General features: G+C 33.7%; 1 protein-coding gene across 2 annotated transcripts; it reads right to left on the bottom strand.

Annotated features, from left to right (window-relative positions):
- Window positions 1–48,129: 48,129 nt before the first annotated feature.
- On the bottom strand, window positions 48,130–122,405 carry Ibtk (inhibitor of Bruton tyrosine kinase). 2 transcript variants are annotated; one of them, XM_076858471.2, is made up of 29 exons: window positions 122,238–122,405; window positions 115,842–116,530; window positions 110,191–110,287; window positions 109,068–109,192; window positions 105,155–105,265; window positions 103,949–104,119; window positions 101,671–101,788; window positions 101,401–101,581; window positions 99,307–99,430; window positions 97,347–97,524; window positions 95,438–95,612; window positions 92,949–93,548; window positions 92,032–92,118; window positions 90,939–91,021; window positions 90,817–90,854; window positions 90,360–90,456; window positions 83,796–83,897; window positions 81,629–81,746; window positions 79,689–79,749; window positions 74,156–74,277; window positions 72,230–72,342; window positions 68,837–68,985; window positions 67,227–67,390; window positions 65,443–65,535; window positions 64,756–64,899; window positions 58,903–59,052; window positions 51,226–51,297; window positions 50,671–50,803; window positions 48,130–49,433 (listed from the first exon to the last, which is right to left on the bottom strand). In XM_076858471.2, the coding sequence occupies exons 2-29, from the start codon at window positions 116,160–116,162 to the stop codon at window positions 49,302–49,304; spliced, it is 4,059 nt and encodes a 1,352-aa protein (XP_076714586.2). In that variant the 5' UTR covers window positions 116,163–116,530; window positions 122,238–122,405; the 3' UTR covers window positions 48,130–49,301. The 2 variants fall into 2 exon arrangements, with proteins under 2 accessions (XP_076714586.2, XP_076714587.2); XM_076858472.2 differs by having other exon boundaries at window positions 68,837–68,940.
- Between the last annotated feature and the right edge of the window lie 21,774 nt (window positions 122,406–144,179).

Here is a 144,179-nt window from a genome sequence, read left to right as displayed (position 1 = left end):
TCCTGGCAAAAGCTGGGCACTGAGTAAATGGAAACTGCTAATTCTATTTGCTTGCTAATTCTATTTTCTTTCTCCTGGAGAAAGAAAGATGTGAGTTGTTTCACCTATAATTATCAGAAGCACAATCTCTCAACCACCTATTTTCCAGGAACTTCTTGGGACCCAAGAGAGATGTGTATTTGTGAAATTGCCAATTGGGATTGGGTCCACAGGTGTTGAGAGTCTGATAGCAGGAAATTTTACCAAATGATTTCTCCCTTTGACTGGGAGTCTCTGGAATTAGTAACCTCTCTACAATTCCTTTGTCACCTCATGCTGCCATCTCAGAGCTTTTCCCCTTGAAGTGTCACCCCAGTGCCCATGGTATGGCTTTCGGCAGAGGTGGTCTTTTATCCTATGCCACTTAACCACTGTAGAAAGGGGTGGGCCTGAATAGTTGTGCATAAAGCCAGGCTGACTCATGATCAGGTGCCACCAGGTCTCTCCTGGAAAATATTTCTTTGCCATGCCTCAATCCATGCAGAAGTGGGATGAAGCTGTCGGGATGGGACAATATGTGAAGATAACACTTTGCAAAGCACTTTCCCCTCCTTGTAGTTTTCCCTTTCCTTTCCCCACTTTCAAACAGTTAGTAGGCTCTGATCTTATTCCCTAAGGGCACTGTGTGTTTTTGAGGATGGAAGAAGGGAAAGCTTGTGTCAGAAGTGGCTTGTAAGACTCTCTGGATTTTGCTTTCTAAAAATCTAAACCTTCAAGACATCATATGAGGGCTTTGAAGGAGATGAAAGAAAGAGGTATAAATAGAATGCCTTGGAGAAACAAAGGATGGACAGGTTTCCCTTTCCCCCTCCGACTTCTCCAAACTGGAAATAGAAACCTCAGCCAGGACAAAAGAGAGAAAAAAGTCTTTGGTGCCTATATTCATTTTCTATTGCTGCATGACTAATTAACACAAATTAGCAGCCTAAAATATCATTTATGAGCTCATAGTAGTATGGTTTCAGCAAGTTCTCTATTTCTATAGTTTGCAGTTCTACAGATCCAGTTCAATAGGGCCAGGTTGGTATAGCTCTGTTCTCTGCAGAGTATTATCAAGGTATTAGCAGGCTGTTCTTGTCTAGAGACACTGGGGAGAAACCTGCTTATAATTGGCAGAGCTCACTTCTGGAGATTGTAGGGCTCAGACCCACATTTCCTCCTGGCTATCAGAGCTGCTCTGAGCTCCAAGAGGCCAATCACATTCCCTGTCATATGTCCATTCCATCTTCGAGCCAGTAACAATGTGTTAAATCCTTCTCATGTTTCAAATTTCTTACTTACTCTTCTGAAACTAAAAGGAAAAGTCTTTCTCCTTTTACAAGGTTTAAGTAATCAGGTCAGACCCATCTGAATAATTTCCCTAATTATAAGTCTGCTGATTTGGGATTTCAATTGCATCTGCAAAAATACCTTCACAGCTGTACCTAGTTTATTGTTTGTTGTCTTTTAAAATTCATTAAAAAAATGTACATATCACCCAAGCAAGGTGGCACATGACTGTAAATCCTAGTGACTTGGGAGGCTGAGTTGGGAGGATTGCAAGTTCTAGGCCAGATTCAGCAAACTTATTGGGACCCTGTCTCTAAATAAAAAACTACAAGGGGTGGGGACACTGCTCAGTGGTAAACACCCCTGGGTTCAATCCCCAGTACTGTGATAATAATAATAATAATAATAATAATAATAATAATAATAATAATAACAACAACAATAATAATAATAACAAAAAAACAGATTATTGGAGTACAGTGTGGTATTTCAATACATGTATACAGTGTGTAATCAGATTAAACAAATCTATAGTATCTATCTTCACAAAAGTTTATCATTTCTTTTGGGGGAATACATTCAAAAGACTTTCTTCTAACTTCTTGAGATATACAGTCCACATTCACCATCTATGGTCACCCTACTGTGTACACCAGAACTTATGACTCCTACCTAACTACAACTATCCATTGACCAACCTTTCCCATTCCTCCCTTTCCCCTATCCTCCCAGTCTCTGGTAACCACCAGTTTCCTCTCAATTTCTATGAGATCAACCTTTTTATATTCTACATATGAGTGAGATCATGAGGTATTTGTATTTCTTGCCTGACTTATTTCATTTATTGATTTCTAGTTCCATCTGTATTGTTGTAAATGGCAAGAATTTATTTCTCTTTATGGTTAAATCGTATTTCACTGCGTGGTAGGTACCACATTTTCTTTATCCATTCATCAGTTGATTGACAATTAGGTTGTTTCCATGTCTTATCTATGTGCATAGTGTTGCAATAAACGTGTGAGTGCAGATGACTCTTCAACATACTGATCAAACTTGTTTTGGATCTATACTCAGGAATGGATTGCTAGATTATATGGTAATATTATTCTTAATTTGTTTGAGGAATTTCCATTCTGCTTTTCATAATGACTGTGCAAATTTACACTCACATCAACAGTATGCAAGGATTTGCTTCTGTCCACATTGTTGTCAGCACTTGTTCTCTTTTGTCTTATTTTATAATAGATGTACTTACTAAAATGTGGTAATATATCATTGTGGTTTTGACTTGCATTTCCCTCATGATTAGTGATGTTGGCATTTTTTTCATGTATTTCTTGACTATTTGTATAGTATATGTATGTGGGGTTCTTTGTTGTTGTTGTTTTTGTTTTATTTAATTTTTGAGAATTGTCTATTTCAGACTACCGCCCTGAACAAGTAAGTTATTTGTGTTTTTACTGTTGAGTTTTTTGATATTAACTTCTCGTCAGATGTATAGTTTGCAGATTTTTTTTTCCATCCTGTATGTTGTCACTTCATTCTGCTGAATGTTTCCTTTGCTGTGCAGAAGGCTTATGGGTTTTGTTTTGTTTTTATAATTCCATTTGTTTATGTTTACTTTTGTTTCCTGTGCTTTGAGGTTTTGTCCACAAATATCCCTTGCCCATTCCAAGATCCAGATGTTTTATTCTGGTAATTTCATTTTTCTCTAGTCATACATTTAAGTTTTAGTCCATTCTGAGTTGATTTTTGTTAACAGTGAGAGATAGAATTCTAATTCCATTCTTCTGCATGTGAAGAACCAATTTTCCCAGAACCATCTATTAAAAAGTCTATTCTTTCTCCAATGCATGTTCTAAACACCTTTTCAAAAATAAGTTGGCTATGAAGGTGTGGGATTAGTTCTAGTCTCTCAATTCTGTTCCATTGGTCTGTATCTGTTTATATGCCAGTACCATGCTATTTTGATTATTATATCTTTGTAGCAGATTTTAGAGTCAGCTAGTGTAATGCCTCCTTTACTTTGTTAGTTTGCCTAAGATAGTTTTGGATATTCAGGGTTGTTTTGTCACTCCATACAAATTTTTGAATTTTTTTCCTAGATCTGTGAAGGCTATCATTATCCTTTTTATAGGAATTGCATTGAATCAGTAGATCACTCTGGGTAGTATGAATATTTTAGCAGTATTGATTCTTCCTATCCATCAATATATAATGTCTTTACATTGTGTGTGTGTGCATGTGTGTGCATCTTCTTCAGTTTCTTTCATCAATGTTTATAGTTTTCAATGTAGAAAACTTCCACTTCTTAAGTTAAATTTATTCCTAGATATTTTTTTCAAAGTAATTATTTAAATAAGGTTGCTTCCTTGATTTCTATTTCAGATAATTCACTATTGGTGTGTAGTGATGCTCCTTATTTTTGTAGGTTTATTTTCTATACTGTAACTTTAGTGAATTCATTCTTTGGTTCTAATAATTTTTGGTAGAGTCTCTGGAGTTTTCTAAATACTAGCTCATGTCATTTGCAAACAGTGACAATTTTACTTCGTCTCTTCCACTTTGAATGCCATATATTTATTTTTCTTGACTAATTTAATCTGGCTAAATTCCAAATATTAAGCTTAGAAAGATTTCAGCTTTCCCACATTCAATATAATGTTATCCATTGGCTTATTACATATGACATTTATTGTGTTATGTAACATTCCCTCTATACCTAATTAGTTCATCATTTGATGTGGAACTTTATCAGATGCCTTTTTTTTCTTTTGCCTCTATTGAGATGATCATATGGCTTTTGCAATTCATTCTGTAGATGTGCTGTACCATATTTATTGACTTGCATATGTTGAACCATTCTTACATCCCTGAGATATGTGGAACATTCTCCAGGATAGATATAAGCCACAAAACAAGCCTAAAAATATAAAGAACTTAAATCATATTCAGTATCCACTTTGACCACAAAGAGGATTAAGTATCATTATTATTTTCATTATTTTGTTGTTCATTTTCATACTAAAGATTTGAACGGTTCATGTACCATGTTTTCAATGCAGAGCTTTCTGAATTCATCTTCATAGTTGCTCTTACCTATGAGTTTTATACAATCTGATGTTTTCTTCTTTTTGGTTAATGTGCATCTCTCTTTTTTCAATTTGAAGAATTATTTTTTAGTATTTCTTATAGGTTAGGAGGTGATAAGTGCTTCCAGCTTTTTTTTTTTTTTTTTTGTCTAAGAATGTTTTTATAACTTCCTTCATTTTTAAAGTACAGTTTTCCTGGGTTGCCTTTTCTTTCTTTCTTTCCTTCTTTCTTTCTTTTTTCCTTCATTACTGTAAAAATTGCATGCCACTCTTTCCTTATCTGTAAGGTTACTGTTCAACATGCTGTGAGGTATATTAGGACACTTCTTTTTATTTTCTAACTGTACTAAGAATCTTCTTTGTTTTCACCTTTGAGAGCTTAATTAAAATACATCTGGGGATAGACTTCTTTGAGTTAAATCTGATTGTTGGCCTTTGGATGGCTTCATCTGTTTGGTCTCTGGTGATACCTCTATATCACAACATGGTAGAGGGCATCATGGTAGGAACATGTGTGAGAGGGAGACATTGCATGGTGAGACAGGAAGGCAAAATGATTGAAAGGTCAAGCTTGTTCTTTTCATGAAAACTCACTTTCACAAGAACTAAACAGTATTCCATGCGAATTACATTAATCCCTTCAGAGGGCAATGCCTTCACTGACCAAAGTATTTTGCACTAAGCCCACTTTCTAAACATTCCACCATGCCCAAAATTGCCCATTAAGAATTAGTCTTACAGAATACGAACTTTTTTTTTTTTTTTTTTGGTACAGGGTTTGAACCCAGGGGTACTTAACCACTAAGCCACATCCCCAGCCCTTTATTTTAAATGCTTTATTTTGAAACAGAGTCTCACTAAGTCCGTAGGGCCGAAGTTGCTGAGGTTTGTCTCTTAACTTGCAATACTCTTGCTTCAACCTCCTGAGTCACTGGGATAACAGGCATGCACCACCCCACGCAGCCCAGCGTATGAACTCTTGGAGGACACACTCAAAGCATATCTAAACCATGCACAAAGATTTTCTCCTGCCCCAAGTTTGTCAAGAAGCTAGAATAATAATATCAAGATCCTCAGTCCTGAACCTAACATGTAAAACTAGGGAATAGACACTAGAGCAGTGACCAGTTTGGACATACAAGCCATAACCAGCAGTAATCATACTCCCAAACTTGGTACTATGTCAAACCTTAAAAATGTAGCCAGAAATTAAGTCAAGTTATACATGTCAAAGACAGTAATATTTCTTGAACATCCAACAAGATTAACAGTGGGAAACTTTAGTAATTCCAACACCTGGCATAGCTATTCATTAGTAAGTAAATGAAAGAATAAATGAATGAATAAATAAAATAAAAATTAATGAAGCTAGTAGTTAATGATTGGAAAACTTCACAAAAGCTACCAGCTTTTTGAATCAATCTTTCTATCAGATAAAAGAAAAAAAAATGCTTTAGGACAGCTCTTTAAAAAAATATCTTCAGTGAACAGTAATTAAATATTAGATAAAATAATTATTAAGTCAAGATAATTGGGGAAATGCTATATTTACAGTGGTAAGCAGTTTTCTTTATTGCAGAATTATTTTACAGCCTTTAAAATATCAATGTACTTTATTATTCTCTAAATACAATCTCATATTCAAACTTTCGAACATTTATTTGACATAATATCTACTTGTTTCTAAGAATGTATCAGTAAGTGTAAATTAGGTGATGCTGGAGTAACAAAATTTTAAAAGGAAAGCAACTCAATGGTTTCTAATAACAATGCTTTATTTCCTATTCATTTTGCATGGCAGCTGAACTTGACTGTGGTTCTACTCAGCATTTTCTTCACTCTTGAATTAAGACTGTTGCCAATATGATATGTCAAGAGCTTTGTAATGTTTTGAACAACCAATAAAAAAAAAAGACTGTTGCCAGTCTTATGGGGGAATAAAGTAAAGTAGTAGAACCATGTGATGTTCTTAAAGTTTTTGCTGGAAGTGATACCTTGTACCTGTGTGCCATTTCATTGGCTGAGGCAAGTCACATGGTTGTGTCTATTGTCAACTGAGGACCTAGGGTGAGGACTTAAAGACCTATAATCCTCAACAAGGAGCAGTTAGCAGAACTAGTTGTGAGAATGCACTTTGAGACACCCCGTATTATGGACAGAAAATGAAAATCTCTCTGGGTTTTGGTTACCCTATCTTCTCTGTGGCAGAGGAAGGAATCAGGACTGTGAGGCAATTCAAAATTAAGCCACTGTGAAATATTAGATTTCATTCACATATCTGTTAAACTTGCAGTTTATGCTTTTCTTTCCATTTGAAAAAACAGTAAATAAAATAAAGATGATATAATTGTCCAAAATTTCATTTATCACTTTCATATACCTAAATATTTCTAAAAGAAAAACTTAAAAAAAAATATTTACAGTCCCTTAAATCTTGCATTATGTTCTGTCTAAACAGAACATAATATGTTCTAGACATATCCAAGGGAAAACAGAAAACCATCTGCTTCTCTTGGAAGGGAGCAGAGTTTGTTTGATTTTCTTCCTTATGCTGTTATTGGGATCAAGTTCCATGGTGGTAGATTTGTGCAGGCCACCTATGCCCTGCTGTCTCCCAACACTGGACTCATCTCTTTTGATAGGACTATGTATGCGTCTCTCCTTGGCCCTACCAATGTGTCAGGGCAGATTGGTCTGGATGACTTGGTGAAAAGCCAAGAGTTTTGTTCAAATAACTGCTTGACTCTGGCTATATCTGAACAAATTACAAAGTTGGCAAAAGGCTACAAAGTCCCAATGATAAAGTATGTATGGCATCCTTTACTGGGAAGAAAGGGAAGAAGCAGGAGAAAAGACACAAAGCCAAGGCTAATGATTGGGACTTTATTTTCCTTTCTCATTTCTTAACCTCACCTCTTTCATTTCTGCATTTTGGACAGAGATAACTGTCTCAATCAAGAAAAATAAAATAAAATTAATAGGCAGATTGCTGATTGACTAGTACTGACCCTAAACTTCACTCTCTCACAGGGGCAAACTGAAAATACACTGAATATTTTACTGATAATCCCACAAACAATTTCATCCAAACGAACCCATATCTAACATTTTCAGTGTAAGAATCACTCAAATGACCTCCACTTCTTTGAAAAATGCATTTATACTTACAACATGAAGCTGCTGACCCATTCAAATCAATAAGAGAACCACTTTCAGAATCAGCTTTAAATATTTAACACAGCTATTTGAACTCTGACTCCTACCACTTCCCTGCCATTAAAATTGAACGCTACATTATATATACAATAAACATACACAAACATATATATAAAACATACACAATTATATAATTTGAACCTCATATATATTGAATTTTAAATTATACATATATGATATCTGTAAGTTTTATATATAACACATTATATTTTTAAATGTTTTTATTAGCTATTGATGAACCTTTATTTATTTATTTGTTTATATGCAGTGCTGAGAATCGAACCCAGTGCCTCACACATGCTAGGCAAGCACTCTACCACTGAGCCACAACCCCAGCCCAACACATTATTTCATGTACAAATTATGTTTTTATTATATATTGTGTATAATCTGTCATATGTGCAATTTTAGATCTAAATAACTACATATTGGTGGAAATTTTCTATTTGACCTAAACATCTTCAAGGTAGTTTTAACTCATGCCCTTTGAAAAAACCAGGAACTGGCCCAGTGACTATGTTTTATGAATGTGTGTTTTATTCTTTTTCTGATCTATGTATATTAAACAAACTAACTAAAAATTCTTATATTTTCATTTAGGCCCAAAACTTCTTTGGTTCAGAGAAGATGGTTTGACCTAGATTTGACTTTACTCAAATGAAACTAGTCTTTGTTTTTAGCCATGTGTCATCAGGATTGGAAACTATTTCTGTAGGTAGGTCTGATGGCTGTGTTGGCCCTTCAGAATTGTGCAACGAGAGAAGCTGCATACAAAAGAAGTTGTATTGCAAGTCCCCAAGAGGCTTTATACAAAAAACAAGTTGTTTTTACACTGCCCCAAATGAGCACAAACCTAATAGTCTTCATAAAACAATAACCCACACACTTTTCCTCCCCCACATGGTTTTCATAATTAACTCAAATTATTTTGTTATCTAAAAGCTATAATTGAGATGTAATAAGAACCTCCCATTAACATGTAACTAGAAGTCATAGCTAATCATAGCTACATTATGTAGTTTTTCAACTTGATGCTTATTACAAAACTGTCTAGAGAAAGGGAATATATTTTATTCATCATCTAGTCTTTTTAGAATATATATTTTTGTTATAGTTTTGGATAAGGGTTAGAAACTATTTTCTCAAGTTTTGACAAAGTCCTCCCAATCAAAGAACTGAAAGACATTGAATGATAAGGAAAAGGTGGGGGCTATGTCAACGAGGAGCACAGATATGAGCTAACTGAGTTGTAGCAAATAGATGCTTGATGTTGGAATGAAAATAATGAATGTCATTAGCTTATGAATATTTTGGGCAGAAAAAATTCAAATTCCCTTCTCACTAAAATCAGCTTTAAGAGAAAACTGATAGCAAAAGAAACAGCCACCCTCCAATATGCCTTTACCTCCATTTATGCCCAGCAAACTTTTTTATAAAATAATAAAGAATACTTTCTCAATAAGAAATTTACTATAAAGGGTTTTAGAACATCAAGAACATAAAAGACAATTTACCAAGAGCCTAATACAATTTCTTCCTATAAAGGAGTATGATTTAAAGGACTAATGTTTTAATCACATTCTTTCCCTACATCTTAGCTGATAAAGCTTATTCATCCTTGAACAAGAAAATAAAACAAATTGTTCTATCTTCTTGCCACAAGTCCACAAATCTACTTTTATCCATATCCATGTTCTCTATTCCATTCTTTAATAAGGCAAGTGTCTCTATGCCTATGAAATATCTCCTTTTTTCCTTTTGCCTTGACAAGGACATCACTTCTACAATTTCCCCTATTCTCCCATGGATCATTTCATAAACACATGGTCGTGTTTATATCATCCTTTCTCTCTCTCTCTCTCTCTCTCTCTCTCTCTCTCTCTATATATATATATATATATATATATATATATATATATATATATATATATTTACCAAGCAAGCTCCTCCAAATCTCATATCGGTCTCTATACCTGGCTCACTGCTCTTCTCCTCATGGAAAAATTTCTCAAAATTTGTATCCACTAATGGTCTTCACTGCCTAACCCTCTTCTGCCTTTCAGCCAGTATCTCCTATCAGTCTTTCATCCTACTCTCCATTGACTGCTTTTGCAATCACATTAACAATCTGTATGTTGCATTTCCAAGGATGGCGTCTGACCTTACGTTACCCAGACTCCCAATAAATCTCAAAAGGATGACCACTCTTTTCTTCTTGAAGAATTTTCTCTATAGGACTTCATGGTTTCTTCCAGTTTCTTCTCTCTTTCTTTGCATGCTCCTCCTCCTCCTCCTAGTCAAATTCTAAGGTTACAATGACGGAATTCAATCTCCCTTCTCTACATTCTGTCTGCAGATTATTTCATCCAGTCTCATGATTTAAACACTATTTACATGCTAATGACTCATGCAGGAGTTATCAGTTAGGTCTCTCATACTGCAAACAAACAAAAAAAATCAAACTCTGTCTTAAATATTACAGGAAAGTTATTGGCTTACACAACCAAACAGTCCAGAGACAAGATGGTTCTTGTGGCTCAACCATGTTATCAGGGGATCAGTTTCTTTCTACCTCTCTGTTCTACCTTTCATGTTATTAGCTTCATCCTCAAGCCAGTGTCCCCTTGTTGACAAAGTGACAGCAGTAGTCCCACAACTTCACAATCACAAATCATGCCATTGAAAATACGAAAGAAGATTGATTTCTGGTAGCTTTCTCAGTGCTCTGAACGTTTCATGTGTCCAAAGTTTTTACAGACTCTTAATCTAATTCCTTTGGATAAGGCACTGCCCTGTGCAGAGTAGCTTAAATCTAGGTTTACTGAACCAGTGACTACTCAATAAGACAGGAAGAATTATCATGATTGAGATAAAACAATCAATATCAATTCTAGTCTCCAACTGAGGAGCCAATTCCCTCCAGATAATATGGGTGCCGCAAAATGATAATGGAAAAGAAAGGAACATCCATGGGAGGTAACCCTATCCCCATCTAGAGCTTACAAAATTACATATTTGAAACCTCCATGGGACATGACAAAACAAGAACTCTCTAATTCCCACCGGCCCCACTAACTCTTATTTCTCCTCCAACATTCCCTTATCTGTAGTTGGCATCACCATCACCTTGCTAAAGACCAAAACTTAGGGATGATCATTGACTTTTTGCTTTTCCTTACTCTTTCATCTAATCTGTCAATGAGTTCCATTAATTCCATCTCCCAAATGTATACTGAAGCTATTTATTTCTCTGCTTGCTTTCACTATAATTTCCTAGATGTTTCTATCATGTAGATTATTTTCTCTCTTTCCCTGGATCCTAAAAACAATTTCAGGCTCAGTTTTCTAACTATAATCAAAATCATTTTGAATATAAAGATTAAAGGTGATACAAAAAGATAATTGTCTAGAAAATGATGAATAGACTTTTAATGATTTTTTTCTCAAAAAGTATACATCAAAAATCATATAGTTATTAAATTCAGCCACAACTAAAGAAAGAAAAAGTGTGCTCAAATCATTTTGAACTTAGAAAGACTGGAATTATGCAGATATTAATGGGATTAGCAAAGAACAAATATTGACTCCAGGAAGTCTTTGTGGAAGCTAGGTTAATTTTATAAAGCAGTATCAATTGTCTTTATACTTTATTTTTTAACCTTTTGAAAACTATATTTAGGAATTCTGTGAAATACCTTGGATTTTTCAGAAATGGGGTTGTAGAGCCATATTATTTAAAAATTCTCAATTGCTATTTTGCTTTATTAAAAGTTAATAGCATAACTATTTACCATTTTGATTTTCTTCACCTTAGGTTGATCTTAAAAATAATATTTAAGCCTACTAGAGATAAAATTATAATTAAATAGATGAAATGTGTTTTGAGATTTTATTGAGAGTTTTTGAAATTACATAGTTTGAAATCAATGAAATTGTAATAAAATTTGATTAGAGTTCAATCTATTGTCTTTACCCCGAATTCCCGAGATTGAGAAAGAGTTATTGTTCAATCTTCTCTTTTCTTTCTCCGCTAATTATTCCCAGATGGATATCCTGCTCTGTAAATGGAGGCACCACAGGATGTGTGCTCTGAGGTTCCCTTTAAGATGGTAGAAGAGAGACTCCTTGGAAGAATATGGGCTAAAGGGAAATGGGAAAGGAGAGAATGGAGGAGAGAAATGGAGGGCACCCCCCCCAGTAGCTCAAACACTACAAATATAACCCCATGAACCCTACCACAATAGATGGGAGGAAACTGTGTCTTGCCCAAAGTCACACACTATCTTCTTGTGTCTTCTTTCATCTCTATCAGAAGAGATCTCACATAACTAGTATTGTTCAAGGGTGCAGAGTTGGAAAAGAGGCTACTAGATGTTGTGATGTTCCTGGAGCCCCAACACCCAAGAGCTGCATATTCTGATGGTAGTTTCCTGTTTTTGTTTTGAAAGAGAAGACAGAATTAAAATCATGCCATTGAAAACACTCATTGGCTTAAACTTCTATTGGTGTTGGAAAAGAGGTAGCAGTGGAGATATAAAGAGATGTCTTTGGGATGTATATATTTCGGAAATACATTAACATACACTATGGTTGGAGGAATAGCAAATAATAAAAGAACTAAGAATTATCCTTAGGCTTTTTTTTTTCCTTTGAGTAACTGTGTTTCTTTGAGTGGATGCCATTAACTGAAAAACAGCAAAATAATCAAGAAAAGAGGGTGGGGGTGGGGAATAGAAATTAAGAGTCCTGGTTTGGGCCATGTTAGCGTTGCAGTATCTTTAGTAGTTCCAGTGAATGCAGACCTCAGAGGTTCCAGCACTGCTCCTGGGATGACATCGCTCTTCTCAGTGGAACAATACCACCATTCACCTAGTCTCCCAAGGGAAGTCTCAATACCATCCCAGACCAGGCTTTCCCTTTCCTGGCAGTCTTTTCTTCCAATCAGGTCAAGCTTTCTCCATTTCACTTCCCTGTAGTTGTATATGAATTCTCAAATCCAATTCACTTTTTTATTCCAGTTCCCACTGCCCCATGGCCTCTGTAATCATTAGGATCAGAGAGTATGATTATGTATCTGCTATTGGGCATACATATCTTAGCACAAGATACAATCCAACACATGATCTTGGGAGGAGCGGAATTTAAAAATTTTCTTTTAACTCTTTCCTTTTTGTATCCTTACAACACATTCTAGTACCATCATTATTGTCTACAAACTATAATAATTATTAGATCATATCTGCCTTGTCATATTTGGTTCCTTTTAACTGTGAAAATGGGGGGTGACAATAGGTAATTGTTACCAAGGACCTAGCAGAGATCTGGTTAACCAGAACTTCAATTAAACTACCACTGCTAGTTCCAAAGTCTGAAAATATTTTGGCATCATCTAGTTCATCCCAATCCTTCTAGGTTTTTCAGTTCAAGAAATCCATCTTTGCCTAGTATTTCCTTCATCGTTTTTTAAAATTTTTTATTATCTGAGGTAGTAGAAGTAGAAAGAGAAGAAGGTTATGTATATGACATTTCATGTCGACCTACTTGAACACTATCACCATTCTAATGCAGTATGGTGTTTAGAGCAGTTTCCTGTTCTGAAGACACTCAAAATGGATCTCCAGTGAATGCCAAGGGTACCCCGTATATAAGATTAATGTTGCTTACAGAATGAAAAGAGAGGAGGTGAGGATAAGTGATTAGAAATTGTTTCGATTTCTTCAGAAAATGTTCTTGGGATAAAAGGGTTTCCATTGGTATCAATAATGGGCGAGGTAGGGGGGAGAAACACAGAGAAGGATCTAAAGGAAGATAGAAATTACACTCGTTATAAAAGTGCCTTAAGTTGAGGTGAAATCAATCAGAAGCAGCTCCTGAGAAGGTAAGTATTGAGAATAATCTGAGGAAGTCAGCCGATGGAAGTCATTAGAGTCTACCGGCAGGAATTTGAATTTCATGCCTGAGGTAACTGAGAAATCCTCAGAGCAAATATGACCAATTATAACTAAATCTATTAGGCCATCCAGAGTCAGAAACACTCTCCCCATTCTGTTCTCCAGACCTCACCTCCATAAGATGTTAATTTGTATTGCACAACCCAGTCTTCTGGTTTAGACAGAAACATTTCATTTTTTAGAAATTACTAAAAATATTTATAGCTTGACTAAGCTAATTTAAAACATACAGCAAGAGCATGCCATGCCCTACATTCTCTGTGCTGCAGCTGTGGGAGGGGCCGCAAGTCTTTAAGCTGACGATGGCTGGTCAGAAACACTCTATTAAAGGCAATTCTCATCAGGACCATTGCATAGACTCCATTGGAACTTTCAGTTCATTAGGTAACTCTCCAGCTCAGGGATGCAAGCGTTTCCTGTCACATTTTCCTCAGACCAAACCTAAACTTTCGAGGCATTTTGGCCTTGTGCAAGATCCTGAGAATACCTCTGGGTAATGGACTTTTTTATCCTGACCCAGAAAAATATTTCACAACTTGCTTCCTAATCTAGAAAAAGCTTATTCTGACCCTTGTAAAAACCTAAATTTTTTCCCAAAGGAGAAAGATGATTAAATCAAACAATTGGGGAAATATTTCCTTTGTTCTACTGAGAAAATTCAACATTTGGCTGAGGGCCACAGCCAGCCCAGCCATTTGGAATCACAGCCGTGGGATGGCCACACTCACCCTGCACACCTGAAGCAGACCTTTCTGAGCTCTTCCTGGCCCTTCAGTCAAAGCAATAATTGCTACTAGCTTCATTAGTATCTAAGAGACTAAAAAATGTCCTCAAATCTCTAGAAAAGGTAAAGTTTATCAATTCTAGGTATACTGAATAAACTCTTATTTTTTTCTGATTTAACTAGTAATGCTTCTTCTAGAAAAACAATTTTTTTACAAATTAGAAAGGGCATGCAAGGAAAAACAATTTTTTTTTCTCCAAAATGTACATGTAGAAAAGGAAAACGGAAGTGGGGAGGGGAAGGGAAGCCATTAGAAAATGGGAACAACCACTAATCACGTCTGTTCTGAAAGCTTCTTTAAGCAGATGTTGATTTCACATTCTGCATTTGATACACATATGTCTCCTGATAAAAGCACAGGGAACAAAATTATGAAGGCCAACATTGTCATCACCGTAATGCAATATGCAAATTATGGTCTTAAAATAAGCCTCTCAGAGGCCTGGGTAGTTTCACCCACACAAAAGCAATTTCTTTTTTGTCATCTTCTTACTGTTTAACTACACTAAGCTCCAGCGAAGTGAGCAGGAGGCTCTTACGAAGTGCGGTGCTCTGAACCATGACATTTAACAGACGAGGCAGGGCCTTCTCCAGAAATGAGCCACCAGGCTGAGACTGGGCAGAAAATAGCCTGAAATGAGTCACACAACGTAAGAGCACAAAAGATGATTCACCAGGTCCCAAGGAAAATAACTAGGAGTGAGTGGTTTGCCTACCCAGGGAAACTCAGTCCCGATGGACAGAGTTTATTGGTCTGCATCACACTGAACCCTGTCACTGAGCTGATGGGATGAGGTGATGGTGCGGGAAATGCGGTCTGGATGGGGTGGAGGGAGCAGCTCCTTTCTGGGGGGCAACACTGTCATGGCTGCTTGTTTTCCATTAAAGACCTCTGTGGCAGAGGGAGACATCTGCAGCAACTGCTCTGAAGTGTGTGACGTGAAATGATTTATCCAGAAGGCTGCACAGCTGGCATCCGATAAGACATTTGGAATCATTTTAGTTGTATGTTACCTAGAGGCAGCATTCCCTCCCCAGTGCTAAATTTAAACCATTCCTGTCATTTCAGACTCTCTAATGAAATCTGTTTCTCACAGGAAGTCTCTGTCTTGGAAATAGTATGTGATCCTCCTACAAAATGGAAGGGAATTCGAAACATGTGAATCACCTATTCTTCTAACTCCCTCTCCTTACACCACACACACACACACACACACACACACACACACACACACACACACCTCCCTTTTAAGAAACAAATTTGGGACAGAAGTAGGAATGCACGGCAGTGATGAAGATGTGCTTCCTGGATGGGGAAGAGCAGGGGCCCACTGCCTGCCAAAAGCCCACAAGTAGCAGCCTGACGCTAACTGACTCATGCCAAAGCCTCAGAGGGATCATTCCCTCAGTTGCCCTTGAGGAGAAGAGGAGCAGAAAACATTATATTATAAATGTTCCCACAGAATCACAGCTTTTTCTGGATTCAGTGTAACCACAGGCTTACCCTTCTGCTCACCAGGCTAAAGTGCAGATCAGTTGGTATGCCCTAGGTAGCTAAAAATTGAGCAGAGAATATTCAGTGTGCATGCATGCAAACAAGATGCAAGATTCAAGATCCAATGGGAAAGTAGCGAGAGTCTGATAGAATCTATTCTGCTCTATGATTGACTATTCAGTTTTAAAACCTTCAGATATTCCTTGATGCAATTTAAAAGCAAAATCAATACCCTGATATTACTATTCTTATATCAACCACAGATTCTAAAACTACTTTAAGAAATGAAAAACCAAGTATAAGCAAAACCCAGGAAGAGTTCCAGTTTGAAGTCCAAACATTAACACTCTCATTTGGCAAATAAGAGTCTTGCTTACTTGAATTATAATCCGCAGTCACAAGAATATCACATTTAAACATTTCCCATATGTCTTGGTTTTGCATGGTGACAATGCCATGGCTTACCACAGATCTTCACCTCACCTGGGATTAGTTAGCCTAAGAATCGGATGCTATTTCTAGGTTGCTAGGAAAGATGCCTAAGATTCTACCCCATTAGTCAGAATGTTCACAAATGTCCATAAATGCAAGAAAGGGTTAGCAGGCAATGTAATGTCTGAGTCACCTCCCTTCTCACAGTGTGGCTCAGAAAAATCTAAATGGAGGCTTCCACATTCATCTCTTAAGGTGAGCCAGGATCACTTATGAAGTTTCAATGAGAATTGAGAAATCTTTGCTCAATGCCCAAAGTAGAAGACCCGCTGAATACCTCCTTAGAGACTCCAAACTATTTGAATTTCTTGGGTTCTTAAGTTTCCTGCGTTCTCTATCACCATCTTTTGTGAAAATCATGGCAGCCACCATGAACTGTGAGATCACAGTGCTCAAATACTTAATGTTGCTAAAAGCTGCCATTCAACATTTTACAGAAAGTAGCATGAAGTCACTGGGGAAGAAACTGATAATTCATAAGAAGACCTGATGTTTTATATCATATATCACTTCAGTATCTGAATACCCTCTTCTTAAGCCACATGCTCAATGCTCTGACCTTAATTAACACAAAAAAACCACTTGTAGTCCTCACTACCAAAACCAATAGTGTTCTAACATATTTGCTTAAGGCACAACTCTTGAGCTTATTTCTCTAACATTTCTGAATCTCTTTTATTGAGATAGGAAGCAGTTTTTGTTCTTCTGAGAGCAATGTATAATACTAGCTATGTCCTAAGGGCTTCACATGTTGGGGGGTTTCAGGCCTGGGCTATGCTTTCTACAAAGAAATCAGAGGAACCTAATATCTGCCAATGATGTATGAGGGGGACAATGAGCTATTCCCTGTGCCCTGTGTCCAGTCCAGATTCTCCTTTCCTAAGAACGCTTGTTTTAGAATGTAACATGAAAATTAATTCCCACTTGTGCCAGAGATGTCCAAAGAGCTTGTATTTATTTTAAGATGAACTTTGATAGCCATCCACTAAGATAAGGAACAGGTGTTTACAAGATTCTTATTGGAAGATTACAACACGAGGCAGGGAAGGCCATGGTATGCCAGCTAGCATACGGCAGCACTACTGAAAAGTTGGTTCATACCTTGGTCCTAATTTCTAGTCCATGTGTCCAAAGCTGCACTCCTGGGGAAACATCACTTCCTGCTCTCTTGCAACATGCATATTACTATGGTTTGAATGTGTGTGCCTCAAATTTATATGTTGGCAACTTGAACCTCAATGCAGCAAAAGGTGGGAATGTCAGGAGGTGATTGGATCTCAAGGTTTCTACCCTCATGAATACACTAATCTATTCACAGATTAATGTGCTATTACAGAAATGACTTTGTTATAAAAGTTCTCTCCTTCAGGTTAGGAAACAGCAAGAATTCCTCACCACATGCCAGCACCATGTTTTTGGACTTCCCAACCTGTCACCATAAGCTAAATAAACCACTATTTTTTTTTTATAAATTACCCATTTTCAAGTATTTTGTTATAACAAAACTAAATTTGGAATCACCTTCCTCTTTAATTAATATATAATTTAATCTGCTAACTAAAACCCTGATCTTTCTAGTCACTATTGTCATTGTTAATATTGTGATGTTTGATATCATATTATTATATTCTTACTGAAATAATCTGTCAGAAATAATTTCCAAATTTAAAAATCATAAGGTCAATTAAGCAAGTGAATGTCTCACTAGAGCCATCAATCACAATTGCCTTACATTTTGTTTTTCCTATAAGTTTATTGAAAAGCATGCATTTAAATAGTATCCTACATTAATTCAAGATTTTGAAGTACTATTTACTCAGTCAATGAAAAATGGAAAATGTTCTTATCAAATTTATTTTTATCTCTAGAAATAAAATTAGATAACACAAAGGTGTTTGGACTGCTCTGCATGCATATGCATGCTCTCCCAATAGGTATTTTTTGTTGGAACTCTCCAGCCACAGGAATTAAGATTTCTATGTGTGAGGTGGAGGTTCTTTTATATATTTCATTTCCAAGTAGGGGGAAGAAATAGCCTGAGAATTACAGGACTACATCAGGATGGCTGTGAAGAACAGAACAAATGATCTTAAGTATTTAGTGTCTCTGACAGCTGTGTCATTCCCATCCTCCTGATTCTACTTATGAATTCTTTCCTCCTTCTTCCTTTGCAGAAAATAAAGATAGGATAATGTACGTGGTAAGTTTTTGGACACACTTCCTTCTGAAGACATGCTTCTTACTGACATTTCTTTAACGCAAAGAGTGTAAGTCCAGGACCTAACATTTCTAACACTGAAACAAGAATAGAGGTTTGAGTCAGAGCTATGTGGGGCCTAAAGAACATGGAATTGGGCAACTGAAGTGCTGTGAAGTCAACTCTACATGAAATATTCTTCTGAAAGAAGGGGTAAAGGGAAGGGACTGTGAATAAAACAACATTTATGCACATGATCATTCACAATTAGGCATGAACATTCACAATTACTGAAAACACTAACTCAACCTACTTGTCCACGCCTAGTATCCTGGGGTGCAGGAAGGGACTGAAAAGAAATGCAATTCACCATTTTTACTATCTTTAAAAGGGAATAAGAGGGTTACTTGGTCAGGAAAATTTTAAGTCCCCAAACTTAAATATATTGGCATTACCTTGTTGGAGGATTACATGGAAATTATTTAAAGCTCATCTTTCTTCTTTAAAGAAAAGGCAACTGGTGGTATAGCAATACCAGATTTTAAACTATACTACAGAGCAATAGTAACAAAAACAGCATGGTGCTGGTACCAAGACAGGCAGGTAGACCAATGGTACAGAATAAGGACACAGAGACCAATCCACAAAATTACAACTACCTTATATTAGACAAAGGTGCTAAAAGCGTGCAATGGAGGAAGGATAGCATCTTCAGCAAATGGTGCTAGGAAAACTGGAAATCCATATGCAACAAAATGAAACCGAATCCCTTTCTCTCGCCATGCACAAAAGTTAACTCAAAATGGATCAAGGAGCTAGGAATCAAACCAGGAACTCTGCGTCTGATAGAAGATAAAGTTGGCTCTAATCTCCATCTCATGGGGTCGGGCTCCAAATTTCTTAAAAGGACACCTATAGCACAAGAGTTAAAATGAAGAATCAACAAATGGGACATACTCAAACTAAAAAGTTTTTTTCTCAGCAAGAGAAACAATCAGAGAGATAAATAGGGAGCCTACATCCTGGGAACAAATATTTATCCCTCATACTTCAGATAGAGCTCTAATCTCCAGAGTATACAAAGAACTCAAAAAAATAAACAATAAGAAAACAAATAACCCAATCAACAAATGGGCCAAGGATCTGAACAGACACTTCTCAGAGGAGGATATGCAATCAATCAACAAATACACGAAAAAATGCTCACCATCTCTAGCAATCAGAGAAATGCAAATTAAAACCACTCTAAGATACCATCTCACTCCAGTAAGAATGGCAGCCATTATGAAGTCAAACAATAACAAGTGCTGACGAGGATGTGGGGAAAAGGGTACACTTGTACATTGCTGGTGGGACTGCAAATTGGTGCAGCCAATTTGGAAAGCAGTATAGAGATTCCTTGGAAAGCTGGGAATGGAACCACCATTTGACCCAGCTACTCCCCTTCTAGACTATTCCCAAAAGACCTTAAAAGAGCATATTACAGGGACACAGCTACATCAATGTTTATAGCAGCACAATTCACAATAGCTAGACTGTGGAACCAACCCAGATGCCCTTCAATAGATGAATGGATTAAAAAAAAATGTGGAATTTATACACAATGGAATATTACTCAGCACTAAAAAGTAACAAAATCATGACATTTGCAGGGAAATGGATGGCATTAGAGCAGATTATGCTGAGTGAAGCTAGCCAATCCCTAAGGAGCAAATGCCGAATGTCTTCTTTGATATACAGGGGGCAACTCAAAACAGAGCAGGGAGGAAGAGCATGAGAAGATTACTATTAAATAGGGATGAGAGATACATGGGAATGGGAGAGAGAAGGGGAATCGCATGGAAGATGGAAAGAGACCCTCATTGTTACGCAAAATTACATATAAGATGGTGTGAGGGGGAAGAAAAAAAGAGAGAGAGAGAAAAGTGTCATAGTAGAGTGGGTAAGAGAGGTAATGGAAGGGGAGGGGAGGGGACGGGGATAGGAAGGGCAGCAGAATACAATAGACATTAGTATGGCTGTATGTATAAATGTGGCTGTAAAACCAATGTGATACTGCAATCTGTACATGTGGAAAAATAAGAATCCATACCCCATTTGAATCCAATGTACGATATGTCAAGATCACTGTAATGTTTTGAGCAACTAATAAAAAAATTTTTAAAAGGGCAAGGGCAGGAGAAGAGAACATGGCAGCGGGCGCGGAGAGATCAAGTCTCTGACCTCCTCAGCTGCGCAGGCATAGGGAGTCGTAAGCAGTCTAAATGCTGTTTGCTCAGGATCACTAGGCAATGCTGAGCTGACGTGGATCTGGGGCGAACAGTCCAAGCCTCTCAGAACACACATGGAGCCCGGATGGGCTGCATTCAAGCTCCCGTTCGCCTGCTTCTCACAGCCAAACTGCTGTGACTCAGCAGTAATGACCCTGCCGAAACAACTGGTCTGCCCTTCTGATCCTACGGAGGTAAATGCCAACCGAGCCTTCATAGGCAGAGGCCACAGGATTGAAACGGGGCTTGGGAGAGCCAGTCAGGACCCACCCGTTGCATTGGTCACCCACCAAAGGGAACGAACTGTCGCCATTTGCATGGGATACCACCATGGCAGAGAACTGACATCACCAAAACGCGGAGGAGGAGATAAATTCATTGAAACCAGCGGCGACAGGTGTGTAACCCCCTAGCCTTCCTTCTCCACACAGTGGGGAAACCTTAAGGGCCCCTCCCAGCTCTCCCGTGAGCACGATAGCCAGACCAAGGGAATCAGGAGTGGCGCGGGACTCACGGCGCGGAACTCCTGGCTACCGCTCCCACCAGTGCTGACAACTGAGGTCCCTTGCACCAGCAACCGGGGGCGTGGCTACCAGAGGGCAAGCAAATTCGCTGGGGGTTCTCAGCCCCAAGCTCTACAAACTTAGGGTCTGAGGGAATGGCAAACAGGGAGAGTGTGCCCAGGAGTTCATGAAAATAGGGCTCCCAGGAGCAGCAGACCGGGCGTGTAGCCAGTATTGTGGTGAGCGTCACCGATGAGCCGGGCCTGGCTTGAGGAAACACAAGAGAAGGCCCTAGGCACTCAGGATTGGAGACCCGCCCAGACTGGGAGGAAGAGCTGCTGCACAGTGATTGGTTCCCGCCTTTTGAGAGGAGAAGCTTGGCCCAGTGGGCACAGCTCCACCTACTGGAAGAGAAGTTAATCAAACTCTAAGACTGCATTTATTAATTTTTTTCTTCATTTTCATTTTTTTGTTGTTGTTGTTTTTAAATATTTTTTTAATTTTTTATTTTTTTTTAATTTTAATTTTCATTTTTTTATTATTTCTTTTATTTTCTATTTTTCTCTTTTGTCTTTTCATTTCTTTTCAATTCTCTTATTCCCCCTTCCTTGAATTCTACCTGCTTACTCTCATTCTCTTTAGTGACTTCTTCCCTTCCCTTCCAATACCTTTCCTCCCAAGCATCAGATAAATATATAGGAGTAAACAGTAACTCAGCAGTCAAACAGAACAAGAAGCAAAATGAGCAGCATGAAAAAGCAAGGAAGAAAAGGAGTACAAACAATGCAGGACAGCCTAAATATTCAGGAGGACCTAGAGTCATCAGAAAAATGGTCATATAAGGAATTTGAGGAATACCTTAGACAGATGGAATGGAACCTTAAAGAGGATACCAGACAGCAAATTCAAACAGTGAAAGAATACATTGAAAATGAATTACATAAACAGATAAAAGAAGAAGTTAAGAATCTTTATCAGGAGATAGACATTATAAAAAAATCAAACAATAATTCTAGAAATGAAAGAAACTATAAACCAAATTAAAAATTCAAATGAGAGTATCACTAACAGAGTGGAGCAAGTAGAAGCCAGAACGTCAGATAATGAAGAAAAAATATATCATATTGAAAAGAGTCTAGCCAACTCAGAAAGTCTGGTTAAAAATCACAAGAAAAACATCCAAGAGATATGGGATAACATAAAGAAACCAAATTTAAGAGTCATCGGGATAGAGGAAGGTATAGAGATTCAAACCAAGGGAATGCAAAACCTGCTGAATGAAATAATTACAGAAAACTTTCCAGAAATAAAAAAGGAAATGAATATACAAATTGTAGATACATACAGGACACCGAGCACACAAAATCACAGTAGACCATGCCAAGACACATTGTTATGAAGATATCCAATATACAAAACAAAGAGAAAATATTAAAAGCTACAAGAGAAAGGAGACAGATTACATTCAGGGGTAAACCAATAAGGTTAACAACGGATTTTTCATCACAGACGCTGAAAGCAAGAAGATCCTGGAACAAACACTGAAAGACAATGGATGCCACCCAAGAATTCTGTATCCAGCAAAATTAAGCTTCAGATACGACAACAAAATAAAAATCTTTCATGATAAACAAAAGCTAAAAGAATTTGCAGCCAGAAAACCAGCATTGCAAAGCGTCTTGAGCAAAACACTACACGAGGAAGAAATGAAAAACAATAACCAAAACCATCAGTGGGAAGTGCCTCGGTAAAGACAGAGGGTGGGGGGAAAGCTAATCATGGAGAATCAAACTAAATTAGAAAAAAAAGATAAATAATCAAACATGGCAGGAAGTACAAACTATATCAATAGTAACTCTAAACGTTAATGGCTTAAACTCTCCAATAAAGTGACATAGGCTGGTAACATGGATTAAAAAAACAAATCCAACAATATGCTGCCTCCAGGAGACACATCTGATTGGAAAAGACATACACAGGCTTAAGGTGAAAGGTTGGGAAAAAATATACCACGCACACAGTCCTCGTAAGCAAGCAGGGGTGGCTATCCTCATATCGAATAAAATCGACTTCAAGACTAAGTTAATCAAAAGGGATAAGGAAGGTCATTATATACTGTTAAAAGGAACCATTCACCAACAAGACATAACAATTATCAATATTTATGCACCAAATAATGGTGCTGTGACATTCATAAAACAAATTCTCCTCAAGTTCAAGAATCAAATAGACCACAACACAATAATTATGGGTGACTTCAACACACCTCTCTCACCATTGGACAGATCCTCCAAACAAAAGTTGAATAAAGAAACTATAGAACTCAATATCACAATCAATAACCTAGACTTAACTGACATATATAGAATATATCAACCATCATCAAGTGGATATACTTTTTTCTCCGCAGCACATGGATCCTTCTCAAAAATAGACCATATATTATGCCATAAGGCAACCCTCAGTAAATATAAAGGAGTGGAGATAATACCATGCATTTTATCTGATCATAATGGAATGAAACTGGAAATCAATGATAAAAGAAGAAAGGAAAAATCCTACATCACATGGAAAATGAACAATATGTTACTGAATGATCAATGGGTTACAGAAGACATAAAGGAGGAAATCAAAAAATTCTTAGAGATAAATGAACATACAGACACAACATATAGGAATCTATGGGACACAATGAAAGCAGTTTTAAGAGGGAAATTCATCGCCAGGAGGTCATTCCTCAAAAAAAGGAAAAACCAACAAATAAATGAGCTCACACTTCATCTCAAAGCCCTAGAAAAGGAAGAGCAAAACAACAGCAAATGTAGCAGAAGGCAAGAAATAATTAAAATCAGAGCAGAAATCAACGAAACTGAAACAAAAGAAACTATTGAAAAAATTAACAAAACTAAAAGTTGGTTCTTCAAAAAAATAAATAAGATCGACAGACCCTTAGCCATGCTAACGAAGAGAAGAAGAGAAAGAACTCAAATTACTAACATACGGGATGAAAAAGGCAATATCACAACAGATGCTACAGAAATACAGAAGACAATTAGAAATTATTTTGAAAAACTATATTCCAATAAAATAGAAGACAGTGAAGACATCGATAAACTTCTTAAGTCATATGATTTGCCCAGACTGAGTCAGGAGGATACACACAATTTGAACAGACCAATATCAATGGATGAAACAGAAGAAGCAATCAAAAGACTACCAACCAAGAAAAGCCCAGGACCGGATGGGTATACAGCAGAGTTTTACAAAACCTTTAAAGACGAATTAATACCAATACTTTTCAAGTTATTTCAGGAAATAGAAAAAGAGGGAGCTTTGCCAAATTCATTCTATGAGGCCAACATCACCCTGATTCCGAAACCAGACAAAGACACCTCAAAGAAAGAAAACTACAGACCAATATCTCTGATGAACCTAGATGCAAAAATCCTCAATAAAATTCTGGCAAATCGGATACAAAGGCACATCAAAAAATTTGTGCACCATGATCAAGTGGGATTCATCCCTGGCATGCAAGGATGGTTCAATATACAGAAATCAATAAATGTTATTCACCACATCAATAGACTTAAAGATAAGAACCATATGATCATCTCGATAGATGCAGAAAAAGCATCCGACAAAGTACAGCATCCCTTTATGTTCAAAACTCTAGAAAAACTAGGGATAACAGGAACTTACCTCAATTTTGTAAAAGCAATCTATGCTAAGCCTCAGGCTAGCATCATTTTGAATGGAGAAAAACTGAAGGCATTCCCTCTAAAATCTGGAACAAGACAGGGATGCCCTCTATCACCACTTCTATTCAATATAGTTCTCGAAACACTGGCCAGAGCAATTAGACAGACGAAAGTAATTAAAGGCATAAAGATAGGAAAAAAAGAACTTAAATTATCACTATTTGCAGTTGACATGATTCTATACCTAGCAGACCCAAAAGGGTCTACAAAAAAACTACTAGAACTAATAAATGAATTCAGCAAAGTGGCAGGATATAAAATCAACACGCATAAATCAAAGGCATTTCTGTATATCAGCGACAAAACTTCTGAAACGGAAATGGGGAAAAACACTCCATTCACAATATCCTCAAAAAATAAAAATAAAATAAAATACTTGGGAATCAACCTAACAAAAGACGTGAAAGATTTATACAATGAAAACTACAGAACCCTAAAGAGAGAAGTAGAAGAAGATCTTAGAAGATGGAAAAATATACCCTGTTCATGGATAGGCAGAACTAACATCATCAAAATGGTGATATTACCAAAAGTTCTCTATAGGTTTAATGCAATGCCAATCAAAATCCCAATGGCATTTCTTGTAGAAATAGATAAAGCAATCATGAAATTCATATGGAAAAATAAAAGATCCAGAATAGCAAAAGCAATTCTAAGCAGGAAGTGTGAATCAGGCGGTAAAGTGATACCAGATTTCAAACTATATTACAGAGCAACTGTAACAAAAACAGCATGGTACTGGTACCAAAACAGGCGGGTGGACCAATTGTACAGAGTAGAGGACACAGAGACTAATCCACAAAGTTACAACTAGCTTATATTTGATAAAGGGGCTAAAAGCATGCAATGGAGGAAGGATAGCATCTTCAACAAATGGTGTTGGGAAAACTGGAAATCCATATGCAACAAAATGAAACTGAATCCCCTCCTCTCACCATTCACAAAAGTTAACCCAAAATGGATCAAGGAGCTTGATATCAAATCAGAGACTCTGCATCTGATAGAAGAAAAAGTTGGCTCCGATCTACATATTGTGGGGTCGGGCTCCAAATTCCTCAATAGGACACCCATAGCACAAGAGTTAATAACTAGAATCAACAAATGGGACTTACTTAAACTAAAAAGTTTTTTCTCAGCAAAAGAAACAATAAGAGAGGTAAATAGGGAGCCTACATCCTGGGAACAAATTTTTACTCCTCACACTTCAGATAGAGCCCTAATATCCAGAGTATACAAAGAACTCAAAAAATTAGACAATAATATGACAAATAACCCAATCAACAAATGGGACAAGGACCTGAACAGACACTTCTCAGAGGAGGACATACAATCAATCAACAAGTACATGAAAAAATGCTCACCATCTCTAGCAGTCAGAGAAATGGAAATCAAAACCACCCTAAGATACCATCTCACTCCAGTAAGATTGGCAGCCATTATGAAGTCAAACAACAAGTGCTGGCGAGGATGTGGGGAAAAGGGTACTCTTGTACATTGCTGGTGGGACTGCAAATTGGTGCGGCCAATTTGGAAAGCAGTATGGAGATTCCTGGGAAAGCTTGGAATGGAACCACCATTTGACCCAGCTATTGCCCTTCTCAGACTATTCCCTGAAGACCTTAAAAGTGCGTACTACAGGGATACTGCCACATCGATGTTCATAGCAGCACAATTCACAATAGCTAGACTGTGGAAGCAACCCAGATGCCCTTCAATAGATGAATGGATAAAAAAAAAAAAATGTGGCATTTATACACCATGGAGTATTACGCAGCATTGTAAAATGACAAAATCATGGAATTTGCAGGGAAATGGATGGCATTAGAGCAGATTATGCTTAGTAAAGCTAGCCAATCCCTAAAAAACAAATACCAAATGTCTTCTTTAATATAATGAGAGCAACTAAGTACAGAGCAGGGAGGAAGAGCAGGAAGAAAAGATTAACATTAAATAGAGACATGAGGTGGTAGGGAAAGGGAGAGAAAAGGGAAATTGCATGGAAATGGAGGGAGACCCTCATTGCTACACAAAATTACATATAAGAGGTTGTGAGGGAAATGGGAAAATAAACAAGGAGAGAAATGAAGTACAGTAGAGGGGTAGAGAGGGAAGATGGGAGGGGAGGGGAGGGGGGATAGTAGAGGATAGGAAAGGTAGCAGAATACAACAGTTACTAATAGGGCATTATGTAAAATTGTGGATGTGTAACCCATGTGATTCTGCAATCTGTATTTGGGGTAAAAATGGGAGTTCATAACCCACTTGAATCTAATGTATGAAATATGATATGTCAAGAGCTTTGTAATGTTTTGAACAACCAATAAAAAAAAGGCAATAGCAGTGACTATAAAGCACAATGCCATTCAGTAAACCCCTTCCCCATAGAATTAGAATTATTTCAGTCATCATATGTGGTTTGATTCCATCTACGTATAACCTTACATTGCTTAGTAAATCTGTATCTTTGTTCTATTTTCTTTTTAAAGTATAGTACTTTGCAGTCATTGCTTAATTAAAAACATGTGCAAGAGAGCAACAGTAAAGAAAAGGAGGTAAGATTTAGGATTCCTAAGGAAAAAGAAAATCACTGTTTTTTATAACTACTTTGACCCCTGTTTGATTTCCATTGTCTGCATTCTCTAGCTCATTATCATGTCTTCTGTGAGCTAGGGTCTGTCCCAACCCCACAGATCTTTTGAGACTGTGCATTTTATCTGCCTCAGAAGCCCAAAACTACAGGGTTTGGGAATAAATCACATTGACCAATATAAGATCCAGTGACTCAGATTGCCCCTGCTGAGATTATTCTCCGTCCAAACACCTTGAGTCTGCAGTTGCCCATTCCGTTCTCAAATTGGCCTTGTTTTCAGGATGTGTCTCTGCCTAGGTGTCCTTTACTTTTTTGGCCTATAGTTGTTCTGCCCAGTAGACTTTTTACACTCAAAGGCAGGTGCTAATGAAGTTAATGGATATGGGTCCTGATAGTTCTTGCCAACCAACATCTAGAGCTGGCTCCATCCCCCGACTCTCCACAAAATATGGATACATTATTTGGAATCAGGACTCTTATTTTCTAACTCCAGGATTACAAGTTCTCAATCTTTGTATCACTATCTACTCACTTGGCTGAAGGACTGTGTAACTTGTCTCCAAACTGGTAGCAATCAGCCTTATCATCTTATATGCTCTCATTAAAACAAAAGGAACACAACTTTTTATTTTGAAATAACTAAAGCCTCACGGAAGATGCAAAAAAAAATAGTATAGAGTCCTATGTGGCTTTCAAGCTACTTCCCCAAATGGCAATGTCAAAAGTATAGTTATAGTAATACCTGCATACCCATGTTTACATATAGTAGCACAATTCATAGCCAAATTATAGAACCAATTTTGGTGTCCATCAACAGATGAGTGGACAAAGAAAATGTGGTGTATCTACACAATGGAGTTTTAATGAACCATAAAGGAGAATAAAATTATGGCATTTATAGGAAAATGGGTGAGACTGGAGAACATCATGTTGAGTGAAATAAGCCAGACTCAGAAAGTTAAGAGTTCTTTTTTTCTCTTATGTAGAAGCTAGAGTGTAAAAAGATTTTTTAAAAAAAGAACTCCTGAAGGGAGATGATATGAGTAGAGTATAAGAAGGGAATTAGAGGGAGGAAAGAAGGGAGGGAAGGGGGAGGTAATGGGAAATGAAATTAATCAAACTATGTGCATATATGAATTCATCACAACATATCCCACTATTTTGTATAATCAATGCATCAACAAAAAAGGATATCTATAGTACAATATTACAAGTATACCACAATATAAAGTAATAGAAATATAGTGTAATATCAAAACCAGGAAATTCATACCAATATATTACTGATAACTTGAATATGTACTTTACTGTTTTTGCTTTTGACCCCATATTCCTTTCGGCATGTATGTGCATATACATTTATGCAATTTTACACCATGTATATTTTCAGATAATAACCATTACAATCAGGATACCAAACCATTCCATCATCATCAAGAACTCCTTTGTGCTACTTCTTTGTATTTCTGCTCCCTTTTCCTACTGGCCTCCTCCCCACTCCCTGTTTCTACCCTGGTAACCACTAATATGTTCTCCATCTCTAATTTTTTTTATTTTGAGAATATTATGTAAATAGAATCATACAGCACATAATTTTTTGACATTGACTTTTTCCAGCAAGGTTAAGATCCTTGAGGTCTATAGTTGTCATGTATCAATAGTTAATCTCTTTTCATGGTGAATATTCCCTTGTACAGATATATGAGAGTTTGTTAAGTGTGGGAATGAAAGGATTATTGCCCCAATCAGGGAAACAAGTTACACAATCCTCCATCTAAGTAAATGAAGGGTACCAGAGACTGAGAATTATTCACACACAATGTAAGAAATTTAGGTTGAAGAATATTTAAGTTACTTTCAGTATTTTTATTAAAATTAAATATATTATAAACATTTGTATACAGGTTTTATGTGAACATAAAGCTTTAATTTTTCTAGCATAAATACCCAAGAGTACAATTCATATGGTAAGGCATGATCAGTTTTATAAGAAACTGCCCAAGTATTTTCCGGAGTTGCTGCACCATTTTACTTTTTCACCAGCAAATGGAAGACTCAGCTTTTTCACATCTTCACCAACATTTGATATTTTCACTATTTTTCATTTTAGCCATTCTAGGAAGTTTACAATGATAACTCATTGTAGTTTTATTTTGCATTTTTTCTAGTTATTGTTGAACGTTGTCTCATGAAATTATTGTCATCTGTTATCTTTTCTTATGGTGAAATCTGTTGTCTTTCCGCTATATTGTAATCTTATTGTTTTGTTATGTTGTTCTTTACATATTTAGATATAATCCCTAAAAATTTGTCTTTCTAATATCAGGGCATTTTGTAGCACACACATTTTAAATTTATTGGTTTTCTAAATTTATGGAGAATGTTTTTGATGTCATGTCTAGCTCTTATAGAAGAGTATATTTGAATGTACTTAAATCTGCATAAAGAAATTAGAAGAAAACTTAATATAATGAAATTGTGGGGAACATGTGTTGGGAATATGAGAATTTGGACAGGGATAGAAGGTGTGGATTTTCATCTTTTTATATTACTTTATTTTTAAACTACAGGAATATATTAATTTTGAAAATAATATGGGCTTTGGAGTCAGATCAGTTTCAGTATAAGCTCCACATATTAGTTGTTGGAGCTTGGGAAAGTTAAACCCTCATTGTTATACAAAATACATGTATAAATATGTGAGAAAAAAAAGTATAGCATTACCTTAGATTAGGTAAAAAGAAATGATGGGAGGGGAGAGGACAGGAGGGGAGGATAGGAAGGATAGTAGAAGGAAACAGACATTATTATTGCTGTGTGTATATATGTGACTGCATGACCAATATGATTCTGCAACCTGTACACTCAGAAAAATGAGAAATTATATCCCATCTGATTCAAATGTATAATATGTCAAGGTCATTGTACTGTCATATGTAACTAATTAAAACAAATTAAAAAAAATAATTAAAAGCAAAAAAATTTTCTCATCTGTAAAATTAAATGTAAAAAAAAATGTAAGACCTCAGTAATATTTGTATAAAGATAAATGAGATAATGTACATGAAAATATCCAGTTTGGTAAACAGTAAATCAATTTTAGATCAAATTATGAATCAGGAACGAAGGGGAAAATGTGTATTTTAATATAAAATAGATCAAATTTTCTTCAATTACATTATAATTGTCTTTGGTGACATACATCTCAGCTTTTCTAGACTTGTTCTATAGAAAAATCATATTGGCTACATTGTGATTTGTCTCATCAATTAATCCTGTTTTCATAAGCATTGTTTTTCATTTATGACATGCTAAGTTCTTTACGTGAATTAGCAATATTTAGTACTCTGATTAGGTAGGAATTACTATTCCTAATGTACAGTTAAGAATCCCAGAACTTAAAGAGGTAGGATGACTTGCTATTTTGTCTAATCCAGAGCTTTTGTATCTAACTCTAATTTCCACTGTGATCCAGAATAATCTCCCATAGAACTCCATTACTAGAGATATTGCTCAAACACAGACTTCATTGGTTAAATGAATCTAATATAAATTCTAAAATAAAGCAGGTTGCAAACATTCCTTCTTTAGAGGTTGCAATGCACATTAGCATACTAAAGGTTCCAAGAAGTTCTGCAAGGAGAAGTCTTTGTTTAACCTAGCATTTCTCAAATTAACTTAACCATAGGGCTTGTTAGAAAACTATAACACAATCAGTACTCCTCATAATTATCATTCCATTGAATACATTTTAAGGAATCTTTCACTGAGCATATTCTCTGGTCTATTTTAAAATGCTTGATGTTTCTGCAAACCATCTAACCCTGATATGAGTAGTACCAAAGTAGAGTTCACAAAAACTCTACAAATAGCTTATATGGCATTGGAGCATGTTACCAATGAAACTAATAAGCCCTAAGTAAACTTGGTTAAATTAAATGTGTATATATTCCTTTAATCTCTGAAGATAACCCTAGAGGAGCTCTAAGTTTACACTTGATTTTCACTTTGAATTGTAAACTGTCCTGAAAAAATTAGATAATAAAGTCATTTGAGGATTCCATTTAACTAATGCAAAATAAATGTTTTACATACACCAAAGAGTACCTTTATGTTCTTGTGTCTCTATATGGCTCTAAAAACATTATTTTCTACCACTTTCAGCTCAAATGTCAGTTCTATACCTTCTTTCCCCCATCCTTGAATCCTACCTTCTATAGAATAGCCATTTAAACAAATGCTTGGTAATAAGTGTGATGATCATCAACTAGAAAATACATTACTCTGGATAAAAATCTAATGATGATTTCATTCATCCTACATGCTTTTTTTTTCCCTTAACAGTTTTCCATTGCTCATATGATTTGCCAAATGAGTCAAATACATTATTCTATTTTATAGTAATCACATCTTAGTAATGAGAAAACCTAGGCTGGTCACTGCTGTTATTCTTAGAAGGAAAAGGAAAATTCACCTTTTCATTCCAGCTTCCTGGAATTTCCATTTCACTGGACTGGAAATAAAAGGAATATCAGAGTTATAACACTTGAATGTTTTTCTCTTTCTATTGATAAGTGCAATTAATAATTGGTTTGAAAGATATTTTTAAAGCCCATATTGACTTACCTAAGGTCAAGAATATATGTAGCAAATAGCACTTTAGAAATACAATAATTACAAATTCTTCGTTTTCTCTAACACTTAATGTATAAATAAATGCCCAATTGATTAGAATAACTAAGACAATCCTTTGACATTTTTAATAGAACCTTCTGTAATTTCTATGTATAAAATACATTAAAAGAGTCTGAACTAAGACATGTAATGGCATCAGGCATAAACTGTTATAAATTGAACTTGATATTCTCTTATGTTCTTATTTTATTATTAAAGATTTTTCTTCAGTGAGGGTAAATGTTTTTATTTCTTCTTTGTCCTAAACTACTTAAAGTACACAAAATACATTTTTATAATATACCACAACATAAAGTACATACAATATACTTTTATAATATACCCGAACTTACCACTTCCCAGAACTTTAACACACTGGAGTGGAGCAACACTTAGCTTAACTTGAAGTTCATGATTTTGTTTAAAAGTGAAAAACTGTATTTTGACTTTGTTTTTAGTTTATTTGGGTCACAATTCAGTAATCATAAAGACAAAATAAATGATAAATCCACAGTATATAATTTTATTATGTTAATAAGCTATCTTTCACTGAAAGAAGATATCCGAGATAATTAACTTAGAAAATGTTTGTTTCGGCTCATGATTTTGGTGGTTACAGTTCATGATCCAGCAAGCATACCCATTGCTTTTAGGCCTCTAAGGTGGTTAATGAATGGCAATGGCTGAGAGAGAGTGGCAGAGCAAATTTTTCACCTAATGACCAGGAAGCAAACAAGAGAAAGAGGCTGGGATCCCACTATTCCCTTTGAGGGCATCTCCCTTCTATGACCCAAGTACCTCCCACTAGGCACCAATGTCTAAGATTCCCCCACGTCAAAAGTGGCATCCTGGAAAGGTAGGTAGACCTGAGACCGACCAGCAGAACAGGCCCAGTGGTCCGCCGGCGTGGTAGACACATCACCCCAATTGGAGGAGGGGCAGAGCCGCCGCCCGCGCCTGCAAGGTAGGCAGACCTGCGACTTAACGGGAGAACAGGCCCAGCGGCCCGCCGGCGTGGTAGACACATCACCCCAATTGGAGGAAGGGCCCAGCTGCTATCCGCAAGGTAGACAGACCACATGTCCCAGAGAAGGGGCCCAGCAGCCCACCGGCCTAGTTGAAAGATCACCCCAATGGGAGGAGGGGCACAGCCACTGCCCGCGCCTGCAAGGTAGGCAGACCTGCAACCTGGAGAACAGGCCCAGAAGCCCACCAGTGTGGTAGATAGATCACCCCTATTGGAGGAGGGGCCCAGCCATTGCCCGCAAGGTAGGCAGACCACGCGACCTGGAGAAGGGGCCCAGCGGCCCGCTGGTGTGATAGACAGATCACCCCAATTGGAGGAGGAGCACAGCCGCTGCCCAATCCTGCAAGGGAGACTTTGCAACTATAGAAGAGCAATATAAATATATAGGGGGAAAATTCAATAACACAACAGTTTCACCAAGCAGAAAGAAACACAAGAAGTATGAAAAGACAAGGAAAGAAATGACCACAATCAATGCAGGTCAACTCAACTTTAAAAGAGGTAATAGCTGCAGCAGATGGAATGTCAGATAGAGAATTCAGGATTTACATGCTTCAGATGATCTGGAGTCTCAAGGAAGACATTAGACAGCAAAATCAGACAATGAAAGATCACTTTGACAATGAATTACATAAACAAATCCAAGAAGCAAAAGATCAACTATACAGGGAGATAGAGGTTATAAAAAACAAACAAACAGAAATCCTAGAAATGCAGGAAGCAATAAACCAACTTAAAAACTCAAATGAGAATACTACCAGCAGAGTAGAACACTTAGAAGACAGAACATCAGACAATGAAGACAAAGTATTTCAACTTGAAAAGAACATAGACAGCTCATCGAGACTCTTAAGAAACCATGAGCAGAACATCGAAGAAACATGGGATAACATAACGAGACCAAACATAAGAGTCATTGGGATACAGGAAGGTATAGAGGTCCAAACCAAAGGAATGAGCAATCTGTTCAACGAAATAATACGAGAAAACTTCTCAGACTTGAAGAATGAGACAGAATCCCAAATCCTAGAAGCCTACAGGAGGCTGAATGTGCAAAATCATAAGAGATCCACACCTAGACACATTATAATGAAGATGTCCAACATACAGAATAAGGAGAGAATTTTAAAAGCTTCAAGAGAAAGGAAGCAGATTACATTTAGGAGTAAACCAATCAGGATAACAGCTGATCTTTCAACACAGACTCTGAAAGCTAGAAGATCCTGGAACAACATATTTCAAATGCTGAAAGAAAATGGGTTCCAACCAAGAATTGTGTATCCAGCGAAATTAAGCTTCAGGATGGAAGATGAAATTAAAACCTTCCATGATAAACAAAAGCTAAAAGAATTTGCAGCTAGAAAACCATCTCTTCAAAACATCCTCAGCCAAACATTACAGAAAGAGGAAATGGAAAATAACAATGAAAATCAACAGTGGGAGGTAGTACAGTAAAGGGAAAAAATAATCAAGGAGGAAAAACAAACCAGGTTAAGTAACATAAATAAACAAATATGGCTGGAAGAGCAGTCCATATCTCAATAATAACCCTAAATGTTAATGGCTTAAACTCATCAATTAAGAGACACAGGCTAGTAGAATGGATCAAAAAAAAAGACCCAACAATATGCTGCCTACAGGAGACGCATTTGATAGAAAAAGACACACATAGACTGAAGGTGAAAGGTTAGGAAAAATCATATCACTCATATGGACTTTGGAAACAAGCAGGAGTGTCCATACTCATATCAAATAAAATAGATTTCAAGACAAAGTTAATCAAAAGGAATAAAGAGGGACACTACATACTGTTCAAGTGAACCATACACCAACAAGACATAACAATCATAAATATATATGCTCCAAACAATGGGGCAGCTATGTTCATCAAACAAACTCTTCTCAAGTTCAAGAGTCTAATAGACCACCATACAATAATTATAGAAGACTTCAACACACCTCTCTCACCACTGGACAGATCTTCCAAACAAAAGAATAAAGAATAAAGAAACTATAGAACTCAATAATACAATTAATAACCTAGACTTAATTGACATATATAGAATATACCACCCAACACCAAGCAGTTATACTTTTTTCTCAGCAGCACATGGATCCTTCTCAAAACTAGATCATATATTATGTCACAGGGCAACTCTTAGACATTATAAAGGAATAGAGATAATAGCATGCATCATATCTGATCATAATGGAATGAAACTGGAAATCAATGATAAAAGAAGGAAGGAAAAATAATGCATCACTTGGAGAATGAAAAATAGGTTACTGAATGATCAATGGGTTATAGAAGACATCAAGGAGGAAATTAAAAATTTCTTACAGATAAATGAAAACACAGACACAACATATCGGAATCTATGGGACACAATGAAAGCAGTTCTAAGAGGAAAATTCATTGCCTGGAGGTCATTCCTTAAAAAAAGAAAAAAACAACAAATAAATGATCTCACACTTCATCTCAAAATCCTACAAAAAGAAGAGCAAAACAACAGCAAAAGCAGTAGAAGGCAAGAAATAATTAAAATCAGAGCTGAAATTAATGAAATCGAAACAAAAGAAACAATTGAAAAAATTGACAAAACTAAAAGTTGGTTCTTTGAAAAAATAAATAAGATAGACAGACCCTTAGCCATGCTAACGAAGAGAAGAAGAGAGAAAACTCAAATTACTAGCATAAGGAATGAAAAAGGCAATATCACAACAGACACTTCAGAAATACAGAAGATAATTAGAAATTATTTTTGAATCCTTATACTCCAATAAAATAGAAGATAGTGAAGGCATCGATAAATTTCTTAAGTCATATGATCTGCCCAGATTGAGTCAGGAGGATATAGACAACCTAAACAGACCAATATCAATTGAGTAAATAGAAGAAGCCATCAAAAGACTACCAAGTAAGAAAAGCCCAGGACCGGATGGGTATACAGCAGAGTTTTACAAAACCTTTAAAGAAGAACTAATACCAATACTTTTCAAGCTATTCCAGGAAATAAAAAAGAGGGAGAACTTCCAAATTCATTCTACGTGGCCAACATCATCCTGATTCCTAAACCAGACAAAGACAATTCAAAGAAAGAAAACTACAGACCAATATCTCTAATGAATCTAGATGCACAAATCATCAATAAAATTCTGGCGAGTCGGATACAAAAACATATCAAAAAAAATTGTGCACCATGATCAAGTAGGATTCATCCCTGGGATGCAAGGCTGGTTCAATATACAGAAATCAATAAATGTTATTCACCACATCAATAGATTTAAAGATAAGAACCATATGATCATCTCAATAGATGCAGAAAAAGCATTCGACAAAGTACAGCATCTCTTTATGTTCAAAACTCTAGAAAAACTAGGGATAACAGGAACTTACCTCAATTTTGTAAAAGCTATCTATGCTAAGCCTCAGGCTAACATCATTCTGAACGGAGAAAAAATGAAGGCATTCCCTCTAAAATCTGGAACAAGACAGGGATGCCCTCTCTCACCACTTCTGTTCAACATAGTTCTTGAAACACTGGCCAGAGCAATTAGACAGATGAAAGAAATTAAAGGCATAAAAATAGGAAAAGAAGAACTTAAATTATCACTATTTGCAGTTGACATGATTCTATACCTTGCAGACCCAAAAGGGTCTACAAAAAAACTACTAGAACTAATAAATGAATTCAGCAAAGTGGCAGGATATAAAATCAACACGCATAAATCAAAGGCATTCCTGTATATCAGCAACAAATCCTCTGAAATGGAAATGAGGACCAGCACTCCATTCACAATATCCTCAAAAAAAAAATAAATAAATAAATAAAATAAAATACTTGGGAATCAACCTAACAAAAGAGGTGAAAGATTTATACAATGAAAACTACAGAACCCTAAAGAGAGAAGTAGAAGAAGATCTTAGAAGATGGAAAAATATACCCTGTTCATGGATAGGCAGAACTAACATCATCAAAATGGCAATATTACCAAAAGTTCTCTATAGGTTTAATGCAATGCCAATCAAAATCCCAATGGCATTTCTTGTAGAAATAGATAAAGCAATCATGAAATTCATATGGAAAAATAAAAGACACAGAATAGCAAAAACAACTCTAAGCAGGATGTGTGAATCAGGCGGTATAGTGATACCAGACTTCAAACTATACTACAGAGCAATAGTAACAAAAACAGCATGGTACTGGTACCAAAACAGGTGGGTGAACCAATGGTACAGAATAGAGGACACGGAAACCAATCCACAATATTACAACTATCTTATATTTGATAAAGGGGCTAAAAGCATGCAATGGAGGAAGGATAGCATCTTCAACAAATGGTGTTGGGAAAACTGGAAATCCATATGCAACAAAATGAAACTGAATCCCTTTCTCTCACCTTGCACAAAAGTTAACTCAAAATGGATCAAGGAGCTTGATATCAAATCAGAGACTCTGCATCTGATAGAAGAAAAAGTTGGCTCCGATCTACATACTGTGGGGTCGGGCTCCAAATTCCTTAATAGGACACCCATAGCACAAGAGTTAATAACTAGAATCAACAAATGGGACTTACTTAAACTAAAAAGTTTTTTCTCAGCAAAAGAAACAATAAGAGAGGTAAATAGGGAGCCTACATCCTGGGAACAAATCTTTACTCCTCACACTTCAGATAGAGCCCTAATATCCAGAGTATACATAGAACTCAAAAAATTAAACAATAAGAAAACAAATAACCCAATCAACAAATGGGACAAGGACCTGAACAGACACTTCTCAGAGGAGGACATACAATCAATCAACAAGTACATGAAAAAATGCTCACCATCTCTAGCAGTCAGAGAAATGGAAATCAAAACCACCCTAAGACACCATCTCACTCCAGTAAGATTGGCAGCCATTATGAAGTCAAACAACAAGTGCTGGCAAGGATGTGGGGAATTGTATATTGCTGGTGGGACTGCAAATTGGTGAGGCCATTTTGGAAAGCAGTATGGAGATTTCTTGGAAAGCTGGGAATGGAACCACCATTTGACCCAGCTATTGCCCTTCTCGGACTATTCCCTGAAGACCTAAAAAGAGCATACTACAGGGACACTGCTACATCGATGTTCATAGCAGCACAATTCACAATAGCAAGACTTTGGAACCAACCTAGATGCCCTTCAATAGATGAATGGATAAAAAAAAAATGTGGCATTTATACACAATGGAGTATTACTCTGCATTAAAAAAATGACAAAATCATAGAATTTGCAGGGAAATGGTTGGCATTAGAGCAGATTATGCTAAGTGAAGCTAGCTAATTCCTAAAAAACAAATGCCAAATGTCTTCTTTGATATAAGGAGAGTAACGAAGAACAGAGTAGGGAGGAAGAGCATTAGAAGAAGATTAACATTAAACAGGGATGAGAGGTGGGAGGGAAAGGGAGAGAAAAGGGAAATTGCATGGAAATGGAAGGAGACCCTCAGGGTTATACAAAATTACATACAAGAGGAAGTGAGGGGAAAGGGAAATTTTAAAAAAGGGGGGAAGAAATGAATTATAGTAGATGGGGTAGAGAGAGAAGAGGGGAGGGGACGGGAGGGGAGGGGGGATAGTAGAGGATAGGAAAGGCAGCAGAATACAACAGACACTAGTATGGCAATATGGAAATCAGTGGATGTGTAACTGATGTGATTCTGCAATCTGTATACAGGGTAAAAATGGAAGTTCATAACCCACTTGAATCAAAGTGTGAAATATGATATATCAAGAACTATGTAATGTTTTGAATGACCAACAATAAAAATTAAAAAAAAAAAAAAGCGGCATCCTGGGGATCAAGCATGGAACACATAAGCTTTCAGGAAACATCCGACATCCAAACTACAGCACTGTTTAAACACTTATTCAGCCAGCAACTTTAGACATTTTCATACAGAATACAAAAACTGTTACCTTCCTATTTCTTAAGCTAAAATTTCTGATATAATTCACAATTTCAAATTCTAAATTAATATTCCATCTGTTGCTATGAATCTAAAAGATATTACCTCTTTTAAAACTTTTACTAAAGCATGAGAATTTGAACTTTAGAATATTCTATAACCTGTAAAAGACCTCTAATTTCTAATTTCAGAAGTCTTCATGGATTCATGTTTGTATGATTTCAGAAAATTTGATGCTCAAATGAAACACAAAATTAAATCAATTTTGAAAGTGTTTAGTAGAAATCAGCACAGGCATTCATAACTCTTAACTGATTTTGTTAAAATCCTGCTTTGGGTCAATTTCTTTACTGACTGTTATTCCATATAAGATTCAGCAATTAATATGTTTAATAGAAATGAAGTTTTCCATATGCTGTAACTATATGGTATATTTTGGTCATTTGTCAGAATATGCAATTTACTTGTTTCTTCAAATCGTTAATGTATCCAAATAAAATTCAAAATGTTTACCTTTAAAAGTCTAAAAACCACTTGGAGCTATGAAATAAGATTTAATATATATAAACACTATAAATGCTTATAATATATTCCATCATAGACTTTGCCTTACAATCCATGGATGTTAGAAGACAGGGTGAAGATAGATGCATTTTCTGAAGCAGAGCCTCATTTTGTGAAAGAAATGTGTTTTAATAATTAGAGTTTTCATTTTAACTACATTTGGGGTATTTGCTTTACATAGTCAAAATTTATATTGAACAAGGATACCTGGGGTTCTATAAAGTCAGCTATCTACTTACCATATTTTTTTGGTTTATAGTTAATGTAAAATTTTAAATCATTATAAAATACATTTGCAGGGCTTGAAAGTCAAACTTCATTGAAAAAAAGAATTATTCCCAAATCACTGTCCCCTGACTTCAGCTCATAGCCAAACTCTTTAAACTCTTTAAAACTGTTTCTTTCTCTGCTGTTTTTTGTTTATTTTGCCTTTAGATGATTTTTTTGGAAGGTTATTTTTTGATGTTAATTCTTTGGACCAAAGATTTAACCAACCTCTGACAGCTCTGTGGGAACTCTCTCCTCAAGGCTTTTCACCTGTTAAGCTGATCAGATAAACCAAGTGTTGCCTTTAAATTGCCTTCCTGGAGCCTACCATCATCCCCAGTTCACCTGGACAGGTTGCTCTCTGGATATGATAAAAACACATACACTTCAATGTTTATAGCAGCACAATTCACAATTTCTAAACTGTGGAACAAATCTAGATGTCCTTCAATAGACAAATGGATAAAGAAACTATGGTATATATACACAATGGACTATTACTCAGCATTAAAAGAGAATATCATGCTAAACAAAATAGGCCAATCTCATAAAATTAGGGGGCAAAGGTTTTCTCTGATACATGGATGCTAATCCATATTGTGAGTTTGGGGACATGGGATAAGTGGAGGAACTTTGGATGGGGCAAAGGTCGGGGAGCAATGGGGTAGGAAAGACAGTGGAATGAAATGGACGTCATTACCTCAGGTACATGTGTGATGCATGAATGGTGTGACTCTTTGTGCACAACCAGAGAAGTGAAAAATTCTGCTGCATTTGTGTACAAAGAATCAAAGAACTTTCTACTGCCATGTATAACTGATTTAATAAATAAATAAATAAATAAATAAATAAATAAATAAATAAACTTCCCCCTTGCTATTAACCTGGGAATTCCCTGTGCCTTTATCTGATAAATGTTGGATACTTTGTTTTGTAAATATCATGCCTTTTCTCTTCACTTATTTCATCATTTAGGAATATATTCTCCAATTGCTTAAGAAAGGCTTTAAGGTAGGTTTGAGATTCTGCTTTTGAAAAAAAATCTACCTTTATACATAATGGAGAGAGCACAGTAGGACATAAAATTATAAACTGAAAAAAATATAAATTGAAAATTTTTTTTCTCCAAATCATGATGGTAATTCTCTAATTTCTAATACTGCTGTTAAAAAGTCTGACATAATTATGAAACCTGATTTCTTTTGTTGTTGTTTAATCCCCAGTGTTCTGAAAATTCCCATGTTGGGCCTTGGTGGGGTCTTCTTTCTCTTATACACTGGACCACCACCAAGCCTTTCTGAAATGCCAAAAACTTATATCCCTCAGTTCTAGAAATATTTTAAATTATTTAATAATTTCTTCTCTATTGCTTTTTTCTATTCGCTTTCTAAAGAGAATAAAATACTGTAACACTTGGATTGATAATTTAAGGCTCTTATGTTTTGCTCAGACTATCCATTAGGTTCTTTTCCTTCTACTGTCAGATTAGTTCAATTTTATCATTTAACTTTTTATTCATTTAAAAAACTTCAGTTATCACATTTGATTCCTCCAAAATTTATTGTTTTTTTTCTTTTTTTCAGAACATACATTTCTGTTTATAGATGCAACATTTTCCCATATTCATTTAAAGATATTAATCACAGATTTTTTGAAGTTTAATTCTACTCTTTATATATTAGTTTCCAAGTAATATTTTTAAGAAGGATTTCTTTTTACACTGAAGGTTTCCCTCAAACATTTAGTGATTCTTGGCTGTCTACTCATATTTACAAGCACCACAAAGTTGAAATTTCAGATAAGGAGAAGGGAACACAAATACCATTAAACTAGTGAACCTGATTATAAAGTGGCTAGAAACCAAGTAAATTTTTATTAGGAATATCAAAATGTCAATGTGTTTCTTTGCAGTACTTGGTTTCTCTGTAGGATAGCCCAAACTCATGTCACAGTTGGTCAGCTTTCTGAAGCTGGGTGGGGTAGGGAGTCCACTCACTGATAGTTCATCTACAACTGCTCATGTACCCATGAACTAAAACCTCTGAAACAGCTTCTACAGAGAATAAGTCTCATGCTTCCTTTGCTGATGGGAATTCAAGATGTTTTATGTACACATCTGACAACGATTTGTAACTACTTACACAGATTATCAAATAAAAACACTGGTTTTGACATCTTGCCTTACATGACACCTAGTGGTTCTGATTCTTGAGTCTTTCTGGGGGTCAGATCTGCTCACTTCTCTAGGCTTCTTTATACTCTATAGACACTTGATTTGACTTTACCAAGTACTCATCATTAAGCCACACACATTCTGTCTTCTTGTACTGCAAATCAGTCTTATAAATCTTAGTATGACCAAAGGTAAAGCTGCTTATTTTTTTTTCTTGTTGTCAGGTGATTGAGTCTGAAGATGTCTTTGCTATCTTAAAACTAAAAAACCTATTGCACACTACATTGTGCCCCCAAAGCCTCTACTAAATAATAATATAATAAAGTTACACTATCTTCAAATCTTTAATAATTTCAATGTGCATATTAAGGCACTGAAGGTTCTCTTAATTTTTTCAGTCTACCTTTTAAAAGATATTATGTATATTTACCATCTATTTTAAATATCTTAAATTTTATTTATTCTAGTTTGTTATATGACAGCAGAATGCAATTCAATTCATATTATACATATAGAGCAGAATTTTTCATGTCTCTGGTTGCACATAATGTAGAGTAACACCATTCAAGTTTTCATACATGCACTTAGGGTAATGATGTCTATCTCATTCAACTGTCTTTCCTACACCCATGCCCCCTCCTTTCCCCTCCCTCCTCTTTGCCCTATCTAAAGTTTGTATATTCCTTCCATACTCCCCTTATCTCCATTATGAATCAGCATCCTTGTATCAGAGAAAACATTTGGCATTTGTTTTTTGGGGATTGACTTACTTCACTTAGCATTATATTCTCTAACTCCATCCATTTACTGCAAATGCCATGATTTTATTCTTTAATGTTGAATAATATTCCATGGTTTTAAATTTGCATATCTTGTTTTCTACTCTCTTCATTACCATCAAATGCTATGCTTTTCAAACTCTTTTGTACACTAGAAAGCCTGTCCATACCTATCTTCCCTTTTCTTTCACTTCAAAGCCTTTACTTCCACATATATCAGACTCTACAGGGAGGGACTTGTTATAACAGAGATTGTGGGCTCCACTCAGTTTCTGATTCGTTAGAATTGGTGTGGAGCCCAAGAATATATTTTTTCCACGTTTCCAGTTAGGTTAATGTTGTTAATCTGGGGACCACTGATATAATTATCCTCAATTTCTTCCCCTCAGAAAGAAAAATACCATTTTTCTCCTTTCCAACAAGTTTTACTTAGTCTGTTTCATCTTCATCTCCATTCTGCCATCATTTCCTATATTCCAGCATCTCCAATCTCTTTATATATGCCTTGATTTTTTCTTTCTGCCTTCTAGATGTGCAAACTCCCACTTTTTAAAAGCATAAAACAAGTGTCCCATCTAGCTACCATAATATGACTCTCATGCATTTGCACACTGCCAAATTTCTAGGTAAAACACTCTTGAACCAAAACCTTTGTTATCTTTTTTTTTTCCTCCATCATTCAGCTCAATCAGTTGAAGCAGATGCATTTGCAAGTGGAGTAAATTTAACAGACTCTAGAAGAATGTAGAATGTTGTTTCTTTATAGAAACAACAATATAGTAGTAAGCTAGGGTAGAAACAACAGGAGAATCATTGCCATTTCTGAGTCTGAAAGGGTGAGGAGAAGCAATATTTACCAGAACCTGATAAGAGAAAGTATTATGTGGAGAGAGCTGTCTGATAGAAGCTGTGATCTTCCCATGTGTGATTCACAGCAACATCGTGGAGGTATGAAGCAGGAAAATACACACACACACAGAGTTTCATTCTTTTAGTCCTGCCAATATGCCATCATTCTGCTATTGCTCAAAAATGACTCAAATAACAAGGAGGGAAATGAAATAGTTGATAAAGATCTAGGGTTTAACTTCACAACAGTATGAAAAAAAATGGGAGAACAGATCTGAGGGGCAAATAGGATAATATGCAACAGCTCACCCTTTTGGTTCTTCAACCTCTATTCTTATATTTAAGTAACAAATTTATGTCCTCAACACAGGAAACTACATCCTATGAAGTATTTATGAGAGGTAGATGTCAATATTCTTTTCATGTTTTTCTCATGTACATATGGAAAATTCTCCAGGACAGATTATGCACTGGAGTATAAAACACGTCTCAAATTTATTTAAAAGAATTGAAATAATATAAAATATGTCTCCAAATTTAAGAAAATTGAGTTAGTAATCAACAACAAAGATATTTGAGGGAAATTCTCAAATACTTGGAAATGAAATGTTTTTCAATATTCCATAGTTCAAAGAAGAAATCAAAATGAAATTAGAAAACCTTTTGAAATGACTGAAAATTAAAACACAATATAAAAATTTATGCAATGCAAGAGAAGCAGTGTTTAGAGAGAAAAAATATGCCTGTATTTGGGAAGAAGACAGACCTCAAATCAGTAATCTAAGATTAAATATCTAGAAAAAGAACAGCAATTTGAAAAAAGCTAAGACAAGCAGGATTAAAAAGCAAACAATAAAGATCAGAGCGAAAAATGAAAGGAAACTCAACAGAGAAAAATCAATGAACCCAAAGTTAGTTCTTTCAAACATCAATATTGATATGATGATGAAAGAAACAGATTGCTAAAATCAAGAATGAAAGTGGCACCATAATCATCAATCTTACAGAAATCTAAAGGAGTATATGGGAATACTATAAACAGGTTTATGCTAAACCAGACAATTTATATGAACTGGATAAATTCCTAGAAAGATAAATTACTAAAGATGACTCCAAAAGATATAGAAAATCTGAACATAATATATAAAGAAGTAGAAACTAAATTAATGATTAAAAATTTTCCACAAAATTCCATATCCTGATGACTTAACAGGTTAATTCTATAAATTAGGTAAATAATACCAATAATTAATAAATTCTTCTAGAGGAGTAAATGCTTTCCAATTCATCCCATGAGGCCAGTATTATACGGATGCCAATGTCAGAAAAAGGTAGCTAAAGAAAAATCACAGATCAAAATCTCTCATAATAGATGTAAAAATCCTCAATGAAGTTATTAGAAAATCAACCCAGTATCTCTTCCTGAGATGCTGCTAATGGTCTATTTCTTGACCTACTGGTAAATCACTGAGATAAATATTTGTCTTTTGCACTTATCTGTGTCATGGTTAAAGATTTTGAAAGATGTAAACATATACACATACAAGAAAGAAAAGAATGCCTATGATCTTAAAGTTAAATAATTTAGTAAAAGGCAGATTAATAGAAAAGCAAAAATAATGGCAGAATGAGACAAGGTATGAAGTGTTAGAGGTATAAAGTGTTACAAAGAAATGAGAACATAGTCAATCCATGTATACTATGTTTTTACTTTATTGTGAGGGATTATGTTGAGAGTAGCAAGAAAAACTTTATTAAGGAGATAAAATTTGGATTGTCTTAATCATGGACAGGTAGAATTTCAATAACAAAAGAAAGAAAAGTTTAGAGGTCTGCATGAGCAAAGCTTGAATCATATTTGTGAGAAATATCAGTTCAAGTTTGGCTTCACCACTACATGAATTGAAAAGAGAAAAACCATGCTGTAAATGTAAAGAGAATAACTTCAGTTTTCAGAGCCATGTAGAGATATGTTTTTGACAGTATGGTTGAGAAATAGAAAGACTGGACCTAGGAGAGAGATGAAGGAAGGTAAAGAAGCTAATGGATTAATATAATGATTCTCAATCACTTTCTCAATCTTTAAGGAGATGGTAAGATAAAAACTGTTTCGTAATGTTACTTGCCTTTTCAATCTCAATCTCTTAAAATTTTCAGAGGTTACGACATATATTGCAATAGACTGAATATACAAGAGGAAAATGAGAATCCAGGTCTTCTTTCAAACCAAGCAGTAACAACCTAAATCTGAAAGATATATTTTTACTTGTAAAACAAATCCCCCTCTCCTTACTGATTTTGTTCCATAAAATTATTTGTTACAATACTATTCATGTTAGCATGTTGATTTTTAAATGAATTAAATTGTAAAAGTCGATTTCAATTATGAATACATTCAACATTAATAAATATAATCTATATAAACAAAAGCTCTTTGGGTTCCTCAGTAATTTTTAAGATTGTAAAGGGCTCCTAAGCCAGAAACTGAGAATTGCCAAAAAGAAATAAGGACATAAAATACAGTAGTAATACTAAGAAAAAAATGGAAATAAATTAAAAGATATGAAAAAGTCAGAATTAAGAGACTGGACAGCCAATAAAGGCAGGGATAGGTAAAGGAACAGGGAAAAGGGTAAATAAGAAAGAAAATGAAATACCTGTACTTACAGCGGAGATAGTTTGATAGCTTATATGTATGTACAGGAACAATTAATATGTTTTGATATTTCCACATAACTGAAGCATCATCTCAAGCAAAAGATAGGCATTAGCATGAAGATCTTGAATCATCTATCTCCAATTCCTCAGTTGAAGGTTGTTGTAGTTTTGTTTTTCTGCAAATATCTCTTACACTGCCAAACTTGGAAGTTTCTGGGTTACATTTTTTTCACATTTTTTTTCTTTAGTCTTGGTTAAATTGCTATAGACAACTGGCACTTTTAAAGAGGTAGCTGGCAGTAGTTGTAAGGGAACCATACGTAAAAAAGAAGACTTCATTCTAAGTAGTCCCTTTCTCTACTTTCTTTATTGGAGGAGTTTACTTACTTTAATTTATTGAAGTAAGAAAATATGCCTGCAGTTAACCAATAAGCATTCTTCAGATTTAACATTTTATAAAATAGCTGTCAAACCCCTTACCAGGAAAAAAAATACACCTGCCCTTTTAAAGAGTTATAACCAATCCACCTATAACCAGTAATACCTTTCTCAATTGACTCTTGTTCCTATATGAAGCAGGATTTTCTTAAAATTTTAAGTCATCTATTTAGAATTTACAGAGCTCTGAATCCCAGAATTTTATCAATTTTTACTTTACCTAACTGGTCGTCTTCTTAATTTTGCAAATTTTAATCATATTATGTTTCTAATATCCCTTCACCTTGAAATTACACCCCATCATCACCTTTCCAGGCTTAAGTTCTATAATCATTTTGGTCCATCTTAAAGACTTTTTCATTTCAATGATCATTTAAATTTGCCATTGCTAGATTTTTGTTTTTCAATTTTCTTCTTTCTTGAGGTTATGGAATCAAATATGGACAAATTACTGCAAGAAGAATATTACTGTTAGAAAAAAAAATCATCACTTTCCTGGGCTTTATGTGGTAATGTTATAGGCTGTTATCTTCACAGAATCATTTATGAAGACACATCATTTTAAACTATGCTTGATTTTCACTTTACCAGCAAAAATCTTCTTTTTCCAAATGAAATTTTATATAATAGCTCACTATTTAATACAGACCATAAAGTGCAACTGCTCTGATTAGTTTGTAAAGGACTAAAAGCCTCACAGACTTGGTCAGCCTTTGTTCCTCTTTACATCCCATCCAACAAAGACCCTTGAGGGTACTTCCCAGGCAGCATAAAATACACCAAGAAAATCCTCATCTTCTAGCATCTTTAAATACTAAAGATACCAAATGCACGGAATATCAAAACTCCAAATGAAATAAAATCAGTTACTTCAGAAGGCTTTTTTTACTGCAACATAAATAAAACATTATAAAATTCATTTTTTTCTCAAACAGAAAACTTTTCAAAGGTTCATACTGGAACTGTCCTTTTTAAAGCAGTCTAAGAATGGATACAACATCAACTTAACATACACTGTACATTAATATAGAATATCAAGAGAATAATTAGTAATTCTTCCCATAACAGATGTTAACATAGTACAAGGTATCAAGCACACATGAGTAGTGAATGGAGAAAGATTTTTTTTTTTTTATTGCACATTTGCTTACATGTCTGCTGCTTCTAGGTAGAGCTAAACTTGAAATACTGAGTAAGCTTCTGCCATTTTTCCATCAACTGAATTATAGCAGTTAATTGCCTATATGTTCCCCCAGGTTTATTTTCCAGAAACAAGAACATGAACCTTCCCAATTTGTCTACATAATGGAACACAGAGTTAACTTTAAGAAAAATTAAACACTCAAAAGCAAATCAGATAGCATACTTTTATAAAGAAAACAATTTTTACATCCATACATATAATCCAGACTCACAGAACTTCTGATTATACAATATTGTAAAAAGATAATTGTAAACCAACTCTCTTCAATTCTTCTGTGTATGAACAGGGATTTGGTTTAGAAAATTTTAACATTTTGAGAAACCGATGACTTTCAATTAGGCTTCCATAATGTCTTCTCTCTGCACACCCCCAAAACAAACAAAAAACCCATCTATAAGGATTCCAAATCTTACAAAGAAACTACTATCTTGGACTAAATTGTTCAGAAGAGTTAAGTGTTCTTAATTTTATTCCACTGCAATCTATCACTTAAAGCAAAAGAAACAATGTACTCTCCAAACAGAAATATGTCATTTAAGCAGGTCATGCTTTAAACACACATAAAACATTGACAGCCTGATGGAAAAGCAACAAGAATAGAGACTTAATTTTTATAGCAAACACAAGATTCTGGCCATTAATGGATCAGAAGTAACAACTGATGCTCCTATTTTAAGCTCATCAATGTCATATTATAAAAGCGAAGTAACAACAGATATGTGGCAAAAAATTATTTATCTCAAATGAAAAATTTATTTTAATGAATCACTCTTAAATTTTACACTTCACTCACAGTTTCATTTATAAGATTATTCAGAAGAAACAATCCTATTTAGCCTTTACTTAGTAAGTTTTTACTCTGAAATATTCTCACAAGATTTTCTAAAATCACAATTATGGTGAATTTCTTTTAAATCATACAAACATTATAAACTGTTATCGGTGAAGAAATTAGATCATTGCTTATTCTGTCTAGAATGATGGGCTACCAAATCTTTAAGACCTCTTTTCCACGGCATATCTTTATGTTGTTAATAGCAATCACAATTATGAAAAATGCATCTTAACTCCACAGTGAATTAGCATCCATGCTTATTCCACATAGGTACTGCCAGTGGTCCCTGCGGTGTCCTTTCAACAATGACAAACTCATCAGGGTTGCCAAATGCCTCATAGAAAACTAGTAAATCTTGTATTGCACGCTCCTCAATCTGAAAGAAGAGAGAAGGAAAAATGACTTGTTTTACTCTTTTAAGCATAAATTAAGCCAGATACATTAGTTTTCCAATTTCCTTTTAAGGCACTATCATTTTACATGAATGAAATACAGGAGAATTAAATCAGGTATGTTGTTATCACTTTTAAAGTAATCAGATACTCACTCTACTTGAAATTTAACCCTTAAGCAGAAGGAAAAAGAAACTGAAAATAATTGTTGCAATCTACTCATTCTGTTTTATCCTGTAAGATACCTTCTGGTATTGTATAAGTCCTTTACATCTTGCTTCTGAGCTCTTCCATGCAAATATGGGTCTTGTTTGTTTCTAAGCCTAACTCTCTAGACTTTCAATAAGTCTACAGAATCTTAATATCCCTCAAAATAAATTATTTTCCTTAAGTTAACCAGAGATGGTATTTGTTACTTACAGTCTAAGAACTCTTACTGATACAGAAGCTCTGAGAATATCAATAGATACTGTGAAATTCTCTTATTGGTCACTTCTCTTATTGGTCACTTTTTTTTTTTAAGAGAGAGAGAGAATTTTTTAATATTTATTTTTTAGTTTTCGGTGGACACAACATCTTTTTTTTATTTTTTATGTGGTGCTGAGGATCAAATCCAGCGCTGTGCGCATGCCAGGAGAGCATGCTACCGCTTGAGCCACATTCCCAGAGCATTATTGGTCACTTTTAAATCCTCAAACAATCTCAAACACTACCAAAGCCAAAACTGTATGCTGGTTCTAAATTAATTATCCTGAATACTGTCAATTAATATTTAAATCATTAAATGCCTCAGTGTAGTTATACATGGCATTTACATTTTATTTTAAGAGAGAGAGAGAATTTTTTAATATTTATTTTTTAGTTTTCGGTGGACACAACATCTTTTTTTTATTTTTTATATGGTGCTGAGGATTGAATCCAGCGCCCCGCGCATGCCATGTGAGCGCGTTACCGCTTGTGGCACATCCCAAGCCCGGCATTTACATTTTAATTTGGTAGATATATATATCTCTTCAAACAAACATAATTTTCTTTCTTTTTTTCTTTTTTTTTTTTTTTTTTTTTTTTTGTGGTCCCGGGGATTGAACCCAGAGCCTTGTGCACGCAAGACAAGCACTCTACCAACTTATATCCCCAGCCCAAATATAATTTTCTTAAGACTCAAGGATGAAATGCAGTGTAGTTCTTCCCAAGTTAAACATTAATAAGGATGTTATATACCTGAATCAAAGCCAAGGGTTTCTCTCGACTTCTGATAAGAGCTGCTTCCTGTTGTAGCTCTTCTTCTACAATAGATGCAAAAGTGACTGGGGCTACCATGGAAGAAGTAGTCAATGAAGAAGATAGCCAGGGACTGTAAGAACAATAATAATGAATTTCATTCATCTTCCCAAGTTTTGCCCAACAAAATTTCTTCTGAAATACTCTTTAGCAATGCCACTTTTTTTTTCTTTTTTCCCAGTGACTACTAGATAAGGGGATCTGGAAGCTTTTGCAGAGATTACAGAATGATGACTATTAAGAAACAGAAAAAAAGATGATGATTATTTTGGATCAGTGTTATGTGAAATTCTGGAAAATTACAGAAAGTGGGGGTGGAGGAGAAACAATATAACTAAAGAAGAAACTGTGAAGCACAGAGTGTTCAAAAAATAATACATCCCATTAATACCATATTATTCCCAATGTCTTAACATTCTCTAAGAAACACTAATATTAACATTCTTTAAGCAGCAGTTCAGCTTTAGAGACCCAAAAGTAATCAATTAACCTTACTTGGGACTGTCTAAAAGAGGTAAATCTGAAATATGGTTGCCTTCTGGTCCTGTAGTACCATGAACAGAGCATCTGCAAAAGAAATGCAAAAAATGGAGACTAAAGCTGCTTATTAATAGACATGAAGAACTATAAGCTCCTAATGTAGGAGAAAAATTAATGTATGCAAGCAGGCTTACCTTGAAAATTACAAGTACACAAAATAATTTATAGATATTTTAAAAATACTGCATATACAGTAACAGAGAAAGACTGCAAAAAATGGTCTACTTTTTCTAATAATAGTCATATAACTATTTATAGTAATCAAACACATTAGGAAGTACAGAGAACTTTGGGAAACGTGTTTCACATTAATAAAATTTTATGAATTAAAATTACAAATTAGTATTAATTTTCAAAACACATGAAACCAAATAATTATCAGTCAAATCTTGTGAATGGCTAGTATACTGTGATAAGCTAGGGATCATATATAGAACAGGAATACAAGACATAAGCTCTAAAAGTTCATAAGCTGGATAAGAAAAACCAACATATAAAATGGCATATAAAAGAATGAAAAAGAATTTAAGTAGTATATAACAAATCAAGTTCAAATGACTCCATGGACTAAAAAACAAAATATTTTAGTAACTTGATAGGGCCTCAGGGAGAAGAAAGAATTTGAGAATATTATAATAAAGAGGCATATGATGAGGGGGCAGGAAGCATTCAAGTAAGAAGAAAACACTTTAAAAAGATATTATAGACTGACCAAATTGTGGATTTTAGAGCTAGACAGGTCTCTAGACATTATCTAGATGAATCAAATGCCCTTTCATCAATGAGAAAATTGAGGCCTAGATGAGCAGAGTAAACAAATAAGGACTAAAATACTGACTTTCTGATTCATTTACAAACATTTATTAGGCATGACTTGGGACTATGGTAGATACTGAGAATCAAGCAGATTAAAACTCAGTCTCCTCCCCTCAAAAGATTCTAGTGGGAGATATTTTAAAATGCTGTATTTAAGCAATGATAAAACAATGTATGAGAGTAATGTAACTGGTATCTATACTAACATGTACAAAGCACTGAGGATTCATAGGCGAAATTAACATAATATGAAAGAGGGTATATGCTGATGACTTCATCAAATAAATGACATTAATGTTGAAAAGAGCTGCTCTGAGATATGACTTTGGTTGCACAAATACACCATTAAAGAACCATTAAAGATTTTCGAAGGCAGGCTACTCTCTTCAATAAATACAAAATGACAGGATTGAAAACAAAAAGAGATTTTAAATGAAAATAAAATTTAAAAAAAAGTTAAGACCAGGCACACTGAAAGCTAAAATATTTAGACCTGATATGTGTGCAAACAAATTTATTGAGACCCTAAGTATTTTCATGTGTGTTATTTCATTTAAACCTTGTGATTCTTTGTGAAGAAAGTGTGTATTGTTTACATCAAACAGATTAGGAAACACAGACTCAAAGAATCTGGTACAATCTCCCTGATTCAAATTGGATCAGGGAGCAAAGACATATTTCAAACCAAAGTCTTTTTCACTCGGAGTACAGTGAGTTTTCCATTACCACACAGCTGCCTTTATTGTCATGATTCCTCTTAGTCTGGAATGCATTCTACTTCGAATATCTAGAATGCATTCCTTAGTGACTGGCTCAAGATCATCTTCTTTCTCCTGCTATAAAACTCCAATCACTATCATAAAGTTCTACATACTCTCATTACTGCTTACATGTTTGTCCTAACTGCTAGACTAGTCTTTCTGAGCATAGGATTGCTTTGTTGTTCTTTCTACCTCTATGTCCAGCAGAATACTTAGTACACAGCCATTTATGAGAAACGAAGTAGAATGAAACAGCAACTCTTCGAAGAGTTCTTCGGTTTATTTGGTATGGGATAAAACAAAAGGAGAATTTTGTTTTGATTTTAAGTTCCTTATTGCTTTGAATTACTCATAACTTTTTCTTCCAGGTATAGGTATAAAATAAAAAATGAAGTGAGAATATCTCTAGCTATAGGGTTCTTAGTTTTAACCAAGTTCTATGACTAGAAACCTACTAATTTACCTCATACCTAAAAGAAAAATCCCGCAGGACAAAGTAGAGGACAATTTCAGTCCAAGGAAAAAATGAAGTAAAAAAGATGAATAAGAAAGCTGTTGGGATAAACTTGTCATGCAATAATGAGAATCTGGACAAGAATGTAAAATAAATAGAAAAAAATCTATATTCTAAGGGAACTACTTTAGAAACTAAATGTAAATTTCCTTGGTAGGTCTTAAAGTCAATCTAAGAATAGAGAACAGAGGTTTTCTTGGGAATTAAAGAACAAAACAGATAAGGACTTATATGCTAAAAAATCATCCCATTGTTCTAGGGACATTTCTGAAGAAAAGCAAAAAATTATAGAGTCAGTTATTGTTTAATTGGTAAGAAGAAACAGCCACAAGGTCTCTTTAAAAATATTATGTCACTAGCTAATAAAACTGAATAATAGTACTAAAATTATTTTACACAGATCTTATAAAATCAAAGTGAAACAACCAAAGCTCAAGTACAACTTATTAATGTAATGTTTTATAACTTTGATATACACTATCTGACATAGCCTTAGAGTAAACATGTATGATACCATTATTATTCTCATAAATGATATATGATGAGGTTCAAAAAGGCTTACAGTGTTAGACTAAATATTAAATCTGTTTCTTAAGATTATAATCCCAGAACTCTTTCCACTAATAATTTTTTCAATGAATAATCTCATTAATTATAAATTTATTCAAAATAACTTAGGGGTCTCAAAATTTCATCTTAAAATTGAAGCAAATTAATTAAATAAAACTGACAGTTTTTAAAAATCAAAAAAATACTTAATAGTATTATTAATAAGTTTTTAATACTAACAACAAAGAAACAAACATTACTATAGACAATCTCTATAATATTTAGTCTTCTGAAAATAAAAAACATATAAAAAAGGTTAGCTAAAATCTTTTTTGAAAGATTTTTGTTCCAACCAGGTGCAATGGCACACTTCTGTAATTCCAACTTCTTATGAGCCTGAGGCAGGAGATCACAAGTTTTAGGCCAGTTTGAGCAACTTAGCAAGACCTTGTCCAAAAAATAAAATTAAAAATGACTGGGATACAGCTCACTGGGAGAGCACTTGCCTAGCATATGTTAGGCCCCAGATTCAATCCCCAGTACTGCAAAAGAAACAAAAAACAAACAAAAAAACCCACCAAATAAATAAAAGATTTTTGTTCAAACTGAAGAAAATTAACATTGTCAAATTTAGACCTGATGAGAAGAACTACATTACTTTTTGCTCCATTTTTTAAATAAAATTGTATACTAGTTTGATTACAATAGTTTTTATATAATATTAGAGCTGATATAATTGTACAGTAATTTTGTTTCATAAGTAGTTTTTCTTACTAATTAAAAACACAAGCTCACATTTTCTTGCCCAGAACTACATAAGAAGTTATCTTAAGTGAAACAAAAACTAAAAAAAACCACATAAAATGAAAAATAATAAACACATAGAAACTGTACAAATTCCCCTCTTCTAAATTTTGACATCTCATACAACATTGCCTTTTTTGCCTTAGCCTTGGAAAAGTCACATTTTCTACAATTAAAATAAGAATGTATAATTTGTAGAATTTCTTTAGATGGGCCTCCCATCCCTACCACCCCAACTCCACAAAGGATCATAAGCATTCCTATCGTCTTGCTTTAACTTCCACTATTTCCTCTGTTTATACTGTCCTTTCTTCTCTCTTTTTAAAAATCTCATCCCAAGTTCAAAAGATTGTGACAAAAAAAGGGATCAATAATTAAGTGATTTTTTTTTCTCACAGATCTTTTTTTTACTCACATGGTCATAAATAAATATAATTATCACATACTTGGAATGAATAAAAATATTTATTATATTTAATTATATTTAATTTATAATATAATCATATATAAAATATAAAATATGTGAATATAATTATATTTAACTTATAATATTCAATATTTATAATATTTATAATATTTATATTCAGTTCCAAATATGTGATAATCATATTTATAACCACGTGAGTAAAAAAAAAAAAAGCCTTCTTCAATAAAATCATTCCTAACAACTCTAATCCATGGTGGTCACTTTTCCTTCTCTGAACCACTCATTTGGCATTAATCCCATATCATTTTTGACCTCTTTAATACTGCTAATTTGTATTATAATTTCATTCTTGTCTGTCATTTAACTTCTCTGTGTATATATTTAGATTTATCAACTAGACTTCAAACACATTAAAGGCTGGACCTGTGTTTTATATTTATATGATGCCAGTAAAACATGTGCTTCTATCAAGTGTTCCATAATTTGGTGATTATATATTTTAATTTATCTATAAGGAAATATAAAACACTGCAAAGAAACAGATTTATTTTGATTATGATTCACAAACCTTCTATAAAGAAATAAAAACTGAAACATAAGCTATGTTTTCTTTTTGAAAATTATTATTCATGATCACTGCAGCTATTTAAAACATTAACTCTCATACTAAACCATATGGATACGTGACTGAGCCACACACTCCAATTCAAACTTCCAAAGCAATATATCTATAATGGCATATTTTTCACAACTAAGAGTCTTGATGTTATAGCACACTCTAGTGATCAACTACGAAACCACAGATTTTTAATATTTTGTGAGTCCCATGACAAATATTCATCCAAATAAAAATTTTATATTTCAATGTATATCTTTAACATTTAAAATGTAAAATATTACAAAAACAAACTTAATTTTCATACTTTAAAATTTATACATCTAAAGCACACACTATAACTCACTAAACTAGAAACAAATGTTATTTGAAATAGCTAGTTTTTATTTATTCATTCAGTCATTCACCAAATGTTCACTGGGTCCTACATGATATGAACCATTGTAAGTATTAGTGATACAATTACTAGCAAAGAAAGACATCTTCCTTGCTCTCATGGAACATATAATTAAGCGTACAGACATAAAAATATTTGTAGTAAACAAACATTAAAGAATCACACTAATAATAATTGTGAAAGGTCCAATGAAGGAATGATAACAGAAATATATAATAGGAACTTCAGCCAGTAAATGAAGTCAGACTTCTCTAAAGTAGATGACTGAACAGAGTCTGCATGAGGAGTAAAGAGTCAATTAGTCAAAGGCTAAGAAGGAAGAAAAAAAGAAAGTGTATTTGAGAACAAAGAAAAGGTCAAGAAGGTTAGAAATTAGAGATCTTGTTACAAGAGAAAGCTAAAGAGGTTGGCAGGAGCCAACTATGTAGGTCTTAAAGGCCATAATACAAATTCTGGCCTTTGTCCTAAAAGCAGGAAGCTCCATATTTTCAAAAGAACACACTAGTTTAATATATTGGAAGAAAGGGAAAAGGACTATGCATGCAAGACCAGTTAGGAAGGGCATTATGGTGGTCCAGGTAAAAAAGCATAGTAGTTTGAATAAAAGTGTAATGGTTCTGGATATAAAGTTTAGTCTATAAATATTTCAGAGTGAAACTATCATGTATTGATAAAAGACTAAATATTGGTGAGGAACACAGAGGTTTTAAAAGATTTACAAATGTTATTTACTGAGGATTAAAACTCAGGAAGAATAGGTTGTTTTATGTTTTGTCAACATTTTTGATGTTAAGTTTGATTCTGGACATCCAGATAGGATGAAAAGGTCAAGACACTTGGATAACTAAATCTGAAGCTCAGATAGATATCGGCAAGAGACATAATTATTTTGAGTCTTTAGAATATACTTGATAAACTGAACACAGGCTCATTAAACAAATAGTGTAAAAAGTACATAAGCGATGACCTGTAATTAAACTTCTAGTAAGATGAATCACATAAAAAAGTCCATGGTGTTGGCAATATGAAGGTTATTATTGAACTCAGTCTAAACTGCTTTCAGTTTAACAGTGAGGGTAGAAACCACAATTAGTTACAAAATGAATGGGAACTGGCAGTTCTTTTGAGAAATCTGGTGATGAAGGAAGTGTGGGATTGGTACTTATAGGACAATTATTAGAATTAAATATGGAAACTGAGTGAGGGATTAATTATCCCACCCAGACCATATGGGAGGAACCTGAGCATATTTAAACTCAGATGGGAAGAATCACACTAATAATAATTAAAGAATCACACTAATAAAAAAATGGTGCCAAGCACAGTGGTGCACACCTGTAATCCCAATAGCTCAGGAGGCTGAAACAGTAGGATCTTAAGTTCGAAGCCCTTAGTAACTTAGGGAGACCCTGACTATTTCAGATTCTATTTTTTTTTAATATTACAATAAATTTGAAAAATGAGACCAAGGGTCATTACAGAAGATTTGTTGGTATTTTTGAAACTAATATATTTTTTAGTTGTAAATGGACACAATACCTTTATTTTTGTTTATTTATTTATTTTTATGTGGTGCTGAGGATCGAACTAAGTACCTCACAAGTGTGAGGCAAGAGCTCTATCACTAAGCCACAACCCCAGCCCCAGAAACTAATATTTTTAATACACCAAAGATCATCAGCATGTTCACTCCTATTGCCAAGTTACTTTGCTTTAATATAAATTCAGGAATATAGCTGCTTCTACTATCTTTCTAAATGAAGAAAGCTCTTAAACTTACCAAGAGCAGATTTAAAACATTTTTTTAAACTATTTATTTAAAACCAGATTTCTTAATATTTGATAATTAAAACAAAATGTAGAAACTGAATGATGAGTCTAATACTTCCTCTTCATAATGCTTTATGGAACTATTTATTTGCTTAAGCTTTTATTTTCTTCAGACTGTCACTTCTATGAGTAGGGGCTATATTGATTTTTTTTCACCAATATGTAATTTAAGTACTTAGCATAATATCTGGTACAAAAACAGGTAATAAATTTTTGCCAATTTTAACACTTGTATATTTTACATAGCACCCAACTTTTATTTATAAGCCTATCATAAAAATTTTTTACCTATAAATTTTTATGTAAAAAGGCTATAAACTGTTTTATATGTATATACTGAATATCAAAAACAACTAGAGAAAAAAATCTAAAACTATCAAAAGTACAATAACAGGGGATGAGTAGATTCTGGTATATCCATACAGAAAAATATTATTTAGCAAAGAAAAAAAAAAGTAATCAACTCCTGGTTAAAACATGGATGAGTCTTAAAATAATCGTGCTGAATAAAATATGACAGATTATAAAAAAAGGTATATACTAGATAGTTCCATTGATGAAAAAGTTGAACAAATACAAGCTAGTCTCTACTGAAAAAAGTAAATTGGTAATCGGGGGAAGGGAAATAAGAAAAATTCTGAGAATGATTATGTTCATTATCTCAAAAGTGATGAGGATTTGACAAATATGCACATATATTAAAACCTCAAATTGTACACTTTAAATACATGCAGTTTATTGTAAGTCAAATACCTCAATACTGTTTTAGGGGGAAAAAAAGATAAGGAGAAAGGGAATAGGAATACTACTTTTAATTTTGAATATAAAAAAATGCCTCATAAATTTTTGATCATTTCAAACCATAAAACAACCATAGAATAGTTTAAGGTAAAAAATATATTGGTTTTGCTTCATTACCTTACAACTTTTGGAGCCTGAGAATTTTCAGTTCCTTTAAAACAAACTTTTTTGACATGATCTCCTGAACTATGACCAGTAACAGATTTTTTTTCTTCTAGTAAGAAATCCCGGAATGACTTGGATGAAGTTGAATGTAGAGAAGATGCCCTGCAAAAGAAAGCAAAGATCATGCTAGAACATCCATTTTGTAAAATGGCATTCCTGGAAATTAAAGGACATACAGAGAATATATATGTGAAAAATTTAACAATATAGTTTCCAATATAATGGTTAATCCTTGCTATCAAATGTTAACCAATCAAAACTATGAGTAAGAAAAAGAAATCAGTGGACAATACCACTAAAGATAAATCTAGATGTTGAAAATAGCAAGGATACTGAAATAGCTATTGTAACTATGCCTCAGACAACAACAGTAGTAAAGATACACTCAGAAGGAATTAAAAAACTGGTTGGGCTGGGGATGTGGCTCAAGCGGTAGCGTGTTTGCCTGGCATGAATGTGGCCCGGGTTCAATCCTCAGCACCACATACAAACAAAGATGTTGTGTCCGCTGATAACTAAAAAATAATAAAAAAAAATATTAAAATTCTCTCTCTCTCTCAGCACCACATACAAACAAAGATGTTGTGTCCGCTGATAACTAAAAAATAATAAAAAAAAATATTAAAATTCTCTCTCTCTCTCTCTCTGTCTTAAAAAAAATTTAAAAAAACTGGTAAACTCAGTACAGGAACAGATATAAGAAAGAACAAAATGGAATTTCAAGAACTGTAATATGATGTTGAAGACAAAATTAGCACTTGGATGAACTTTGTAGACTAAGAAGTCAATAGGCATCATATAAACAATAGAAATCTCAGGAGTGAGAAAGTCAGCCTTGAGGATTTACAGGATATGAAAAGTACTATAAGCAGAAGAGAGAGTGAGATGGCAGACCAAAATATTTAAACAACAGCTGAAAATTTTCCAAGTTTGGTGGAAGATAAAATTTAAAAATCTAAGTTTTAACAAACATCAAAGAAGATAAATGCAAAGATAATCACTCTTAGGGACTTCATAGGCAAATAACTTAAAACTAAAGATAAAAAAAAAATTCATTGAAGCAACCACAGAAGTATACCACAATATAAAAATGGCTAGCTTGTTATGGAAACAATGAAGTCCAAAAGACTTCACTGGAAGTGGGAAGACATCTTTAATGTGATGAAAGGAGAAAAAATGTCAATCCAACTTATATCCATGTGAGTAAGCTTGGAAGAGGGCCCTCTGCAAGTCAATCCTTAAAATTATTATAGTCCTGGATGAACCCTAAGGGCAGCATTGGGAACCTTGAACTAGAGGAATACAGCTAACATTCTAGACTCACAGGTATTGGGAGAAATAATTGTTGTTTCTTTTAAGCTGCTTTGTAGAGATAATTTGTTATGCTGAGTCCATATTAGAAGTCATTTACCCTACATAAAACCTGAGACAATATGAAGAAATTTTCTTTATAGATTTGCATCATAAGATGACCTACTAAGCTATTCATGTTAACAATATTCCTTCAAGAGAACTAATCTGACTTTGGCTTTATCACAAAAATTTTCCCCAAAACATACACATATACAGAACACAAAAGTCAAACACACATACAGTTCAAATTTCCTTCCCAAATCCTTTCTCCCCTCAAAAGCACACATATCTTAAGTTAACTATGATATAAAATACAGTGTGTATCATTAATTATTGGAAACATTGTTCGCAAATATTCTTACTAGCAAATTCCCTGAGTGTCTCCTGTAACTTATTTTTCTAAATACAGAAACCTGGAACTATCACTATTGAAAAGTACAAGTTGTCAAATTCATTCTAGTGGTTAATCTGGGGACTCCCAGATATAATACATGATTTGTATCCCACAGGTTTTTTTTTTTTTTTAAGAAGTTACTTAGGGTAAAAGCTCTCCAAGAATAAATATATGTAAGACTGCTTATAAAATGTTTTAACTCACATATTCATTAGTTACACACAGTGATCAATTATAAAATGTGGTATGAAGAATTCTTTGAAGAAATTCCAAGGTTCTTTCCTCTGATTATGCCATGATTTGATACAGTGTCTGATTTCCCACAATTTTACTTTCTTCATAGGCTCTGGTTATTTTCCATTTGAGTAGCCACAGAAACTTCATGGAAAAATATTTGTAGACATTTATATCCATATGAAAATTAACAAAAATTGTATTCCTCAGCTAAAGTACCCCTGAAACTTTAATGAATAAATTTCTAGCTTAAAAAAGTTGAATAATTGGAAACTACTCTATATGTTAGCTAGTTCTCGATGGAATTTGGAAAAATTTGCATTCATATATCAAGCCAGGCCATGAAGACTGTGTATTCTTCCACTCAAGATGACTGATGAGAAATGTATTACTTCTCCAAGTAAAACACTTGAAGATGAAAAGTGGCCAAATCCTTTATATACTGAAGTGTCAGATAAATAAATACTCTTCCCTTTACTAGTTTTTTCTTGAAATTTCACATAAAGTGAATAGAAAAGCAACCAGAAGAGTGTAAGCCCATCTACACACAAAAAAAAGAATAAGATATTAGGAGATGACAGACTAAAAATAGCAACATGTTTTTGGAGAATGAAGAGGCAGAGTGATAGCTGCTAGAGTGGGAATTAAAAAAAAAGCCTGTCATCAGTTAGGTGGTAGTACTGTGAAAAGATCAAAAGCCTGGAAAAGCTCATATATTGTATCAAATACTGAATTAAGTAAATGGCTAAAAATGTGAAAATTTGAAGTTTATTTGTTGGCATAATTGAGAATAGTAAATGTCCTAATTTCATGAGGTCACATGTCTGCACCTCCTGTTCCTTATCAAAAGGAAAATCTGACTCAAAGACACTAGTAAAATAGAAAGGCAGAAGCAAACTATTTGCTTCTGCACAAGTTTATACAATAAATGGTAAAGTGAGTGAAAATCTACATCCAATGAGAACTTCAGTTTCTGCCCTAAACTATTTACCCTGATCACCTTCCAAAATGCTGGCAACCAAATTTATAGACCTTCACAACAAATAATTAAATCTGTTCTTTAAAAAAATTGACATGCCCCCAGGCATGGTGGCACAGGTCTGTAATCCTAGTGACTTGGGAGTTTGAAGTAGGAGAATTCAAAGTTCAAAAGCCACCTTCAGCAAGTTTTCAAGGCCCTAATCAACTTAGCAAGACCCTGTCTCAAAATAAAAAATAAAAAGGGCTAGGATGTGGCTTAATGGTTAAGTGTCCCTTGGGTTCAATCCCCTGTACCAAAAGGGAGGGGGAAAAAATCATCAACATCCTATGGAGACCAAGGAAAAAAAATACCAAGGAGGTAGCCAATATGGGTGGTGCTTCCTAAGGATACCCTAAGGTTATTGCAAAGCATCCTAAAGTCATACCCATTCCACACAGGCACATGGTGCTTCTAATCAGAACTTAAAACAATCAATAAATCTAAACAATAAAAATATTAAAATGAACCAAGAAATATACAGAAAAGAGTGAATAAAACAGGAATATAAGTCAATGGCTATTTTTTTCATATATGGAACCATATTTCTTTTTTTTAATTGGCTTTTTTCCCACAATATTATATCAGTGAGATTCATCCACATAGTATTTAGTCATAATTCATTTTTTAATCACTGGGTAGTGTTCTATTACTTTAAAAAATGCATCCATTTAATGCTGATAGATATTTAGGCTATTTCTAGCTTTAGTTATTACAGATAATGTTGTTACAAACATTCTTATATATGTTGCCTTTTTTTGGTGATTAAAGATTTTAATAGTTGAAAATAATCAAGGAAATATTTGAGAATATGAATAGAGGAAGACAAATATATGGACAGTAGAAAAATTAATTACAGAAATCCAGGAGGACCAATATCTGATTAGTATAAATTCTAGAGAAAACAAAAGGAAAAGTTATCAAAGGAATAGTTCATACAATTTTTCTAAACCTAAGGGCATGCTGTTCTCAATTAACCCAAATTCTCAAAATAATATATCAAAACAAACCCCATGAAAGTACATAATTTTGAAATTTTTGAATACTAGGAATAAAGAAATCTATAAATTTCTAGGGGAAAAACAAAGGTAGAAGAAGGATAATGGGGGGTAACATAAAAATAAATGGAAATCAAATGATATTAGACTTCCCAAAAGCCACAGGGATAACAAAAAGGAACAAATTCTCCAAAGGATCCCAACTTAGAATCTTGTTCCAATCTAACTAGCAGTCAATAATAAAAAAAGAAAACAACAAAATGTTCATGCATAGAAAACTCCAAAAACATAAGCAGTACATATTCCTTGTCAGCAAACTACTGGAGTTGTACTACATCAAAACAGGGAGAAAATCAAAAAACAGACAAACACAAAACATAGAAAACAAGATTAAATACTGGAGGAAAGCAAGGACATTTCTAAGATGACAATTAAGGAAAATCCAAGATGGCAGATAATCCACAGGCCTAGAAAAGACCCAGTTCAGACCAGAGAAAAACACAAGGTTCTAAGGCAGAAGCCTCTAAGAAAACAAATGTAATTTTTTTCTTCATTTATTTTTTTGTTTAAATAAGGAAACCAATTGATGGCACATCTAAAACAACATTACTAAGCCAAATGCTTCCAAACATAGTTAATGCTTTCAAATTACAATAATTTTAGTATCTTAATGGTTATTTCAATAATACTTTTTTCCCTCTTGATATTTTCTACACCAGGGAAAACACAACTCAATGTTGTTAACAGTTACACCATAAAACCTACAAAGGCAATAAGCAAATTAGTCTTGCTATATTGTCATATCACCAGAAATTAGAAGAATGCCTTGCATGTGGAAGATGTTTAAGAAATATTGAAGAATTAAAAAAAATTCTGCTAAGACCATTTTTTCAAGTGTCATCCTCAGTTTTCTTCTACTTCAGTATTCCAATTTCTTGTGTTTACTTTCTTTGGTCAGAAACTGTACTTTAGACCTTTTAGCAGCTCTGACTAGCATTATGTTTAATTCCACAGGCAACACTCAAAACTGAGTGTCATTCCCCCTTAGTAGGAAAAATATTCCCTTTTACAAACAGAATAATTTAGCATTAGAAACACTGAAGGATTTTCCCAAACTAAGGGTGGCTACCAAGATCACCCTCAGTTCCTGTGAAAGAAAGTGGGTTCTACTTCTTCCTTGCCCTTCACACTACTTATGTATGTGCTTCACTAGAACTGGCTGGATATTCTGATGTGGATAACAAAGAAAAGGGCAGATGGAAGGGAAGCAGAATACAGCCTATTTTACACATCTCAAAATTGTCATCTGACCTCTTCAAAGATTACTCCTATAATTATGCCACTTTGGTAAATTATAATAGAGAAAACATAAATAATGTAATGTTAACAGCACTGTTTAAAAAAGTGACAACAAGCTTTGTATAACTATGTAAAGACATTTATGATGCATACAAAAGGACAAAGAAATAAGGGTACTAAAAATAAAGTTTGCTTTTATGAAAATGTCCTGTGGTGTATTTTATTTATTATAAAATGAAAAAGTAAACTTATTTTAAGTCACTTTAACAAGAGAAGTTTAGCAGAATAACAAGAAGAAATTATATTCATAATGAAAAACATTTGAAAATCATGATATAATGTCAATACATTAAAAATTAAAACAAAACAAAAAACTCCCATTTTTGACTTAAAAGCAAAGGAAGGAATGAAATATTTGCCAATATAGGCAGGGAAAACCTCAGGAGTAAAGAATCACTTTATAATCTAATAAACCGATCTAAGCTAATTTTAATAAAAGTGATACATACCATGCATTCACTGGTTTGGGGACTTTGGAAGGAGTGGTTAAAACTGTTTCCATGCTACTCATTCCTGAATTATTTTCTTTGGTAGTCAATGCGATCATTTTTCGTTGCTTCTGAGAAAGTTTAACTCCAGGAGTAACCATTTTGCTGAAGATTAAATTAAATTAAATCAATTAGTTTCATTGCTCCTGAGAAAGTTTAATATCATGAGAAATAATTTTGCTAGAAATTAAACCAATTAGCATGAATTTCTTTAATGAAAGTTAGAGATAAGGATAATATTTCCTATTTATTTGGTGTGACTTTACTATTTGATCAAGATGTTCACAAAGTTTCAACAGTGGTGATATCAATTTATACTATCAATCATTAAGTAATAGCTATGATTGATTCCTCCTTCATATACTTTTCAAGGATAATTTACATTACAAAGCTTAAATCTTTGATTTTTCTTCAAGAACAGATCACGTGGTTTCTAGCATGTGATACTGCTTTCTATAAAAGCTAGCCTATCAACTTAACTAAATCTTTACAAAGATTTAAGAAATATTATAAAGGTTAAATTACCTAGAAAAAGGCTTAAATCTATTAGATCAAAGGTAGAGAAATAATAGGAACGATCCAAGGGATCTTTCCAATTTTTTAGGACAGGAATATAATTTTTTTTTTAATGATTTTTTTTTAACCAACCCTAAATTTGACTTAGGTGTAGCTCCACATTTTTGTCTACTTTCTTCTATTTCCATGATGGTTCTGAGATCCACGACAGGAGGGCTGACAGGACTAAAAGAAATTAAAGAATTACTTTACAAAAGCCTTCAATTACCTTTAAAGCCCAACCCCAAACTCCAAAGAAACTATAAATTATATGTAGATTAATAATGAAAGTATAATTTAGAATTGTTTTGCTGAATACAAAATTCTTACTAGTATTAACAAAAACAGACATTTTCTAGAAAACCTTAGGATATTCAACAATATTGGAAACCCACCAAAAGTAGTTAGCTATACCATAAAAACAAAACCTCTATGATTGTTACAGTTTCTAACCTAAATGAAATCTATGATACAGCTAAAAATAAGTCATATTACTATATATTGAAGGATAACCTGCTGTTTTTTCTTTCAAAAAGAAAAATATTTACTATATTTCTGTATTTATTCCCACTAGATGATACTTCAGAATGATGTAGAAATGTTTATGTATCCATTAATATATAAAATATTGACCAATTTATATAGCTAGGCACTATTTTTAAGACATGTTTAGAAAATATTCTAACATCAGTACTCAGAATATGTTTCCAGATGTCCCCAGAAATTGTTATGTTACTTAGAATGCCAAAACATTTCAAACTAATTTCTGAGTTACCATTAGACCATGAAGCAACATAAACGGAAACATCATATACTTTGTTCCAATACATAACAGAGCACATTTCAAAAAAATTGCACAAATGGTCAGAGTGATAATATAATCTATAAGTTACTCAACAATTTTAGCCTATTATCAACCGAAGTAGTTACATAAAAATGAAGCACAAGCTCAATAGCCCAACAAAAAAGCAAACTCTGCATTCTATTTATAAATACTCCTTCATTTGACTTCTAAATAAAAGAAAAATATGCATAAAATATAAGTAAGAAGGTAGTATAACATTCAATAAATATTCTCAGATATACTAACAATGAACAGTACATTTTATGAGACTTTAAATACCCACTAAGGTGCAAACATTTAACTGTATAATAATACATTTTGTGAGACAATAAGGTGCTCTATTATGCATATACGGAACAAAGATTATGATGTTCCAGTTAATACTGCTTCATGGCCTAAAGGTAGCTCAGAAAGCAAAAAGCTTACAAATTAAAAAAGAAAAATGGTTTTCCTAAAAGGAAGATGGGCTTTTTTAAAATTCTGTTTTTGTCTTGGTTTTTAAGTTTTTAACTGACACATAAAAAGTATACCTATTTATGGAATACCATGTGATCTTTCAACATACATATATATTATGAAATATTCCAATCAAGATAAAACTGTCCCCTGAAACATTTATCATGTCTTTATGGTGAAAATATTCAAAATCTTTTCTTTCAGCTTTTTTTTTTTTAATAAGCAGCATATTATTATCTATAGTTATCCTACTGTGCAACAGAACAGCAGAACTTCTTTCTTCTATGACTTAGTACCTTACATATGCATCAGTCTTTCTCCATCATTACCTTCCCCTTGAGTGGGAGTTTTAATTAATATACATTAACAAAGAAAAATATGCTATAATATACTGACAATAATACAAAGAAAACTATATTTTGCCTGGGTGGGGGATAAGCCTATTATATTGATTAGCAATTTGTATGCATATAGGTAATTTTATGTATAATAGAGTATATTAATATTTTTTAAATTTTTTTTCATTTGATTAAAATTAGTGATATGTCTCAGATACAGAACAAAATGAAAATTCTACCTGAAAGAGCCAGCAACCCAGCTGGAAGAACTTGTTACATCAATTCTGTTACTGGGAATGGGCTGTGGAGTAGACACTTTAAGTATTGATGATTTTTCCCATGGTTTGAAATCTTCCCTAGAAGATGTATTAGTTGTACCATTAACATAAGGTTTAACTTTCACCTAAGGGAAGGGGAAAAAAACATTAAAGTTAATAAGAGCAGATACCCAGCTCAGTAGCTAACATGTAGTTGATTCTTAACAAATATTAGTTACATTATGGAAAATCTTCTGATAATAAACCATCTAACATTTTTAATTCATATTCTTCTACAGGTTAATGCTTTAACCAATTCTCAAACAATCAGATGATTGTGAGCTTGGAGAATAATTTTTAGGGATACATGTTTGCCTATTAAATTTATATTTAAACAAAGAGTAAACAAAAATGTTAATATATAGAAGCTATACAGTAAGATATGAAGCAGCAATTTTAAATTAATGTTCACAACTTCAGACATGAAACAAAATAAAAATCTGGTATAAATGTCATAGAAAGTCACTCTGAATATAATTAAAGGACTCTGAATAAAATTAAAGTCAAATAATACTGATATTTCAAAAGGGACCCAGAAACTACTGCTATTATAATAGGTCAAGTAAATTATTAAAACAGTATTTCTATTGCCAGGACGAATTCTTCTATTATTATAAGACATTCACAATATGCCTTCTATATTCCAGACCAATCTTATCTGAATAATAATTGACCCCAAATGTTTACCCTACATTAAAATAAAGAAATCAATCCTTGAGGCCTAGAATAAGACAGGGTAGAAAGCATAAGTTCCATTGTCTTAGGAATTCCTAAAAGTTAGGATTTTTTTTTTTTTTAAAGGCAATACTAGGGATTGAACTCAGGGTCTTGCATGTGCAGGCAAGTGCTCTACCACTGAGCTATATCCCTAGCCCTAGAATATGCTTTAGGGATGTACAGGAATTAGAGAAAAATAAGTCTATTGCAAATAAGATATTTACCTTCCCCATAGATTATAAACTATGGAATAAAAGGAATAAAATGTCAGGATGTCTAAAAAATGCATTCCTCAGAGATACCCAGACTAGGAATCCTGCAGCTTAATGTCAATTATGCTAGAGTAGAAAAACTCAATCATTCCAGTTTGTTTTGCTCTAGTTAATACTATGAAAGGGACTGGTAGAATCTGAATTTAGACTTATTTTCAAAATTACTTTACCTTTGATAATTTTTATCTTCTATTAACTGACATTTCACAAAAGACAATTCAGTAATTCATCTACAAATATAGTTTTCACTGTCTACACAGTGTTACTATATTTTACATCATTATATTTTACACATCAACACTCTATTTTACTTGTAGAAAGATTAGACATAACATTCATAAAGGGTTTGAAAGAGCCATTGAATAAAATTAGGAAGGTTATACAAATTTGAGAAACTAACACTACACATATTGTACTAATTTTATCTTATAAACCAGCCAGGACAGTGTTTGAAAGTTTGAGTAAAAATAATGAAAAACTAAAGATAAACTGCATACAGATCTAAAAACTAAAGATAAGGAAACAGTGCTTTATAAAACTAACCTCAATCTTATCTGAATGAAATCCTGTTGTGAAATCCGGGGACTGTAAATCTCTAGGACTACCCACACCTGCATAGCTTCCTTCAGAGTCTGATGTCAATAGTTCTGGAAGAGATTCCACAGAATTGGTCTTACCAGACTTTAATAATCCTAAAGTGAGAAGTTAAAACAAAACCAAAAAAAAATTTAAACGCATAAAAATTAAACATATATGCAATACAGTCAATGAGACAAATAGAGAGCTAAAAGCTTCCACTTAACCAGATTTTATAAAATTTAAATTATATTCACAACACCAAAATCTTATCATTCAAGCTAACTGGAGAAAGATATTAGATTAAGTGAAAAAAATAAAATGAAAGAGGTTGTAAAACAATAGTGTTATTCATCATGATTACATGCCAATTATGCAATGAAACTGAGGAAGATAGTTTTTGGGATCTGCTTTGAAGCAATGGTTGAGACCTTTTTTCCACCATAAAAGAAAAAAAAGAAGAAATGAAGGAACTCCAGACTCCTCTCCTTTCTCTTTCTCTCCCTGTACAGAAATCTCTACATTCATGCAGAAAAGGACTAATATCATCTGTGTCAGAAGAAGCACATGGCCTTTTTGCCTCTCCTTTATCCAGTAGACTAGCCTAGTAGCAGAGATTCCTAGAGAAGTCGATTATAATCTGTTTGAGAGTTGGTGTTCTTTTTTTCCCCCTATAAAAAATGTCTTCTATTGGGAGTATTTTAAATTAATTTATCTCCTGAAGTAAAAGTGTTATGAAATGTATATACCACTTCTTAGATAACTGAGGAAGCCTAAATGCCTACCTTTGTTTCACACTTTGTATTCTGCATATTAACACAATACTCATTCCAAATATAAACAATAAATTAAACTTTTGCTTAATTTCAGGTGATCATTAGAACATTTCAAATTCTTTAGAATCTGGATGAAGTATCAAAATAAATTTTAAAATAAAGATTATCTCAGTTGTTAAGCTATACAACTGAGTTAAAAATAAGTAAGACATACTATCTCTTACACATTATTGAGTGCTTTCCAATGAAAGTAAATCACTTTGACAAGTTATATGCTTTTTTTTAATGTTATCACTGCTAAGAGGGTTTGAAAATAGATTCTTTTTCCCCAACTATCATTTGAATATTTTTCGAGATTTTTTCATCTAACACAGTACATTCAAGTTAATTAGAAATAAACCTAGACAATCAACTGGATATCTGAAATGGCCAACAATTATTTTTGGTCAAAAACACTTTCACAGAATGTCAATCGTGTAACTTTAAGCATCAACACATACGCTAAGCCTTCACACAACAGTCTTCAGTGAAATTTGCCACATACTCTTAATTTATTTCCATAATTAGGTCTTTTGTTTAAATTTAGTCTTCTAACCATTATCAACTTTGGCTACAGAAAAAATGGTACAGCAGGAAAAATATAGTATTGGAATCAAGAAAGTAAATTCTATTTCTTTTTGCCACTACCTCAAATCGCTTAAGTTTTCTGAGGTTTAAAGTAAGTAATATAAATTATTTCATTACTATGGTCTCTTTGAGTTCTGACATGCTAAGATTTTAACACATGTACTAAAAATAACATAAAAGCAAATCAAATATCTGCCTTTTTTATGTCATTTAGGTGACTAGGATATCACTAAGTGGATGACTGTTTATTTATCCTTCCATCCATCTACCAAAGGGTCTTCCTAAGGGCTAGATATAACTCACAACAGAAAATAGAAAACTATAGTTTTAAGTCTGCAAAGGTCTTCAGACATGTTTTCCATTTACTATGTCTCCTGATTACTATTTTCAGTACTTTATAAAACAACTTAGGCATATTATCTATGCTTTTTATATTTTTTGTTGATCTAAAACTATTATTCTTGATATTATTCCCTGTGAGCTTTATTAACATTTTAAGTACCCCATTTGTAATAGCTAATTAAACAAACAAAAATAAACACCCTCCTTTTTGCCTGCATAACAGCTATCTTTTCCTAAGGGATGTGAAACGATGCTTGTCTTTTACTTTTCAAAATCACTAAAATGGAGTTGACTGATAGAAACTGTACAAGGTATGTCTTAGTGCTATAGACAGACACACCTACCATTTACAAAAGCCATACTATAGTCTCATTATTTTATTGTCATATTTCACATTTTATCTAGAGAAACTGTTAAAAATTTAGATAAATCTAGATCATATAAACCTAGAATGTGCAACAGTCAATAATATTACCAGCCTAAAATTCTGGGGGGAAAAATACAAAACAAAAAGATATGGGGGATACTGTTCTAATTAAGACTAAAGAGATATAAATAAGCAAAAGCGGGGTTTAACTTGAGAGAACACTGGATTATTTTAACGATTAAAACTAAAAAGGCTATAAAACAATTTTGAATAATCAGGGAAATCTGGATTAGAATGTAAAACTAAATAATACTAGTGAATTAATGTTAATTGTCTTGTTGTGATAATAGTATTGTGGTTTTATAGAAAACCACATAGTATGTGATTTTATTCTTAGGCGATTCATATTAAAATATTTAAGGAAACATGTCATGTCTAAAACTTATTCCAAGTGGATCAGTACTAAAAAGTATCTATTATTATACACATACTCACAAACTTGAGTATATAGGTGTTAATGGTATCTTTCTTTCATCTTTTCAGTAAGTTAAAAGATTTCCAAAGAAAAAACTGAGAAAAGGAATTTAGAAAAACATTACCTTTTATTTTCCAACCTAGATTTAAAATGTGCTACATTTGATTAGATTATAACCTCTTTATGCACATAAATTGCATCTCAGTTGGAGCATTAACATATTTGAATCTGTCATATGTTGCCCATACTAAACCTCTATGCCATTGGACAGAATAGTCTTTCTAAAAACATAAATTTTATTCAATCATACCCTATTTTAAAAATTCATCACCTACAACCATTAGAATAAAACTCCAAATTCCTTAGTTTGGCAAAAATAATAGCCTCCAAAATCTGACCCTATCCAACGTATCTCCTATCTGCACACACACTACATCACTACATGGCTAAGTCCGCTTGGGAAGATATTGTCCCCTTTGCTAAGTATGTCCATCTGCCTCATTTTCTTGGTTAACTTCTCTTCATCTTAAAGCTTCAGCTGGGACAACACTTTCCTCTAACAGGTATTCCTTGATTTCAAATTCATTGGAATGTCTCTTTTGTGCTGCCAGAGCAAACTTCAGAGTAGATACCACAATACAAACTGTAATTTTGTAGCTTCTGAAAGGACTATATTCTATGTGCTCCAGCAGATAGCATGTAGCACATAGAATAAGGTAACAAAGACATCAAAGACTAAAATTGGAAATATATGCTAGAACACTTTCACTGACCTGTAGATGGTGGACTCTGAATAATATCTGAGAGGTTATAACCTCCAGAACTATCTGAACGCTTACGTGGCTTCTTTTTAGCTTTTGTTTTTGCCTTTTTAAACATGATTTCCCTAGAAAAAAGCACACACAAGAGCGAAAATGAATTAGAGATGAAACAGTGGAAAAAGTATGTATTTTAACCAACAGAATGTAGTATATTTTGGTCAAACAGAAACTATGAAAGCACAGGCAAGCTCTAGTTACATTCACCAATGTAGATCTGAGTAAATTACTTAATTTCACTGGGTCTTACTGTGATATTATTATTCTCATCCTGGCATTTCTGTGAAAAATTAAAAACAAGTTGGTAAAAAGGAAAATATGTGGAAAAGTAAAACTCAAGTCATAGGCCTCAAAAAGTGCTACAAAGAGACTATGAACAGAAGCAGGTCAAGGCACAGCCACTACCATGGTGCCTCACCAAATACACCAAGTTCACATCAGACATGATCCAAGAGGTATATATATAGCTTTGCTGAGTATGAGCAGCGCTCCAAGGTCTCCAAGGACAACAAATCTTCAAGTTCACCAAGAAAACACATATGTGCCAAGAGGTAGCAAGAAGAGCTGAAAATACCCTACCCACCATGAAGAAAACTGTTGTCAAGGACTAAGATCCTTAAGCATAATAAAACTTTTACAAAGAAAAAAAAATAAAACACTGTTCACATTTATACATACTGTATTATTAGCCAAGATCTTAACCTAGAAATATCTGGTGACAATTTGTTAAAAATTTCAGAAAATGCTTATTAATTCCCTAAATTAAGTACTATTAGGGAAATAACTATCCTATTTTAACCAAAAAATTATAGATCATATTATATATTTTATCTACTTACAAGGGTCAGCAATGAAGTGTTATTTTGTAGAAAATAATGAGTTATTTATATCAATGTTAATAAATTTATTATAACTTTTAATATAATATAATATATCTAAGTCAGATGTCCAAAATACCTCTGGAACCCAAGAGTAGTTTTTCAGTGAGGTACACAGTGGCTCTATATAGTAAATGACCTGAACACCCAAAGATTTCATTTCAACAGGTTATTTTACTAAACAGAGTGAGAGTAATTCTGTAACAAGTCGATAAGTTAACCTACAACAGTGATTACAAATTCAATTCAGGGCTGGTCAAGTCAGCTCACTCTAAGGGATTATATAGAATCTGGGATATTTTGTCAGTCACTGTAGGCTTATAATCTATTGAAATAAGTTCCTTAGAGAGGAACCATTTGAAAATAGTACATCATTTCTGGCTGGTGCACTCCTCTTTGGAACCTCTTTAGTTCAATCTCTTCAAAGGTAAATCTCTACTCTTCTACCAAGATGGCAGAGAGGCAATCCCTTAGCTGAATGAGGCTTCGGAATGGACCAGGGATCTAATGCTCCTTAAATTCAAGTACTCACCCTAGTCTTCATAAATCTGATACCACTAATTCTTAAGCATTTCCCGAACTGCTTTATTTTTTTTTAAGTCATTACTCTTCAGAACTACTTTCCAGATTCCAAAACTCTTAATATATCCTGAGGACTGTTTGCTCCTTTCTTCTTCTCTCTGCTGTAGTACAATATGACCTTTCAAATTTCTTTACTGTAATATCTCAGCACATTGGGAGACAGTTAAGATTACTGTACTTATTTGATCAAATATGTTTAAACTAAAGCCTATATTCTTTTTATACTTGTACTTGATGCATTTATTAGACTTGCAAGGATTAATTATACATTTATTCTATATTATAACAAGACTAAGAAAGAATATAAATTTTTCAATTTCTTCTTCCAAAATATCAAAATAAAATGTCAAGTATCCAAGACTGGGGGAGAAAAAAGGAAGGAAAGAAGAAAAGGACAGAAAATAAAACAAAAACAGCTTACGAGTAATTTTGTTCCATATTTATTTCTTCATTCAAAAAGATATCTCCATCTTCTATTTCCAAATAGCTAATATCTGGTCCATCTTGATAAGGTGTAATGATTCGTCTATCCATTGCTGGAATCTGTAGAATTAACCATGTTATTTTTAAGTACCAAGTTTTTTTTTTTTAATTTAGAAAATATATATACTTATGTTTTTAGTATGTGCTAACATTAACTAGAAAAAGTTCAGAATGCCTACTGACCTCCTAAATTTACAACAAAGAAAAATGTGACTAGCTTCATTAAAAAGTATAATTCACAAAACTGCTATTTCCTGATTTTAGAGGAAAACCCTTAGTTTTTCTCCATTCAGTATACTGTTGGCTTTGGGTTTATCATATATGGCTTTTATAATGTTCAGGTAAGTACCTTCCTCCTATCCCAAGTTTCTCCAGCATTTTTTACATGAATGGTAACTGTATTTTCTCAAAGGCCTTTCCTGTGTCTATTAAGATGATAGTATGGTTCTTATCCTCGGGGAAAAAGCTCTACTTTTATTATTAAATATTCCATTTCTTTTTTTGTGAACATCTTTGTGTGTCTATTGAGTATTTCTTAAAATATATTTTTAATTTTATTAATGCAATATAATTATACAAAGTATTTGAATCCCTTTTGACAAAATTATTAACATACAAGGAATTAATCAACATACAAGGAATTAGATTTCAATCCCCATTCTCTCTTCCCAACCCTTTTTCTCCCTCCTCCACTCTATTGACCTTCCTTTCACTCCATTATTTATTTTTAATTAGTTCTTTCCCCATATATATAATGATATTTATTATCATTCTGTTAGATTCATTCCATATTTCTCTTTTCCTTCCTTACTCCCTCCTTCTCATTCTCCATTTCTACTCCACTGATCTTCCTTGCATCTTTATATCTGATCTTCCTACACCACTGCCTTCTTTTCCTCATTTTGCTTTAGCGTCCATGAGAGAAAACATTAAACCCCTGATTTTCTGAGTCTAGCTTATTTCGCTTAGCATGGTTTTCTTCATTTCCATCCACTTACTAGCAAATACTAGTAATGCTATTTCATTCTTCATTTTGGCTGAATAGGATTCCACTGTGTAAATATGCCATATTTTCTTCAACCATTCATCTCTTAACAGGCATCTGGGTTGATTCCATAAATTGCTTGTTGCTATAAACATTTAGTATCCATATCACCACAGTAGTTGCTTTTCGTGCATTTGGATAAATACTGAGGATTGGGATAGCTGGGTAATATGGTGGTTCCATTACCAATTTTTTGAGGAATATCCATAATACTTTCCAAATTATACTAATGTGCAGTCTCACCAATAATGTATGAATGTACCTTTTCCCCCCACAACCTTACCAACATTTATTATCATTCATGTTCTTGATAATTGCCATCCTGCCTACAGTGAGATGAAACCTTAGTGTAGGTTTGATTTGCATTTCCCTTATTGCTAAATAAGAACATTTTTTTCATGTATTTGTTGGCCATTTGTGTTTCTTCTTTTGAGAAATTTCTGCTTGGTTCTTTTGATTATTTATTGACAGGGTTATTTGATTTTATTAGCACTGGGCTGTTTGAGTTCTTTATATATTCTAGATATTAATCCCCTGTCAGAGTTAGTAGCTGGCAAAGATTTTTTCTATTTTGTAGGCTCTTGCTTCACTCTCTTAATCATCTTCTTTGCTGTGCAGAAGCTTTTAATTAGATGACATCCCACTTATTAATTCTTGGTTTTATTCATTAAGCTTTAGGGGTCTTGCTGGGGAAATCAGTGCCTGCATCTATATGATGGAGTGCTTGTCCCTATATTTTCTTCTGGCAGTTCCACAGTTTCTAATTCCTTAGTCTTGGAAATATTTTGATTTGTGCCGAATGAAAGATAGGGATTTAGTATCAACATACTTTATATACAAACAGAGATATGAAAAATTGTGGTATATGTGTGTATTAAGAATTGTAATGCAAAAAGAAAGAAAGATAGGGATTTAATTTCACTTCTCTACATATAAATATCCAGTTTTCACAGTATCATTTGTCTAAAAGGCTGTCTTTTCTCCAACATATATTTTTCATCAAGTATCAGATGGCTATATGTGGATTTGTTTCTGAGTCTTCTATTCCACTGGACTTCATATCTACCTCAATGGCAATACCATGCCATTTTTTGCTACTACAGCTCTATAGTATAATTTGAGATGGGGTATTGTGATGCCTCCTATACCACCTTTCTTATTCAGAATTCCTTTGGCTATTCTCAGTCTCTTATTCTTCCAAATAAATTTCAGGATTATTTTTTCTAGTTCTGTGAGGAATGTCACTGGTATTTTGTGGGATGGACATTGAATCTATATATTACTTTTGGAAATATACCCATCTTGACAATATTAATTCTGCCTATCTGAGAACACCTTCTGAAGCCTTCAATTTCTTTCTTCAGTGTTCTATAGTTTTCATTAATTCCTAGATTTTTGTTTTTTTATTTTTTAGGATAATGTTAAGGGGATAATTTTCCTTAATTTCTTTCTCCACTGAGTCACTGTTAGGAATATAGAAAAGCTACTGATTTCAGTGCTGATCTGGTATCCTGCTACTCTGCTAAATTCATTTATCAGCTCTAGCAGTCTTCTTGTGGACTTTTTTGGGTCTTCTATATATATTATCATGTTATCAGCAAACAGTGACAGTTTGACTTCCTCTTTTCCTATTGTTTTATCTTTAATATCCTTCCCTTGACCAATTGCTCTGGCTAGAGGTTCAAGTATTATGTTAAATAGAAATGGTCAGAGTGGACATCTTGGTCTTATTCCTGATTTTAGAGAAAAACCCTTAGTTTTTCTCCATTCAGTATACTGTTGGCTTTGAGTTTAATTATATATGGCCTTTATAATGTTAGGTAAGTACCTTCCTTCTATCCCTAGTTTCTCCAGTATTTTTTACATGAATGGTAGCTGTATTTTATCAAAGGCCTTTCCTGTGTCTATTAAGATGATAGTATGGTTCTTGTCCTAAATTCTATTTATGCAGTGAATTATATTTGTTAATTTGCATGTGTTGAAGTAAACTTGCAACCTTGGAATGAAGCCCATTTAGTCATGGTATATTATCCTATTAATATGTTTTTGAATGCAGTTTCCTGATATTTAATTAAGGATTTTTTGCATTTGTGTTCATCAGGGAGATAGATCTGTGGTTCTTTCCTAAATGTGTCTTTAATTTTAGTATGAGGGTTGTATTACCATCACAGAATGTAATATGGAATGTTCCTTCTCTTTCAATTTCATGGAACAATTTGAGAAACTCCAGTGTTAGCTCCTCTTTAAAGATCTGGTGGAACTCTGCTGAGAATGCAACTGGTCCTGTGCTTTTCTTTTTTGATAGATTTTTAATTGCAGTTTCAATTTCATTACTTGATTCAATCTGGGTAGGTCATAAGTGCCTAGAAATGTGTCAATGTCTTCTAGATTTTTCAGTTTATTGGAGTATAAATTTTTGTTGATTTGAGTATTTTCTTTCTTTAGGTTAGTTTGGCTAAGAGTTTATCAATCTTATTTATCTTTTTGAAGAAGCAACTATTTTTTGCATTGATCCTGTGTATTATTCTTTTATGCCTGATTTCATTAATTTCTACTCTGATTTGTATTATTTCTTATCTTTTTTTGATTTGGAGGTTTATTTTTTCTTAAGGTAGTACATGTGCTTATTATTGGACTCTAATTTTTATGATGTAGGCATTCAATGCAATAAATTTTTCTCTTGGTACCAGTTTCATATTGTCCCAGATATTTTGACATGTTTTTATTTGTTTCTAATAATTTCTCCTCTCATTTCTTCTTCTATCCATTCTTCACTTAAAATAGTATTGTTTAATCTCCATGTGTTTATGTGGTTTCTATTATTTTTCTTGCTGTTGATCTCTAGTTTCATTCCATTAGGTTCTGACAGGATGCATAAGATTAAATCAATTTCTTTGTATTTGCTAAGACTTATATTGTAACCTAGAATATGGTCTATTTTGGAAAATATTCCATGAGCTGCCGAGAAGGCAAATTCAGCTGTTTGGGGGTGAAATATTCTGTAGATATCTACTAGGTCCATTTGATTTATAGTAGTACTTAAGTTGGATATTTCTTTACTGATTTTATGCTTTGATGATATGTCTATTAGTAACAGGAATGTAATGAAACAACCAGTATTATTATATTAGGGTCTATCAAGAATTTAATATCAAACATTTTTTAATATAATTGAGTGTATTGACATTTGGCGTACATATACATATTATTATTCATATCTTCTTACTGGCTTATTCCCATTATCAGCCCCTGTGTCTCCTTTGATTAATTTTTGCCTGAAATCATCTTTTTAAATAGGAGCCTAGCTACTCTAGCTTGTTTACAAACTCCATTCACATATATCTTTTTCATCCTTTTACCTGTAAGTCTGTTGTAGACAGTATATAGTTGGCTCTTGCTTTTTGACCCATTCTGCTAACCTATATATTTTAATTGAGGTGCTGAAACCATTTACATTCACTCTTATTATGGATATGTGGTTTATTGCCATTTTGACTTCTTCTTATGTTTAATTCTATCTTGATTCTCATTTAGATGATTAGTCTTATATTGTTCATCATCTATTTGGGAGTTTTAGGATTCATTTTGGCTTTCTCTATGAGCAGTTTACCTTGGAGAATTCTATGTAGTGCTGGCTTGGTTGTCATGAATTCTTTTAGTTTATCCTTGTAATGGAAAATTTTATTTACCCACTGAATATGAAAGGGAGTTATTCGGAGTATAGCAACCTCAGTTGATAATTGTTTTTAGAGTTTGGAATATCTCATTCCAAATCCTCCTGGAATGAGATGAGAAGTCAGAAGTGAGCCTTATTAGTTTGCCTCTAAACGTGAACTGATGTTTCTCTCTTGCAGCTTTTAATATTATGGTAGGCATTCTAATTATGATGTATCTTGGAGAACTTCACTTCTCATCAGGTTTTTTTCTGGGTTCTGTTTGCTTCTTGTGTGTGGATGTCTATTCCTTTTTGATATTGGGAAAGTCTTCTGTGACTACCTCATTAATAATGTTCTTTAGCTTGTATCTCCATGTTCTCCATTAACCCAGTGATTCTCAGGTTTGGTCTCTTGATGTTGTCCCAAATCTCCTGTGTGTTCGGATCGTGTTCTATTTTTTTTTTTTCCCTTTATGGTATTCTACTCAAATTCAAGTATCCTTTCATCAGGCTTGAGGTTCTGTCTTCAAGTGCTGAAGTTCTATTTTCTATGCAATCTAAATGTTGGTGATGCTTTCAAGTAAATTTTTAATTTGATTGACTATATCTTTTACTTCCAGAAGTTCTGACTGGTTTCTTTTCAATATTTCTAAAAGATCCTAAAGAGAATTACTTAGAAAATTATTTCATTAAGAAGTGTAACCTAATATACTGTTTTAGATGGTAATATTACAGTCACTAAAATCTTTGATGGAAAAACATAAATCTTACCATTTTTCTGTAAAATACAGAAAGATCCTTCAAAACATCATCACTTAAAACATCAAGAGACCTAAAAGATAGGAAGTATAATTCTATCTTAAGACTCAAATGACTTAATACTTATCAAGTACATCTACATATTGCCAAATAAGTAATAAAGTTATTTTTCAAGCTTTATATGTACTCTTTTTGGAAATGGGTGCAGTTATGTATTATATATCTTAAGTAAACAACAAACATATTATACAAATATCAATAAATCTCAAGAAACTGTTATGAATAAATGTACAAAGAATCATTTCTATCACTACAAAATAGCAAATACTCATTTTACAACCTTCATTTTCCAGAAATCATAATTAACTACAAAAGGAGTGCTATATTGATAGAATAGTGGGTTAAGTATCTGGATTCTATCAAGAATTATCACTTCTACCAATTAACTGTATAATCTGAGCAATTCACTTTTGCTTAAGACAAATCTCAAGGACCTCTCAGGTTTCAAACAGGTATTTTAAGATAGCAGTGAAAATTTAAATCAAAGTTTACATTCTAATACAAACACTCTTTTAAAAAAATTTTTTTCTACAATCAGAAATAAGTAACTTGTATATACCCTATCAGTTGTCAACACTTTGGAGATATACAATGCATTAATCTGTGATGCTAAGTCAATTCTGGTGCAGCCCTCAATTTCCTAAATCTCTTCACATATTATTTATATTTCTAGCAAATACATGTTTGATGAAGAACAGTTAATTTTGCACAAATCTTTGTCTTAATGCAAGGTGTGCATCTCCTCATGTTAAGTTATGTAAGTAGAGATATCACCATAGCAGGTATTGTCCTTAAGTGTCTCAGTTGACACATCTGTCTCAACCTAGTAGCTGAAAGATATTGACACCATTTTCCAATACAATAATTTAGATAGAGTTGATGTATGTCATATTTTTTTTTTTTTTGGTTGACAAACAGAATGAGCTTAATTTGGAGATACAGATTAATAAACTGCTATGAAGAAAACTACTAATGTAATGTCAGCAATAGAATTAAATTTAGCTTGAAACCCTAGTTAGGTTCTGACACTCAGACATTAAATGCATTTTAAAAAGACATTGTCTAGTATCTCAAAACATTAATGTGCATTCAAAAGCATTTTCTACAAACTAATAAAAATTGAAATAGCAAAAGAATTTTCTCTAAATTGAACCCTACCTGGCAATTGTTAATAATCTCTTTGTGATTTGCTTCCATAAACTAAAACACTGTATTTCAATCATGTTTTAGAATGTTTCATTAATCATTATTTTGAATTAATTTAATATCATTCTGACTTTGAAAACTAAGTCATTAAAAAGCTGAAATCATTTATAACAAGTATATACATCAAAAATTTCAATTCTTTCCCAAAAATAAAAGAAAAAATATTGCCTTTGTTTTCCCTTTTGCAATTTAAGGATATTAACAAAATCTACTTATAAGATTTTTGTGAAAATAAAATGAATTAATCTATGTAATGCGTTTGGAAAACTTCCTAGTACACAGGAGACACTAAGTATTAGTTTTTATTATCAGTACTATTGAAACTAGATGATAAAGCTTTAAACTAAAACTAAAAATATGGCTTCTAATCTTAAATAACTATGTTCACCAGAAAAAGCTTCATTTTCCCCATTACTGATTTTTATAATAAGAAAAAAAATATTTTGACCTTGTATTTTTTAAAAAGTATTAATTTTTTCAATAAAAAATTGCTAAAAAGTTGACAAATTTCCAAATCCCCCTAATTCAAAAATGTTGACTCCTAACTCATTAGCATTTTCAAATTTGTTTACTTCAAATTTCCAAGTAAACATTATTATTATTCACTTTTAAATTACTAACATATCTACTATTATATATAAACACCCATTTTTGCAAAAGTCATAGAATATGTACACAGAACTAACCTTGCTTCTAGTAAAGCTGCCATATTCAGTCCTATGAACTGTAAACAAGACAGTTTCAATTGTTCAGCATTATACAATGCCGCAAATTCCAGAAGCATAGCAGCATTCTTAAGGGTAACTACAAAGAAAGAAAAGATTTACAAAATTACATGAAAGGCATGCTACTACAAACAAATAAATACACTTAAGTTTGTAAGCTTTGAACATTCAAAACAAAGAAAACAATGGTTATTTTGTACCAAAAATACAAAATTTTTTTCTGGGGCAAAATACAGAATTTAACTTCCACCCAAATATGCAAAAGTAATTTCAAAAGATTGGTTATAAGGAAAAACACACAAATGAAAATTTTAAGCAAAACAAAATATAAAAGAAAACACTGGGTGCCACCTAAAAGCAAATATATAAGAATTGACAATCTTCCACCAAATAATTTTTACTATTAACTTTCATTAATGAACAATTTTCCTTTTCATTTGCATAGCAGAGTAGTCATTCTGTCTTCTATAAAAGTAAAAATGATATTAAGACTAAGAGGAACTGACGAAATAATTCTGTAAAATGCACTAAGTTGATTAACCTATCAGAATATGTATACATTTAGAAAATGCATCTAAATCTAACCTTATTCATGCTAGTGCTGAATCTAATATATTCTGTAAAAGACTCTGGATAGTTATAATGCTAGGAACTTGATGTATGAAGAACCCTATTTTGCTAAGATATTCTACCTCTGTAGCATATAACGTTAGCTTCCTGAACTTCTCTATTCTTTTTCTTAGTTACTCTGATCTGCAGCCAACAGATGAACACAAGTGCTTTCTACACATGGCCTCTTCCATGCTTTTTTAATTCTTTCTCTGTTATACTCTGTCAAAAGGTGAAACGGCAGTCAATAAAGGTCTCTGCCTTACCGGACTAACCTTTCAGCTAATGATAAAAACATCTCACATCTCTCATAAATAATAAAATTGGATCATATAAAAACTTCTCTAAAATTATTTATTTGGGAACAAAGATTGACCAATAATCAAAGACCAGACTTCTATGGAACACTTCTTTTGCTAGGTTCTAGGAGTATTAAAGAATTAATAAAGGAAACTATGCAGAATAGCCAAGGAAGTTCAGGACAGTCAACTGAACAAGTGAAAATATCACCTATATGTATATCTTATACCTACTATATGTTGTGTTCTTTATTTTAATGTATTTTCTTTTCTTACTATTAAAAAAAGATCAAGGCTATTGTTCTCTTTTTTATAACCAAGGAGAAGATGGTCCACAGTGCTCAAGGAAAGTGAGCAAATAAGAACAACAAGGCTAAGAAAACTCCTAGCAAGTACAAAGTAGAAAAATTTAACTACCTCCATACAACCAAAGCATCAATAAAGCAAAACAAATACCAGATTTTAGAAAGTAATAAAATCTTGCATATCAGGCTAAGAAAATTCAACCTGCATTCTAGAGAAAGCAATTAAAAATATCTAAACAAAGAGAAAACATTGTTACTTTCTATACAAAGATTAAAGAAAGTAGAAGGAAGAGAAGCATTTTAAAGACTACTAGACTACACAGAAGGGATGATTAACAGTGACCTCAACTAGCATAGTGACAGTGAGAATCAAAAGGTGAGGGAAATAATCAGCTTTGATAGCTAAAGAATCTCGGCATATGGGACAAATCACAAATAATCTGGAATTTCAAAGTTGGAGTATTCAGGAAAAGTCATGAAATTAACTGAAATAATGGATAGAAAAAAGTTTGAGAGATGAACTTGGTTGACATACATTAATGGAAAAATCATGTAAAACTTCCACTTTCAGTAGAAAATGAATAGCTAAAAACTATATCCAAGACCAGCAAAGTAGCAAAAAAAAAAAAAAAAAAAATTTAGCTTTCAAATTCTTATTCCTGAAATTCCAAAATAAATGACATTATCCTTATTATTCATGATTTCATGACATTGCAATAAAAATTAACATCATATTTCAATTCAAAGATATGCATATTATCACATATTTCTGAGATAAGAATATACTTATACATGTAATAAAGTTTTGACACTTTTCAAGGTATAAAAAAATGATGTATTTTACTGTAAACATACAGAGTCATAGTTATTCGTCAATCTGAAAACATATTAATATTCTAATTTAAAATTACTCACGTTTTTCAGTTAATGCTACTTCACAAATCTCTTTCAATCGAGTTATAAGAAGCTGATCAGCTACCACAAGAACGCTACAAATAAAATCCACATTTTGACATTCTAAAAAGAAAAAGAAAACAAGCATTAATCTGTTAAGCTATAACAATTATACCTTCCTAGGGGAAAAAGTGATGTAAATAAGACATTAGGAAAGAGAAACATGATTACTTTCCACACGTTGGAATAAGAATTATAATAAAAAATAAATAGATTGAAATATTTCAAAGTTTTAGGTTGAAAGCTGAAAAATACACCAAAATGCCTTGGCTCACATGAGACCATAAAATGTTCAACTACTACTAGAAGGCTACCAAACAGCTGACTTGTTTACAATCTCCTATGTTGTTAGAGAAAGTCAAATCTCTGCTCCTATTTAAAATAAATTTATCATTTAACAGCACTTTAAAAAACACCTGCCAGGTGCAGTGATGCACACCTATAATACCAGAAACTCAGGAGGCTGAGGCAAGGAAGATTCCAAGGTCAAGGCTAGCCTCAACAACGAATCAAGATCCTCAGCAACTTAGCAAGACCCTATTTTATAGACTATTGGTTACTATTGGTAGTAACCAATAGTCTATAAAATGCTCCTAGGCAACAGCCAAGTAACAAAAGAAACAGGGAGAAAAGGGGAAGGAAGAAAAAGAAATAATAATCTCTAACAACATAGGAAGAAAAAAAGGAAAAAAAAAGGATTAGGAAGGAATAGCAAATGGATTTTAAAAATGGAGGAGGAAAGGTCATTATGAATGATAATCTAAGAACTTTTAGAAATCCTTTCCTCCATAAAAGCAATGAGAAGACTCCCAATAATTATCTAAATCAACTTTATCTAGAAATCAAAGGCTTGCAGTAATTTGGGGGTATGTTTACTCAAGAAAATTGACTGAATTTTTTTCCAAGAACAGTGACATTTGGGATATTGTAGCTTTTCCTATTCAATTCCTCCTCTCCTTTTCTACATGGTATAACAGGTTAAGCATCCCTTTCAAAATCCAAAATCCAAATCTTTTTGAGTACTTATAAGGGACCAAAAGTTGAAAATTCCACACGTGACCTCATGAGACAGGTCACAGTCAAAACAGAAAAAGACTAAAAACATTGTGTAAAGTTATCTTCAGGCTATCTGTAACAGGTATATACGAAACATAAGTTAATTTTAGGTTTAGACTTTGGTCCTATCTCAAAAGATATCTCATTACAATACAGAAATATTCCAAAAATTTTGAGACTATAAATAAAGAACACATACAGTCCCAAACATTTTGGATAAATGATACTCAACTTGGACTGAAAACCAATAGATCCACAATTACAGTGAAAATGAGCAGCCTAGTAGCTGCTGGAGAAAACAAAAGTGGTTATGAAACAACATTATCAAAGAACTACCAATATTTTGACCTGTCAGCTCTTCCCTTGAAATTCAACTAGAATAACTTGTCTTTATTTGACCTAACTCAAAGCTTCCCTAATGAGACCAACATTTTTCTTTATTGAAAGTAATTAGCAGTGGGGCTGTGGATGTGCCTAAGGCGTAGCGCACTCGCCTGGCATGCGTGCGGCCCGGGTCCAATCCTCAGCACCACATACAAAAACAAAGATGTTGTGTCCGCCAAAAACTAAAAAATAAATACTAAAAATTCTCTCTCTCTCTTTTTAAAAAAAAACAACAACAAAAAAAGAAAATAATTAGCAGTAATCATTTCAACAATGAGTCTGCCTGAGATGACAGTTGGAGCAAACAAGCAGCAGACAGAAAAAACCTTAAAAAGAAATACTAGAGAATAGAATGTTGTAAGACAAAATGCTTATAATGCCCCTCAAAATTCATATGTTGACGTCCTAATCCCCAGTGTTGTACTTGAAAATAGGGATTCTATGGAAGTAATTAAGATTAAATGATGGGCTGGGGATGTGGCTCAAGCGGTAGCGTGCTCGCCTGGCATGCGTGCGGCCCGGGTTTGATCCTCAGCACCACATACAAACAAAGATGGTGTGTCCACCGAAAACTAAAAAATAAATATTAAAAAATCTATCTTTCTCGCTCTCTCTTTAAAAAAAAAAAAAAGATTAAATGAGGCTATAAGGTTGGAGCCCTAATTCAACAGGATTAGTATACCTGAGAGGAGATCATAGAGACCTTGCTTACTCTCTTTCCACACATATGCATTAAGGAATGGCCTTGTGAAGACATAGCAAGAGGCAATATGTGCAAATCTAGAAAGGAGCTCTTATCAGAAACCAATGTTGCCAGAACATGCTCTAGAATATCTAGCTTCCAAAACCATGAAAAAATTACTATATGTAACTTAAGCCACTCAGTTTGTTTGGTTTGGTTTGGCAGCCTAAGCAAACCAATACAGATGTCTATAGGAGGTTTGAAAACTTCCAAAATATTCCTGTGAATCTAGCTATACACAAGTAGAGGGCTAAAAACATACCCAGCAAAGACTTTTTAAGGCCCTACCTCTTACCTCTGGCTTACACTGAGACTGTGCACAAAAGGAAATAAATTGAGTTGTAAACTGCCTGCCAGAACAATGACAACAAGTCCCTAACACACAAAAGCAAGAAGATTTATTATTTCCAGGCATTTACAGAAATGTCTCTCAAATAATTAGCTGATCACTAACCTAACCAAGCAGTGATTTCAGTGTTCACAAAGGATGAATAAAGAAATTACAGAATTAGTTCAGGAAAGTTGTTGGGGAAAAAAAAAAAAAAAACCTGTGGATGAGGGAAGAATCTGGATCTCCACAGCTGCTACACTATATTATTTAAAGTCCAATTTTCAACAACAAAACTTTATGAAAGTTGAAATGAAAAAAGTTCAAATATAACCTATGCACACACACAAAAAAAGTAGGCAGAAGAAACTGTTGCTGAGGAAGACTTCAGATTTACTAGATAAGACTTTAAATCACCTATTTTAAATATGTCTGAAGAACTAGAATATCATTAAAGAGAAGTAAAGCTCAGTTGAGATTACCTAATGTAAGGAACAGAAATAAAAATGAGCAAAACCCAAAAGTTCTTATGGAGAACCACTATGCATACCAAGATACAAATGAAAGTCCCAGAAGGAAAAAATGAGAGAAAGGAAAACAAGAATATAAAGTAATAATGACTGAAAACTTTTCAAATTTGATTTTTTAAAAAAAATATATCTGCATATCCAAAAAGCACACAAACTCCAAGTAAGGTAAATTCAAAGGTATTCACATCTAGATACAATAAACTGTTGCAAACTAAAGAAAATCTTGAGATCAGCAGGAGGGGAACAACTAATCATGTGTAAGGGATCCTCAATGAGATTAAGATCTGATTTTTTCATCAGAAACCATGAAGACATGAGAAAGCAATGGGATGGTATATTAATAATAGTAAAACAAAAAGACCATCACCAAGAATTCTATTATCTAGCAAAACTATCCTTCAAGAATGAAGAAATTGAGATGTTTACAAATTAATAACAAAAAAGGAGAATTTGTCTCTAGTTAATCTGCTCTAACAAGAAATGCTAAAAGTAGAACTTCAAACTGAACTAAAAGGGCACTTCAAAGATAATCCAAATCCATCAAGAACATCCATAAACCTAACTACACAAATAAGTAAAAAAGATAGTATAAAAGTATAAATGTATTCTTCTTCGTAACCTTTTTTTTACAACTGCATAAAACAATAACAAATCCATGTTGATGGGCATGTAATATACAAAGGTATAATATAAATGACAAATAGCACAAAGGAGTAGGAAGGAAAGGGTGCTATAAAGAAACAACATTTTTTAAATGATACTGAAATTAAGTTAGCATTAATATGAACAGGATTGTTTTAACTTATGATATTAATTACAGTCCCCAGAGTAACCATTAAAAAATTACTTCTACAAAAGCATTTCAAAAGCAAAAGAGAAAATATCCATTTGACACAAAAGAGAGCAGTAATAAAGAAGAAGAAAGATCTCCAATCAATAGTCTGCTTCCATTTTAAGAAACTACGGAAAAGAAGAATAAGCCAACACAGAGCAAGCAGAAAGAAAACAATGATAAAAATTAGGCTGGAATCAACAAAACAAGAACAAAAAAACAAGGTATACAAACAAAACTCAAAGTTGTTTTATGGAAAAAAATCATAAAATTGACAAATCTTTAGGAAAATGATCAATAAAAAACTAGAGAGAAGACTTTAATTACCAAAATCAAGAAAGAAAAAAGTAACTTGATAAAACCAACCAGAAATAAAAAGATTAACAGAACACAGCATACAAATCTGTTCTACAAACTATGAACAGATTTGTATGCTAACAAAGCAAAAATCCAGATAAAATGGACAAATCTGTAGAACACACATTACTTAAATTGATTCAATATAAAACTGAACAGATCTACAATAAATAAAGGGATTAAATTAGAAATTAAAAATCTTTGTACAATGAAAAGCAATCAGATTGTTTCATTGACAAATTCGGCCAAATGTTTAATACCAATTGTCCCCAAATTTCTTCAAAAGTATGTTAGAACAAATTCCATCTCATTCAATGATGCCAACAATGTCCTGATACTAAAGCCAAACAAAAACATTACAGGAAAACTAAGACTAATATCCATTTTATGATATTAGATACAAAAAATACTAAACTGAATCCAGTAATATAAAAAAGAATTACACATGATTAAGTAGAATATTCCCAGAATGAAAGATTCTACATATAAAAATCAACCAATATAATGAACAAAAATGGAACTAAAGGTCAGAAAAAGTGATTTAATCATCAAGAGATACAGAAAAGCATTTAATGAAGACTGATTCCCTTTCATGATAAAAACACTCAAACCAGGAACAGAAAAATCTTCCCCAACTTGATAAACAATTACCAAAATAAATAAATAAATAAATAATCCTACAACTAACATCTCAATTAATGGTGACTCAATTCTTTCCTCCTAAGATTAGGAACAACACAAGGATAGACTCCACACAACATTGTAAAAGAGGTTCTTATAGTCAGAGTTGCTAGGCAGGAAAAAGAAATAAAAGGCATCCAGATTATAAAGGAAGAAGTAAAACCATCTCTATTTGCAGATAACATGATATTGTATAAAGGAAATCCTAAGAAATCCACTTAAAACTAGAATCCAATTACTATCTTAAGCAGTAGCAAAGAACAATCCAAAAATGAAAATTTGAAATAATTTCAATTTAAAAGTAGCAGCAAAAAGAATACTTGGGAATAATTTTAATAAAGGAAAAACAAGGCTTGCACATTGAAAGCTATCTTAAAAATCACTGACCAAAATTAAAGACAAAAAATGGAAAGACAACCATGGTTGATGGTTAGAATCTTCAAACTGATTTACACATTCATCACCATCACTATTAAAACCACAGCTACCTCTTGCAGAAATTGACAAACTAATCCTAAAATTCATATGAAAATGTCAGGATCCAAAACAATCTTGAAACAGAATAAAGGAGGAGGACTCACATTTCTCACCTTCAAAATTTATTACACAGCAATGGTTATCTAGACAGTGTGGTACTGGCTAAAAGACACAAATATATCAATGAAACAGAACTGAGAAATAAGAAGTAAAATCTTACATTAACAATCAACTGATTTTTGAGGAAAGTGCCAAAACAATTCAATGGGGAAATAAAAACCTGTTTAACAGATGATACTACAGCAACTAGATGTAAAAGAAGGAAGTTGGACCCTTAGCCCACAACACAAAAAAAATAACTCAATTACAAAAGTGGTTACCTAGGGTCAGGAATGGGAGAAATGCAGAACATTGCAAATTATACTACAAACAAGTAAGTTCTAGAGACTTACTGGTCTGCTAGGTGACAAGTTTGTTAATAATAACGTATTGTATACTTGAAATTTGCCAAGAGAGATCTTAAGCATTCTTGCCCCCACCAAAAAAACAATTAACTATTTAAAGTGATACATATATTAATTAGTTTAATTATGATAATCATTTCACAAGTAATACTTATGTCAAAACATCACCTTGTATATCTTGAATATACACAATTCATACTTGTGAATTATACCTCAATACAGCTGGGGGAACAATTAAGCAAAATTAATCAAAGACTTTAATGTGAGCGACATGATTTCCTCTTAAGAGGAAAATACAGGAAGTAATTGTCATGACCTCAGCTTTGATAATGGATTCTCAATATGACAACAAAAGCATGAGCAGCAAGTAAAAATAGGTAATCTGGACTTCAACAAAATTAAAACTTTTTATATTTTAAAAGACTCTATAAAGAAAATGAAAATATAACCCAGAGAACAAGAAAAATATATACATATGATAATCGACTTGTACCCAGGGTATATAAAGAACTTTTACAACATAATAAAAAACAAGCAAGGCACAGTGGTGCAAGCCTGTAATCCCAGCAAATTAAGCCTCTAATGACAGCTTATTTAAAGTAGTGTCAAAATTAAGTGTCATGTTTATTTTATCATTATTTTATTATACACAATCTAAAATTTTCTAAAAGTACCTTTTATCACCACAGCTTCATCAGTATAGAGGTAGTCCAAAATAATCTTCAGTATGTCAGAATGTATTGGCATTTCCAGAGCTGCACAACTGGAAGCCTAGGTAAATTAAGATAAAATAAAGGAAAACAATTAATTTTAAACATTATTGTAAAGTTTAAAATAAAGTACGACTATATTCTAATTTGAGTTATTTGATATGAAAAACTCTGGATAAGAAATCACATTAAAAGCAAAAAATAAATCTTTAAAACACAAAGCTAAAATTATATTCAATATTAAAATAACAAAAAATGAACAAAGAAAATTTCAGAAAACAAGGAACACACTAGCATTCCTAACACATTTCTAGATAAAAACAAGACTATTTTGATTTCAAAAGCCTTTTATCATCAATTCTAACTTCTAAGTGTAAAGAATTTTAGTTATTTGCCTAGGTGCTTTCTATTTAAGTCTTACCTCAATCCACGAACTGCTCAGCATACTATGAAAATATTCTGAAAGGGAAAAAGTTTGATGTAATAAGAATAGTGAAACAAGACTAAACAAATAAATCAGCAGTTAACAAAAAATATACCTACCAAGTCTAGCACAAAGAACACATTTATGACAAGGAAATTCCTTTCCATCCACTGATTTCATGGTCACATCACACAGAAATGAACTGCAAAATAAAAATAAAAATGTTTATTGAAGCCTGGTGTGGCACACACCTATAATCCCAGCAGCTCGGGAGGTGGAGATAGGAGAATTTTGAGTTAAAGTCAGCCATAGCAAAAAGCAAGGCACAAAACAACTCAGTGAGACCCTGTCTCTAATAAAATACAAAATAGGGCTGGGGATGTGGCTCAGAGGTTGAGTGCTCCTAAGTTCAAACCCTGGTACCAAAAGAAAAAAAAAAAAAAAGTTTATTGAAGCAAGAGTGATTTCTTTACATTATTAAGCAAATAAAACATATCAAAGGATTTGGCTTAACTTTATATTTTGTTTTAGATAAAGGTGGCAGAGAATAAAAATCTTGTGGATATACATATAAATAAAGTACTTCACCTCCCTCCACCTCAGGGAAAACAATTAAGTCTTAATAAAAAGATAACATTTGAAAAGAAAACTGAGCACAAATAAATATTCAAAAAAGACTTTCTCCTGGTTTTACTTTTTTTATTTCCATGTAAAGTATTAACAAGAGTTAAAGCAACTCCATGTTTAAAGTTCTTTAATTCAATGACTTGTACCTATTTTGTGCCAAGCAGAGTCTGGACACCTACACAGTTTCTTTTTCTCCAAAACTTTTCACCTACAAATACTTAAAATAAAACTTTTGATAATAAATATACTTAGAGTAGCATATTTATTCATGGAAAAAAGTATACTAAAGGAAATAGTCATCATAATGATGGAAATATGCAATTTGGTTTTTAGGACTACATGAAATACTACTAACAATAAGATATAAAATTCAAGCAAGAAAAAAAATTAAATTCATATCAGAAAAAGGAACTCCTTCAATGTCTTATTGAGCAGTTAATGTTTTATCCATTAATTCAATAGCTCTCTAAAATTTCTAAAAATGAAGACTAGAAAAGGTAAGAGGATATCTACCTAAGACCTTTGATTTCTACATTTGTACACCAAAATCCAGACATGAAAGTTTATCTTTATTATCTAACTTACCATTTTTTCTGATTCAGTTTCAGTTTATTACCAGTTTTCTTAGAAATAACATTAATTTTTTCATTTTCAAATCTGACTTCATCTAACCTATCAAGAAAAGATAAAAATCAACAAGTGGACACACTCCACTACTAAGATTAATAGACAAACAATGAAAATCAAACAATTTAATTCATATCTGAACATAATCATATCATCATTCAGAAAAGTATCTCAACAAACCCATTATAATATTTAAAAATCATTAATTTTTCTTTGATTTTAATTAGAATTAAAAATATATTAAATATCATTATTGAAAACAGCAAATCAAAGATATAGCATGAAGTCCTTCAGCATGGTTAAATAGAAATATTATATACACTCCTCCCCTTCTCACAATCCTCAATTAATGTTATTCTTTTGCAAGTAACAAAAAGGTCTTAAAATAGAGAATAACAAAGAATCTGATTTATAATGTGACAGACACTGTTTCAGGCACTTTACATATGCTATACAACAAAACTTTGCCAATAACATGAGGTAAATTATTATCCCTACTATATACTGAGAACATGAGTTACAAGCAAACTATTAAATTTGCCCCAGCCAAAAATCCAGTAATAGTAGACTAAGGAGCATAATTTCATGAGTCTTTCTAATTCCCAAGATCTTTCTAGCACACCAAATTGCTTGTCACTGTAGATCCCTATTAGAGAGCCATACCACAATGGGCAGAAATACTCTAATAGCCTTCCTACCCTTTAATGTCCAAACCAGGGAGTCCCACAGAGATGTCTCTACCAGAAAACAGAACACATCAATGAACCTCTCCCAAAAAAGGAGTGGGAGCAGTGGGGATAAGAAAACAAAAAAGAAAAGGTAAAAATATTTAAACAGGAGAATTCAGGTCCAAGACAGATATTAAGGAGTCATACCTACTACTCAGATTACTGAGGCCAAATTTCTTTGCAACATTTTGCAACATTCTTACAGGATCATCTTCCCCAGCACTTTTTCCTTTTTTAGATTTAGGTTTGCTCTTCTGCCTTTCACTAATTCTATGAGCTTGATTACTTTTGTAAACTTCAAATGCTGTCTTCTGATTATCATCTTCATGGCAATTCATTTTATTCATATGAGAATTCAGAGTACCCTGATATTCTTCTGGTTTTCTGTTTAAGGGTATTCTTGGTTTGAAGCCATGAGTTAAAAAGTCACAAGTATCTGTATATATGAATTGTAAAAGGTACTCAAACAACTCAGGATGAACTTTCTCTATCACAAAGAGGGGGCATCCTGCAGAATCTTCATCTTTCTGGTAAACATCTGAAAATTCTGAAGTGGTACCATCTGAAAGAAACAATTTCTGAAAAAAGTCAGAACGCACTGCCAAAATATATTTATGTGCAGGAAAGATTCTGTTGCCAACTTGAAATGTTACATCGTGAATGTTGTCCATTTCATCTGCTTCCCTCAACAGTTTGCCAAATTCTTCAGAAAAGGATGATGAGCACACAGCTGGAATTTCATAAAGGCTAGAAGTAGAACAAAAATAATTTTTACTTTAAAGAAAATTGGGAGAAAAAAGCATCCCTGGTTGATTCCTTTGAAAATCATATGACATATTATTTATTAAACTTAGAAAATTTTAAATTTGGTAGTCCTCAAATATAAAAATATCACAAAGTCTTAGAAATTGTAACAACCTTAATTCTTTCTATTCCTTTTTCTATTTGTATTTTTCTCTCATACTAAAACAACAAGAATTAAGTTTTCCTTTGAAAGCAATATTCCTTGTTGCTACAATGAAATGCTAAGCAATGTAAATTCAAATGGATGTTTCACATAAAGTTTTTTTTTATTCTTTTTTATTATTAGTTGTTCAAAACATTACAAAGCCCTTGACATATCATATTTCATACATTTGATTCAAGCAGATTATGAACTCCCATTTTTACCCTGTATACATATTGCAGATTCACATCGGTTCCACATCCACTTTTTTTCATACTGCCATACTAGTGTCTGTTATATTCTGCTGCCCTTCCTATCCTCTACTATACCCCCTCCCCTCCCCTCCCATCTTCTCTCTCTACCCCATCTACTGTAATTCATTTCTCTCTCTTGATTTTTTACCCCTTTCCCCTCACTTCCTCTTATATGTAATTTTGTATAACAATGAGGGTCTCCTTCCTTTACCATGCAATTTTCCTTCTCTCTCTCTTTCCCTCCCCCCTCTCGGCCCTGTTTAATGGTGATCTTCTTCTCATGCTCTTCCTCCCTATTCTGTTCTTAGTTGCTCTCCTTATATCAAAGAAGACATTTGGCATTTGAAGACCTTAAAAGAGCGTACTATAGGGATATTGCTACATCGATGTTCACAGCAGCACAATACACAATAGCTAGACTGTGGAACCAACCTAGATGCCCTTCAATAGATGAATGGATAAAAAAAAAAATGTGGCATTTATACACAATGGAGTATTACTCTGCACTAAAAAATGACAAAATCATGGAATTTGCAGGGAAATGGATGGCACTAGAGCAGATTATGCTAAGTGAAGCTAGCCAATCCCTAAAAAACAAATGTCACATAAAGTTTTTAAATTACTGAACATAACTTAAAGAATATGTTCTCAATTTTTCCTCTTTCAAATATCTTATTTTACAAGTGAAGAAATACAAACCAAGGACTAAGTGAACACTTCAAGTCCCAAATCAAAAAATGTTACACACTCAAGTCAAAATAAATATTAAGATATACAAACAGTTTGTAATACTGGTTCTTTCAGAACTACATCAATGTAATCACACATTCCCAATTTACCCTTTAACTTTCAGATTTGACTGAAGGGTGTCCCAGGAGATGAGACTTTCATTGCTAAAACTAGGACAGACCTGAGCAAACCAGAATGGATGGTCATCCTACTGCCAAGACTACTTCTTTGTTCAATAACACCCTTGGTGCTTATCTTAACCTATCTGTCTATTAATGTGAAGTAGGAAATTTGCATTGGGATTCTATGCTATAGATGATTCTACTCCACCTCTTCTTTTTGTCAATTCCCATCACATGCAAGGGTCAGAGATTTTCACAAACTGCTAAGAAATATTTATAATATATTTCTCAGAATTTGAGAATTCAAGAACACAGCATAAAGTACTAAAAACAAATTATACATGTGCATGTATATATATCTTCAATATTTTCAATAGGCATTAGGTTACAAACTAAAGGGGACACTAATCATTCCTATCTAGTATTAACAAATTCCCCCTTTGGATTATCCTGGTAACATGTTTGTCTTAAGATCTCTACAGGACTTGGCAACAGCACTTAAATGTGTACTAGGAACTACTGAAAGCAAAAGAAAACCCAGTCATCATTCCTTCTAAAAATGAAATTTAATAATTACAAGTATACCTTGTTTTAGGATCTGACTGCAGGATTGCAAAGTTGCATCCACTTGGGTCTGTGCTGACACTAACAGCTCTATGAGCAAAAGAAAGTTTCTCAAGTCGAATTCTTTCATACACACTATTTGTATCAGAAGCATAAGACCCATCTGATGAGGGATTATGTAGGTTCGATAAAACATCTGCCAAAAAAAATAATATGCTACAATTAATCACAGCTTTATAGGAATTATTAAAATGATTTAGGAGTAAAAGGAATAGAAAAACAATTGGAAAAAATATGGAATATCTTTTATATTTATTATTTTGAAGCATTACATACCCTCTTTAACACAACATTTTACATCAAATATTTGTTGTATTACAGAGAATTTTTAGTGAATCAATTCTTAATTGGTCATGATTTCATTTCTTTGAGCAAAAACATCCTTCATATTGTAACCAAAATTCTTTCTAAAAGGCTAATGTAATATTTTAGTTTTTAAAACTCTTCAACCTACATTTAAACTATATAAACTTACTGTCTTCATAATCTGCCTACTTATTCCCTTCCTTTTTTCTTTTTCTTGCATTTATTCAGCAAATACCTAAATGACTATACTGTACTACTGTGATACAGTGATCATGTGTCGACCTGTAGGGATACTTTAGTGATCAAGAAAGAAACATCCCTACCCTCAGTAAGAACACAATCTAGAAAGACATTAAACAAGAATGTACCATTACAGGTCAAATCAAAAATATGAAAGCAAATTATATAGTGCTTCCACAGAGACATGAAATCTGCATATGAAGAAATGACTCTAGCTAAAATGTGAAGAATTTTTAAAGTACACAAAGAATAAAGAATCTGTATTACTTTATATTCCAAAAAATGAATAAATGATATAGACTAAGGTGGTAGCAATTGATGTACAGAAAAGTAAAAAGATTTCAAAAACATTTGAGATAGAAGAAATAAAATTCAGTAACTCAGTAGATGTGCCAGAAAGAGAATATGGGGTGTTGAAAATAACCATTTACTAAAACTAAAAACCAGACATGGGATCATGAGACCATGAATTCAATTACTAAACATTGCCTAAAACACAATTCTAAGAATTTTCAGTATTTACAAGTGAAACCTGTGTTCTAGTTACTCTCTCAAATTCCCTCTATTTCTGTCTTAGGGAAGCTCTACTAGTCTTTCTCTAACACTTGTTCCCCCCACCACCAATTTCTAGGTTCTTAAGAAACTTACGTGCCTATGAGCATCAATCTCAGAACCATGTATATATAAACTTAGAAGTCCCTGAGAACAGGGATTCATATTTTCACATCATGAAAACTTCTCTGGCCAGGAGCAGTACCACACACCTGTAATCCCAGTTGCTCAGGAGGCTGAAGCCAAGAGCATTGCAAGTTCAAAGTCAGTCTCAGCAACTTAGCGAGGCTCTAAGCAACTTAGTGAGGCCCTGTCTCAAAATGAAATACAAAAAGGGCTGGGGATGTGGCTCAGTGTTTAAGCCCACTGGGTACAATCCCTGATAACAACAAAAAAACTTCTCCCTGTCTCTAGCACACAGTAAATATACTTTAAATATTACCAGATTTGAATAATCTATAAATAAAAAACAAAAATAATAAATTATCCAAAATTCAAATGTTTATTACATATATTTTTAGCATTTAATAACTAAATTATTCATTCAACAGATGACTTAATAAGGAACTACAATGTTCCAGGAAATAGGACAAATTCTAAAGGTACAATGGAATGTGCCCCCTTGTCATCACTGAACATACCATCCAATAGGGGACAAGCATTAAGAAACAAATCACAAAGATATTGCATAAATGACTAAAGGTAAAACCTAATAATATTGTTAAGTTAACTGAAAGGGACTTTAATGTGCTGACCACATATATAAACCCACCTTTTTTTTCAGAATTCTTTCTTTTTTCTTCAAACCATTTCCCTCTAAATCCTTCCCCATCCTGTGTGACAAACAGAATTTCATTTCTATTTAAAGCAATATCAGAAATGAAGACCTGGCGTGGATAGGCCCATCGACACTGCTTCAGAGAACTGTTGACTGATCTCCAGCAAAATACCTAAAATAAAACCAAATCACATCAGAATATAAAGCAATACAGCAGCTGAACAAGTAAAATCTGAAGTCAAGGAACAATATTGTCAAAATAAAAGCTCTAAATAGTATGTTTTAATGCTCATTTTTCCACAAAATAAATACTACAAAAATCAAGCTGATTTGAAAGAACTTTCAGGAAAATACATTAAGCAAACATGAAGCATTAAAAATTACTTCAAAGACACTCCTCTCAATAAGAAATAATTAGGGGCTGAGGATATAGCTCAATTGGTAGAGTACTTGCCTCACATGTACAAGGCCCTGGGTTCAATCCTCAGAACCACCAAAAAAAAAAAAAAAGAAATAATTTTCAGTTATTACTTATTGGGGACAAATATATTTGCTACAATGCTACAGAAAAATAAAATCTTAAAACCTGAATGTCAGGTTTACTATAACTATCTATTTGCAAGATTGAAAATCACCCTATGAAAATCCCAAGTAAACTTTCAAAAAAAAAAAAAGTAGATGTGTGCTTAACTCAGACAAGTAACTCAAACACAATCTCAAGAGAGAGAAAAATCATCAAAGTGTTCAATGGTTTCAAATGGTCCTGGCAAAACCCAGTGGTCCTGAGAAGTGGATCTGGGACAATCACTAAGAGACAGAGAGAATAAGGAAAGGTAGTTTATTAGGTTTCCTAATCCAGCTTTATGCAGGGAAGCAACTCTTGTATCTGTTTCTATACTGGCATTCCATGTATGCTTTCATTTGAAAAATTAAAACTGCTGATTTTTGAGACTAATTCCCTCATCATCAAATTTTAAAAACTAAAGCACAAACAGTAACCACCAAGATCATACATGTTATTCTCATGAAAAATCTATAGAATTATCAATGACAATAATTTATACCAATAATGAACCAGACGTAGAGATTTATGATTAATTCTTCAATTTCCAAAATGTCTAATTATACAGCACTTTTTAGACAGAAAACATTCCTATTTTTTACTTCATAAGCAAAAAAGACAGAAAACTATGAATTTTTTGGCCAAAGTCTATAATTTTTTCAGTGTTACCAATGCATTTCTTTTTAAATGTAATTTTTAATTTAAACGCTTCCAAGTTTTATTATAAATTTAAAATATTATATATGGTATACAAATATCAATGCATATTTAAGGATACATTTAAACATACAAATTAAAAATATATTTCAAATTAACCATCTTATTAGATAAATGTACATCTTATTAGATAAATGTATATTTGTACAGGGAAGTTAAATTAAAACTAAGAGGTGAGATTATTTATATATAATGATCTGGAAATATACTAGCTTTTACATACATAATGTAAAAAGTTATAATCTGTGCATTTATATAATGTGAACATTTGTATAACACTAAATATGAGGGAAAATTTTCCAATTATGCACCAAATTTGCAATACTGGCTGCTGAGTCTTTACTTTTTAAGAGTAGTTACATGACATCCCTTAGCTATGCAATCCGACACCACTTACCAATACTCAGTGTGCATACCTAATAATTCATCAAAATTCTTTATGTTCACTTTAAGAACAATAAATGGAATTTTAATTTACAGTTTGACACTGAAATACTGTGAACATTAGATTAAATGTTGTCATACTTCCTCTGAAATACTAGCTTATATTAAATAGTATCAGATGTCAAAAGTAAGTAAGAAAGTCAACAGAAATCATCACAGAAATGGTAGAACATTCGCACACTGTTAGATCTCCTATGCCTGTCAAATGAGCTTTTACATAAATACACTCACCCTTCCAGCTCCATCCATTGCAAGAATGCAGATTTTTTGACCCCCATTTTCTTTCAAATGTTCAGGATCAACCTTATATTCCATACAACCCCCAGACACAAGAACCTTTTTCAAGTTTAGTTGTCTGGGTGGAAAAGAAAAAAATTCCTCAATTAATATATTCTCTAAAGTAAACATGATTAACTTTAAAAATATAACTAATCAGATAATAATAAATAGGCAATTATTATGAAAAATGAAGTAAAATGATCTGGTCTCTGGAATCATCAGTCTCTCCTTTCTTTAAGTTGGTAGTTGACTTTCATAAGGCAAGTTCTTCCCTCTCAAAGCCTCTACTCACATACACATTCAATACCTAAACCCCACTTGCTAATGCATACATTCATTTACAGTTTATGTAAGGCTACAATCTCCAATATGTATAACCATTTGAATAGAAAAATATGTAAAATTCAAAATTAGTGGTTGGGGATATGGTTCAGTGGTACAGTACTTGTCTAGCATGTTCAAAGCTCTAAATTTAATCCCCAGCTCTGCAAAACACAAAAAAGTTCAAAATGAGACATGATTAATTTTAAATATAGTCAAACCTAAAATAGGAACTCATCACTATTGCTAATTAAAAATTTATACATTTGCCACACACTTCACTATATCTGTATATCTGATGTACACAGCATCATTGTGAAAACTTCCTTCTGCTATCCCAATGACTATTTTCCCTTTCAAATAGTTTACCTGCATTAAAAAAATTATTTTCAAAATTACTATGTCCTAATAATCTACAACAAAAGAACTGTCTTAGTGAAAACTTAGATATATGTATGTAACTTAATGGTATAAGGGCAATTTTATAAATGTTAACTAAAAATACTAACTAATATCACCTCATGGCAAGAGGTGATTTAAAGAAACACATTTGCTCATATTTTCATGTTTCTATTAATGAACTATGACCTACAATTAATGTCAAAAGTAACTTTATTAAACAGAGAAGATAAATTATGACAAACTGATGCTTGGTATTTTCTGATCATGAGTTAATTTCAAGTATGGTATCTGTTTAAGTTACCACCTCTTTACATGAACAAAGTATATTTTGTTGCATTTAAATTTAAGTCCCTAATTGACTTAAAAGTTAGATGGCTGTTCTCTAGAATTCTTGCCCACAACTGCTTCATTAGTTGAACTATATTTTCCCAAGAATCTGTTGCATTTGTGCAAAAACTTATTTCTGTACTTGTATTTATTTCTATAATTGTACAATATAATAAAATATTATCTAAATTAATAAAATAGTAGTCTGAAAAATATTTTCCATAAGAGTTGTATACTTTGGAATGACACAATGAATACAAGCAGCAGCACAATGCTATCAAATCAGATAGGTATTAATCAACTACAAGAGACTGAAATATTAAGTACAGGATTCTGCATTTACATAACTTCACAGTTATTTTTAAGCAGTTGCTCCTTCCATCATTCAAAATGAAAAAAAAAAAAATCACAGGTAAAACATTATGAGTGTGGTTTATAAACTAAAGAAAACTCCAACTGGAAAAAGTATCCTTGCTAAAAACATTGTGATTTTCTATTTTAATTTTTTGTTTTCTAACCAACTGCTAGTTTACTGCATGTTACTAAAACATAACAAGTTACAAATACAAATAATAAAATATATATCAATTAGATAAAACACTGAGCATGGATAAAGGATTTATGGTACACATTAATTATTTTTTAAAAATATATAAATTAATAAGATATAAAAGGCTACAGATAAACCAATGATAATAGTAGCACAAGCCAAGAATTATGATTAATCTAGTTCTGTGTACCAGATGCATTAAATAAGAAAAAAAATTATAAGTCATATTTAAACATGTTAAATATAACTTATAAATGTTGTTTTACAACTTACAAAAATATTTTACATATAGTCACTGGATCCTTGTCAAAATACAAAGATCATCAAAGGCAAAACTTCCTGACTTTCCTCTCAATTTTTCACTTAACATTTACAGAGCACAATATAAAGTGGACATTCCATACTTGCTAGAACAGTTAATATGAAACTTAAAGATCTACACATACTTAGATGCCATCTTTTTGCACTGATAGTCTGCAAGTAGGTAAATATCTCCCTTGGTAGTAACACAGACTGTGGCTCCATCACTTGCAGCAACCAAAGACAGAGTGATATCCTTATGATGAAGGGCAGAGACTTGACGAGGAACAGTTACATACTTTTCTCCATTGGGATCTAGTAAACATCCTAAAAAAATTATACAAATAAACAAATCATAAATTATCTGTTTTAAGCCCCCACTGATTTCTTAATAATTGTCAAGAAATATTTCTTACCCAGTTGTCCACCATTTAGTCCCATGGTATAAACAGCTTCTCTAGTCCACAGCACTGTATGAAATCTGCCTGCTGCTACACCAATGATAGTCCTTCCCTTAAGATATTTTGCCTGCATCTGTTCAAAAAGACAAATAAGACTGCATTTTATATATATCTATGATCTACTACAATTTTTTCAAACACCCAGTAGACCAGGGTGGCAAATATACATGGCATACTTGCTGCTATCACCCTCACAAGTGCTAATGGTAATTACTGCTAATAGATCTTAGCACTTGTACTGAGACCCAAACCCTTCTCAGAACACAAGATACTCTCATGCAGCACTTTCACTAAGCAGATTTAACACAAAAAATTGACATGGTATAAAAACCAAATCATGGGCTGGGGATGTGGCTCAAGCGGTAGCGTGCTCGCCTGGCATGTGTGCGGCCCGGGTTCGATCCTCAACACCACAAACAAAGATGTTGTGTCCGCCAAAAACTAAAAAATAAATATTAAAAAATTCTCTCTCACTCTCTCTTTAAAAAAAAAAAAGAACCTTGGCAATTTCTTTAAAAAAAAAAACAAACAAATCATTAAACTTTTGCCTATTTATTTTTTTCTAATAAGAAATATGCAAATAGGCATTAGCAAAAAGAATGGTACTTTTAAATTTGACATTTACAGAGTCTTTTTCAACAGTGGCACTACTGACGTTTTGGGCCAGATGATTCCTTGTTAAGAGGAATCATCTAGTGTACTTTAAGATGGTTAGAAGCATCCCCAGACTCCACCCACTAGTGTGTATAGTTGATGTACATACACTCCTTTTATTTATTTATTTTTTTTTTGGTGGGGGGACCAGGGATTAAACTCTGGATTACTCAAGTGGTCAACCAAGCACCCCCCCCCCTTTTTTTTTTAAGAGACAGGATCTCACTGAGTTGCTTTGGACCTTGCTTTTGCTGAGGCTGGCTTTGAACTCTCGATTTTCCTGCCTCAGTCTCCCCAGCTGCTGGGATTACAGGCATGCACCACCACACCCAGCCACACTCTTGTTCTAATAACTAAAAGTCTCCAAACATTGCCAAACAGCCCTAGGAATCAAAACTACTCCCAGTTGAGAATACTCCACATGTGTATCAACTCACAGCTCCAAGTCATATACAATAAGAAAAATGGGAGTAAAATTTATTTACCATTCCTAGAGAAGTCTATGAAATGATTAAATAGCCACAGATCCCAGAGTTAGAGAAAAATTGAAGACTACTCCCAAATATTTTGAAATAATTCTTATTAATTTACTAGTCATCCAGAATAGGAAGGTGTTGGATCCAAATACTTAATAAAACATGTATGTGTAGTAAGAATTTTAATCAAGAAAATTGCTGAAGAATTTTAACATTAAAATGCAAAATTGTATGAGCTGAAAACACACTTGTTATAGGTAATGATTCTAATATTAATTTAGAGCACTAGTCCCAATTCTATATGCCAGGTTGCTAAAAGTGAGGAAAGGGCATCTTCTGGCAATGGTTGTACTGACAGAATTGGAAAAGTGGAACAAAATATGGTGAGTTATGGACCCACGTTTCATAACATCAACTTACCAGTTGTGACATATGTGAGACAGATTTAATATAGCTTGTAAATTAGGTTATTTAGTGTCTCACTTGCACAGGCCCAAGTTGTATTGATAAATTTTCTCTTCTTTTCTTAAAGAAGACCTAAAAATTGTTTGAAGTTTCAAACCCAAAAAATCTAGGGATGAGGGTGTAGCTCACTGGGCAGAGCACATGCCTAGTATGTGAGAGGCTGGGTTCAATTCCCAATACTAACACACACACCAAAAAAAAAAAAAAAAACAAAACACCTCATAAGGAACAAAAATGAACAAATAAGCCCAAAATCTAGCTCATCCTCTAGCCCAAAATCTAGCTCATCCTCTGCTTATGAATACTTAAAGGTTGAATCTATAGTTTGGTAGCTAATCTATCAAGTGCTTGATTTCCCTAGTGCTTTCTTTCTTGCTCCAAACAAATGCAGGTTTGCATAATGCTTAATTTCTTTTTGATGGGAGAATATACACACACACACATGCACAAACATACACATACCAGCACTACTCAATTTCCCCTTAACAGGATACACATACAACACTGAAGATGAAGTTAAATAAATAAAATTAAAAAAAAAAAAAGTTGTTCTGTCAATACATTACACCTTAATGTCCATGTAGATTTTGTAGCAAAAAGGCAAATGTCACCTTATTGTTTAAAAAAGAGAAGTTTACCTGTCTGGGTACATTACAACTGGAAGGTGGAGGAACAATTCCTAATTGATGAAAAATATTTAGACCAAATGTATAAACACATCCATCTTCAGTTAATACAACAGTGTGATCATTAGCAGCTGCCACTTGGGAACAATTATGACCACTCAGTCCTTCCACAAGCCTGGGAACCTATAATATAAATTTTATTATTTAAACCATTTATATGGAAATACAAAAGAATCTGATGATACTTTATCCAAAATGTTATAACTGACATGACTGTATCTAACATAAGTAAACTTTAAATTTCAGTAACGGGCAGATTAATTTAAAATTATATGGTCATTGGTTTATGAGCAAAATACATAAGCTCAACAAGAAATTTCAAAAAAATAATTCAATTCAATAAATTATTTCTAAGTTCTTACCAAATACAAAGTACAGATTTGTTTCGTATGAATAAAGGGAACTCTTTAAAGTAATCAATGGAATATATAAAGAAAAAAACAAAATAAAAGAATCAATGCTTCCCTTCAGTGAGTAATCAACCATACAGTATCATGCTCCTTCAGAGTTACCTGCACTGGGTTCAAATCTTCTGCCACTCACTAGCTATTTGATCTTAATCAAATTTTTAATCAGTTAGTTCCTAGTATATAATGTTTAACTTAAGTATTTAGACATAAAACAAAAGTATCAAAGGAAATATAGCAAATATCGAATCAGAAGAGTATCTAAATAATGAAATACTGACAGTTGAAAAGTTTTCTTTTTACAATCACAAAATTTTATTTTTTGCTACTGAAACTTGGTGCTAATTGGAAGAAACTTACTACCTATCAAAAAATTAGCTCACTCAGTTATTTTTAGGATTTTTTTAAGAGAACTATTAGTATATTTATTATCTATCAAAGGATGCTTTAAGAAGGACAGAAAGATTAATGATAACTTCTGTTTGGGAGGAAATAATTTATTGCTTCTAGTCATTATTATTTTTTCATCCATTAGTATTTCTTTTAAGTTTCACAATAGCTCCATGAATACAGGAATTATTATCTTCATTTTATGTAAGATGATAATACTGATTTATTTAGAACTTATTATCAATTGGTATATTATTTTACCCGTGTGGTGGGGGGGGGGTGGAAATTGAGTTAACTGAAACTTCCAATTTGTCAAAGTTTTACTGAAGCTACCTGCACTGTGTAATGACATTTCAATTACCAAGCAAGTCTGTTCATCTCCATGGCCTAAACGCCCTCCAGGACCATGACCACAGGTATAAACCTGCCCTTTCTGAGACAGAAACACTGAATGAAATTTACAAAGCACCACCTAAGGAAAAACAAAAGAACATTATTAATCTTCTATGAATAAAATATCCTCTATTTTACAAAACACATAGAATATTGCTATTGTTTAAGCTAGATGATGGATATGGGGGAGTCATACAATTCCACTTAAAATTTTCTGTAATAAATAAAAAATATGCTTTACTTTAAATTATCTAAAAATGATGACACTGAAAAAAGAACAAAGACAATTCAGTTATGCATTATCTACAGAAGAAAAATGTTAACTTTTAAGTCCTCGATTACAAAACATAATGGCTCTTTGTTTTCTAATTTCATGAAATATCAAATAGCAAGAAATGAACAGAGTGCAATACAAAGCATAAAGATTAACAAATAATCATATACATTATTAATAAAAGTAGTAGAAATGTCTAAAGAGTATTTTTTAAATAACAATGGGCTAAGTACATCCTTTTCGTATTTCTAATATTATCTAATGTATCTTTAATATTATGTGGCTTAAAATAATTTATATTTACTTTTAAGTTTTTCTCTCTTTCCCACCTTCTTTTTCCTTATCTGCCTGATTCCCAATATCCTTCCTGTTCCTAAAACACACTTACTCATTCACATATTCCAGAAGTCAAGGACACTGAAATGACTGAACTGTATCATCAGAAAGCAGTAATAGGAAATCAACAGCAAATGTGTGTATAATTCCATACCTAACTTCCAGGATATATTTTTCTAATTCTATTTTTATTGTATTCATTCTACCTTAATATTATTTTAAATATATTTTGTTATTCATTTTAAAAATAATTTATATTTATACTTCTTCAGATATTAAAAAAATGAGTAAGAAATAAAGAAAAGTTCAACATAATTTTCCAGAAAGTCAAAGTCCTTTGGAAAATAAGAAAATTATAAGCTGAACTGTATTTTCATATCCTTAGGCCACTCAGAGTTATATAAACATAACATGCCTGTCAATTAAAAGTGATACACAGGTCATTATCTTATCTAGCTGTACCACAAATATCTTTAAAAAAGAGTCTAAAATACAAATTTGTATTTTATTTTTAAAGTTAAAATTTGTAGAGGAAAGATCATTTTGAGTCAAGAAATAAAATATTTTGTTTAAATTTATACTAGAAGGCCATTATACAACTTCTGACTTCTATTAAACCATCACTGATACCACAAAATTTAAGTCCTCCAACTTTAAAACATGGTAATTTTTAAAGAAAACTACTAAGCATGGCTTTTCACTTTAATTTCTAAAATACAAATATATTATATATACATACATATACATATATATAGTGTGTGTGTATATATATATATACATATATAAATATATGTATACATATATAGTCCAGAGCTCAAGGCTCTGGATTGCATTAGGGCAGAAACTCCTGCTGTAACTGTAAACTGTAAACTCTGTAGTGTTCTACAGAGCCCTAAAGATATAATTCATACAATTTGTCATCCAAATATTTTTAAGAATGAAAGGGAATAATATTAACAAATTACACTAGGAAAACAATCAAAAACCAAATCTTTCCTAGGCAAATCAGGCAAATAACAGTCATAGCAGTTCAACTGGAGTAGAGGTATGGGTATGTAGTCCCAGGGTCTCAGGAGGCTGAGATGGGAGGATCACAAGTTTGAAGCCACCTGCAAAAACTTAGCAAGCAACTTAAGAAGACCTTGTCTCAAAATAAAAAATAAAATTTATTTTAAAGGGCTGGAATATGGCTTAGTGGTAAAGCAACTCTGGGTTCAATCCTTAGTACTAAAAAGAAAGAGTAGTTCCTCTCTCTCTCTCTCTCTCTCTCTCTCTCTCTCTCTCTCTCTCTCTCTCTCTCTCTCCACACACACACACATACACACACACACACACACACACACATACACACACACAATTTTTTTTAGGGGATGGGGTACTAGGGATTGAACATGGGGTGCTTATCACAGAGCCACATCCCCAGCCCTTTATATTTTTTATTTTGAGACAGTGTCACTAAGTTGCTGAGAGCCTCACTAAATTATTGAGGCTAGCCTCAAATTTGTAATCCTTCTGCCTTAACTGGGATTATAGGCCTGTGCCATTGCACCCAGCTCAAAGTAGTTTTAAAAACAGAGTTCAATCTCAAACCATGAATTAAATATTTGTATGAGAAATGAACATCAGGTAAAAGTTCCAATGTGTCAGTAACATATTAATAAAAAACAAGTTCCTAATTTGAGACAAGTCATTTTAAGAATATCAAAATGCATAAAAAACAACTAGAAAGTAGTGGGAATGAGACAACATGATAGTTTAGGAAAATTAAACAAGGCTGCTGTCATATATAACAAATTAGAATTTAAAAAAAGATTTTAAAAGGCCTTACATTCCAAGCCACAGAGTTTAGATTTTATTCAAAGATGAATTAGCAGATAAAAACATAATTAGCTCTGTTTCTTAAAGATGATGATTATAAAAAAGATATTAACAGAAGATGAAAATGAATAAAGTTAAAGAGTCAAGTTGGGACATTGTTGTCACTATCAAAGAATGAGCTTAGAAAAGGCCTGGCAGCTCGGTTCATGTATTTAAAGAATTGGTCCTCAGCTAGGTGCTACTGGAAGGTAGCAGAAACCTTTAACAGCTAGGGCACAGTGGGAGGTTTTAGGTCACTGAGGGCATGTCTTCAAAAGGGGACTATAGGTCCTCTCTCTAGCTTTCTCTCTTTTCTCTTTGCTTCCCAGCCACTGTGAGGTAAGCTGCTTTCTCCACCACACAGTCCCCACCATGCTATGATATATCATCACAGGCCCAAACGCAACAGGGACAAGTGGCCATGAACTGGAACCTCTACAATTATGAATCAAAATAAATTTTTTCTCTTTTTAAGTTGATCACCTCAAGTAGTTTGTTTAAAATAACAAAGCTGACAAAACCAGTCCATAAGACAGAGATGAACTGTATAGATATGTTCTGAGATAAAAATCTGTAGAATTTAAAAACTGAAATTTACACCATTAAAAATTAAGCAGAGGGGCTGGGGTTGTAGTGCAGTGATAGGTAGAGTGCTTGCCTTGCATGCATGAGGCACTGGGTTCAATCCTTAGCACCATATAAAAAAAATAAAATAAAGATATTGTGTCCATCTACAGCTAAAAAATAAATATTAAAGCAAATTAAGTAGAGAAAGTTTTTAAGAGTGGCCAAAATAAGATTTCAGACATTAAATTTAAACACCTTAAATTGCTGCCCAAAGTACAATTAAAATGAAGCCCAAGAAAAACGCTGAGGCTAAAGGTATAAATTATACATAACACACACACAAATACATGTACAATGTTATAGAGAAAGAGAATATGCTAACAGTAGCAGAATCTATGAAAGTAGAATATATCATCCAGCAGAAGGACATAAGACCAAAAACAAAACTTTACAATTATATCAACTAAACTTGTACCATTACTCACATAGAAACTTATCTGTTATCAAAAATAACACTGAACGTCAACAAAGTCATTTAAAAAGTAACTTGAAAAATTCCAATTTTTGTTAAATGTGAAAAAACACTAGAAAATTAACAGAAGTTCTACTTTCTTAAAATTAAATTCATTAGCAGCTTCTAATTTCTAACACTCCTTGCACAAACATCTCATACTTGGGGATCATTTTTCACAGTTTAAAAACATAATTAGTAAAGTTCCATGGATAGATTTCTTCATTAAATTGTTACTATACCTTCAGCAAAATCAACAAACCCATAGGCAAACTATCAAATGCAAAACAAGTTATTTTTAATCTCCAAAAGTATACAAATTGTATTTCAAAATACCTGCTTGATGTAAATACCACTCCTAGAGAATAGATCCACCAACTCTGGATGATATTTGCTATTCTGGCTTCCATGACCCAGAGTAAAATTTGTATTATCACCCCAAGTGTAGACATCTGTAGGATCTAAAATGAAAATTAGTTTTTATACTTTTTATTTTAAAATACATATCAATACAATTTATAATATATGCTAATCAATTTATCTAAAACATGAGTACTGACAAGAATATAACAACAAATATTTTAAAATTATGAATCTTCTAATATATTATATAATTCTAGAAAACTGCAGAAATCAAAAAACCCAAATTGCAGTACAAATTTGTCTCAGTATAAATAATCAAATGCCTTTTTCTTAGCAGCTGAACTTTAAATGCAAATGAGCAAACCATCACCTATCATATCTACTTAGTTTCCATGAAAATAACATTATTTTAAGTGCAAGATGTTATTAATCTTGCATATAAAGGCTCTAAATGAAGCAAATGTGATACTGACGTATCTACTAAAACTTTAAGTTTGAATAGTTTGCTCTTAATAGGGATAAGATTGCACTTGTGACTAGGGTAAGATCCCAGTGAAGTGGGATAAAGCTTAATAACTAAGTTTATGACACAAATTTATGATATAAATCTTCACTTTCATTTTAGAAGCCTGAAGAAGTCCCAGAATGGAATTATAATTGTTACCTAAAATGTAGTTTCCAATGAAGAGTGCATCCTTACTTAGCTTAGATGAAAACTACAGAATATACCATTTAAATCTCTTCTCCTTTTTAACTAATTCTTATTTCTAAATCCCAAAGAGCATTCATTTTACCTCTCCTCAAGTTGATATTGTTTTCCAGGTGTACATTAATCACTTTATAATAGCTACAATTCTAAATGCCTTCACATTTTAGGTTGCATTTTTATTCTCATAGGCATAAGCATAAATTAAAATTGAAAATTCACAATAAAACAAAATGTTCTGAAAATAAAACAAAAATTATAATATATAAAATCTAACATACCTAAGCAATAGTTCTTTGCAGATATCCACACACAAATAAATCTTTCCCATTATAATAGGAAATTTTCTAAGCTGTACCTTAATGGAATATATTCACATAATTTTCTTACCAGTATTCTTGAATACTACATGAGTTGGTCTATCCTTCATTAGAAGATCCAAAGCTGACAAGCCTTCTTTATCTTGAATATACAGACTAACACCATGCTATAAAAAGAAACAAACACATTTTATCTATTTGCTTATAATTGATAATTTTCTATTCTAAAGAATCAAAAAGATGATCAATCCCATTAATACAATGAAAAAATAAAATTAAACATTTAGTAATAATCTCATATTCATACACATTTCTCACACAGAAGAGAACTGAGAAAAATCACCAATTTTTCTTCACCAGAAAATGTGAAGAAATAAAATAAGTAACACTTTAATTAAGATGAACTACATATGACAGTTTTATAAGGTAAATGCTAAAATTTGAATCTGTAATGTTCACTAAAGGCCCAAAGGCATGGTCCTCATCCTGTGGCATTACTGGGAGGTACTGGATCCTTTAAGTGGGGACTGGTGGGAAGCCTTGGGTCATTGGGGGCATGACCTCAAAGGGGATTATAGGATGTTGGTTTCTTCCTCTTGTGCTTTCTGATAACTATGAGGTGAGCAGTCTGCTCTACCACATGCTCCCTGCCAATTACACACCGTGCTACCTCAGGATCCACCACATTCTCCCTGCCATTATATATTGTGCTATATCAGTCATGGTATAAAATCTCCAAAAATGTGAGTCAAACATAAACTTTCCTCTTTGTAAATTGAGTTATATCAGATATTTTGTAATTGTAATAGAAAAGACTAACAGTAAGGCAAGTCTGATTGCCTAGAAGGCCCGCCCTACTGCTATGACTGTATGAGTATACATGTTTACACAAACATGTAAAAGTATAAAAGAGTCATATTCCATTTCTTGTACAGGTAAGGGCTGCAAAGATTCCAAGGCTGTAGCAGCATAATACTTACCTTTGAATTTAGTGTTTATAATGTGATCATCCATGTCCCATTTCTTTTTGCCTGGAACTCAATTATAACTATTACTGACATAGAGACTATATCCTTCTATATCCATTTGTACAATATTTTGTCTCTTAAATTTTTAGAGCATTAATTGCAGTCTTTTGTAAATCACATATAGATTACAAATTTTATATATATATTCAAAATGTGTATATGTTTTCTTAAGGAGAAATAAAGTGATCTATAATTCTTATCTCCACATTTCCAATGTGAAAGAGAACACTTTGTGTATCACTTAACAGCACACCCAAGCCCAGTCAGCACCTTTTAATTGGGGTGGGAAACAAGACAGAGAGCAATTAAATTCAGATTATTGTCACTTCATTTCAATGTTTTAAATAGAAAATGTACTCCTTTGTTAGAGTCTGTAAACAAGTCTGCGGCACTCCTTGCTAAGAATAACTTATTTGCTGACAGTTTTATAGGATTTTCAACAATATTCAGACTTATCTATTTTACATGGTACATGTCACCACTGCCTGTTTATATAGTTTATCTGGATAGTCATAAGTTAAAATGAACCATGCAGAAGTGATTCTCTAATATCTTAATAAATTTAAAATTGTACATTGCCCACAATTGTTAAAAAAAGATAATAAGTCCTTGTGAGAGGACTTAAGGTTGACCTTCATAAGGGTAAGAAGGGTAGATTCTGAGACAAAGTGTTGCAAATTATGACTCTGACAAGTGAGAAGTTAATAACTTAGATCCCTGGAAGGTTTTTTTTTTTTTTGGCCAGTTTTATAAACTTGCCCTGAATTTTACATATACCAACTGAACCCTATTAAAACAGATGCAACATCCTAAGCAGCCCCAACTGCAAAAAGGACTAGAGACTTTTGTTTTTAGCTCCTTAGTGAACACTGATACTTTCTAAAATGTTTATTTTAAACTCTAAAGGTAGAAGAACCTAGGTGTAGTCTTTTCCACTTAAAAATCAATTTTTTTATATATGTCTATAATAGACTTATAAGCCTGAACATTTCATGACAATACTCTACAAGCAGCACATGGACTTTAAACACAAGTATTTTACTACAAAATACTGGTAACACTACTATAGGCGATTGTCAGGAAATAACATAAAACTGTTTGTTTCAACTGTATTACCCAAAAGCAGAATATACGATAAAGACTTGCACGACCTAAATGCTGGTAATTTCCTTGAGAAGTTCTAGAAAGCAGTACTGATGAACCAGCGGGAAAAAAATCAAGAAAGGAGAAAAGATCAGTACAAGAATGTGTTATCAAGTTGCTCCTAAGGAGATCTCTGTCAGGATGTTTGGAAGTCTTAGACAATATGTCAAAATAATCAGCTGTCCAATCAAGGAAAAAAAGAAGGGAATATTTACCACTGGCTCCATTGTCCATTACCCAAGAATTACTCTACAAAAATTTATAACTCTCATACTTTCTGTTAGTCATATATGTGTGCCAAACTCTGGGACATAAAATAAGAGGTATGCAGTAGTATCAGAAACAAGATGAAGATTATACCCACCCAAAGCTGCTAGAAACCTATTCAAAACTGGTCACTAAAGCTGTGGTGGAATTAAGGCCAATAATGACATGAAGTAGTTCCTCAAGAGTATCTAATGCACTGATCTTTTTAACTGATTACAAGCCAAGTTGAATGAGTTTAATATAGCTCTCTGGCTATGCCTGCACATATACTACCAAGAAAGTCAAAACCGAAAGAAATATTCTGAGAATATGTAATTTCTATATGGTAAAACGGGGATGTATTCTCCTTTGCTTCTTTCAAAGCTAATCTTCAATGCTTTGATAGTACTTTTGGAAAACTGGCTAGATGCCCTCCTACTACGGAAACAGAAAAGTAAGCAGTCTCTGATATTCCAATGACATGGCTTTAATACCACAAACTAGGAACAGGTTCTGCTATTTAATTATACCTGAAGGTGGAGGACAAAATTTCAGATTAATTACTCTAATTAGTTTATAGTTATTCTATTTTAGTTTGAGAAGTCTTGATTTATTTATAATTTAACAGTTAATTGGGTGTTTTGGTTCATGACCTGAACCTCTATTCTGAGAAGTATCCTATGTCCTTCTAGTATCCTTTTAAATCTTTTTGCTTATGTTACCAGAGTTAGCTCCCATTGCATGCAAAAAGAACTAATATACCAGCATTTATTAGGTACTTTCTTATTTGTTCATTTAATTGCTTGATTGTGGTCTATTTCTCCTATTACTATGAAAACTCCAAGAAAGGACTCTGGCTTATTTACTGCAATATCCCAAGTGCCTAGATTATTGTCTAGAATGTTATCAGATACTCAAAATAATTTGCTCCATATATTTTCATATTGTAAAGCATTTGTTTCCATAAAACCTTGCAATTCTAATGACTCCGATTTACCACTGGGGGAAAAAAATCATAGCAAGTTCTTTCAGAATAGTAAGAAAAACACCAAGGCTTGGGGTGGGGGTAGGGGGAAACAATGGTAAATGACAACAGACAACAAATAAAGCAGAACACTGTAAGCACTAAATCTTTGCCAGCATGCATCTCATAATAGAATGAGGGAGCCAAAGAAAAGCTGCATAAGATATGCTATCCCTACTGCAGTTTTTTATAGGCAACAAATTTCTGATAAGGCTTTGTATCTTTGGCAATCAGGAACTTACAGTATGGGTCTATATTTATACAATTTATTTTGGCACTTAAAAATTTTGTAGCTATGAAGTTTTATCAAACGCAAATTCACTTGAAATGCCTATGTGTGTATAATTTCATCCTGCCAATTCACAACAGCTGAAGTGCTATATAGTTGGCATCAGAAGTGGAACAGACATGAAGGCCCCTTCAATGAAGCGCTATCACTTCCAATTACAGGAGTGTTGCAAGGCCAAAAGAAAGAAAGATGTGCTGAAAAAAAAAAATGCAGATAGCTTCCAATATGAGAATACTAAATGGCTTAAAGGAGCTTTTGTGAAAATGTTTTATCAGTGGAATTCACCCATAATTGGATATTTATCACAGCTTGGTAAGGCTTTAATGATAATATAAAAGAGTTAAACTAAGGGCAAGCAGGGAAGGCACAACTTTTTGGCCAGTCCACAACCATTTCAAACTAAAACTTCAAATCCTGACACATGAATGGCAAACCCTTGGATAATAGAAAATCCAAGGAAAGCTATCCAATATTCCAGCAAAGAACAGGAAAAAAGTCAAGGTTTTACAGGTAAGAAAAAGAGCAAAGCTGATTGATGCTTTTTAAACCTAGCTTTCCCTATAAAAAGAGATTATAATAAGATAATTAAGTCAACAGTCAAAGATTTTAGATACAAGAGGAATTTACTATATTATCAATAAACTTAAGAATTAAGTTTTTCTTTACTGATGCTCCCTAGGGAAAAAACAAGGAAGGTACTATTACTATTTACTATTACTTATTCTCTTTTTTATAGATAAAACTGAGGTCCAAGGTTCAGGAAATTAGCTAATGAGATTCAATTAAGTAGTAGGCCTAGCCAATTTAGCTCCAAAGAAGGAATACTTTACTATTAATATATATTAAAAACATTTTGACCAGAAAATATTACCACATAAAAGCTACCATGAAAATAATTTTTAAAACTAAAAATGAAATGAAGAGACTAAAGCTTCTTAATCTGACTACAAGTTGCTTAAGGACAGGAGCTATTCTTTTCTAGGGCCTGTGAAAACATGACAAAATGTCTACACAAAACAAAGTTGTTAAATTTATAATTCATGACTTCTAATTGTGAGTTTTGATCAGGGAAATAACATTAGGGTGTGCCTCAAAATACTTCATTATTTGGCAATTTACACAACAAACCTAGACTTCATCTACAAAACTGGGAAATTTCATAAAATTAAAATGATTTTAACTATCCATATTTTTAAGAAAAATAAACATTTTATCTCAATTAAACAAGAAATGAACATATTACTCAAAAACACAGTCCCTAAGTGATGTTCATAACCAATGCCCTTTGAAAGTAGTTAATAACTTAAGAGTAAACCATATTTTTTTAGATACCAGAAGATATCATTAAAAATAATTTACTTGGGATGCCACTGGACTGGGGTAGCTCTAATATAAGTTCCGATGTAAGCAAGTCAAAGTCAATAAAAACAGTAAAATGAAACCAGATACATTACCAATCAGAAACTACCAACTAACTTCTAATCAGAGTCTTTCCATTATGACCAATTAAATGTAGCTTCTCTATCTTCTGCATTAGCCTATAAAACTCACTGGCAATGCTACTGCATCAGAGCACTCTAGACTTCTCTAATTCTAAGTGCTCTCTGATTCATGATTCATTTTTTTGCTTAAATAAAGACTATTAAATTTGTTTTTTCTATAGTTTTTCTTTTAACAACAAGAGTATTACTAAATCACAAAATGGTAGTTACTTCAAAACAATACTTGATATACACAAATTGGCCAATAATTCATTATATCTCATAAATTTTGATGTTTAAAATTTTATGTAGAATAATCCATAAAATTTTAATATCTGTAAGAAGTGTAAATTTTTTAAAAAGATATATGGGATTTTAATTTCAGAGAGGAATTGTATCAGAGATAAACAAGTGTTAAAAACAAATGAAAAATATTTCTTAGAAAGTGGGATGTATGAAAAAACATATACCTTGACTAATAATGGTTTTAAATAAACAAATGACACTTACCTTCAAGAGAGACCAAACACAATCAATATGTCCATAAAAAATGCTTCTGTGCAATGCTGTCCAGCCAGACTCTTTGTCTTTTACCAGTGGATCCACTCCTTTCTCAATAAGCCAATCTAATACTCCTTTCTTTCCACAGGAAGAAACAAGGTGGAGAGCATTCCTGCCAAAGGCATCTTTGATAGTTGTAGCATTGTAACAATGACTGGAGAGAAAAGCCTTAATCTGCTTTTCACTCCCCTTTGTTACAACAGAAAGGACATCCAAAGCATGCTTCAGAGACTGACATTTTGACGTGCAGTCAGGAATGGGAGAATTCATCCTAATTGTTTTTACACTGCTTACTTGTTCAGAATAGTCACTGAAGACTAATTATTAAAAATGAAAAAGCCAGGACACGAAGATGATTTCCAAGAAGAAAGAAAATAAATGACCCCTTTAGGATTATAGTTTAAATCCTCGTGGCAACAGTATAAAACTATATGTATCTTTGTATAATCTTTTTGGCACTTAAATCAGAAAAAGTTATAAATAACTATAAAGTTCATATCAAATACAAGTTCTTCATTTAAAAAAAATTCCACAGTTTATAAATTATTCCTAGAGTCAAGCACCAAGGGGGAGTGAGGAGGGGAACTCCCCCTCCACACTGTCTGATCCTTTTAAATATCCATAATTGCGAGGGTGACCTATAAGAGAAGGAAAAAGGAAAGGTAAAAATACAAAATCTCTTGGTCATTCTCTTGAAGTACTTTACAACTACCTCCACATTTAAATTCCCTTAATTTGTATTTTAAAAAAAGACTTTTCATATCTGTATACTTACCTCCTTTTTTTCCACTCTCATACTTAAGGTTAACCTCTATGTCTGTACCTGAAGTTGACCTCGACTTCAAGAACCTTAATTCTTTCTCTCCAATATTTTTATGTTCTTACAAGTTATGTTCCCCAGAATCTATTAACACATTTAAATCTACCATCTTTATGGTAATCTCCTCCAAAACCTTTACCTCCAAAAGCTGCATCATTGTCATCATCACCACCACAACAACAACTCAATACTATCAGTTATTCAGTTTTTAGTAAGTAGCAGGCATTATGCACATTGATAACATTATTTTCTCTTCCTGAAAGGTCCTACACTACATAAGATAAATAAGAGTATTAGGACAATGAGATAGCTATCTGGGAAAAAAAATATTTAAGACGCTTTTTACCTTATGCCAATATAAATTCTAGATGCCATAAAGAGAAAAAAAATGAAATCATAAAAGCACTAGGTGAAAACATGAGACTATTTTTTTATAACTACAAAGTACAAAGGCCTAAGTATGATATGAAGTCCAAAGTCATAAAACAAAAATGAATATTCAATAGTTTAAAAACTACATAAAAAAGTTCAAAGACAACTCGGAGAAAATCCTTAATATATAGTCTTTGGGAGCAAGAAAAAAGAGATATAAGACTACTCAGAGATACACACATGAATTTATATATGTAAAGGGGAAATTTCTATGTATCAGATACAAATATGAAACATTCCAAATCTATGTTTTCCACTCTCACTTCAAATCACATGAAGAGTCAGAAGTCTGAGATTTAACTAGTGTTCTGTTCTTAACTATTCTGATTCCTCATCTGGAAATGAAAGTACTGAACTCTAATTCCAGGTCTTTTTCTGTTTTTAAACCCAATATAGTCCTTATAAAAATCACCCCCCCTTTAAATGTTGATTGGACCAAAAATGACACAAAGAAAAAGGAACCAACGCCTCAAGTAGTTTAGCATGTTAAAACAGAAAAGAATGACATATGGCAAAAGTCACATGTAGTTAATTTCAATCTTTTGAGGCTCTAAAACCCCACCATCTTTATACTTTCAGTGTACACATAACACCTGAAAGGATATATTGATTGGTGAATCCCTCAAACCCCAAAGGAAAGAATTAGGATAGAACAGAAGAGAGTTCTCTCATTTGTTACTTTATATACTTTCAACATTTAAAAAGGAGAAAATGGAATAGTAAAATAATCATACCACGCTATCATATCTATATATCCTTATGTAGAGAGAAGTATATAGACAATACTATGAATATAAAAACAAAAATAATCAGAGATTGGGGTGTCATAGAGTCTTACATATTTGAATTTAAATATAAGAAAGTAGGATGTTACTAGTTATGTAACACTAAAAAATTACATAATCTCTCCCAATTCTTTATTCTTCATCTGAAAAATAAGTAAACTGCCTATCATAATGTCTGGCACTAAACATGTCTTCAACAAATGGTGACTTTCACTATTATAAATACTTCAGTAACAAAAAGGTAAAAATTCATGTTTGAGTTTCAATATCACTGCTACCTGCAAAATTCCCCAATGAAATCATACTTCATAAAAAGTTACTAATAGCCTCCAAATAGCCAAATACTTTTAGATAGTTTCAGTTTTCATCTTATTTGCTTTCTCTGCTTTTAAGTCTTTTTTAAAATTTATTTATTTATTTTTATTAGTTACACATGACACTACAATGATCTTGACATACCATACATTTGAATCAAATGGGGTATAATTTCTTATTTTTCTGAGTGTACAGGTTGCAGAATCACATTGGTCATTCTATTCAGGAGTCTAGAAAGGGATCCTAAAAGGGGAGGAAGTGAGCCAAACAAATAAGCATGGAATCTCTCCCACCCACTTCTTCCTAGGATACTGTCCTCTATCCTGACCTTCAAAACCTCAGCTTCTCTCAATGTTTAATCCTTAGTTCTCTTTTTAATTCTACCCAGCATGCTTCTAATCCCTGAATTTCTCCTGCTCACACATTTCTCCAGAATTCCAGGCCCATATTCCTAATACCTGTTGTAAATCTTATCTATGTGTTATAAAAAAATGCTTTTTGAAGAGTAAGAAAGCAGATAAATACTTATTAAATACCTAATACATGCTAGAAATTATGTATAGAGATGTTGAGTAAGTAACCCAAATCATACTACCAATAATTAGGGAGTTGGAATTCAATGCATATCTGTTTAATGACAAATCCATGCTATTTCTGTTACAATCCACTACTTTCTCCAGTGTATCCACAGGTAACATTAGAAATACAAAAATAAACAAGACATAAATATTTTATATAAAAAACCGTTTCAGGGATAATATTTAGATGAGTATATAGCTATTTTACTATTGAGTGAACAAAATTCATTTCCTATTACACAATTCCTACCATCAATGGGTCATAGTTTGATAGAGGAGACCCTTTCTATTTAAACAACAAATAAAATAAGTGACATATGAATGAAGAGTGGAGAAGAGGAATACAGGAAAGATTTCCTATAGGTATATAAATAAATCTTAAAAGATGAGTATGTGTTTGCCTGATAAACTTTAGGAGGGATTATTTCTCAAAGCAGAATGGTACACATAAAAGACTAGAATCATCTTGGTCCATTCTAAAAATTCCAAATAATTCAAAAGTCAGAAAAGACTGAGTCCTAATATATACAAGGATGGGTCAGATTTTGAACAGCTTCATGTGTTTTTCCTTGGGGATAAAGCAAGCAGGCAATTCAAAGATATAAATAGAATCTTGAGTTGACAAGGTGTGGTGATAACACCCAGGTTTCTGGCTTGGATGATAGGCCAACTAAGAGGAGGAGTTACAGGCAAATACTTTGGAAATCAGAAAAATAAAACAAACCTAAGCAAAGAACAAATAACATTAAAGGTGAAAATTTATTATCACATGATCAAGTGTTGAAGGAAAATTGAGTTAGCAGGCAATTGTTGAACACTGAATACTGGTCTACCACAAAGGTTTTAGCCAGTTGAAAGTGAGCCCTGAATAATGGCTCACAAAGTTTCTTATCCTTGTTTAACAACTCAGCTAACTTCCTAAAACATTAGTCAGATCATGCTATTCCCTAACATATCCAAGACCAAAATGAACCAATACTCATATCTCATGTGTTAAAAATAGCCTCAGGACCTCAAGAAATTTCAGTTAGATCTGGGGATTATACAGCATATCAAATTCAGAATACCTAAGCTAGCAACTAGGTTCAACATTAACTAGATAAGAAACCATGGGCACATAACTTAATTTCTTGAAACTTCAGTTCATTTGTAAGGAGAAAACAACTATTTAACTTCTAACTTGGTTTTAAAAGTTAAATGTGACAAATCACGCATCTGGTAAGCAAGATGATAAAATGCCGTAACTATATGAAAGTTCTTTTTGATTGGAATGCTTTTCACCCAAATCTTTATAAGGTTAACACTTCCTCATGGCTTACAAACATAATACTTCGAGCTTTCATATGAACACATTCACAGCTTTATTTAAATTAAATGATCCTCATTTCAGCCTCATCATTACCCCTATAAATATGACTACCTTCATTTTACAAGGAGGAAATAAGTAGCCTATCCAAAAATCACACCGACAGAAAATGAACACTCTACATACTGCCTATTTCACCCTATCAAGCTGCTCTATCAAAATGCAGTAAAAGAGAATTTTTCAATACAAAGTAGTATAGTGCAGTACGAAAAAACTATCCCAATTTTGGGTTGTAAGTACTGGGTTGCTACATGCGAAATCCTGGGCAAGTATGTTAAGCTCCCTAACCCTCAATTTCTTCATTTGTGAAATGATAATAATAAACTGTCTGCTAAGAAATTATGTATCAGAGATGTTGAATAAGTAACTAAAATCATACTACCAATAATTAGGGAGTTGGAATTCAAATGCATATCTGTTTAATGACAAATCCATATGTACAGAAAGATTTTAAGCTTATCTTAAGGGAAAGGAGGGGAGAAATGCTATACTTATTTCTCACAAAATACGTTCAATAAGCAGGTTTACTGGTTTAAAGTGCTCTTTAAAACCAAAATATTCTCCCAATAAATTTGTATACATATAAATAAAACAAATGTTATAAGCTGCAGATTACTGACTCATAATCAAAGAATTTAAAACATTTTCTGTTGACCCTAAAATTAGCTTTTAAAATACAGACACAATTTAGCAAATTAGTAATTTCGATTTTTAATATTTATTTTATTCTACAGTTTTCTCAAATATTCTCTGGGTACAAGATCTAGAAACTTCAGTTCGATACTTCATCAGTGCATTATCTAGTTTTGTAATACAGAAATCGCCCAAATATTAGGGGGCAAGCACATCTCTAAATGTGGCAAAGAATTATTCCCCTATTGATGATGGCAAATTAGTTTTGCATCATTTATAATAGTTAATCAAGTAAACTGAGTTTCTTTAAAGATACATTCACCTATGGAGTGCTGACTTTATAGTCCAGAGCATTTTGAGTTAAAAATGTAGTAAGTGCCTTACACAGAATTTAGCATACTGAAAGTCTTTAATATTTGTCAATTTTTTTTAATAGAACACAGCCATTTTTCATCTTTTTTTGAACTATAGGGTGACTAAAGTTTTTCGAATATCTGTTTTGTGATTTTTTTTATTTTTAGAAAACATTCTTTCTGTCCTCACCTACCTTACTCCAGATTCTAAAACAAAAATCAAGGAATTCAAAATAGTAAAAGAGGGAAATGATTAAAAAAAAAAAAAAAAGCCCATGCTTGCACAATATAAGCAGAGAAACACTACCCATTCATACAAGTAACATCCTTTCATTACTTCTGATGAATTTTCAATTTCAAATGCCCCACTTGGAAGCATAGGAAAGAAGGTGCTACTCAACCTCGGCTTCCTGAAAAACACAGCGTCGGGATAACATAACTTAAGTTCTAGAACTATGTTGGAAAACAAGCGACAAGGATGGCCTGTGACTGGCGTTCTCTATTTTGTATAAAAACAACAACGCTTCTGGAACCTGAAAGCAAATAAGAGCACAGACTTCCGCACTTCTCAAACAAGCCGCTGTTCCTTTAACATAGTTGTCAATTCCCACCTAACTTCACGACCTGCTTGCTCTCCGACAGTCCCCAGAGTGGACTCAAAACTTTGGAACTCCACGAAGCGGGTAAAGGGGCCAAGGGCGCCACCAGGAATGGTTTCCAATCCCGGGTTTAAAGAGAAGTGACACTGGGAATGCAACAATGTTGGAGGGCGTGTCAGGCAGAAATGCAACGTAGCAAGTGTCCTGAACAGGCCATTCATTAGCTGAGGGGGGCGGTGGAGAGGCGACGGCAGTGGGCCACTGGGTCGGCCCGCTCTAGCTCACAAGAACCTCAGCGGCCTCTGGGGCGCGGAGTCCCCTCCCCGAGGTCGACTCGCGCCACCAGCGTCCGCGGTCACCCGCACCCTCTGAAAGGCGAGAGCTCTCCCACCGTCGGGTGACTGGCCGGACGCCGTCACCTCAGCCCGCTGAGCAGCGTCGGGCCGCGCGGAGCCCACCCTCACCAGTCGCTAGATGAAACTGCGCCGGTGGTCTCCGCGGGGTGGACGCACAGCAACACAGGAACTCATCCTCAGTGAAGGCAGTAGGAGAAACTGAACGGCGCCAGGAGGTGCCGGTGTCCAGACCCCGGTCGGCTCTGGAGGCGGCTGCAGCTACAGCCGCGACTACGGGCACCGGGAGGAGGGCTAGGAGAAAGGGCCGGAGCGGGCGGGACACGGGAACAAGATGAGTGTTGATTGGCTGGGGCTCATGTATGCCTTATGGCCATTGGCTGATGCCTGCCCAGAAGGCCTAGCGTGGCAGCACCCAACTGTGGCCTTTCCCGGGCATCCCGGAGTTGCTTGACCCTGCCGGCCTTGGGCTGCGAGCCGGCCGAGAGTGGCGAAAGTCCGTCGGGGTGGATTCTAGGCCAGTAGCGTTAAGGAAGTGTTCCTCTCGAGGTCAGCTGTTGCTCATATAGAAACGTGGCTTTCCCAGCAACTCAAAAGGGAAGATAAACCCGGGGTAGCGAGGATACGGGGAGACTTGGCCGCGTGCCTTGGGCATCTGATCGCACGCACAGTGCAGTTTCCTCGTGTAACATTAGCAGTGTGGGTCACTGGAAAACCAAAGGCGTCGTCTCCCGAAGACAGCCTAACCACGCTGACCCTCTGGTACACCCGGATTATCCCAGAGTCAGAAGGTGTCACTCCCATCCTAGATCGCCAGCTGCTGACTTGGTCATGCCGCCCTTGCCTAACGCCAGGCTTACAGGAAGTTTTTCACCCATATAACTCTGAATCTAAGGGCCGTTTTTAAAGTTGCTTAGTGAAAAGTATTAGGAAAGACAGCCAATAATCAATATCGAATGGGAAAAAATACTTAATGCCCAGTGCCTAATACAGTAGGCACTCAATAAACATTTGTTCAAGGAGGGGTAGTATGACTCAAAACAAACAATAGGAGTCAGCAGTTGGCTGAACCTCTGCCACGTTGTGTATTGTACAAGCCTCTTAATCTCATCTATTAAAAGCAGTTGGACTAGATGTCTTCTTACTTCCTACTTTGTAACCTTTGTGGGAGGCCAAGTTACTAGCCCAAACCTACACAAGCTAGTTAGTGAAGCTCTCCTGATTCTCCCAGTACAAGGTTTCTGTGCTCCCCTACTTACTACTTTGGGATATAACAAAAACCAATTAGTAATGTAAAAACAGTGATTTTGAAAGTAAGCTGTATATGGTGACTTCATACTCATGAATAAAGATGCCAGTAGTGGCGAACAAAGCTAAAAATATAAATAAAAGCACTGACCTGAGTTCAAAACGTTTATCTGTCTCTTACTTGTGTCTGAGCAAGATAATTGATTTCTGAAATCTCAATTTCCTCATTTGCAGAGTGAGAACATTGATGCATTTTGAGATAGTAAAAATGCAATTATAGAAATATGTAGCACTTAGCAGAGTGCCTAGCACACAATAAGACTTCCTAAACATTGCTACTTTTATAAATATTTTCTTAGCAGCTGAATGACTCCAAGCATCCTTCACTTAAAAACTGCCAAGTTTCAGACACTTACAAGCACTGAGGATCCAATAATGAGCAAATAGACTCAGATAATCCTAAACATAAAAATAAATTGCAACTTTTACAAGTATGCCAAAGAATATACCATGATAGATTTTATCTGACATTCTAAAGAAATCTCACATGAATTAACATCAGAAGAATGATCAGGAGATAACTAGGTAAATGAGGAAATAAAGAACATCTGAGGCCAAAAAATGTGGAATTGCTCCTATTTTCCCTGTAAAATAAGGTGCTTTTCAATACCTTTCAAAGGTATTGTTATTTGCAGTGCAGAATATTGAAATAATAAGGAAACTACAAATACAGCTGAATAAAAAATATAGTTGTGGTTAGGAGAGAAGAAATAAAAATGGGTCATTTTGTTTGTTTTTAAATGTGTTTACACATAAGGGATTGAATGGATTAAAATATAACCACAACCATGATTAATTCTGTTCAGTGTAAAAATGGGTAATTTTTAATTTCTGTCATTTTCTGTTTTGTAATTTTCACTGCAATAATTAAGTGTTACTTGGGTGATTGAAAAGTCAAAGTTTGGAAAAATAATTGACTAGAATTTATAGATTAGACTTAACAGAAGAAATAAAATTAGAGATGGCTTTGGAAGATTGTGGTGATTGAGAGAAGACAATTAGAAGAATAATCTAGGCATGGGGAGTGGAACAGAAAATTAAATCACACAGCATCTGCAATAAACTCCATAGGTGCCATATTTTTTCAAACACTATCCTACATAATAAAAAATGCTACTTCCTCATTATATGATTGGGCTGTCTTTCAAGTTGCACAGGGGAGAGGAATTACACAGCTGCCCCTATAGCTAGAAACTCAAATCTGATTAGGTTCTACAAGAACAGGGGGTCAGCAATATAATTGACCTCTTAGAAATGCCTGAGAGCTTATAGTTTAATTTCTTCTCCAGATGGTCTTTCACAACAGAATCCTTGCTGGCTATGACTTCCTGATGGACATCTTAGCCTTGGCCGTTAGAGAAGGTAGCACTGAGGCATCTGCCTCAAGCACAAAAATTCCAAAAGCCTAATGTATTCCTATTGGCTTGGATTAAATGAAGAGTCAAGTATATCATGATTAACAATCTCTGTTGAATTCATATGAATGAAACAGAATAAGGAGTAATTCCCCCAAAGAAGGCAGGGTATGGCAGGCAGAAAAAGATAGTCTTAACAATAGTCAATTATTTTCTATTTTTTTGTTAAACATTTTTTTTATTCTAATTTGTTGTATATGACAGCAGAATGCATTACAATTCACATTACACATATAGAGCACAATTTTTCATACCTCTGGTTATATATAAAGTATATTCACACAATTCATGTTTTCATAAATGTACTTAGAATAGTGATATCCATCTCATTCCACCATCTTTTTTACCCCCATGCCCCCACCTTCCCCTTCCACCCCTTTGCCCTATCTAGAGTTCATCTAATCCTCCCAGCTCACCCTCCCAACTCCACTATGAATCAGCCTCCTTATATCAGAGAAAACATTCAGCACTTGGTTTTGGGGGATTGGCTAACTTTACTTAGCATTATATTCTCTAACTCCATTCATTTACCTGCAAATGCCATGATTTTATTCTCTTTTATTGCTTACTAATATTCCATTGTGTATATATACCACATTTTCTTTATCCATTCATCTACTGAAGGGCATCTAGGTTGGTTCCACAATTTAGCTATTGTGAATTGTGCTGCTACAGACATTGATGTGGCTATGTACCTGTAGTATACTGTTTGTAAGTCCTTTGGGTATAGACCAAGGAGTGGGAAGCTGGGTCAAATGGTGGTTCCATTCCCAGCTTTCCAAGGAATCCCCCATACTGTTTTCCATAATGGATGCACCAATTTGCAGTCCCACCAGCAATGTATGAGTATGCCTTTTCCCCCCGACATCGTTGCCAACACTTATTGTTGTTTGTCTTCATAATAGCTGCCATTCTGACTGGAAGAGATGAAATCTTAGAGTAGTTTTGATTTGCATTTCTAATTGCTAGAGATGTTGAACATTTTTTTATATACTTGTTGATTGACTGTATTTCATCTTCTGAGAAGTGTCTGTTCAGTTTCTTGGCCTATTTATTCACCGGGCTATTTATTTTTTGGTATTTAGCTTTTTGAGTTCTTTATATGCCCTAGAGATTAGTGCTCTATCTGATGTGCGAATGGTAAAAATTTGCTCCCAAGATGTAGGCTCTCTATTCACCTCGCTGATTGTTTCTTTTGCTGAGAAGTTTTTAGTTTGAATCCATCCATTTACTGATCCTTGATTTTAATTCTTGTGTTATAGGCGTCTTATTAAGGAAATAGGGGCCTAATCCAACAGGATGCAGATTTGGGCCTACTTTTTATTCTAATAGGTGCAGTGTCTCTGGTTTAATTCCTAGGTTCTTGATCCACTTCGAGTTGAGTTTTGTGCGTGGTGAGAGATAGGGGTTTAATTTCATTTTGTTGCATATGGATTTCCAGTTTTCCCAGCACCATTTGTTGAAAAGGCTGTCTTTTCTCCAATGTATGTTTTTGGCATCTTTGTCTAATATAAGATAACTGTAATTATGTGGGTTAGTTTCTGTGTAATTATGTGGGTTAGTTTCTGTGTACTCTATTCTGTATCATTGGTCTACCAGTCTATTTTGGTGCCAATGCCATGCTGTGTTTGTTACTATTGCTCTGGAGTATAGTTTAAGATCTGGCATTGTAATGCCACCTGTTTCACTCTTTTTGCTAAGGATTGCTGTAGCTATTCTAGGTCTCTTATTTTTTCAAATGAATTTCATGACTGCTTTTTCTATTTCCTTGAGAAATGTCATTGAGATTTTGATTGGAATTGCATTAAATCTGTATAGTGCTTTTGGTAGTATGGTTATTTTGACAATATTAATTCTGCCTATCCAAGAACAAGGGAGATTTCCATAAGTGGGGTTCATCCCAGGGATGCAAGATTGGTTCAACATACAGAAATCAATAAATGTAATTCATCACATCAATAAACTTAAAGATAAGAACTATATGATCATTTAAATAGGTGCAGAAAAAGCATTCAATGAAATAGAGCATCGCTTCATGTTCAAAACACTAGAAAAACTAGGGACAACAGGAACATATCTCAACATTGTAAAAGCTATCTATGCTAAGCCCCAGGCCAATATCATTCTAAATGGAGAAAAATTGAAAACATTCCCTCTAAAAACTGGAGCAAGGCAAGGATGCCCTCTTTTACCACTTGTATTTAACTTAGTTCTTGAAACACTTCCCAGAGCAATTAAAGGAAAGAAATTAAAGGGATATGGATAAGAAAAGAAGAACTCAAATTAGCACTATTTGCCAACAATGGATTCTATCCTAGAAGATCCAAAAAATTCTACCAGAAAACTTCTAGAACTAGTAAATGAATTCAGCAAAGTAGCAGGATACAAAATCAACACCCATAAATCAAAGGCATTTCTATATATTAGTATCAAATCCTCTGAAAGGGAAATGAGGAAAACTACCCCATTTACAATAGCCTCAAAAAAATAAAATAAAATACTTGGGAATCAACCTAACGAAAGAGGTGAAAGACTTCTGCAATGAAAACTACAGAATGCTAAAGATAGAAATTAAGCAATTGGCTATTTTTGTATTCTTGGAACCCAGAAGATATGGTTTCAGCTACATTCTTCCTATATAGTGACTATCTTTCAAATCCTCCCTCCAAAGGGCCACCTCCTCACAAATCTGTGAGCCTTCTGTAATGGCTTTTCCTAACAACATTCCCTTTACATCATTCTACTTCTATAACTTATGTGCCACACTTTTAAAAAATTTATTAGATTTTTATATGGGTCCAGTAAAAACAAAGACTCTGGAGACAAATTGCCTGATTACAAACTTTTACTCCTATTATAACTCACTCTGGCAAGTTACATAACTACTTTAGGCCTAATGTGCTCAACTCTGAAATGGGATTAATATTACTTCTTTCATTAAGTTCTTTAAAAGTTTAAATGAGAGAGTACATGTAAAGCTCTTAACATTTGTTTAACATAACCCCAAATTTTCTGAATGGACCATTTCCAAGTGTTGAACGGTGGGATGGGGAGACAACAGGGATGACCCACAAGGTGGCAGTGTTTGAGTATAATTTTAGAACTGCATATTCTTGAAAGCATAGTTCACCAAAAAATTTTAGAAATTCAAGGCTAATACTGGAGAAATTCAATGCAAATTCGGAGCCTGCATGAAACAAGTAAAAGTTTGTGAGAAATCAGTCCTATCAACTAAGTATGCTTCATTCTATTATAATCAAATCACTCTGAATTCCCAAAACTCTCCTCTTTACTGACTGACAACGTGTAGTGTTCTTTTGCCACCCCATCTTATGTAGTGTTGCTTTTCTACTCTGTCTACTTAGCTAAGTAATCAAATACAATATAATACCAATTGGAAGAAAGAGAGAGGAAGGAGGAGGAGGAGAAAAGAGAAGAAAAATGTTTGATATACACTGGAGTCTTCTTCATGGCACAAATCTGTAGAACTGGAAGAAATGAAATACTTTAAATAGTTAATCCCATAAATGCATTGGTAAACAAGAAGTTAAGGTACTTATCATCCAAAACCTATGAGGAGTCCCTGAAAAATAAGAGGCTAGATATCAAGAAAGGAGTAAAAGCCCCCAAACAACAGAAGAAACGGCTGTTACCAAAAAATAAATAAATAGTAAAGCACAAAGAATCTTTTACATCCAGAGGTAACAAGAAAGAGTCCAAACTATAAAGGTTCACAGCAGGAACAGGTAAGACAATTAAGCTTCCTCATTCCTCATCCCACAATAGCACCAGTGGTTTCTGTCTCTATTTAGAATATAGGCTCTTAAGTTTAATAGATAGGACAAGCGCCCATGTGACTGGTAAAACTTGAAATAATCAGGAAACACTTATATCAAGAACATTAGGTACTAGCTCTTCCTTTTGTCTGTATGTTCCATCCCATATTCATATCCCTGAAGGGAGACACACATATTCGGAAAGCAGCAGCAGGTCCTTTTCCTGCCCTCAAGGAGAACATGCAATAGACACAACCTTCTCTATAAACTATTTTTTTTTTCTAAATATAAAAAACACAGATGAGCAAAAAACCAAGAATCACCAAGCAAAGCCAAAATCCTGAAAGACCTAAAGAAGCTCAGTAAACCTTAGCTTGGAAAGATACAAAGTTAATATGCCTACACAAATCTTACCCAAATTGCTAGAAACCAAAAATAGAAACTGAAAGCATTGAAACAAAAAGAAGTATTATACAAAAGGATTAATAACTTGAACCATCACAGATTTTACATTGTGAACTATGAGGACTTATTGTCACCTTGTCTTCAACTGAGAAAACATCCCTCAGTAATTAAGCCATGATGAAGATATTTTCATAGAAGAAAAAAAAAAAACTAAAGAAATTAGTTACTATGAAAACTGCCACGTAAGAAATGATCTGAAGAAAGTTCTTTAGCCTGAAGGGAATGTTCCCAAATAGAAACTTGAAATTTCAGGAAAGAGGGAATAACATGAGAAATGGAAATATTTGAAGAACTACAGGAGGTCCTCTAGTCACAAATTCCATATTTGCAAATTCTACTTGCTAAAACATATTTGTGACCCCAAAAATCAATACGGTCTTTCACCATGACTCAGGGTCATGAGCGAAAGAGCAAAAAATCTGAATTGCCCAAAGCAAACCTGCCGAGCACATTCCCAGCACAAAGTAAACAGAGTGATGTTCTGCCTTTTTTTTTTTCAGCTCTCATAGTATAAACAAGTATCTTTTCATGGTCTATTTTTGTGCTTTTTGTGCTGAAATGTGAATACTCCTAGGTATAATGAATGATAATTTGAATAAAAGACCCAAGTATATGTTGTCTAAAGAGACTCACTTTAAATAGAGAGAGCCTGGCATGGTGGCACACACCTGTAATCACAGTGGCTCCAGAGGCTGAGGCAGGAGAATTCAGAGTTCAAAACTAGCCTTAGTAAAAAGCAAGGCACTAAGCAACTTAGTGAGACTCTGTCTCTAAATAAAATACAGAATAGGGCTGGGGATGTGGCTCAGTGGTTGAGTAGGGCGAGTTCAATCCCTGGTACACAATAAATAAATAAATAAATAAATAAATAAATAAATAAATAAATAAATAAATAAAAATATATAGAAAATAACAGATTACCCAGCACAGTGGAGCATGCCCATGATCCCAGCAACTTTGGAGGCTGAGGCAGGAGGATTGCAAGTTCAAGGCCAGCCTCAGTAACTTAGTGAAACCTTGTCTTAAAATAAAAAATAAAAAAGGGTTGGCAAGTAGCTCAGTGGTAAAGCACTCCTGGATTCAATCTGTAGTACCCCAAAAATGTAAATATATTTTAAAAGATATATCATTAGCATTATAAAGCTGAACTAGTTACTATAATAGCAAAAAAGAAAAGACTTTAAGACAAAGTATCATCAGAGATAAAGAGGTATATTGTGTCATGATAAAAGTGTCAATTCTTCAGGATGAAATAATGTGGGTATGCCTAATCATAAATATGTATGTGCCTGATGATTAAACTTCAAAATACATGAATCAAAAATTGACTGAACTAAAAGGATAAATAGACAATACCACAATCACAATAGGATATTTTAACAACTCTCTTTCTCTCTCTCTCAGCAAGAGATAGACCAACTTTTTAAAACAATCAGAAATAAATGTCATTCATCACATAAATAGATTAACTACAAAAATCACATAGTAATTTCAATAGACTGCAGAGAAAGCCTTCAACAAAATTCAGCACTCGATCATCATAAAAACACTGAAGAAACCAGAGATAGAAGGAACTTGCCTCAACACCATAAATTATATATATGACAAGCCCAAAACCATCATCATAGTGAATGATAAAAAACTGAAAGCATTTCCTTCTAAATCCAGAACAGGTAAAGTAGTTCTACTCTTGTTCTTCTATTAAATATAGTACTAGAAATTATAGCTAGAGTAATTAAGCAAGAGAAGAAAATGAAAAGAATAAAAATAGAAAAGTAAAAAATTAAAATATCACTTGTTCCCAGATTATATAAACCTTTACTTAAAAGATCCACAAAACTCCACCAGAAGACAGAGCTAATTTAAAAAATCAGCAAAGTAACAGGTTGCAAAACCAACATGTATAAATCAGTAGCTTTCCTAAACACCAATCTGCTGAGAAAGAAATCAGGGGAAAAATCCCATTCATTATAGTCTCAAAAAGTAAAATAAAATACCTGGGGGAAAAAAAATCTACCCAAAAAGGAAAAAGACTTCTATATTAAAAAGTGTAGAACACTGAAGAAAGAAATTGAAAAAGTCATTAGAAGATGGAAAAGGCTTTCTATGTTCATGGATAGGCAGATTAATATTAGCAAAAATGGCCATATTTCCAAAAGCAATATACAAATTTGATGAAATGTCTATCAGAATACCAATGATATTCTTCACAGAAATAGAAAAAGAGTCCTAAAATTAATTTGGAAGAATAAAGATCCAGAACATTCAAAGCAACTCTAAGCCAAAACAACAATGTTGGAGGCGTCACAATACCTGACTTCAAATTATGCTTCAGAGCTATAATTTAAAAAAAAAAAAAGCTTTTTGGTACTTTACATAAATAAAAACACATAGACCAATAAAACAGAACAGAAGACACTAAGACATACACATACAGATACAGGCGGTCTCAAAAAAAAAGACAAAAAATAACAAATGCTGGCAAGGATGTAAAGAAAGGTGAACTCTGATATGGAGTGGAATATAAATTTAGTATAACCAATGTGGAAAACAGTGTGGAGGGTCCTCAAAACAAAACAAAACAAATAGAACTACTATATAATCCAGCCACTCCAATACTGGGCATATACCTAAAGGATATTAAATCAGTACATATGAAAGAGATACATTAACTTCCATGTTTATTGTAGCACTATTCACAATAGCCAAGATGTGGAATCAAGCAAAGTGCCCATTAATTAAAAAAATGAATAAAGAAATGTGGTATATATGCACAATGGTATGCTATTCAATCATAAAAAAAAGTGCCTTGTGGCATCATGGAGAAACTTAAGAATATTATATAAAATGATATAAAGCAGGCACAGAAAGATAAATACTGCATGTTCTCACTCATATGTGCAAGCTAAAATACTTGATTTCTTGGAAGTTGACTTAGGATATAGGTCTCTAGAGGCTAGGGATGGAAAGCAGGAGGGGAATACAGTGACATTAATAGATACCACAGTGCAATTAGGAAGAATAAGTTCTGGTGTTCTGTGGAAAAGATTCTCAACACAGAGAAATGGTTAACTGTTTAAGGAGACAGAAATACTAATTACCCTGATTTGATTATTATGCATTGTACAAATATATCAAATGATCGCATTATATCCCATAAGTATGTATGATTATTATGTGTCAATTAAATCATTTTAATTTTTAAAATATTTTTAAATGAAAAAGATAAAAGTTCAAAGAGGTTAAATGACTTGGTGAATGACACAGGAACTAGTAAAAAAATTCCTCACCTCAATCAGGCAGAGTAGGCCCACTGCCCTCTCTAATACTAACACATTAGCTGAGAGATGAGTGAGCCCTGAGGAACTTCCTCTAATCACCCCACATTAGCTGAATAACAGATTGCCTTCTACTTCTCAAATCCCATTGCACTTGCTATCATAAAAGTCACTTGAGCTTTTCCTCATATTTTGCCTTGTCTTGTCTTAAATTGTTTAATAAGCAAATAGGTGAGTGGTGTGGATGTGTGTGTGAGCACATGCTAATTCCCCAATTATATGGCCTCACTATTATATTATAAACAGGAGTCTAGACTTGTATTCTCACAAAATCTAGCACAGTATTCTGATAAATGTTAATTTTTGTTTGAATCTAATTAAATTAGATGATAACATAGAAAGTACAGACTTTGACCCTAGCAAGAAAAAATAGAGGAAAGGAAATTTTTAGAGGAAGTAGGCAAGGTGCTTTTTTGCCTATTGAGTCTATCACCATCATTTTGGCCATACATTTTCCAACAATCTTAATTCAGCCACCTTTCTTGTTGCACATGCCCACTTCAACCGTATCTTTGGATCAAATCAGAAAGTCAGCCTTCTTCATTTCTTACGTTAGTTAGGTGAGAGACAAAGTATCTTTGGATCAAATCAGAAAGTCAGCCTTCTTCATTTCTTACGTTAGTTAGGTGAGAGACAAAGTTACAGACAACAGTGAGAGTATCTTAGACTTGCTCAGATGGTAGAGTAGTCAGACTGAAAGTCCCAAGGTAAAATAGATTTCAAATAAGGTTTGATCTTGCAGGTCAAATGATGGGAATGAGACCAAGTTACTTTTTGTCTTTTCACACTGCCTTTTTTCTCAGGTTTGGCCTCATTCTCAGGACAGGCCCTGATGACCTCAAGATGCCTGTTAGCAAGTCCTTCTGCATTCATATCCAACAGAGAAAAGCAAAAATATGTCCCAGTATTCACAATAAAAGTCTTTTTAGACTTGTGCCTACTATGAAAAGTCATCCTTCTAGTCAGGGAAATAGAATAAAATAAGCTTAAACTTACCCATATTTTCCCCATTAGAATAGAAAAATAGAATCAATTTCCCTAGAATCACATGGATATGCGAATAGAAATTAGCAGTTACTTGAAAGAGGGAAATAGATACCAAAAATAACTAATACATATCCTCTACTTACCTGCATCTTAGCTGATAGGTGTTAATAGAAAAAATCAAATTGTGAAATTCAACCATCAAAATTCATAATCTCCAATGTCTTCAGAATTACATTATTTTCCTCCCTCACTTTAAACGCTCTATGCAGTGCTTTCCCCCAGTTTATTATCTTGATAAAATATCTCTCTTCATGAAACTGAAAAACAAACAAGCAAACCTCACCTAAATCAAAGCCTTTTGACTATAGCTTCATCTTTCTCCCCTCACAGCCAAGCACTTGAAGTCTGCCTACAATGTAAACCACTGGTAATGGGAGTCAGGAACAAGATCACTGGGCAATACCCAAAACATTGACCATCTCCGTCCCCAGCTAATATGAGTCCCTGCTACTTCTTTATCAATCTCTGACTAGGATCCAGCCGGGGTTATGGCTCAGTGGTGGAGCACTTGCCTAGCATGCGTGAGGCACTGGGTTCAATTTCCAGCACCACATAAAAATAAAAACAAATAAAATAAAGGTATTGTGTCCATCTACAATTAAAAAAATATATTAAAAAAAATCACTGACTGGGCTTGGTAGTGCATGCCTGTAATCCCAACAGCTTGGAAGGCTGAGACAGGAGGATGGCAAGTTCATAAGCCAGCCTCAGCAATGGCAAGGCGCTTAGCAACTCGGTGAGACACCCCTAGGCGGGAAAAATCTTCTTTCTAGCTTGCCTTTCCTGTAGATTGGATGAGACGTATTGAGATATTCAAATGCATAATTGCCCTCACTTTTTAAAATATCTTTATTTTAATTTATTTATTTTTATGTGGTCCTGAGGATCAAACCCAGGGTTTCATGCATGAAAGGCAAGCGCTCTACCACTGAACCACAACCCCAGCCCTTTGTCCTCACTTTTTGATAATAGTAAAACCCTGTTTCCTTAGACTCTCTCCAAAATTACCCACCTGAAGTTCAGATCCTATAAATAGGTTCCTTCTAACACTTTCTTATTAAAACACCCTGTTCCTTTATGATGAACATTCTTCCTTATTGCCATTAGTAAGAAAACCAACTTATTCAACTAAAGGCATGTTCCTGGTGGATTTGGCTAGAGAGTATTGGTAGTCCTTATTGTATTGATTGAAGTACCCATTGAAATATATTGAAGTGTTTTTAATTTATCTTCCGAATTATTTCAATATCCTCAAAATGGTGTTCCCTGCTTCTAGTCTTAATTCTTCCAGTCAATAACAGAATTCTCGCTGGAGTCATCTTCCTGAAAGATCTGATTGTGTCACCCCATCCCCCCATATTTCTAAGAATAAATTCCAGGCATATCAGCTTGGCCCATGACACCCTTCTTTATTGGTTTCCCATCCACAAATTCTGTCTTATCAATAATCATCTTCCTCATTCCAGTTCCATGAACCACTCTTGATGAATTTGCTTGCAACTTCTGAACAACTTTTCTGAAGTCTGGTATGTCCTTTGAACCTCTTCTGATTATGAAAACCTTCATTGAACTTATACATGTTTTTAAAAGACTTAGCTCAAACATGTTTTCCTCAGAGAAGCCATCATGAAAATTCCAGAGTCACTGATTTGCTTTTCTTTTTTTCATAATATGTATTAACCTGCATTATATTTACTTATATGTTTTCCTTGGGATGTAACAACTTTTTGAGGTCCAAAATATTTTCTTATTCATTCTGCTATCCCCCAGCAGTGGACCTTACCCAAGGTTCTCCTGCAATGTTCAAAAAGGGAGATTGTAGATTGAAGAGTTCTTCTTTGACAATGTCTGGGAATGAAATTAGGGCAGAGGTATTAGTGCGCTCAAGGACTGAGGACTTCTTTGTGTGTGAGGCCCAGAGATGATTAATACTTTGAAATACATATATAGGGCTGGGTTTGTGGCTCAGCGGTAGAGCGCTCGACTAGCACATGCAAGGTACTGAGTTCAATACTCAACAACACATAAAATAAATAAAATGAAGTATATATACATTCTGCCACAGAGATTCATTTCAAAGAATTATCATACCCAAAATGCCAATTATTATAGCTAGTAAAACAATAAAGGAGATTTTAAAAATGCCAATAGCATGTGCATTAAGAAATACCATAGGTTCTCCATAGGTTTTTGTTTAGGGATGAATATATTAATGTACATGAATAAGAAAAATAAAAACAAAGGAAGAAGAAATTAATGAATATATGAAGGGGGAAAAGCAGCACGAATGCTGTATTTGGAGATATAAGTCTACCCCCTAACAGGAGGCACCAACAGGAAACTCATGCTTTAACAACTTAAAATTTTGCCCTGATCATATTTTCTGCTCTTTTCCCCTAGAGCTAAGGGTACAAGGCACAACCTGAGTTGAGAGAACCAATTAAATATTTTTTAAAAACATGAAAGCAACAGGGATGGGAGGGGGGCGAATAAAATCAGGCTATTTAGATGTGAAGGGGTGGAGGGCATTTCTATAGGCTTCTCACACCACATGGTCTGTGACATTTGCCTTATCTTTTTTCAAAGCAAGACCTCTTAGTTCTGACTTGAACTTCATACTCAACCATTTAACCTAAGGCCCATTACTTTCAGTTTATTGTTGCTGCAAATTAAAATCTACAGGGAGCAGACATGCACTGTGGTTTTATTTGCCAATGTAAGTACAGTGTGACTCACATCCTCCCTTCAGGGGAATCTTAGCTAGGTAAAACTTTTCCAGAACTCAACTTTTCCTGGAATAACTTTGTCATTAAAGACATAGGCATTGAATCAAAAGCTAATTGAATCAAAACTGTGGATAATTTAATCTGGAATTTCAGACCCATTTACTTCATAAATAATTGACACCAACTGTCTTTCATGCAAGGATACCAACTGTTTCTAGGTCCCAATGCAATCATTTCTAATTATGATGGTATTATTTTAAATTTCCTCTATTTATATACCCAATGACATAAAGAAGATGTCAATGTAATACCAACCAAAACTTTTAGCTAATTGCCATGATCTGAACTGCATTTCAAAAAATAAAAGGCATCCTTTTTTAAAAGAAAAGTTTTAAAAACTTTTATTAGTGCTTTACAATGAATATTTTTCTAGATTTCTAATTTTACTGGAAAAATATCAGAAATAGTCATCTCATAAGAATAACCTTGAGGGACTTCATTCATTTTTGTTAACTATAGACCCAGCACATCCTGAACTCCAAGTGTTCTAGTTCTTCATCCTGTTTAAAAGAAGAAAGGGGGAAAAAGCCTACTTCCTTTTCTACCATTCTTTTGGGATCTATCAAACTGGAAAATTGTTCCATACTGATATTAATGAAGCTAGTGGTTAGTAAGGCACTGAAATACTCTTTCAGAGATAATACTTTAATTCACTAAATTGACTAGCAAATCCAGTGGTGGAAATGTTTCCAGAGACAATAATTTAAGAGGGATAGATTTGGTTATAGATTGGATCTAACAAAAACATTGCCTAGAGTTCTTTAATTTATATGATTGCCATAGAATAAAATACTATATAAAGATCAGTTCCTCAGATCTTACTTTGTAGGAAACTGTTATCTTACCGGTAAGCAAAGCTAATCAGCACTAGCAGAATGGACCCAATAATTACATAGAATTCAATAAAACATATCTATTGAGTATATTGCATACATAGGCACCCTGATCCCCATTGTAGAGGATCAAAACAATAACCACAACAAAAACAACTTAAAATCTAGTATAGGAAATAAGATAGATTCTTAAGTATCACCAATGATAAAGAGAAATATTGTCATAGAAGATAGACCATGGAATTGTGGAACTACATATGAGAGAGAATGCAGTCAGTTGAGGGGATCAGGAAAAACTTCTAAACGAAGTTTTTTTTTGTGAGAGAATTGAGGACTGAATAGGATTTTGTGGAGCATCTGAAATCGATCTGTTATTTCCATGATGGTCAATATAGATAAAAATTGTGGAAGACTGGAATGGATAAAGGAAATGACTTTATGATTTCAATGAAAAGCTATATGGTTTAGCTGATTCTATTTGGTCACTGGGGCTTTCATTGTTATTGAACTATTAAATTGTCAGTAAGTGATAGCAATTCAGGTAACTCCTGTTCACAGGCACACAGGCATGCAAACTAATTTCATCACATGGAAGTATGACTGATTTACCTACCTTCATTCTTATAATAAGCAAGTTTTGCATTTATTTATAAATTAATATTTTTGCTGATTAGCTTAGTCTATTTGTGTTGCTAAAACAGAATACCTGAGACTAGATAATTTGTAAGCAATAAATGTATTCCTTACAGTTCTGGAGACTGAGAAGTCCAGAATTAAAGCATCTGCTTCTTGCTAACGGAGCTTTTTGTTATGTCTCCCATGGTGGAAGTTGGAAGATTAAGATTATAAAAAAGAAGAAGAGAGAGAGATTTTGAATAATTCTCCTATAAATCAGTTCTAGCATCTTACTACTTCCCTTATTAATTAATTAATTAACTACATAAAATTTTTGGCATATGTCCATGTTACATTTGGATGAGGGTCATAATTGTATCCTATTTAAAATATTATTCTTTAACATAAACATGTTTATCAACATATAATTCTCAAGTATTTATTAATATATCTTTTCATTTTTCTCTTTCATTGAGCAATATAATACACCTAAAAGCTGTGTAGAACATATGGGAATTTGAGGGTGGAAATGAAAGGTGAGATTAAGATCCTGTGGTTCCATAATCTTTCCTCCCTAATATTCAAACCAACAATGATTACAACTAAAGCTTTGAATATGGAGACTGTTTTTAGTCTTTGGTTTTTAAATGAAAATGAAGTCTTTATTTGAAAAAAAAAACCTATATATCATATATATAATAGATAAATATTTTATATTTATCTTTTATATAGTACAAGTATTTAATACTTATAAATACCTTTATATATCAAATATAAAGGTAAACATATATGTGTGTGTATGTATATATATACATACACACACATATAAACATGTATTTATCTACCTATTCATTTATAATCATCCCATTAGGAATGAGTCTTTTATATGTCATTTGGAAACCTCTTCTGCATTTCAGAACCTTGAGCATTGATTTTCTAGTCTGCAGGAATAGCTCTTGCACCATGGCTTGGCCTCATGTAATCCATCTGTCAGAGCTTATGCACTGCTGTTCTGCCATTGATACCACATGAGATTGCAGAATCTTCTGGTCCAGTCTCTACTCAACACTTACATAGATCTTCCTTCAGAAGATTGTCTAGTAGCAGTCATACCCTCCCCACTACTCCCCAGACACTTCAAGTAGACTACTAGTGCACGACCTGAGTGCCCATGTAGTCAGTGACACTCCAAATTCTCTCCGACTGAGGTCTCTCTTCGAAGAGGCATGACATCCAAGCAGGTTCCTCTCTCTTTCTTGGTGGAGCTCATAATACCCATACTTCCTCTTACCCTAATACACAGGAATCAGTCTGCCCTTTTAAAAAAAAAAAGAGAGAGTTATAATACTTCTAAAGACCTGGATTCTGGAATATAAAGATATAAATATGTATTCACGTTTATCCCTATCAGTCATGTTCTGTTTAGTATTCAAAGTATAAAAATTCCCATGAGGATAAGGAGGATGGTAATACAAGAAATCATTGATACTGTAGAGTTCCCAGCCTTGGTCTCATAAGATGCATGTCCTTTTCCCTCTCAATTGCATCTACAAAGATCAATGAAATGTTAAATAAGAAATCTAGATACTCTTTTGGATGTGACAGACATCCATCTTTTTATTATTTTTAAGTGGGGTGAGAGCACAAAGCCCAGTCCCCAATATCTGTACCCATTCACTCTGCACACTAGTGCCAAGAGCAAAGGCTACACATTTGTAGACAGATTTCAAGAGGAAGGTCCTCTAAGTAGGGCCACTCTCCTATCTCACCACTGGGTCTCATTATTCTTCTTTAAGACCTACACAAATTGTGCCTTATAGGTTACTAGAAATTTCAAGAATTAAAGAAAACCAGAACAACACAGAGGATAACTCTTTTTTACTACATGCTCCAGAAAATTCTGAGTAAATGCCTACTCAGCAAGGAGAAAAAGGGAGAGAACAACATAGATTATGAATTACCTTAATTAAATTTGCATAAATTATTTGATTACATTTTTTTTTGTTTTTGATTTTTGCCATACTTCTAGTCTAGATATAGTTTATTCACCACGACCTTGCATCAGATCATGTTCTGGTTATGTAATTATAAAATAATTAAACTGACTGCATATAATTATATGAAAATTAAATGATTACATTTTAGAAATGGGCTGCTTAATCCTGTTCAGTTTCTAACCCATAATAAACTTGGCACTACTAGAGAAGGTTGGAAGAGAGACATAAAGCGAGCATTGCTTGGCTTTCTTCCACAAACATTCCTGCTGAGGAAGATTGGCCCTTTCAAATAACACCAAGTACTGAACTGGTATTTAATTTAAAAATCTTTAATCAACAAGGATCCCAACAACCACTTGAACTTCACTGCATGTCAGTTCTAACTAGCAATTATGAAATCACTGCTAATGCCATCAATAAAATAGGAGTCTTTGAATTGGGAGTCAGGGGAGGGTACTGAAACCAAAGAAATCAAAAGATCACTATCCTGTTTGAAAAGAAAATTCTGAAATAGTTTAGCTGAAATTAAGATCAGAGGTGTTGATTCCTTTTTAACTTGAACTGCTTTAGGCAGGAATGCCTCATTTGGTTACTCTAATAATGTGGTGAAAGTATATTCTAAAATCCTACATCCTGAAAAATTGCATTCATTTTTAAATCTCAGTGATGAAAAAATTAAGACCAAAGAATCTCTTTCATATCCGTTAAGGAGCCAAAAGCAAATTTATCAGAGAAGAAATCTCTAATTGATGGGTTGTATTGAGAAATTAGGTATTTGACTCTGTGACCCAGCCGATGTATGATATCTCAGCAGACAACATCTGAGTTCTGAAAGTTGTTTAATTTTATTCTTTTAAACAAAGCATTTTTGACTTGCCAACATGTTTTATATTTTGATTTGCTTTTATACCTATCAGCTTATTTACAAGATCAAGATAGAATGAAAGAATGCACAAGAGGAAAAAAGAAGTCTCTGGAAACTTGAGGCCTGTGAGGCAAACAGGGTAATAATTTACCTCTGTCACCAGCGGGGAAGCAGGCCATGATTGACACATGCAGATTTGGTAAGCCTGTCAGTGCCTGTGTAAAAGAGTTCAAACTAGGAAAGGTGAAAGTGCTTTGGAAACAGAGCAGCTGGTAAGAGAGGGGCAGGATAAAGACCTGTTCCTGTATTTCACAGTTAAAGATTAGCCTTTGAAAGGGCAAGCGAATTTGTGGGAAACACAAATATTTAAATTAGTAGTTTATGATTTGTCTATGATGTGTTAATTCTTTATTTCTTTCCATATGTGTAGAGGAAAGGTTGCACTTTGATTTTCAACACTGTTTATAGTGGACCAACTTCTAAGACTCTGGTTATTGTTCTCGTAGATGTAAATCTCCTTAATAAGTATTTACTGATGACAGCTTTGTTTTTTCACATGCATATTTGTAAAATTAAAGAATGATATATTTAAGTAAAAAGAGGGCAGCAGTGTTGTAATTTAAGATGTGCAATCATTTGGGGGTTTTCTGGATTGTTAACATTTTCCTAATCTCAACAAAATCAGTGTTTTATTTTAGTGTGACACACAGGAACAGGGTAGCACAGAAAAGTCCAAAATATAGAGCCTACGGCGGTAATTCCTATGGATATTGAAGTTTTCATTGATTTTGGCTTTTCGCAAAGCATAATAAACCTTAAAACTCTCAGAAGCTCCAACAGATCCTAGGATTGGATTGTCCTCATAGGAGGAAAAACAAATCTAGAATTAAACCTGAAGATTCCATACCAGACCCTTATGGCAGCCTGTTGGTTTTTGTGCTCTTTTAAGCAATCCCTAAATGACACAGAGCTTTTTAAACCATCTGTCAGTAGATGGCACTATATAAACACCTTTATTTTCAGTCCTTTTATCTTCCCAAGGAGTTGGGAAGGAGGCAAAATATTAGGTAAGGAAAATCCATGTAGTCTTTTTAAAAACTGTAATAGTTTATTAATTTAACTAAATCTTTAATTATAAACCTGAATTCCTTATAACTGATTTGTCAATACCTTATTCTTTTATCAACAAACACAGTTCCATTGATTGGAGAATGACTCAAAGGTAGCTTGGCAAGTTTGTTATCTGCCAGATAGGAAATTGAATAATAAGAAGGCAAGAAAATTGATAATATGGTAGAAGTACAGGAAAAAGAAATACATTTACAAGAAAATGTATAATCTTGAATTTTCTTTGGTTTCTATTAAAATTGCCGGAGCCTTGGAAGATTGTCAGTTTAATGTTCTATCAGTAGTAACATAATTTATTCTTTTGTCATGTCATGAGGCTTGGAGATGAAAAGGCCCATGCTAGCAGAAGGCACAAGAAGAGATTATATATGCAAATAACTCTGTAGTTCTCATACCAGGAGAGAGTTCGTCTGGTAATATTTCTTTTAAGTCACACAGAAATCTTTGGTGAGTCGCCAAAAAGCTAAATTGTCAGGTTAAAAAGAAACAGGGAGAAAGGAAAAGAATATTTGAAAGGAGCATGCAAAGCTATGATGAAAAGTCAGAAGATAGATGATAACTGCAGCATCTGTGATTTTTTTTTTTTTTTTAAGAGCTAAGAATGGAGGGGATGAGGGGGTGGGTAAAGAATGCAAAGCAGTTTGGAGAAGCAAGGTTAAGTGTACTCAAGCCTAAGGAATTGAAGACATCTGGTTATATCCAGACAAAATGTTGCCTGTGTGACTGGTGGCAGAGAGGGTAACCCAGGTCACCTGCCTTCCTGAGGTAGGTCACTGCCTCTTGACTCCCCTTCCTGGGAGCAGTGGGCTATGTTCCACAGAGCTGAGGTGCCATATGCTGTTTCCTCCACACACACACACACACACACCCCGCTCCCCCCAGGAAATGAGCAGAGACGAAAGAGAATTTTAAAGACATCGAAGAGCTTGGGCGGACTACCACCACACTCTGTAGCTGGCCATCCTACTGGTCTAGTAAGGTCAGGAAGGAATGGAAAAGGAAGGAGCTAGGAGACTTAGGTGTGGGGTGGGAGCTGGGGTGAAAGAGGGCTGATTTAAAGGAGCTTTCTTCTTCCAGCACAGTCATTTTATAAACCTTTCCCCTCTTTCTTTGTATTTTAGCTTACAAACATTGGCTCCTCTCTTAAAAGGTCACCCTGCTATTCAGACAGAATTTGTGACTCTCAGCAGCTGGGAGTACCTTGGAACCAAAGAGAACCTATTAAGAGAGAATTAAAAAAAAAAAAAAAAAAAAAAAAAAGCTAAGCTGAAAGAAGAAAGAAAGATAAACCTCCAAATTTCTTTTTTAATGACAAGAACACACAACATTTCTCTTTTGATTCATAACCTTAATAAATTCTGTTTATCATTTGCAATAATTCCAAGGTATTCTAAAGATAGCTTTATATTAGAAAATGGTTTCAGGTTAGTTTGAATTACTATAGGAAAGCAATGTCCTATTCTACCACTAAAAGTTAGGAAAATCTCTAGTGGAACAATTCTTTACTCTCAATAATGAAGAAAGAACCTAATAAGGATTGCTGAATTTGGGAGATTAGTGAATTGTGTTTATTCCCACAATAAAATGTTAGGCTACTACTTCAGGAAAGCCTTGGTTCATTTATTTTGACATAAGTATTTGAAATAATTTAGTTTCCTTGGTAAATGGTCTGTAGACTCTTCAAAGCGTTGTTAGCTAAAATATTATTAATGTGAATTCATTCAACACGTCTCATAATTTTGCTGAGAAATGAGGCGTGGATGCTGCATTTTATTGGTAGCAAGAGCTGGAGGAGGGGAGCTGAGAGAGAACACAGATGAACAGTGTGACTGAATTTATGAGGGCTCAGAGTGAGAGGCTAGGAGGTACTAGCAAGGATCTTGGTATCAATTGTCATTCAGTTTCAGCTTGAAAAAGAAATGGTGAATAGATATGTCAAGGATAGTTATCAAAGTGTCCACTAATACTTTCTTCACACTGTGAAGACTTAGGGGTAACAAAATATTGACATATTGACTTTAATTACAAAAAAGTATAGCCATGGCCCAACTAATTCCATTTGAGCACTTTTTTTGCAGAATCTTTAGGAACTATCTTGAGAGAGAAAATGTCAAAATGGGAGGAGGCAGGAATGGGTCATCCTATCCCACAAGTTTGCCTGTTCCACCCTATCTGGAGGTACCAGGTGTAGTCTTTGCTCTCTTCTTGCTTTTCCTCCTGAGCACCCTCTCTCCCATCCCTCTGGGATTCTCCTTTGACATTCCAGGAAGCCAGCGCTGGGCCCTGAAGACAATCCTCCCTGCCAGGCTAACACAATGACATACTCTTCTGAATCCCATTGCCCTTTAACTGAATTGCTTTCGGGTTGTTCTATAACTTATTTCATAATGATTTGTACATACAGCTTTATCCTTTATTGAAATAGAAGTTATTTGTAGGCAGTGACTTTGTCAGATATATTTACATCACTTAATCTCCAG

The sequence above is a fragment of the Callospermophilus lateralis genome, chromosome 6 (genome assembly GCF_048772815.1).
Source record: "Callospermophilus lateralis isolate mCalLat2 chromosome 6, mCalLat2.hap1, whole genome shotgun sequence".
Lineage (NCBI taxonomy): Eukaryota > Metazoa > Chordata > Mammalia > Rodentia > Sciuridae > Callospermophilus > Callospermophilus lateralis.
This window is presented reverse-complemented; position numbering and strand designations above follow the sequence as displayed.

What these genes read in the sequence shown, in the direction of transcription:
- Ibtk (XM_076858471.2), bottom strand. Translation starts at nt 116,162, where the DNA reads ATGAATTCTCCCATTCCTGACTGCACGTCAAAATGTCAGTCTCTGAAG. An exon ending in AAAGAATTCTGAAAAAAAAG is followed by an intron (nt 95,613 to 97,346) that starts GTGGGTTTATAT and finishes TTTTTTTGGCAG; the next exon opens with ATGTTTTATCGAACCTACAT. An exon ending in TCAGAGTCCACCATCTACAG is followed by an intron (nt 68,986 to 72,229) that starts GTCAGTGAAAGT and finishes TTCTCACTTTAG; the next exon opens with GATTATTAAAGTCTGGTAAG.